General features: G+C 41.6%; 4 protein-coding genes and 1 long non-coding RNA gene across 6 annotated transcripts in view; 3 read left to right on the forward strand and 2 right to left on the reverse strand.

Annotated features, from left to right (window-relative positions):
• dlx6a (distal-less homeobox 6a) overlaps positions 1 to 4,290 on the forward strand; it is a 5,975-nt gene extending 1,685 nt beyond the window's left edge. Inside the window, exons 2-3 of the mRNA XM_048555624.2 lie at positions 262 to 455; positions 3,621 to 4,290. Coding sequence (XP_048411581.1) covers positions 262 to 455; positions 3,621 to 3,869 — 443 coding nt within the window. The 3' untranslated portion in view covers positions 3,870 to 4,290. The remainder of the gene's footprint in view (positions 1 to 261; positions 456 to 3,620) is intronic.
• On the reverse strand, positions 862 to 17,532 carry dlx5a (distal-less homeobox 5a). 2 transcript variants are annotated; one of them, XR_009447280.1, is made up of 4 exons: positions 17,136 to 17,532; positions 16,233 to 16,417; positions 13,389 to 14,727; positions 862 to 1,627 (listed from the first exon to the last, which is right to left on the reverse strand). XR_009447280.1 is itself a non-coding variant. In XM_048555611.2 (3 exons), the coding sequence occupies exons 1-3, from the start codon at positions 17,467 to 17,469 to the stop codon at positions 14,413 to 14,415; spliced, it is 834 nt and encodes a 277-aa protein (XP_048411568.1). In that variant the 5' UTR covers positions 17,470 to 17,532; the 3' UTR covers positions 12,278 to 14,412. The 2 variants fall into 2 exon arrangements, 1 of the variants encoding a protein (XP_048411568.1); XM_048555611.2 differs by lacking the exon at positions 862 to 1,627 and having other exon boundaries at positions 12,278 to 14,727.
• On the forward strand, positions 6,442 to 12,298 carry LOC125463875 (uncharacterized). The gene is made up of 3 exons (XR_007249924.1): positions 6,442 to 6,520; positions 7,123 to 7,172; positions 11,693 to 12,298. It is a non-coding gene; the product is annotated as an uncharacterized LOC125463875 (long non-coding RNA).
• Positions 17,533 to 50,276: 32,744 nt separating the features above from the next.
• Positions 50,277 to 58,624, reverse strand: LOC132211003 (uncharacterized). Its single transcript, XM_059655113.1, has 2 exons — positions 58,344 to 58,624; positions 50,277 to 54,955 (listed from the first exon to the last, which is right to left on the reverse strand). The coding sequence occupies exons 1-2, from the start codon at positions 58,508 to 58,510 to the stop codon at positions 54,433 to 54,435; spliced, it is 690 nt and encodes a 229-aa protein (XP_059511096.1). The 5' UTR covers positions 58,511 to 58,624; the 3' UTR covers positions 50,277 to 54,432.
• Positions 58,625 to 58,780: 156 nt separating this feature from the next.
• Positions 58,781 to 117,730, forward strand: pdk4 (pyruvate dehydrogenase kinase, isozyme 4). Its single transcript, XM_048554175.2, has 11 exons — positions 58,781 to 58,982; positions 68,008 to 68,149; positions 77,072 to 77,143; positions 77,755 to 77,939; positions 84,650 to 84,739; positions 90,345 to 90,422; positions 103,114 to 103,190; positions 103,860 to 103,958; positions 105,658 to 105,768; positions 115,123 to 115,236; positions 116,515 to 117,730. The coding sequence occupies exons 1-11, from the start codon at positions 58,805 to 58,807 to the stop codon at positions 116,656 to 116,658; spliced, it is 1,290 nt and encodes a 429-aa protein (XP_048410132.1). The 5' UTR covers positions 58,781 to 58,804; the 3' UTR covers positions 116,659 to 117,730.
• The last annotated feature ends 12,608 nt before the right edge of the window (positions 117,731 to 130,338 follow it).

The following is a 130,338-nucleotide window of genomic DNA, read 5'->3' on the forward strand; positions in this document are numbered from 1 at the left end:
TTCAGAGTTGCAAGTTGTGCTCAGCATGTTTCTCGTTGTAACTTGCCAAGGGGTGAGAGATAATAGAACACTCCTGATTATTTTCACCAGGCTAGATTATTTAGGAGTTGGTAATACTGAGGATCTCTTTAATATCTCCGAGAGAGATATAAAAAGAAACTTTCAGAGGAATGAGCAGTTAAATAGATTTAGAATAGTGCTGTGGAGTGGGCCGTAAAAAAGGAAACGTCGACATGGTGTAACCATATGTTTGTTTTCCAGAACAACAAAAGACAACAGTGATTGAAAATGGGGAGATCCGCTTTAATGGGAAAGGGAAAAAGATCCGCAAGCCTCGCACTATTTATTCAAGTCTACAGCTGCAGGCATTAAATCATCGTTTCCAGCAGACTCAATACTTGGCTTTACCAGAGAGAGCTGAGCTGGCCGCTTCGCTGGGGCTCACACAGACACAGGTACAGTGTCCAGTGAAGAGTGGTTTACCAGATAGCTTGAAGAGCATCGGCTTTTGGCATTTGGTCTTCTTGTGACCTGTTGGCTTTTCAAATTAAATTTAGTGACTCTTTAAGTCAAATTGCGCGTAACGACGACATTGAACTTCTCCGAAGCTCTAGATATCAGTTATGATGCATGAAAAGGCTGGGTAAATATGGTGCAGAAATATAAAACGCTCTGTCCGATCTCATTCTTCAACTTACAATGAATTTCTTCCTTTCAATTTTAGACAAATTTCTTCATTTGGCGCTGTAGTTTATATCAAAACCGAGGCTCTCAAGAACACAGCTGTAAATGCAGCTTAAAGAGTACCACGTGGCCTTAATTCTGTGATGAATATGAGACTGAATCAAATGAGAATGCATAGTTTGTTTTTATTTTTTAACATGGTGCGTTTTGTGAGAGGATAATTAGAGTTAACATAGTTTCAAACCCAATCCTTACAGATAACTACCATTTGACGTACAGTTACAGAATTAATAGGTCTTTGCCTCAGGACAACTTTAACCCTATATTTAAAACGGAGAATTGTTAGAAACTTGGATCTTTTGCCTGTGTAAAACCACAATAAAATAAATCTGTTCAGCACAAGTTGGCCACATGTACAATCTGTTTGCAATTGAATAGCAGCTTATACCACGTTAAAATATTTATTTTCTTAAGTTTATAAGTCTCAAGTTATCCAGAATCTGTTTCGGCAATGCAAACAATAATCTTGTTACGAAGTTCGACGATTCTCCTAATTTGGGCTATGAACAAAATACTTATGTTTTTTTTAAAAAACAAAAGCACCATACGTTTTGGAACAGGTCTATTGTATTCCATTCCGGAACTTCGTTCAGAGCTATTCACGTTGAAATACGAGTGTACTTTTAAAAAATGCCCCACATCCGCAAATACTTCAAGCACACTCATTGAACAAAAACACAAGTTACTGGAAAAGCTCAGCAGGTCTGGCAGCATCTGTGAAGAAAAATCGGAGTTAACATTTCGGATCCAGTGACCCTTCCTCAGGAGCTTTTCCGGCAACTTCTGCTTTTGTTTCTGATTTGCAGCATCCGCAGTTCTTTCAGCTTCGACGCTCATCGAGCATTTTGGGATCATGCGCTCTGGTGCGTAATTTTCAATTTGCCTGGTAATGATCGGAAGACATGAATTTAGCAAAGCTTGGCGATCAGATATGTAAAATGCGTTTAAGCACTGGATAAACAGCATTGGATAAACTGCTACGAATAAGCAATATGCGTCAAGATTTGCCGGCTGTTATAATAGGCTTCCTTTATTCATTTTCGGCCTCTGCCGGCGCTTTTTGTAAATCCCAGCACTGATGTGCTACAGAACAATGGGAGGTCTGAAACTGAATAGAACTGTCCGTTGGTTAAGAATTTAACTGACTCTGGGCCAGTCTTTCGCCCTCTCTATAGCAGCTATGAACAATGATTCGTCCATATCAGTTACAAGATTACTTTTCGATGAGAACCAATTAAAATATTCTTGTTTCACACAATTCAAACATGCTTCAAAAGCAGTTCTCATCTAAAAGGATCTGTGACGATGGATCGACGAATATTTTCGAAATCTAGACAAAGTAACACACCAGGATTATCTATTGAGTGCCAAGAGCAATGAAGTATTGTCATAAGATAAATTGACCAATTTAATTTCAAAATTCCAGGGGTGCCTAGGCTTTCTCTTGTTTCAGGATGTCGGTCTCTCTGAAATTTTTCAGATCGTACTTTACATAACGGTGCGGAAATTCAGCAATGGTGATTGCACCCCGCGCCTGGTTTATTGTCGTTAAGTGTGGCTGTCATTTTCTTTCCTTCAATATATTTACCTTGCTTTACCATGAGCTTCCCAAAGAGTAGCACGTATGAAAACAACGTTGTTACATCGGTTTGATTTAATAGATTATTAGAGCCATTCTTTATTCGTGCGTAGAGTTTATAATTCAAATTCAAGCAAAGCCTTTGATTACCAATGTCTGTTTTGAACGACTTGTGAAATCCTGCTACGACCTCACCACCGCCTTTTTGGGCGTGGGTGGCGGATTGGAGGTTGGGGTGGCGTGGGAAAAGATGAGACCAGAAAATAATTCATGATTTGATACTTTAATTTGGATTGTATATGAGGGAAATGAAGAACTCCACGTGATCAATAAAATGAACAAGACATACTTCTATAAAGCAATCATGTTTATAGAATAGGAAACGCACAAATATGATTGAGCAGTAGCCATATACTCGTTTTAAAAACCATCACAACGTTGTAAGTATTTTATATATAAACCATTGTTGACTTTTACGTCGAATTATCAGGATAATTAACACTTTGTTGAAAGTTATTAAGTCTACAGGAAAATTCTACAACACTATATTGCACTTTAAATGCATTCATTATTGTTTGGCTGATTTTTCTCATATCTGATTCAGGAGGTTTTCAAGTTCGAAATTCAGAAACTGGGCCTTTCTAAACTTTAATTTGATCGTCAATTAAATTTCAGGGTTTTTGAATATTCTCGTTTTCCTAATCAATCCGAAAGCGTGCACCAAAACTTCAGTTTATTTTTGTAATATATTCAAGCAAGTGAATAGTTAAATATTTAGTAAAGTGTATGATATGTAATATCTAAGTATCAGAATTTTTTTCTATCCTTAACGGAAATTAGAGGCAAGGTATGAAAATGGCTCCATACATTGTGAAAACTTCACATGTCAGAAATTATTGTCATGATTGTATTATCTTTATGTATTCTTATACATCAACCAGTCTGTGGAGAAAACAAACGCAATGTTTAAACCCTTGATTGCTGCATCATGACTTGTCAGATCAGGATAAAATGTCCTCATCAGTAAAAAGTAGAAAACATTTGTTTATGCCATGGAAGTGGTTTTTAGTATGTTTCGGCCATATTGAAATGAAAACAACTGAACAATGCATGCAAAATTATTCTCCAGAATACTACGTTCAGGCTTTTACAGTATTTCTGATAATCCCATTTCTGATTATAATCCACCTCATTGCAATATTTTCAATGTCAGTGACGATGATAATTTCAGTGAACTCAAGTCAACGATATTGAACACCGTTTAAAGTCCATAACTTTTTAAAAACTGTTTTTGTAGGTGAAGATCTGGTTCCAGAACAAACGCTCAAAGTTTAAGAAACTGATGAAACAGGGCGGGAATCCACTTGAGAATGATTCTGTGCCAGGGTCGGCTGCTCTCTCTCCTCGTTCTCCAGCTATGCCACCAGTTTGGGACATCTCAGCTTCGGCCAAAGGCGTTAACATGGCCCCGAACAATTATATGGCTGGATACTCCCCCTGGTACTCCACGACCCACCAGGAGACGGTACAAAGGCAAATGATGTGACAGTCCGAGGCCAGTGACTCACAATGGACAGAACACAATGGGGTTAAAGGGAGCCCATCGTTAGGCAATGCCCAGGTGCCCCGCGACCATTTTGGATGGGAGATCTAGCAACTATTTTCAGTTGCTAAGTGCTATGTTAAAACAAACTGGTAGTGGGCGGAAAAGGAGAAATAGTCAGTGACTGTAGACATTACAAAAGATCCGCCACTGCCTTCATAGATTCCATGATACCGAATGACCGCAAATACGAATGCAAAAGGTTTGATGCTGATTTTAAAGCAGCATGTTTTCGTGATGCTGAGACGCACTGGAAGCTTATAAGATTACAACTTGTATGTATATATTGTTTAATTTTCAGTTGTACATAGTTTATATGTTTTATGTCTCTTTCATACTGAGTATTAAATCATAAAATCACAAACCTATGTGTCTTGTAGTTACACTTGTTTCAAACCACGTTCAAAGAATTTCACTTCAACGATATACAAGTTGCTAACCATTGGTCCGGTCCGTAAAGAGAGTGTTTTTTTTGGAAAGGCTTTTTGTGAGAGTGGTGGGAATGTCAGATTCCGTCTCTCCTGTGCTAAGGTGATACCGAAAGTGTTAATTTGCCAATTTATCTAAAGCCCAGAAAAGCAATCTCAAAGATGCACTTGATATTGACTTGCAATGGTCTTACTGACAAACAATCCAGTCTAAAACAGGACCACTGGAATAATCGTAAAATATTTTACAACAATATCTTACGATGAGTAAACTCATGCTTCTAGCTAACGTTATGAATTCACACAATCAAATCTGTAATTTCATTGTTTCAAAATATGAATCGCAATTGATAACATAGAATAAACTAGAAACAATTTAGCATTGAAAATTGCGATATGTAATGCACAGTTATTACTATGAACCAGTACACATCTAATTGAGAGCTACTAACGTTAGTCCATTGATCACAATTGACCGAAGAAAAGGATAGACACACCATTTCAAAATGACAATGAATAGCAGTATGTACAAAAACCATCATTACTTACCAACATTTTTTTTGGTTTTAGTGAACAACCAAGGAAGTAAATTACAGAGCTCTATTATCAGCCACAGTTCTGATCTCATTTAATGGATTCGCCACTACACTAGCAATATTGACTGCTTTTCTCGAACTGTGAAAATCTAATGTTAAATCCAACACGATCAATACTAAACAAAAACCTCCAGCTGCAGCCCCTTCCAATTTAAAGCTGATATTTGGTACAATTTACGGTATTATTCACGAGAAAGGCTTAGACCATCATAAAAGCGACTATAATTAGGGTAATTTTTATTGTAGCCCGATGATTACAGCGTTTTTACAGTCAAAGGTAATTACATGTAATTTTCTTCCACTTTTAATACTAAGCAGCTATCTTTATTTAAATTCAGGAAGAAGAGTAAAACAAAAGAGAAAGAATAGGACTTTGAGTTATTCATAAACTAATTAAAGGGGCTTCTTAAATTCTATCCAAAGTGCCAAGCTTAGCAAATCGAAATCCACATCTGCAAAGAAAAAAGATGAACTTCAAACAGTGACTTCAGCGCAGCGGTGTGCATGTAATTCTCAGGGAAAATTGCAAAAATGTATGATCCTTGTATAATTTAAATAAAGCGCTACATCCATGAAGGTTTTGAATAATTTTAATGCATGTTTCATTGCAAACTTGAATTGCTGAAGAACAACTTGAAATATGTGGAATACATCAGACAGAAATCGACTAATCGATTTGATTAAGAATTTATCAGCGTAACCATGATGAATGCAGAGTTACGATAAACTGTCGAACCGATTTATGTACACTTTGTGTTAAAACAACTTCAACCATGCTCTGTTTATAATACATCTAAATATCAATGTTTGCTATACTGAGTCCAGTTTGAAATTCTTGGACTTAACAAACAAGGCTATTTTATATCTTAACACATATTAAGGAAAATAATTCCACCTGCGTGTTTGCACAGCAAGCAATGTGAAATCATTCAATATTATAAGAGTGACTTAGAGCAGCGATTACTGCTTGATCTGTGTCTCACTCTTGCATCCTTTGAAAGATTTCACGCTGCTGTCCTGAATAAAACGTCCACCTATTTTCTTACGAATAATGTTCATTTGTCATTGCAACGGCTTTTTTTTTGCCAGGAGATAGAATGCCACCGATCTATGTCAGTAACTCTGATTAAATATTTACATTTCAGATACTATTTAAACAATGCATTTCGCAAGTTGCCTTTTTAGGTGGCCTCAGCACTCTACCGATTCTCTTTAAGTGATTGATGGCCTTTACTCCCTTTCGGTCTGCAAGCGTATGAGAACATAGGCACTACTTAATGCTACCTGTTTGAAGAGCTAGTGCTGGCAAGATAGGCTGAATGGCCCCCTTCTGCGCCGTAACACTTCTGTCATTCTGTGAGGCAACAGTAAGTGGGAAGCAAAGAGGGTGGTACGTGTATGGAACGAACTGCCAGAGGAAGTGGTGGAGGCGGGTACAATTACAACATTTAAAAGGCATCTGGATGGCTATATGAATAGAAAGGATTTAGAGGGATAAGAGCCAAATATTAGCGAACGGGACTAATGCAGATTAGGATGTCTGGTTGGCGCGAACGAGTTGGACCGAAAGGTCTGTTTCCGTGTTATATCTCTGTGACAATGAATCCATCATCCTTGTGAGCAGAAATGTAGCGTGGATCATAATTTATTCTAAATTTTCTTGGTATTCTTGGAGATCCTTCCTTATAATGTTAGTGTAGAAACTGTTGTCGCAAAATAAGACCGTTAGCATGTCTAACTAGTGGTAAAACAAATGCACGTACTGAAAATTGCTGTTTACAATGTTCTCCACCACAGTCGATAAAATCCATTATTCGTGAATACAATAGTAGATCACAATGCCTTTGTCCTTTCCCCTTGTAAAATCACAACAGCTTTCAAGTGGCTGGTAAGATGTGGAGTAACATGTAGGTAAAGCAAACGATATTGTATTGAGAAGTGGGATTTTAAATGACGTGTGTTAAGCACAACATGAATTTACTTGCTAATATAACATGTTGCAAGATCATGTCCCTGCCTTTCAAACCCATGTTAGCGGCATGTGCCACTTTCAGCGTGGCATATGTATGTTTTGCGATAAACCATGTGGGACATGTCTGTTCATGGCTGATGTTTCAGTTCCTCCAGCTCAACGATGAAAATAATATGCATCTTTTGTCTATTCCTTTCCAGCTCATGACCTCCATGGCGAACGCACTCGCGCGGCAATTAAAATACGACAGGTAGAAAAATTCTTAATCTTGTGTTCAGTGTGCAATATGGGGTGGGGGCGAGCTCTCCTTCCTAATGCATATCTAATTTGAAGATTTCGTGCACGTCGTGTTTCAGAGCTGTATTTCTAGCGCTGAATTACTCCACGAAAGTTACAGTAAAAATACACACAGGCGCTGTGAATCGGCGTGTCCATTGTTAGTGGCAACTCTGGGACAAAGTGTGAATTCAAGTAGCAACATTTTCATCACAAAATAGAGAACCGCTTTATCCTCCGTGATAATTGCTCCGGCCCTCCTGCTGAGAGTGAGCCTGATGCTGGCTGCCGGATTTGGGGGCGGGGGAAGCTGCCTGTTTTTTTCTGATGTTTGAAGGATTTATGGAATGAGCCTACTCCTCGTGTGCTTACATCCCCACCTCCATCTTGTGCTCTCCTGTAGAACAAATGCATCCAGTTTCCAGATATGTGTTGTCAATATTTCTTTCGGGACTGCTCTTCCGCCTGACCTTCCACTGATATGGGAAAAGCTGACGGTACAATGTGCAACTGCGCCTAACGTCGTCTAGATGCTGAGATAATAGTTTATAGCCTTTGTAGGTAAACAGTCAACATTTTCACACACGCATGCACGCATTTTCATGAAAATAACTTACAACGACCACTGTTAGCGAATATACCGAATGCAGCTTGAGTCAGCTTGGCCTACAAGCTAAGTCCAGACCTGGACCCCGTAAGTTCAACTGCAACCTTTGGTTTAACCTTTAGCAACTCTGGCTCTTGAAAATATAATGTTGTTATAATCATAAACATTTTATTTTACCATGAATTGTGGCTGGCCTGTCACTATGAACGGAAACTTAACAGCATCAAATGTTGACAACATCTGGAAAAGCTTAAGGAGAATTCGCGTTGGAACTGCTATCATCTTGGTCATAATTTACAGCACTATATATGGTAACAGCATCCAATGCATAATTTCACAACACATAATGTATCACTTAAGTAGAGTTTTCTTTATAATATCATGATTTACAAAATGACTAGCCCGAATTGTAGTGAACGCTCTCAAGAAGCATAGGAATTACCGCACGAGTTACTGTGTCGTGTTGTCCGAATATCTCAGTATTGAGTTATCAATACTTTGTGTCTTGTTCTTAAACATATTTGATATATAAATATATCTGTCACACAAGGTGGACAGAAAGACACGACTGATAGATAGTCAGACAGACGACTGATCCGCACTACAATTCTCTTGTTGAGGTTGCCTGCAATATGTTCGTTAAAGCACAGCACGCAAAAACAGAACATATCGGGTTAGGCATTACAGAAACTAAATGTACTGAGCTTTCTTTTTCAAAATCATCCTACACCACCCCGCCCATCAAAGTGAGCAGTGCCATTCTGATCGAAGGAAAAATGTGATCAAAAATCGTCCAGCAAACCGTCCTTTCCCAACTTTGATCGACAAATTCCCTTGTAGTTATGTAGAAACTCTCACTATCCAATAGGAGACGGGTCTTAAAACGTCTACGTCCAGAAAACATTGTTCATAATATGTAAATATATACCTGTATCTATACACAAAGCGAGTTTCAAACATACCTGGCATGAGCTTTCCAAGTACACGCCCGTCTAATAGAAAACACTACCAACAGTGACTGGTGAAACCGTTTTATTGTATAACCGGGCAGAAGCGTGAGCTCCTCCGGTTGGGTGAGCATATCCAGGTGTGAAATTGTTTGCACACCCCGCCACCTCTTATACTGCCAGCAAAATTAGCTGTTATTACTGTCAGTGTTTGGTGACGGCTAGGTTGATAAAACTGCTGTAATCAAGAACCAGCGCATCTTTGTAAATTATGGCAATTGTAAATGTCCAGATTATAATAATAACATCTTAATCCAGACTGGGGGATAATTACAGCGAGTTATTACATCTCTGCAACTGTCCAGTTAGACTAATTTCGCCATTATTTGTGCAGAGCAGATGGCTGCTGAGTGGAAAACTCACAATGTTAACTCTGAAGCTTCTCAGCGGGTGAAATCGCAACAAAAAAGCAGAAAGAAACACCTGTGAGTCAAAGGGCGCATAGAAACAGCAGAGTAACAGAAGAGAAAATAAGTTAATTTTGCTGGATAGAGCCAGGAAGAGGGTAAATAACCTAATCATGACCAGTCTTCTGACAGCTATATTTGTTTAAACTAAACTTTGGCAGGCTTTAAGAAAATGCGTCACTGGTGTTGCTACTGTTCACTTCAGATGGTATACACATCTCTAAATGTACAGTGACGTTTGTAATAAAGATATTTCAGTCCGGATCCATTGGACATGTAAAGAAAGAATACGAACTGAATTTGGTACAATGCACAATTTAAAGCACGACAGTGCAGAAGTAGCTTGTTTCAGATTCCTCCCCATGGCGACAGATTTCTCAAGCTGATTTCGCTGATTTCCACCGCCACCCACCTCCGTCCCACCCACCCCCCCGCTTCAGGATAGGAAAACTGGCATTTGGATGCAGCGTCTTTCATGTATCTTGCAGAAAAATGGAGCGTCGATTGTCAAAATATAAGTACCAACTATTCTCAGCAATTAGCCTATGTCTAATGCATCGGGGGCATTCGAGTTTACCTGGACTCAGAGCTTTTCTGAAGGTGGAGATCTGCGCGGAGTTTTATCTTCAGTCGCGGGCCTCCCAAGAGTACCCACTTCTTCACAAATACGACGATATATTAAAAATCGGAGATTTTTTTAAAAAACTGGTTAGGCACAATGCTGCTGAGAGAGAAAGCCAACTTCTACTGTAACTGCTTCAGAGTTTGCCGAAGGCACTTCAGGAACTCGAAGGCCCCTTTGTCTCACTTTCAGATGTACTTCAGTTACCTGGTAAAGGCTTGTCTTTAAATGCATAACAAAGCAACAGTGGACACGATGTTATTTTGTCACCACGAACTTAAATATTCATGAACGTAAACATAGGATCAAGAGGGCAATCGGGCGAATTGAGAATAAAATAGGAAAAAACTGAGGAACCGAAAGAAAAGCTCGGGTCAAAAGAAGTTGTCTTAATACATGACCAACAACTTTCCTTTCCCCTAAACGGTGCGATAGTTCGGTTCACCTTGTTTGAATAAAGTCAATCAATTCCTCCTCCATTTTCAGTCCTTTGCTGCTGTTACCAGCTGTTACAAACAACCTGAATGCGCACACCGCTGTTTTATTAGCCCTAGATACTAATATCCACGCTAACCGTTATTCAAGTCGGAGGCAAATTAATTATAAAGTTTTAAAGTGAAGCTTGATTGAAAAAAAACTCCCCGGCTAATGCATTAGGCTTACGCCATCAGAATGCAATTTGCTGGCCTCCACATACTTCAGTAATGCAACAGATTTTAGACAGTTATTCTCTTTATTCCGTTTGGAAAAGGCACATAGGCCATGTCAAAGCACGTCTCCCCCACCCACCCCCCTCCCACAAAGCCAATCCCGCCTTCTACACTCCAAACATTGAATATGTTAAAACTTGGTTTAAAGCGGATTGCGGTTGCATCATGCACAGCGAAAATAATTAGTCCGAACTCTGTTTCCTACTGTAGGATGTTCAAAACGCTGTAATTCTTCAGCGTTTAAGTCTTGCAGTCAATAGGCTCGAAACGCTGCTGTTGCCTGCTGTATCAAATTACAACTAAGCAGGCGGGTCGTCAGGCAGGCATCTTAACAATTAAACTGGCTCCTGATGTGACAGCTTTTAATGCTTCGATTACTAGACAGATAGAATAACGTCAACAAATTGTACTTTACTCGTTTTCCCTCGGCAACACTATATCAGCAAAACATGAGCTAATTCGATCCCAAATCCCAGTAATTTCAGAAGGCCACAAAAACCAGCGTAGATAACCTCGAACCAAAGACTTCGATGTTGTTTCTGCATCACTTCTCTGCGGCATGCTTGCCTGGGTATTTTGCCATTTTAAACATGCATTTCAATTGGATTTTAAATCGTGTTTTTTTTCCCCATAAATCAGCATTTATGAAAAGTAAAAAATCACTGAGACTATACCAGATTGTCCTCACTCTAATTAAAATTAACGCAAACACTAATGATAATTCTAAGTTGCTAAGGTTATTTTTGATCAGTTTGCTTATTTAAAATTTAAATAAATAATTACAGAAACGGGAGTAAATAATACGTTTCTTTGTATATTGTACAGTTTAAAGCGGGCTAAATGTTTCTTTCAAGTTCTTGAATAGCTGTAAACGACATGCTTTCTTCTACCGATCTCGCTCTCTCTTCCGTGTACAGGTGCCATGTGCGCGAATTGGCATAAATCCGTCTGCACCAGTGTGTGTCTGCATTTCATTAAAGGCTTAGCTATGTTTGCGTGCGTGTAAGTTCGCATGAATGTGTGCCGCGCTGTAACTGCGCCTATGTACATGTGCGCCTGTGTGTAAATGTATTCAAGTACGTGTTCTTTTTGTGCGCGGGAAATAGACGCATTTATTGTGTTTGGGGTTTCTTTTCTGCAGAATGTGTGTTAGTTGAGCTGGGCCGTGGCCGGGAGTCGCACAGCTCTGGAGCCGCTCTGCACCCGCAGGAATGCGGTTGTCTATGATCTCAACTGCCGCCCTCTCGGCTCCTGTCTGCCATTCAAAGCTGCTAATTGTGGGCAACACAAAGAGAAAGCAAGTCTGCGGGAAGTCTGCGAGCCAGACTGGAAGAGAGCTCAGCTACCAGAAACACGAACGCAACCCAACTCCCAAACACATTCTGCAGCCAAGAGCCCATCGTCTAGTACCCACGGGCAAGGCGAACGGTTTTGCACATTATTCCCCTTTGCTGCGTTCATATAAACTGAATTTATACTCTCTGCTTATCATCGTGGTCACTGAGATATCGGAAACCTCCATAACTTAATCGGAAAATACACGTCGGCAGCTAAATTCAGTCAGATCCTAACTATTCGAACGATTGCGCCAACTTTCCATGACTGCAATGAAAATAAATACCGTGAGTGCAAAGTCAGGTTTTGAGTAAATTTCAATTCTCTGCGCCTTCTGCTACTTGCATTTCATTATTTAATTCCACCTCTTAATTATACAATTCAAACAATAAGCTTGCTAATAAAAGCAAACATCACGTTAAACAGCATCCATTCTGCCATGTCCCTTCATGGGTCAGTGTCCTGTTACACTCTATATCCCTGGGATTACATTTCATGTCGACTCACTTGACATTCCATTAAGGCTGCGCTATTTACAATGTACATTGACATCCGCCAAATATCACAAAAGGCCCGGAGTGGTGGAGAATGATTGCAGACAGTGAGCCACGGCAACGGCCTGTCTAAGTTTTCGCCACTTTTCGTGCTCAAGAAACGTGTACTTCTGACTATTTCACTCTGCTTCCGCTCACAGCTGTAGTCTGCATGCCGGTCTGGTAAGCAAAGAAAGCCAGCGGCCATCGACACTACATGTTTCCACTACATCTACTTGCCCTCGTTGTTGCTATAAGAATTCAATAATCTGCGTGTTGATTGTCATTTGAGTCGAAACGCAACATTCCTCAAAATCAGTCACAAGATTCATACCTTTCGTTAATGTAAGTTGATGTCTGCATACCCTAAGATTGCAAACACATTCAACAAAAAATCAAATTCAATTTTAATAAAAATAAGAACCCTGGAATTTTCAATTCAATAGTATTTCAGCATGATTTGACTATACCTATTATAGGAACCCTCATGCATATATACAACCAATATCGTGGAGGACTGAGATCTATTTATCAATGAAAGTGGTTCCAGAGATCTAGTTGTTAATTTCTGCCAACTGTGAACGATATGAAACCACGGTAGGAATGAAGGTGGAGAAGTATTTGTGATTGCATTAAGACGGGAAACAGCAACTGCGCTGAATTTTATGCTGAAAGCTGTCTACTTTAAAACGAATTCGGTTGAAATATTTATCTAATTTTGGTGACATTGAAAGCGATTTAGAAACGAAGTGAATATTCCCACGAAAAGGATTAGAACGTCTCTGGCCACCTTCTATCTGCATCTCTTCCCAAATCGATGCGCTGTTTTGGTAAACCATACTTTCAGCGTGAGAAAAAAGAACCTTAATTTTAAACAGATACGGCTGCACTCAATTGTGTAAGTTATACAAGGAGGGCCCGTTTCAATTCTAAGTGCGTTTTCTTATTCAAATAGGAACGCATGCTTACCTGCGGGCTTCTTTTGTTCTATGTTTTTTCCCCCTACACAGCTCAACAGACCTGTAGGAGTTCCCGGCACGTGTTAAATCCAAATTGGATTTGACAATTACTTTCACTTGTTTAAAGTCTGGGTTAAGTAAATGAATAATGAATCAAGGCTCTTAAAAATATCAGCTGAAACTACATCTAAGCAGCGCGCGTCAGAGTCACTGTTTTCGTTCCCTGTTGTTAATTTACGAACTAAAGTCACACACAAAAACCTGCAGTCTAATTCATCCATTTGACTGTCTTGACAGTGTGTTCCAATTTATATGGTCCGCACTTTTGTTCAAACTCTGAGCACTTTGGTAGTACACATAGTGAGAGATTACTGTCACAGGTATCAAAATAAAAAGAATGGTACTCAGGCAAATCAAATAATTACAACTTCATAACATTGGTCGAAGACTTCTCTTGCACTCAAATCATACGACAGCGGTGGAAAGAACCCAGATAAAAGATAACTCACGAACAAAAATCGGGAATGAAGCCAAGCACGGCGACGCAGTACTCCCCTTTTCCATCGCTCGAGCTGCCGTAGAAAGGACCACTGAACACTTAAGTTTACACTTAGGAGTATGACTATTACAGATTTCAGTTTTCACTTTGTTGCCCAACATATATACTGCACAATTTATCGCAAATAAAATCCCCAATTTTTTCCGAAGTGTCAATAAGTTTATTTAAACAGAATATACAGTTCAATTCAACTATCTACACCTATGTACAGTGATACATGTTACTGAGAAGTCCCGCCAGGTTTGCGGTCATAGCCGATAAAAGAGAGGCACCTTTGACAGTGTCCAAGTCGGTCCTGACGTCTGTTGGAAAAGTAGTCCATTTTCCTCTTTGAAATATGGAAAGTTACATGCACAGAGTGTACAGAGTCAGATAATTTGGCTTCCCTTGATTCCGACTGAACAAAACGTGCATTTCATTGCATATCTTCACTGTTTATTGGTCTTACTCAATCCACTTTGGAATGTATTTCAGATTAATAAATAGTCCCGGATCCCAAAGCCAGTGGGTGATGTAATGAGCTTGTCGACTGCAGATGGGAATTGATGGAAGTGGGATTGGAATACCAGGAGCTGGCATTCTCCAGGTAGCTTGTGGTGGGTGGGTTGTGGCTGGGGGTTTGATGAGTGTGGACAACCCTTGAGGAACTGTGAGTGTCCCAAACGGCAGGGGACTGAGGAGAATTGCAGGCCATAGGGTCACTGGAACTGGGGCTGTGCTCAGGAGGGATCTCCCCATTCTTTATGATTTTCTTAATCTTTGACCTTCGGTTCTGGAACCATATTTTAACCTGAAAAACGAATGGTAATCATTAATTCCGAAATTGACTGCATGATAGCGCTAATAAACACAAAACAAAGGAATGGGCCTGTAACCCTGATCGCGTATTGAATAAATAGCCATTTCCATAACCCTCCAGCCGTTTTATTAATCGATTCACCAAATGAATTGCCAATTCAGGATTTTTGTACAAAATGACTAATTTGTGGGTGATTCCAAGTGTAGTGACAACCATCACCATTTCGTTCTCTCGCTCTCTCTCTCTACCAAACTTCAGGCTACACAGATGTTTCTATTGCAAATGCACCGCAAAACCTCCCGAGCCATTCCACACAGAACTGAGAGCGATTTGTTCTCGGTCCAAGTAAACCAACGAGCTCTGTGAGCTCCGGCTAAAATGGTGGCAACTTTATATTTAAAAAAACATATTTCAACAATAATAGTCCAAAACACAAATCAGTAGCAGAAAGGATAGATGGTAGAACTCCCAAATAAAAGTGTGTGGCAGCTTCCAAATATTTGCTCGTTAATTCAAACCCCTAAAACTCTGAAAAGTTTCACAAAGCGATACTCTTTGTTTAAGAGGGAAACACTTCGCTTCAAAACCTTGCAAAAATTTAACTTGTGTGCGGCAATAGTTAACTTATTTTGTAAATATTACACTTAAATGCGTAACATGATAATCAAGTTACACTCGTTCAAGGCTTACACTATCCATGCAATTACTGGAAAATAAAGCGCTGTTTAATAAAAACAGAACATAAGCAGTTTTCCATTGCTGCGAATATAGGACGGAATGTCAATCCCATCAATGGAAACGGGTAGTGTATTTAAGAGAAGGGTTAGGCTGCAGGTGGGGGGGGGGGGGGCAGATGAGAACAAAGTACTAAAGCTATTAATATACATCCAGGTAACTACATAGGGAGATTTGCGCCCAAGTGAGTGAGAAATTTGAGGTGGCGTGGGTAGCGAAGCCAATCCCAGATCGATGATCGCCTGTGAATCTATCTCCCCGGCGGTTGGTGAGATCCGACCAGATTTATTTCACAGGCCAGGGTTGTCACTGATACCAGTGTTGGCCGCTCGAATTGCACCTATGTACCAAGGGGCCGGTGTGTTTTGGGGGTGGGGGCGGTAGCGGTGCTGAGTGGTGTGGTGAGAATGTGTGGGGTGGTGTGTGTGTGCGTGGCTGTAGATGTGTCTGCGTGGGGGTGCGGGTTGGTGTGTATGTGTGTAGGGGTGTGTGATGTGGTGGCGTGTGTGTTTGGGTGTGTGTGAGGGGCGTGGTGTGCGCGTGGGGGGATTGGTGTTTGTGGGTGCCTGTCTATGTGTGTGCGTGTGTGTGTGTGTGTGTGTGTGTGTGTGTGTGGGTATGTGTGTTGGAGTGGGGTGGGGTGGGGGCGGCGGTGGGAGAAGGGGGTCTCCCCCTGAGACTCGGCGGGGTTCCCCACTGCCGGAGTGCGGCTCTCGGGAGGCCGATTCAGGGCAGCTTGCTGCCGGCCTGGTTGCTCTTACCTGGGTCTGGGTGAGTCCCAGCGACGCCGCTAGTTCGGCTCTCTCTGGCAGCGCCAGGTACTGAGTCTTTTGGAAGCGTCTTTGTAAAGCTGCGAGCTGGAAGCTCGAGTAAATGGTCCGTGGTTTCCGAACCTTTTTCGGTTTGCCGTTTATCATCCGCACTTCGGGCTCAACAAGTTCTTTCTCTGAAAATGGTTGTCGGGGAGGGGGTGGGCGGAAGAGAGAGAGAGAGAGAAAAAGCCACACTTTAGTTTTCAAAACGTGAACGGAAACGGGCTCACCGTCAGAATCGACGTGAACTGTCAGAATACAGGAGGAAAATTCCCCCTCTCCCTTTTTCACCCAGGTCCCAGAGTACAGGGGGACCCACTGGGCTCAGGCCGAGGCGAAGGACCGAGAATCCCCAAGTGGGAGCCTAACCCTCCTGGCTCTCTGAATGTGCCAGAGCCGGCCACTCCTTGCCAATGTTTTTCACCGGTGTTTGCTCCAGACGCTGAGGGCGACAATGTCCCGCAGACAGGGAGAGGTTTAAACACAGGGGTTGGGGATGGAGGGGGTGGGGGTTGGCTGTGCTTTCACTGCAGTGCAGGGGGAGCGGGACGGGCGAAAGTGCCTCTCATTCCCAACTGTACAGTAAATGGTCCGCATTCCTTTCCATCTCCCCGACAGGCCTCCGCTTGAAATACTTGCTCCTAATTCTTGCACAAAACATCTTAGAAGATTAAAAATAATTACAGAACTGTTTCAATGAATTCTGGCCGCGCTGAGATTGCAAACTTCACCTCAAAATTCTTTGCTCGGGGTGGGGGGGGGGGGCGGTGGGGTGAAGGGGAGAGCATTTCTGCGGCTGCCCCAACAGGCAGTCGAGGATTTTCTGGCAAGTTGTGGGAAATGTCTCCTTACCAGGCTGGCTGCATGTTGCCTGAGCCCTGCTGTACGGCCCGTATTGGTGGTAATGCCCGGGGTAACTGTATTCGTGGTAAGACTTGGCGGAGTAATTGGCGGCCGACGCGTTCACTCCGTGGTACTGGTACTGGTAGGGGTTCAGCACTTTGCCGTAAGCCGAAGGTGAGCAGTAGCCGTGGTGAGAGCCGGCCGAGCTGTAGTAACCCGTGTCGGTGGCCGTGGACTCGGGGAGAGTCGGCGATTCCTGCGACGGATGGTGCATGCTGTGCTGGAAATTGGACTGCAGCTCTGTCCGGATGTTGGCGACCTTGCGATCGAATACTCCAGTCATAGCCCGGGGTTGCTGGAGGAAATGATGGCGCTCGGTCGGTCGATGTGTGTGTGTGTGTGTGTGTGTGTGCGTGCGTCTGTTGTGCTGCAGAAGTCTATGTGGACATGTTTGTGTGTGTGCTGCAGGAGTCTATATGGACATGACTATGTGTGTGTGTCTGCAGGAGTCTATATAGACATAGCTGTGTGTGCTGCAGGCGGCGGCAGACTGTGGTTGTAGCTCAGCAAACTCTTGGTTAAGTCCTTAAATGCGCTATTACGCACTGGGTGGATCTGTTCCATTGGATGGAGCAGTCAGCTTTCAGTAACACCCTAACTCGCTCAACTCGTTTCATAGATGCTTAAACAAAATGCTTAAAACACAAAACAACAAATGACTCAAACAGAAAAGCACGGCGGCATTGTAATCGTTGATAAACAGCATCTAAATAACACCAGCTTTCAGCGCCTTTTATTCTCCTCCTCGCCAGGACTTAAATACACCACATTGCTTGTCAGAGAACATTTTAAATAACTGACGATCACAGACTCTTGAACGTCCTTTTGTTTTAGTACCCGGCCACCGATTGAAACCAGGACAATTATTTTGTTTTAATGACGGTGTCTTGCTTCGGGAGAGAACGTGAATGAGGTTTTAGTGGCGAAGCAGCCCGGAGAGTTTCCTTCTTGATAGCTTAAATTAATAATTTGCAACTGGTTTCCATACAGTTACATTTTATATGGTAAGAACGAAAAAGTTCAGACTAATCTAAAAATTCCGTAAAAAGGACACGCCGTGGATGCAAAATTTTCGTAGAAACCTTTATTAACACTGTTTTCATGTTTTACTGGAAAATGAAACAACATTTAAAAACATCAACGTACCAATGTTGCGTTATTATTCAACAGCTACAGTTTATATGAAAATGTAATAATTGTCAATAACGATGTCACTATTAGCGATCTTATGTGTAGCCACAAGTTTAATGCAAACATGAACATCTCATACTTTTAAACTTCTACTTTAGAGATCTATGTACTATTCAGCGGTACATTAATTCCCACAATTCAACATTTTGTAATCTAGATTCCAATCATTTTCAAAACATTAACTCTACAGCACTTTCTGCTTGTATTCCAACCATTCTATCACTTTTTATTGGAGACTGAGTTTAGGGAAATGAGGGTAAATATTTTGTTTGGGATAGCTCCACTCCTATGTCTTATGGTCTTATAAGAAATGCATGCGTCTTATTTTGGAAAACAGGGATTGAAGTTGGTTTAACTAAAATAGGCGCAACACTCCAGCAAAAAATAAATTGGACTCATAAATAGGCTCAAACGAGCTCGAAGAATGACTCGCGTTTTCTAGCAATGCAAAGCAAAAGAATCGAATTGGACACATGCTTATTTAAAATCTGTTGAAATAAATTTACAAAAACAAAATAAACGTTTCCTCCCATTTGAACAAAGCGAGTTCTACCAGAATTGTCAAGATTTTACCAGTAACTGGGTATTATAGCGGCACCTATCGATCACCCTTAATACAACACATTCTATGAGCCATTCAAGCAAGTCTTTTGCAAATTGTTTGCACTTGTAAAAGTATAATTTTTCACAACGCGCTTATACTTGAGCGTTTGAAATACCTCAAGCTGTTTCATTAATTTTAAACTTTTACGTTAATTAGATTAACTTTGCTTCATAACTGATGCATAATTTAAGGAACCAGCCTAACGGATGGTTGGCTGAAGAAGGGCGGCTGAATCCGAAACCTTAACTCTGCTTTCTTTCCCCAGATGCTGCCAGCCCTGCTGAGTCTTTCCAGCAATTTCTGTTTTTGTTTATGATTTCTGGCATCCGCAGTTTTTTTTTCCAAAAGGAAGACAGCTCGTCCGTTATCTTCCTGTTTAGAATTAATATTATTATCAAAACATGAGGATCCACGAGTACGACGTGCAGTTAAAACATTTAAAACGGCGCAAAATTCTTAAACTCAGTCACGAATTTTCAGAAAATCCTTCAAGTATTTTAACAGCTGTTTTAAACTTTCTTGAATTGAAACGTGAACCATCATCAGGTAGCAGAATACCATCACTAAACTGTAATCAATGCTTCAGCGGAGGATTTATGTGTACAATAACTGATATACAGGTTTCAGTGCTGTCATTACATAAGGAATGAAGACGTTAATCTTTCAGTTTTCTGCAAGGTCTAATTTGCATACCAAATAGAACCACACAGGTCGTTAAAAATCTCTTAAGGGTGACAGTTTAAACGCTTTCTGTTCCGCTTAACAGCAAGCCCGGTAACAGTAGACTATTCATTTCTCACATTGTGTGAATCTGGGCTTTCCTTTTGTCTCACCAACGGAAGGTTTTGACAAGGTGCTGAGTTAGGAGACTTTTGAATTTACCAGGAGTGTTCTATTTATCCTTGTTCAACAGAAAGCAAAATACAGCGAATAACCAGTACTCCCAAAATGTTCAACACAGTTTCTCGGCACGCTGAGAAGAATGCCAGTATCTATGGAGAAAGAAACAGCAGATAACGTTTCCAGTCCGGTATCGCTTGTTCAGAATGGCAACTTCAGAATCTTATGACCCATATATTTTTATGTCAGTCCTCATCACTCAAGCATAGAGGATAGCAAAGGGATGAAGAAGGATTTTCTTTTAACGCGTTATATAGAAGTCTTACTGTAAAAGTTACATGATACAAGAAAATAATTAGTAAATATTCTATCTGAAATACCATTGGATTATTCTTTCACCTCTTTGGACTGATGAAAAAAATCTTATATCTAATTAGCTCATAATAAATTGGAGCTTAATGTATCCAAAACAAAATTTATAAATTTCTAACTTATTATCTCTATTTTATCAAAGTCATCAACAATTATACACAAAACAATCTACTAAAACTGTTAAATCTACAGTCTTGTTCTATTATTATTGTTGCTTTTGCCTTTTTCTAACGCAAGTAGACTCCTTGTCTTAACGTACATACTCTAATTTCTTCTATTCATGAAGTTTATATATTCTACTCTTCACTGAAGTGGGGTTAGTGTTGAATAGGTTGTAGAATGAGGTGGGAGTTCTGACCTGGAGGAAGAGCTTGCAGGCAAGTCATATTGTGGTGGCATCTCAAGGAAAGAGAAATGATTGGTAGAGGGATTGCAGAGAGATGGGGAAATGGTCAGATGGTCATGTGGAAAGGTTTATATTAGAGGAAGGTACGAAGTGGGTTAGGGTGCGAGCAGATGGCTGTAAGATGGGGAGGTATTTTGCTCTTCCTTGTCTGGTAAGGAGACAGGAATAGTACTCTCCCTGCTGCAGCCAGCAGCTTCTGCCTCCATTTAGAAGGTTTCCTGAGAACTAGGACATCCAGACTGCCAACAACGACATGATGGGTTTTTTTAAAAATCTGATCAATATGTAGAAATTAATACTTGGCTGACCCTAAATTGACTTTGTTGAAATAAAAATAGGTGAATGAGTGGAGAGTGGAGCTAGGGGTCTTGTTTCCAATTCATTTCAAATTTAACCCCTACCTCCTGTCCATTTTGTTGAGGTTAAAATGACCTACTGACTTTCTGTTAGCTGTTCAGCTAAATCCTGTGTACAAGTATATGTTAAATGATAGCAGGTTCTGTAACTGAACCCTTCACCTGTTTAGATGACAGCATATCTTAATTTTATTTCAGACACTGGACAATCTGAGGCTGCAGGTATACTGCCACTTTTGCAATGATGTGCTTTGTCATTCTGAAAACATTACACTTCCAATAGGACTCAGTGTGTAGGCCTCAATCTGGCTGCTCAGCACAATTCAGAGGGAGACAGTTCCATACATCTCGAGTTTCACACTAGATGAAACAAAACTACAAACTGGAATAAGACGGAATAAAAGCTACTCGAAACACATAGGCACAGAAATTGCCAGAGAAACTCAGCAGATCCGGCAGCATTTGTAGAGAGAAAGTAGAGTTAACCTTTTGAGTCCAGTGACCATTCTTCAAAACTACTTGCATGTGATGTAACAAATAATAAAGCTGAACTACAACCTACATTGCTAATTGCACTTGGGATAATGTTGGATTGGCAATACAGAGGCTATGCTCAAAGAAAGGTGTGATTGGGAACTTAAAACTTATAGCTACAAAATATTCAAGAAGGTGAAAAAGGTACAGAGTGCTAATTTTGATCAACTATATTAATTGCATTGGATACTAACAATGTAGTAGAAGTGTGAAATGTATCTGAATGATTAGAATTAAAGAAAAATAGGTGAGCTATTATGTCACTGAGTTTATACAATAGATCACCAAATAATGCAAAGGAGAGAGAAGATCAATGGATTTGGAGGAACAGTAAAGATGCATGAACTACAGACTGATGACAATGGACAACCTTAATTATCCTAAACTAGAATGCTATTCAGTGTAAAAGACAAAGAGAGTGAAGAATTCCTGAAACATGTCTAAGGGAACTTTCCTGATCAGTATGTGCCCGGTGCAGCTAGGAAGTATGCAGCACTGGATTTAGTTCTAAGGAATGAAGTAATGTAAGTGCAGGAAGTGGGAAAGTATTTAACAGAAGTGATTGAGTGTAGGCTAATTGTGGAAAATTGAGGAGAATCAGATCAGCTGTGATCTAATTGAATGGCAAAGCAGACTTGGTCTGTACGACCTATTTTTGTTCCTATACTTTACAGCCTTGTAGTCAGGTTAGTATATAATTTAGAGGGCACATCTAATACAGTATTGCTGCATGTATTTGAATCCTTATTCTGCAAAGTGTTAGGGATCATGGGGTACAATCGAAGGAGACCAGGTGATTTACCACCATGAATCTTATAGATGGTACACGTTGCAACCATTGGACGCCAATTGCGAAGTAAGTAAATGTTTAAGACTGTGGATGGAGTGTCAATGAAATAAATTGTTTTAATCCAGAAGGTGCCAAGTTTGTTGAATATTTTTGGAGTTGCACTCGTCCAGGCAACTTGTTAGAATTCTTTATTGTGCCTTGCAGATAGGCTTTGAAGGTGAATCATGCAAAGCAAAACACCCAGCCTCTGACCAGATCTGTAGCCACAATGTTACTGGTTCAATTAAGTTACTGCTCAACAGTGAGGCCCTGAATATTGATGCTGGCAGATTATATGAAGTGCGATAACCTTTGACTTGGACATAGAAGAATAATAAAATGGTCTGTGAAATCTATTATTATTTTTGAGAATGTTTGAAAATACCTATTACAATCTGGATCAATTTTAAAGGCAGTTTTCATGGATAACAGAAAGACTGATCTTTTATTTTACAATTTATTCTCGGATTGTGGGCATCATTAGTAAGGTGAACATTTATTGCCCATCCATAATTGCCCAGAGGGCAGTTAAGGATCCCCACATTGCACAGTCTTGAGTCACATGTAGGCTAGATTAGGAAATGGTAGCAGATTTCTTTCTGTATTGGACATCAGTGAGCCAAATGGGTTTTAAATGGATGCCATTAGGCTAGCTTTTTGTTCCAGATTTTTACTGAAATAAAATTTCACTATGTGCCGTGGTGAAATTGAAGCCCATGACCCCAGATTATTAGTTTCAGGCTTTGGATTGCCAGTGACACTACCACTTCAAAACTTCCCATTAACCCCACCATTCCTGTGTGACATGGTGACTCTTATCCCTGAAGCTATACTGATGGCAATGAAAATAAGAAAAAAATGTTAAGCTAGACACAGGGAGAATTGAAGGCACAGGAGAGAGTTATTTGTATAAAATTTAGAGGGTAACACCGATCAGTATATAGATACAGACTCAAAGAGAAAGTAGACAGGGACAAAAAGAGGAAAATGGAAAGCTTGTGAGAGGATGTAAATCACTCAGATTTTCTGTTTGACAGAAAAAGTGACAGTCACAATTGGAGGTTCTGTGAGAACAGGCTAAACAGGTCTACAACCTGGAAAGTTGCACAAATAGACTCTAAAGAACTGGATGTTTTCTCAGAAGTGGCCAAACCCAAGTGTTATGGTTTTTCTGTTGTAAAGAAACTCTAGTTTGCTATTTCATCAGGATTGTCATGACCTGAGAGAGAGATACATTGAAGAAGTGAGACTTGCTAATGATAATTGCACCCATGTGATGTGAAGATGAAAGCTGTTGTTGGATGGAACTTCTGACCTACCTGCATGAGTAAAGAACAGCATATTGTGGAACTATGCAGCTATGTTTAAATATATTTGTGTGGGGTGTGATATGAATGTTTGTAGTTGGATAATAAGTACCCTTTTGTATTAACTATTTAAAGTAAAATTTACTTGTTTCATTTAAATATCATTTATCCATTGTATTCATGTAATAGATGTCTTTTTGAAAATCGTCATTGCTGGCACTTGCACGACACAAGTATTAATTGTCACTCATCAGCTTATGCCTGAGTGTTGGCCAGGTGTTGCTTCGTGCATATAAAAATTATTCATATCTGAGGCATTGCAAGTAAAAAATAAATGAAATTTGTCAATGGAAAACTAACCGATAACCTTTTGATGAAATAATGGACAGTGTTTATGAGAGTGATGTGGCTGATATTTCGTATGGAAAGTTTCAAAACTTCTTAGCAAAATCAAAGCATGTCACATTGATGGACAATGACAGGATAAATGGAAAAGTAGCTGAAGTACAAGAATCAGAGAATAATTGTGAGCAGTTGTTTTTCATATTGAGGGAATGTAGTGTTTCAAAGGGGTTTTAGAGAACTATATATATTCATTGTCTGGATTTGGGTATACGGAACACCATTTCTAAATTTGCAGAAGGTACAAAGTTCAAAAATGTCACCAATGAGAAAAGTAGTAATAGACTAAAAAGGGCAGAGACTGCGAAATTGGACTGATACATGACAGATGAAATTTAACACATAGAGATGCGAGGTGATATATTTTGCTGGAAGAACAATGAGAGGTAATTTGAGCAAAGCTGTGTAACTTTAAGAAGGATGCAAAAACAGGATGTTTGTGTACAAATTGTTTAAGGTGGCAGGACAAATTGAGAAATTTGTTTCAAAAATCAAATGGGATCCATGGTATTATTAATAGATCATTAATGCAGAAGATAAAGAAAGTTGTGGTAAATCTGTAAGGCTAGCTCCAGCTGGAATATTGTGTCACATTCTGAGCTCCATGATCTTCCAGAAACGTTAATCTCTATACCTCTAAATACTCATTTAAGGAAAATCTGTTGAGCAGTTTTAATTCAGAGATAATTAATGTGTTCATTGACTGTACAAAGTTCACTGATAGAAAATTGGGCCAAAGACACTTAACAAACTTTAGAAAGGATACATAGAGATAAGGAAAAGCCTGCAGAAGAGATTTACTAGAGTGGTATCTGAGATAAGAGACTTCTTTTAAGGTAAAGAGCCTTGGAAAGTTGGAGCTATTGCCCATACAGCTCAGAACATAAGGAGGAGATTTTGTAAAGGTACTTAAAAACATGAAGGAATGTATAAAAACTAAATAATGAAAAGAAACAATTTCAACTGGTAAAAGAGTTGATAACCAGAAAGCATGCATTTAAGGCAATTGATTAAACAACCAGAGGCTTTACACAATGACTTTATCATGATCTGGTTGTATTGCCTGAAGGGGTGATGGTAACATTCAATACTAACAGTCAAAAGAAATTGGTTGAATATTCAGGTAATTACAGGGCTTTGGGGAAGGAATGGTGAGCAGACACAGGCACCATGGACTGAACGACTTCTTCCTGTGTTTTTGCATTCTTTGATTCAATGAACCCTAGATTTAAAATCTTTATACTGCTAGTGCTGTTATGCCCCCAGTCCACTGAATTCAACAGGTGCCATTTGCAATTTAGCTGCTGTATTTGTTCACTTAACATTAGCAACTTAAAAAGTAATTGACTGTGAAATACCTGGGGATTTCCTGAAGGCATGAAATGTGCTATATAAATTTAAACTTCTCTTACTTGGAACAATGTTGTACTTGTAATGCTTGTTAATCTTGGTCAATCCACATGAGTGCACTGTTCCCTCTCAACACAGAATTTGCTGGAGGGATCTTGCAGCACACACCATTAGTCAGATTTTTCATCACCCATCAGCTAAAATTTCTCCTCCATTGTAAATTGCTAGAAGTCCAAGCTGATAATGGCACAGCAAGGGCAAGGGGTAGTTTTGCCCAATAGTCTGGCTCATTAACCATAAAGATTTATGGATTGAGAAATCAATAGAGGAATGATGGAAAAGTCATTAGGCCAATTAGAATCAAATGAGGTACAAGAAGAATTAATGAGATAAATTTTAAAAAACTCAAATAGCAATTCACTGACTGTAAGAATGAAAGTCCACAGTTAAGATTATTCAATTTCTGGATTTGTCTAGGTAAAAGCTTTCAGTGCAATTGCAGGAACATTGAACTTAACATTAAAGAGTGTTCATGTTGTTAATTTAACTTTCTAGAGAAATAAACTGGTAATGAATGCTAAATGCAGCATGGTTGCAAAATTCACAGGGAAGTGTCACATACTATCCAGCAATTCACAGTGAATTGCAACTCATGGGATATCTCCTCTTTAATTGATGCGTAATTCAGACAAGACTAACAATGAGCTTATAAATCTTGTACACATATTGCCAAACAATTTTAGCCCATTTAAAACACTCCAAATATTCTTGCTGACTCCAATGAGAGAGTTTAAAACCTGTCTAAATCTGCTGCAAGACACACAACTAAAAATCCATAGTTTCCAATGAATAATTGTGAACAAAGACATAGGAAATTTGCTAGCAACTTAATAAAATCCTTCAGTTGTTAATGTTCTTACATGCTAAGTTATTTTCTATCATTAGTAACAATAATGATATAAGTGTTTTCACTGGAAAATATGGCAGTTTCATTCCTAGAGTGGAGGGTTGGTGGATTGGACCCACTGCATCCCTAAACCAGCCCAGTTCGTCCCCTCCCCCCACTGCACCACACAACCAGCCCAGCTCTTCCCCCCCACCCACTGCATCCCAAAACCAGTCCAACCTGTCTCTGCCTCCCTAACCGGTTCTTCCTCTCACCCATCCCTTCCTCCCACCCCAAGCCGCACCCCCAGCTACCTACTAACCTCATCCCACCTCCTTGACCTGTCCGTCTTCCCTGGCCTGACCTATCCCCTCCCTACCTCCCCACCTACACTCTCTCCACCTATCTTCTTTACTCTCCATCTTCGGTCCGCCTCCCCCTCTCTCCCTATTTATTCCAGTTCCCTCTCCCCATCCCCCTCTCTGATGAAGGGTCTAGGCCCGAAACGTCAGCTTTTGTGCTCCTGAGATGCTGCTTGGCCTGCTGTGTTCATCCAGCCTCACATTTTATTATAATGGAGAGGTTTGTTGTGATTGCAATGAGGGCAGCCAGGTGGACATCATAGAATGTGAATTTCCTGATTGGGGCTGTTAATCTGATTCAATTAGGGAGCCCTGGCAAAGAGATGAGAACAAGAGTGTCAAGCCATCCTGCTCACTCTGAGAAACCTGGATCAGCGTCAAGGATGTAAATAAAATGTGACTTGGGGATGGGATAGTGGCCTCTGTGGAATTATTTCTGTCATGATGAGAAAAGCATGCTCCTGAAGAAATTCACTCGCAACAGTCGTCTTTTCGTTGGGGTAAGCATTTCTGGCATCATGCCATTATTTTGGAAGCTTGACTCATTCCATCCTGCCGGCAAAGATTGGGCCCAGAATGTGGAAAGAATATACTATTTTTTCTGGGCAGATGAAAAGCAATGGATATTTCTCCCTGGAAGCAGTGGGCCTGTAGATTTGTTTTAGTTGTTAGAGCCTAACCTTCCTCGAGGCAACAGATAGTGAAACCTTTCAAGAGTAGATGGATTTAGTTAGGGAATATTATGACCCAGCCTCCTCTAATTCTGAGGCGCTATTGGTTTTACTCAACATTTCGAGAACTAAGGGGTCTGAGTGGGATGCTTCAAGGGGCAGTGTGGACTTGTTGAGCCGAATGGCCTGTTTCAAGACTGTAGGGAATCTAATCTAATCTAAACTAGGAGAATCCATTTCAGGATATTAATTCAGTTAAGATGACTGGGAGAGACATATGACTTTGGGTTAAATCTGACTGAGATGCTGAGAGACCATCTGGTATGTAGCATCAATGATGTAACCATTCAACAGTGCCAGCTAGCTGAAGCCCAACTGTACTTCAGACAGGGACTGCAACTGGCTTTATCATTTGAAAATGTGGCAAGATGAGCATCTGAGTCACAGTTTATTCTGAAGAAAGTGGACAACCTTGCCAGTCTGACTGAGATCGGGAAACACCACTTTCATCAGGCAAATGGCAAAAAGTGAAGGCAATTGCATAGATTCATTTAGGACATATCCTGAGCAGAGGGATTACAGGTCAGCCCACAGCAAAACTCTAATATAAAATAGTATAAAACCAAGCCTTGGCCAATCTGTTCAAATTTTTTCAGGATCCAGGTTGGCAAGCGAGTGTAATTATGGCCAATATGTGGACTTAAGACAGCAAAACATCCCAATAGACCTAAGTAGAGTAAAAGAGTTCACGTGCTAGTATCCAGGACAGTGCACAACTTGAAAAGTCCATCTACATCTGGTTTGAAAAAGTTAAATTGTTTAGCAACATCCAAAGCAGAACCATCAAAAACATCTGGTTAAATGGTCACTCAGCTCTCATGGAGTTGATAATGGCGCAGTCATTTCAGTGATCACAGAACTTGGTTTGAACTAAATTCACACTGGATTCCAATCTTTAAGTGTGTACAAGACCTCAGCTAGACTGAGAACTTACACTGGGGAACATTTACAGATTAAAGGTACAACATTGGTTCTAGTCTCTTATAAGCAGCTGAGTGTAATAAAAGGTTCGGGCCCAAGCTTGATGGGGCGAAATTGGTTGAGAAAAATTCTCAACTAGATTGGCTCAACACTTTTTGATTAAAGAGTGGCTGCCTGAGTGAAATCCTAATCAAATCCCTGGAAGCTTTTCAGGAAGGTCTAAGGGCTATCAAAGGAGTCAAGGTCACTTTACAGGTTGACCAGGAAGCAATTCCACAATTTTACAAAGTCCTCCCAGTGCCATTTACCTTGTGGGAAAAAGTAGAGGCAGAAATTAGAAGGCTGGAAGGGGAAGGAATCAGCAAACCAGTCCAAGTTGCAGAATGGGCAGCACTGGTTGTATTGATTGTGAAGCCCAATGGGTTGGTTTGCCTTTGTGGAGATTTTAAATAAATGGTAAACTACTTCTCACCATTGGATAAATACCCAATCCCTCCCATTGAGAATTTAAAACGAAGCTGACAATGGAGCTGATCCTGACAAAGCTGGACATAAGCCATCTGTACTTGCAATTGCAGTTTGATGAGGATTCCTAAAAAATGCTACAATTGATACCAGTAAGGGTTTATACTAATATACGAGACTGCCACTTGAGGTATCGTCAGCCTGGACAATTTTTCAGCAGATGATGGAAGACTTTGTACAAGGTCTACCCTCGGTCACCATTTATCTGGATGACATGCTAACAACAGGGAAGACCAATAAGGCGCACTTATAGAACTTGGACATAGTCCTTAGACATTTCTTTCAGGTGGGCTTATGTCTTAGAAGGGAAAAATGTGGGTTCCAGGCACCCAAGTGACACACATGGGCTACAGAGTGGACAAAAACTGGATTATACCTATCAGTAGACAAAGTGACGGCGATCAAAAGGATTTTCCTTGGGCCACTGAACTCTTCCAGAAAATTCACTCATAACCTGGCTACCATCCTGGCACCATTGTATCAACTCTTTGAAAAGGGTCAGCCTTGGAAATGGTCTCAACACTCAGGGAAATGAGGAAACAGCTATCATTCTCTAAGGTGTTACCTTGCTTGGGATCATAGTGTGCTATGGAATTGACATGTGATGCTTCCCTATACAGCATCGGGGTGATATTAGCTCATAGGGTGGCCCAATGGAAAGGAACATCAAACAGCATATATATCCAGCACTTTGGTTAATAAAATACACTTAAACAGAGAAGGAAGATTTGGTGGTCACATTTGGAGTCAAAGTTCAACCAATGCCTTTACGAGCACAAATTTGTAATAGTAACAGACCACAAACTCCTGCTAGATCAACATAAAGAGGACAAAGCAGTGCTGCCCATAGTTTCAGACCAAATTCGGTGGTGGGCTCTCATACTAAGCATGTATAATTACAAGTTGGAACACAGTCCAGGAGCCCAAATAGAAAATCTGATGCATTGAGCCACCTTCCATTGGCAGATACACTGCCAGTGGTACTGCCACTGGTTTTAGATTTTCTGGACACACTGTCAGTCATAGCTGACAATATCAGACTTTGGATGCAGGAAGATCCAGTCCTGGCAAAACTGAAACAGCCAGTGGTGATGGGGACAACCAGAGGCCAATTCAACCAGAATTGAAACCTTTTTTGGACCCAGAGAAACCAGATCGTCGTAGAAGATGGCATGCAATTAAGAGGAGCAAGTGTGATTAACCTGAGCAAATGTTGCTGGCAGATACTGATTGAATTATACCAAGGTTATCTAGGGATTACCAAAATGGCGAGGTTGGTGAGAAGTTGTGCCTGGTGGCCAGGATTGGATGTGGACATAGCTGTGTTAGTGGGGCTGTGCCCAGAGTTCCAATAAGGAAGAATTACCGCCGGCAGCCTCCCAACATTTGTGTGAATGGTCAGGTAAACTCTGAACCCGGTTACACGTTGGCTACGCAACTCTTTTCCTGGGTTCAGTGTTCTCATTCATTGTGGACCCCCATTCAAAGTGGCTGGTCATGCTTGGAGTTAATTCATTAAACACAGCGTGATGATAGTAAAACTGTGCACATGTTTTGCCATGCTCGGACTCCCAGAAGTGTTCATCACAGATAATCATCACAGTGCCATCATTTACCAGCAGGGAATTTGAGTATTTCCTAAAGTTGAATGGTATTCATCATCTACATAATATACTATCCATCATCCAATGGTCTGGCAGAAAGAGCAGTCCAAACTTGAACACTGGCTTAAAGAAACAGCCTACTGCTTCACAAGGTACAAAACTGTCCCAGTTCTATTTGATTATAGGACCACCCCTCATATAGGAAAAGGTCCAGCAGAGTTGCTAATGCGGAGAAGGCTCTGCATCAGGTTAAATCTGATCTTCCCAGACCTGGGGGGTGATGGTGGAAACGGCATCAGGAATGCTATTGCATGACATCAGACCGCAATGCAAGAGAGACAGTTTATTTTGGGAATGAAGGTTGGTAAAGGAACCACAGAAATGGGCCTGCATGTGAGAGATGCACAGTTGATGCAAGGTCAGGTCCAGTGACATATAAAGGTTGTGTAGGCGTGTCGGCCGTGAACGTGGATGTGGACCATATGAAAGCTGCAAACTCGCAAATGTGTGGGAGCATTATGTGCCTGGCTCCCTGGCTGCCTTTCCAACTGCTCTGGAAATTGTGGATTCTCACACTCCATAAAGCATTGAAGGTACCTTGGAATCTGAAATAGACACAGCAGATGTCACTGCCTCGACACCTATAGAGTCATAGAGTCAGAGTCATACAGCATGGAAACTAATCCTTCGGTCCGACCAGCCCAGGCTGAACATAATCCCAAACTAAACTAGTTCCACCTGACTGCACCTCGCCCATATTTCTTCAAAACTTTCCTTTTCACATATCAATCCGTGTGTTCTAAATGTTGTAATTGTACCCATATCCAAAGTTCATCAGAACATTCATTCCACACATAAATCACCCTCTGTGTAAAAATTTTTAAAAGTCTCTTTTTTAAAAATATCTCTCCCCTCACTTTAAAAATACACTCTCAAGGGAAAAGACAACTACTATCAACTCTATCTACGTCTCTCATTATTTTATAAAATTTTATCAGGTCACCTTTCAATCTCCTGCGCTGCGGTGAAACAAGTCCCGGCCTTTCCTGGCAACCTTCCATACCTGGCAACATCCTGGTAAATGTCTTCTGAGCCTTTTCCAGCTTGATAATATCGTCTTATAACAAGGCAACCAGAGCTAACACAGTGTTCCAGAAGAGGCCTCTCCAATGTCCTGTACATCCTCAACATAATGTCCCGACTTCTAAACTCAAAGAACTGAGAAATGAAGGCGAGCATGCCAAACACCTTTTTAACCACCCTGTCTGTTTGTGATGCAAACTGTAAAGAATTATGTACCTGCATCCCTTGGTCCCTCTGTTTCACAACAGTATCCAAGGTCCTACCATTAATTGTATAAATCCTACCTTGGTTTGTTGTACCAAAATGCAATACCTCGCATTTATCTGGATTGAACTCCATCTGCCATTTTTTTAGCCCATTGAGCCATTTGATCAAGATTCCTTTTGTAATCTTAGAAAACTTTTTTCACAATCTACAATGCCACCATTTTTGGTGCCATCTGCAAACTTAATCACCATACTTCTATAATCTCATCTAAATCATTTATGTAAATGACAATCAAGAGGACCCAAAACTGATTCCTGTGGAAAATTGCTGGTCACAGGCCTCCAGTCCAAAAAGCAACCCTCCACAATTATTCCTTGTGTACTGCCATTAGCCAATTATGTATCTAATTGACAAGTTCACTCTGAATCCCATGTAAGCTAACTTTACTAAATTAATCTACCATGCAGAATGTTGTCAAAGGCTTTACTAATATTTACTACTCTTCTGTCATCAACGTTTTTGGTAACTTCCTCAAAAAACTCAAGTTTGTGAGATAAAATTTTCCTCATACAAAACCATACTGACCACCCTATCTATTTTTGCCTCTCTAAATATCATAAATCATATCTTTTATAATCATCTCCAACAATTTACTCACAACCAAAGTCAGACTCACAGATCTGTAGTTCCCGGGTTTTGCATTACTACCTTTCTTAAACAAAGGTTTAACATTAGCCACCCTCCAGCAATCAGGCACCTCACCCGTAGTTACAAGTGATGCAAATTTTTCTGCAAGGGGTCTCTTTGCCATCTAAAGAGGTGAATGAATTTCTTCCGAGATGCACCAGGCATAAGAGGCAAGCTACTGTGCATTACATGCTGCCTGTATCAGAGGCAGAGTTGGAGGAGACTGACCCTGTGTTTAAATGCCCCAGGAGAAGCTACAAAAAATAAAGTTGCAGCCTAGGTCCTCAGATTCAAAACAGGAGTGATGTAATGATTGTATTGAGGTCAGCCAGGTAGACCTCAGAATATGAGTCTCCCGATTGGTATATCAATCTTGTCCAATCAGGGAGCCCTGGCTGACAGGTATATACATGAGTGTCAGAGGTTCTGTTGACTTAAAGAGCTGACTTTGAAGAAGCTGAATCAGCATCAAGGACTCTCCACTTATAAATAAAAGTTGGTGATGTGATACCAGCTTGTGTGAAGTTATTTCAGGCTTTTTAGCAAATGTCAAACCTTGTCTTATTAAGGGCACATTGGCAGCACCTTTCTCACTGATTCACCCAAGAGTTTATAGAAAGGTAGTAACAGCAAGGAATCATTCGAAGGAATAAAGAGGAAACAGAGGAGGATATCTTTATACTTGTCAAGTATTCAGGAAGAAAGACAGAGCAGGGGCAAGATTAGCTTCCACTGCAAAATGAGAGAACTGAAAAACAAAGGGAAGAATCCCAACAAAACAATGTTCTGTTTCATTTTCCAAACTACTTGTTGGGTGATCGTTTTGTTCGGAGCAGGATCTGTTGAGAATTTTGTTCCCATCATTGCATTCAACAAAACATGTTTCTAATTGCAGAAAATCCTTCTCCATATTCCTCATGGTAATATTTTGAAGTAAGTAGGCACTTCTACTGGAGTCAGCTTACAGAAATTAATGCTATAAATGTCTCTTTTATGGTTTTATGGTAAATGTCACATGATAACATTTTCAAGTCAGAGTTTTAATTTTGTGTACTTCGCCAAATAAAAATAATTCAAGAACATAACCCAGATAAACTAGTTTCATAATATGCCAAATTATCCATATGTATTCATTCTATCAATGTTGCGATGACTAAATTGCCTCATAAATGTTGAACGGAAAATAAGAAAAATTGTCAGGATTTAGGGGATCAGGGTAACTTATTGAAGTAAAACACAGGCTCCTGGCATGTTATCACTGTAATTTCAACAAAAGATTGTTAGAACCATAGATGAAATAGTGTAAATAGCTAAAAATAGTTAAAATTAAGCACTTCTTAAGGTTTCCAGAAATCTTCTACCGAAGTTACAGCAGAAGGTCAAGAGAAGCTCATGGAAACTCTCTCAAGTACATGTTGCCATTTTTGTAATATGTAAGGAAAAAAGTATAATATTCTCTGGTTGATATTCCAAAGAAACCTGTTTATGCAAAGCTCTGTGTTCTTTTTTTAAATTCTTAAACTGTCAAAGAAAGGCAAGTAAGTGGAAATACTTTTTCCATTGCCCTCTAAGTAAGCCAGTGCCTGTCTAGGTAAACTGACATCACAAAATGAACTCTGCCCATCAGGATATAAAGGCCAGTGTCTGGGTGGAGCTAACAAGTTCAAAGACCGTGGCATCAGTGTGTGTTTATTACTAACCAGTGTTGCGATAACAGTTGCCAGTTCTAAGGTCAATGTAGCTACCTCCATCAATCTACTGTCAATCATCAATAAAGAGATGAAATGACTCATCAACACTGTATCAAGCAGCTTAGCAATAACCTCCCTACTGATGCTCAGTTTGGGTTCTGCCAGGGCTGTTCAGCTCCCGTACCCATTACAGCCTTCATTCAAACATGGACAAAACAGCTGATCTCCAGAGATGACATCAAGGCCAAATTTGGCTAAGTGTGGCATCAAGGAGCCCGAGCAAAACTGGAATCAGAAAACTTTTTAAGAAGATCATTCCTTTTTTTAAATCTTGTCAAGTGTAACATAATTTATGCTTTTCTTGGGCACAATAATTTTTTTTTTGTTAAAAGTACATTGGCAGAATCTTATTTTCAGTGACTGGCTTCCATGCTAAAGAAAAAGAAAAATGATGGTCTACCAAACCAGGTTTCATTTTCAGATCTGACCTGCCCCTATTAACACCAGCTGGAATCATAACACTATGTATTCTTAGTTCTGATGAGAAGTCATCAAACTGAAATGTTAACTTTATTTCTGTCTTCACAGCTGTTGCCTGGCCTGCTGAATGTGACCAATAATTTATATTTTTTAATCAGATTTCCAGCATCTTGTGTTATTATTGTTTTACAGTCTAAAATGTTACACCTGGCATTCATGGTCTCAAATAGAATCAGAATCTATATCTCCACTTAACTTCAATGATGTGATTAACAACACTGGTGTTTCAAAGTGTTCACTTGTTTTAGGCATATAAACATATTTTAATATACAAACCATGTGGGGTGAGATTTAAGGTGAGAGCGGAAAGATTTAAAAAGGACCTGAGGAATAATATTTCCATTAAAAGGTTGCGTGTGTATTGAATGAATTGAGGTGGAGATGGATACAATTATAACATTTAAAATGTATCTGGATGGATAGATGAATGGAAAGGGGTTAGAGAGACTGGTCAGACTGGGATGTCTGGTTGGCACGGATGAGCTGGACAGAAGGGTCTATTTCCGTGCTGTATGATTATATGAGTCTATAACTCTATGACTCTGTGTGCACATGATGGGTGGTTGTAGGAACTGTATGTTGAAGCTACACTCCCTCAAACTATTTCCTTGGGCAATAAAATCAAACAGGCTCAATAAAGGTAACATTGAACATTCTTGTGAAAGCACCTACTCCTTCTGTGATCAAGACCACTCCCACCTGCAGAGTACTTTGCAGGCAGATCAAAATTAGCCACCTGTAATTTACCATCTGTTTAGTGCCCTGCAGTTTGGCTGCATGATCTAAATAAGGCCAGGAGGCTGAGGCCACAAGACCGCAGACACTTTTACTGCACCAAGACATGTTCTGCTTTCAATTCTTTCATGACAGCGGCAAAATAGATCTCTCCAGCCAGAGCTCAGCTGCTCCATCCATTTCCTCTTTTCTCTTTTTCTTTTGTGTCTTTTTTTCTCCCTTCTTTCTTCTCGATGATGTCTTGAACTCCCAGCCTCAGCACAGACTCAGATTCTTGGCCTCAGCACGGACCTGGCATGGCATCCTCTCAGCCCAGCATGGCAGTCTTCTGATGGACTGGCACGGCAGTCTCCCAGCCCAGTGTGGTGGTCCCTTGGCAGACCGGCGTGGCAGTCTCTTTGCTTGGTCCGGCGGTCTCCCAGCCCTGTGTGGCCACAGAGTGGACATTTGGTCTCAAGCTGCAGCGGTCTAGAGGTTAAGTATGATTGAGTTTGTTGGATTGTTATCCTGAACTTTTATTTCTTTGTTTTTGTAATTCATTCCTATTATTTGTAATGCTAGATATTTATTTCTTTATTTTTCAATTTTTTTTCCCCTATGAGTTTGTACTTAAGAATCTGTACCTGGGAACATTTGTACCTAAGACGGCGCCATAAGTGGTGACTTGTAAACTTTTTCCTGTACTCATTTGAGTACATGTGACATTAAAGCTAATTCTAATTCTAATTCTAATTCTACCCCAAAGCAAAATTGACCGAGCCTGATTAAACCATAGACGTGCACATATGTGAAATATTAGAGGAACCTGGGCAAGCAGTAGTTTCATTAATCAACTGCAGAAAACCACATTGATACTCTTAAAAATCACAGATCTCAAGATTCAGCTAGCAGTTGCTTAATCTTTTGTCAATACATGTTCTTCACAGTTCAGTTTGCATTTTATGTTTCTTTGCTTTGCTTCTTCATACCCCAGCTATTTTTATTCTTTTTCATCTATTTTGTCCTGAAATACTTTGTTAGAGCATTGACATCAATAATCCTTGACTTACCTTAAATGCCTTTTATGCACTGCTGCACAAAAATGATTTTCCTTGATAATTTCTTCTCAAAACTTTAATGAGCTTTAATTTGCTATGGAATAATGGCTGTCTGGAATGAATGACAGCTGTGTGTACAGTCCTAGTTGCTTTAAATGCTATTATGTATTGTTCATTCAAATAATAATCATAATTGTAACATGTACAAACCATACAAATATAATTTTAACATACTTTTGTAATATTTCCCATCACCTTTCATTATTCTGCATAAAATATATTTTACTTCATTGCTTACTCAATTTCTTTATAAAAATGGCTGATATCATTTTGGACAGCCTACTGCCTTCAATACATGGGCTCATTTGGTAAAATATGAGAAGGTAAGAAATGAACGATTAGAGGAGAATAATGAGGGTTAGAAAAAGTGATTTCTTTTTTCGAACCTCAGCTTGTGACAAGCCATGGAGTAATCTCCAGACATGCCATTAGGTTGATGGCTGTGATGAATCCGTGACTCAGAGCAGCAGACTCAGAGAAACAAGTACCTGTAAAGAGTTGAGTGATAACATAGGCAGTTAAGATATTTAGAGTGAAGGATAAAGATCTTAAACCAAATTTGCTTGCAGCCCTGCCCCTGATCTCCGGAGTTATGCTTATGTTTTAATTAGCAATATGACAAAGTTAAAATATATTGTATAACATAATAAGGAGAAGCATAATTCTTAAAATTCATTCAGGAGAGTGTTTCTAACCCTTGTAGTCTTACTACAAGAAAAAGGCTTCTTTCTTTTATTGCACAGAATGTCATACACTGTTCTCTTCAAACAAAAATTATAGACCCTTTGCATCTTGGACTTGCTACATTTTTGCTAACAAAATAAATTTATTTCAGCCTTGCACCTTTTTTGAATTATGCAGGATCTTGTGGAACCTACAATTCCCATTCCTTTCTTCATGACAAAGTCAACTTGCCAACCGCTTAGTACCCCAGTCTCCTGTAGTGTACATTGTTGTGGTAGTTTTGAAATTTACATTCTTGCATTTGCTCTGATGAATGCAAGATGAAATTTTCAGCAACATGTCTCTCTTTTCAGCAGTATTCAATTTCTTGACTACCCTAGCGACTTAGTGGATGATACAAAAACTGTATGGTTGATGGTGAGGAAGAAAACGATAAACTGCAGGAAATATGAGGCGGATAGAAAATATTCAATATGGAATAGTGTGATGTAATGTATTTGAAGAGGAGGAAATAAAGGCAAAAAATTACCCAATAACAGAGTTGTAGAGGTTCGGAGATATACAGCAGGGAAACAGGCCCTTTGGTCCATCTCATCAATGCCAACCAGGTATCATATAATCTAAGATAATGAAATGTGACGCTGGATGAACACAGCAGGCCCAGCAGCATCTCAGGAGCACAAAAGCTGACATTTCGGGCCTAGACCCTTCATCAGAGAGGGGGATGAGGTGAGGGTTCTGGAATAAATAGGGAGAGAGGGGGAGGCGGACCGAAGATGGAGAGAAAAGAAGATAGGTGGAGAGGAGAGTATAGGTGGGGAGGTAGGGAGGGGATAGGTCAGTCCAGGGAAGACGGACAGGTCAAGGAGGTGGGATGAGGTTAGTAGGTAGGAGATGGAGGTGCGGCTTGGGTTGAGAGGAAGGGATGGGTGGGAGGAAGAACAGGTTAGGGAGGCAGAGACAGGTTGGACTGGTTTTGGGATGCAGTGGGTGGAGGGGAAGAGCTGGGCTGGTTGTGTGGTGCAGTGTGAGGAGGGGACGAACTGGGCTGGTTTTGGGATGCGGTGGGGGAAGGGGAAATTTTGAAGCTGGTGAAGTCCACATTGATACCATCGGGCTGCAGGGTTCTCAAGCGGAATATGAGTTGCTGTTCCTGCAAAGTATTTTCCTTGGGTCAGGAGGAGTCCATCATTGTGGCACTGCAGGAGGCCCATGATAGACATGTCATCTAAAGAATGGGAGGGGGAGTGGAAATGGTTTGCGACTGGGAGTTGCAGTTGTTTATTGCGAGCCGAGTGGAGGTGTTCCGAAAAGCGGTCTCCAAGCCTTCGCTTGGTTTCCCCAATGTAGAGGAAGCCACACCGGGTACAGTGGATGCAGTATACGACATTGGCAGATGTGCAGGTGAACCTCTGCTTAATATGGAAAGTCATCTTGGGGCCTGGGATAGGGGTGAGGAAGGAGGTGTGGGGGCAAAAGTAGCATTTCCTGTGGTTGCAGGGGAAGGTGCCGGGTGTGGTGGGGTTGGAGGGCAGTGTGGAGTGAACAAGGGACTCACGGAGAGAGTGGTCTCTCCGGAAAGCAGACAGGGGTGGGGATGGAAAAATGTCTTGGGTGGTGGGGTTGGATTGTAGTTGGCGGAAGTGTTGGACGATGATGCGTTGTATCCAGAGGTTGGTGGGGTGGTATGTGAATGCATCCACTGTACCCGGTGTGGCTTCCTCTACATTGGGGAAACCAAGCGGAGGCTTGGGGACCGCTTTGCAGTACACCTCCGCTCAGTTCGCAATAAACAACTGCACCTCCCAGTCGCAAACCATTTCCACTCCCCCTCCCATTCTTTAGATGACATGTCCATCATGGGCCTCCTGCAGTGCCACAATGATGCCACCCGAAGGTTAAAGGAACAGCAACTCATATTCCGCTAGGGAACCCTGCAGCCCGATGGTATCAATGTGGACTTCACCAGCTTCAAAATCTCCCCTTCCCCCACCGCATCCCAAAACCAGCCCAGTTCGTCCCCTCCCCCCACTGCACCACACAACCAGCCCAGCTCTTCCCCTCCACCCACTGCATCCCAAAACCAGTCCAACCTGTCTCTGCCTCCCTAACTTGTTCTTCCTCCCACCCATCCCTTCCTCCCAACCCAAGCCGCACCTCCATCTCCTACCTACTAACCTCATCCCACCTCCTTGACCTGTCCGTCTTCCCTGGACTGACCTATCCCCTCCCTACCTCCCCACCTATACTCTCCTCTCCACCTATCTTCTTTTCTCTCCATCTTCGGTCCGCCTCCCCATCTCTCCCTATTTATTCCAGAACCCTTACCCCATCCCCCTCTCTGATGAAGGGTCTAGGCCCGAAATGTCAGCTTTTGTGCTCCTGAGATGCTGCTGGGCCTGCTGTGTTCATCCAGCCCCACATTTCATTATCCTGGATTCTCCAGCATCTGCAGTTCCCATTATCACTGATACAATCATATAAATCTAGGCGCATTTGCCAGCATTTGGCTCATATCCTTCTAAACCCTTCGTATTCACTTAGCCATCCGGATGCCGTTTAGACGTTGTAATTATACCAGCTTCCACCACTTCCTCTGGCAGCTCATTCCACATATGTGCCAATCACTGCATGAAAAAGTTGCCCCTTAGATCCCTTTTATATCTTTCCCCTCTCTCCTCAAATGTAAGCCCTCTAATTTTGCACTCCTCCTGACCCAAGGAAAATACTTTGCCTATTCATCCTACCCATGCCCCTTATGATTTTATAAGCCTCTATAAGGTTACCCCTGAGCCTCCGATGTTCCAAGGAAAATAGTCCCATCCTATAGCCACTCACTATAGCTCAACCCCTCCAACCCCGGCAACATCCTCACATCTTTTCTGAACCCTATCTAGTTTAGCAACATCCTTCCTATAGCAGGAAGATCAGAATTGCATGTAATACTCCAAAAGCGGCCGAACCAATGTCCTGTACAGCTGCAACATAACCTCCCAACTCGTATACTCAGTGCACTGACCAATATAGGCAGGCTTACCAAACACCTTCTTCACTTCCCTATCTACCCTGGGCTCCACTGTCAAAGATCTGTGAACCTGCATCACAAAGTCTCTTTGCTCAGCAACCCTCCTCAGGACCTTACCACTGAATGTATAGGTCCTGTCGTGATTTGCCTTTTCAAAATGCAGCACCTCACATTTACCTAAATTAAACTCCATCTGCTACTCCTTGGCCTATTGGCCCATCTGATCAAGATCTCTTTGTACTATGACATAACCTTCTTTGCTGTTCAATATACCTCCAGCTTAAGTGTCATGTGCAAACCTAAATAAAAGGGAATATAGTCTGGTACAGAGAATCAGAGGGATCTCGGAGAACAGGTCCTTGGATCCCTAAAATTAGAAGGGCAAATAAGAAATTTTATCGTCATTTGTTGAGGCAGGGGGGCTGTTTTACAACTGTCAGTGACATATTTGAAGGTGGTGGAAGCAAATAAAGTCGATGGCAAACCAGTCACCTCTCTACCCACCCCTGAGCTGTCCATCATATTATGGGGGGGGGGGAGGGGTGGCGCGTGGAGGCAGATAATTTGCCACGAATCCACCCACTCAGATTTACTAAGACCCATAAGAGCAAGCTAATGGTAACTTAAGGACTTAATTTCATCTTCGCCAACATAAAATGTTGGTGGAGAAGGCAGAGAGAACGTAATCATCCAGTCACTTACATTGGTAAATCGTGGAAAGAGAAGGGATTACCTCTCTCAGTAGGTACACTATGAGCATGAGGGTACATCCCCTTTCTGCCTCCTGCAAGGCCTCAAAAATCTTACCTCCCACCCCATCCTCTCCTATTGCTAGGGATTACATTCCTTTCCTGATCAAAATCCTCAGATTTACCTAAATGCCCAGCATTCAACTTCCTTCTTCTTGGGACTCTTTTTTAAAAAATTTCTAACAGTGGTCATTGCTATATTCTGGCAATACTAGGAATGCTCACCTCGGAGGGACAGGAGGGGTTAGTTAGACAAAGTATAACTCTACTTTAACAGCTGACCTCACAGTGCTCCAACCTCAAATTATCTATAAGAAACTATTTCAGACACGAAAAGCTATCATATTTCAAGATGCCACAGGAGTAAACTCCTGTCAACCATTCACAGCTGGAACAAATTTATTAACATGTTATTCATTTAGATATAGACAGGTAAGAGAAGATACAATCCCAGAACCACATGCCCATACAAAGTCAGCCAAGCATATTTTTTTCTCCTTGAGGTCTATCAATCATACCAGGAATTTCCGGGAACCAGGAACAGGGCACAATCTTATATGGATATGAGTGAGGTGGGCTATGACAGGATGTGTGCAAGAATTGGGCAAGAAATCTGAGCATTATGATCATCTTGCTCTATCTTTATGCTACTCCTAAGAGGCACAGCAAGATTCTCACATGGCAGGAGCGAGTTGCCAATTGACAGAGATTAGCATTTGTTATATGCCCTGGTAACTGCATAACTCCCCTCAGTAATCTTCAACCTCATATTTTGCCAAGATGTAGAAGCAAGTTAAATGCCAGGAGAACTGGACACGTAAACCAAAGCTAACACCTGGAAAATTCAGCTTGCGACATGCTCTGACTGACATCCAGGTTGGAAACTGCGCACCAAACTCTCATAGCATGGGCAACTTTCATTGTAATGCCAATGGTGTCAGAATGGATTCTTCTTAAGAATACTGTGCAATCAGGGACATGCACCGATCCTGTGTCTGGGACCAAGCAGCACCTCTAGGCTAATAAAATGTGAGGCTGGATGAACACAGCAGGCCCAGCAGCATCTCAGGAGCACAAAAGCTGTGTTCATCCAGACTCACATTTTGTTATCTTGGATTCTCCAGCATCTGCAGTTCCCATTATCACTAGCACCTCTAGGCTGTTCACTTGTTGTCATAGCACTCACACCCTTTGAGCTTACACGGATGTTCACAGCATTTCAGCTTTGCATTTCCTTGTCTTGCCTTTTTGGCTTTGTCTCCTCAGCCAGAGATATGAGGCTCATTTTATTTCAGTCTTGTGCCATTTAATGTAGGCACAAAGCCAGGAAGACAGTCTTGTTTGGTGACAGGCCTTACTGAAGTCAAGGGGAATAGTCTCATAGGATTCCAGCGCAGCAAGTCAAAAGCACCCTGTGGTACCAGTCTTGCTTGAGGTGATCAGAGTCAGGATTGTCTCCTCATAAGGTGTGAGGAGTTGAATGACAAAGCAGCACACCTTCCGCCTTTGCAATTTCTGCTCTACTGCAGGGTACTATCTTCATGGAATGAGAAGGAAGTCAGTATTACAGGGGATGAAATTGAGTGGCACAGCTATTACTACGGTTCAAGTGGGAAGGTGTCCAGAGGATATGAGCAGGCAGTGTAGAGGTAATACAGGGTTGGGAGTTGCAAGTAATAGTGAGACTGGCAGAGCACGAGCCTTGGTGTGAGATGAATACCGTAGCAGAGATACAGTGAGTGTGAGGCAAGACATTGACTCTCTTTCCACAGACAGCTGAGACTGCACCAACCCTACCAGGCAACCTTGCCGGTCCTGGGGAGAAAGAAGTCCCTGCTCTGCAATATCCTGCCCAGCAGGGCCTCTAGGCCCCTGCCACAAAACAGGGTGCCAAGTTCCCCTGGTTTGCCATATATGGGGCAAATGTCAGCAACTGTGCAGGACAGCTGCAGGCTAACAGTGCTTGCGATGCTGGTGAATTCTGGGATATCCATGAGAGACAAGTTGTTCCAGGTATAGTGCATGGCAAGGTGGGGTGGTAATTAAATTTGAGAGATGGGGTAGGGTGCATAATTATTGAGGCAAGTTTGGTAAAATAGGGAAAAATAACCTGCTACGACTCATGGCGACAAACCCTTCAAAAATGATGCAACTTGGATTTATGCAAAAAAGAGTAAGACACAGCCCACAGTCACTGTACAATCTGTAATAGAGGGATTGAGTTCAAGAGCTGTGAAGTTATGCTCCAGCTATACATAACTCTGGTTCGGTCACATCCGGAGTATTGTGTCCAGTTCTGGTCACCTCATTACAGGAAAGATGTGGAAGTGTTGGAAAAGATGCAGAGGAGATTTACCAGGATGTTGCCTGAAATGGAGCGAAGGTCTTATGATGAAAGGATGAGAGAGCTAAGGCTTTTCTCTTTAGAACGACGAACAATGAGAGGTGACTTGATAGAGGTGTACAAAATGATCAGAAGTATAGACAGAGTGGACAGCCGGAGACTTTTTCCTTGGGTGCAGGTAGCTATTACGAGGGGGCATAGTTTTAAAGTGAGTGGAGGTAGATATGGGGGAGACATCAGAGGTAGGTTCTTTACTCAGAGTGGTAGGGGTGTGGAATGCATTGTCGGAGAGGGTAGTGGAGTCGGCCTCATTACGGGCATTTAAGCAAGTATTAGACAGGCATATGGGTGATACTATAAGGTAGAGGTGGAGGTTAGATAGACCTTATGTTTAGGGTAAAAGTTCAGCGCAACATCGTGGGCCAAAGGGTCTGTACTGTTCTACGTTCAACATACAATCCATCACATTGCTGAACTTGTTTTCCTGTGATTTGTTATGAGTATTAGTTATGATTTTAGAGCCATAGATGCCTTTTCTCTCATCACCCCCTGCATTTCTTAATGATATTTAGAAAGAAAAATCACAGACTGATGTTCGAACAAGTATTGATGCAAACTGTGTTAATGTTAATAATGTCAGAGTAAAAAACACAACAACTTCCATTAATCTAGCCCTTTTAATACAGTAAAATATTGCAAAGCCTTGTCAGGAGCATTAACTGTAGTAAGCCACATGTTAATTCAGCAGAAGAAGATACTGGACAATGTCCATGACTAACTCCAGGCACTGACATTCAGCAGTCATTCATCTTGTTTATTCTTCCCATTCTGGAACCAATTAGAAGTTTCCCTAAAGTCAAGCATCAAAAAAAGCTCTGAAATTACAGAGGCAGATTATGATTATGGGGTTTATAGTATGTGGCACCATAGGTCTTGATGTATGGCCAGACCAATTTAAAGTGATGCTTTATTTTACACAAGTGGAGATGACTTGTGTTTTGGAGATAAAATGCACTTCATTCAAAGGTTTGTTGATTAGACCTTGCCTAATTAACTTGATTGATCGGGCTGTCTGTTGGTTGGCCAAGTCTTCTATCTTGTGGCATTACAGTGCCCTTATGAGAGCTAAATTGAATAGTTAAAAAACACGGGTTATAATTATCTTTGAGATGTTGCCTGGGCTATATTATCGAACTCTCTGGTCTCTCATTTGAATTACTGCATAAATATTTTAATGGATTCTAAGAGTGTGCCTGTTTCGGACCCTCATGGAAAAGTGTGCCAAATTGTACACCTCCTAAACCTCATGCATGGACTCAGCAGTAGTCCTATCAACCATGGCTGCACTGATAAATCCTGTGATTCCCCCAGCTACCCCCTTCCCCCACCACCACCACCTTCTGCTCCCGTACATTTCTTGCCCACACTTTTCCACCCAGCCAAATTTGGATATTTTGTGCTTCTTCAGTTAACACAGACAGCATTGAAAGCAGCAGTCATGAGAGTTATATGGATAGTCAACGTATATGTGTATAATTCTGTTCTCATGATCAAAGATCAGTTACACTTTTATGAGTAGTAGCTCCTTCTGTTCATGAATTGAGCAACTTTGGAGGGGGCAGGGCTATACAATCAATAATGTTCTGTACTCATGTTAGAAGTGATTTTTTTTCATGTTATTGGCTGTTTACAAATAAAAAATGATGAAAGCACAGGCTCCGATAAAGACAACACCATTGATCTGTATGATGCAATCACAGCTAAATGTGATAGAAATCACCTGCAATTGTTAAAATGACCAAAGTGAATAAAAGCTTAATGCAACTAAAAACTTCATAACCAAAGACTAAGCATCCCCAGCCCCAAAAAAGGTTTCTAATTCTAGCAGCCAGAGGATGCATTATTCTGCTTCAGTGTACTTTGGAAATCTAGGATTTTCAATGTTGTTGCCTTTAGGTATATCAACAAAAACCTAGCCCTGTAAACATTTGTGACTATAAATTGTGACTAATCCCATCATCAAGTCCCATCATCTCAAAACCTGAAGTACAAATTCACCTGTCTGGCATCTATTTGCTGTTTCTTTTCTTCCCAGTGTACAAAAAGGGATATCTCCACAAGATATGCATAGGTCCTTGTAATTCAGCATATTAATATCTTTTTGTCACTCAAACAACTCTATCACAAGCTTTCAGGTCTTTTCCAATGGTTGGGGCCTTCTGTTACACAGTATAAGTTGAGCAGTGTGTGTGGAAATAAGCTTCACTCCTGCTTGGGTGATGGTCAGCTTTTCTCAAATGCTTACGTGGTTCTCAACTCTTTACATTGGCATACATGAAGAACCTGACAAATTTTGTGATGGGCCAGTCGGAGTTCAATGTCCTTGCTGTTACTTTAGAGTCAAAGGTCTTGATAATATGGTTAAAGAGCACCCAGTCAGGCATTCAATGCCTACATGCTGAAAGCATTACTTGAGCACCAGAGAAGATGCCTGCACCTTGTTTTCCCAACAGTTCTGCTCAGTGAATCTTTCTTGCCAAGGCATACTTCCACCCATGGCCGGCCACCTTGATCTGTGCTCCTATATTTGACCCTCTGTTCGTCAGTCATCCCCAGTGCCTGTGCAACATAGAATGATGTTTAATAAGATAACTTACGTCAGTGTACTTAATAAGATAAAAACACATAGTGTTAGTATATTAGCATGGAGGCTAACAAATAGAAGACAGAGTTGGGATAAGAGGGTATTTTAAAGGTGGCAACCTGTAACTAGTGGAGTTTCACAGAGATGAGTGCTAAGGCCACAATTATTTACAATATATTCATGACTCGGATGAGAGAAATGAATGTACAGTTATCAGGTTTTCAGATGATACCAAGGTAGGTGAAAAGCCAAGTAGTGACAATGATACAAAATAGCCTACACAAGGATATAGATAGGTTCAGTAGACAAATACTTATTACATGGAATAAGATGCAAGAAAACATGAGGTTGTACATTTGGCAGGAAGAATAGAGAGCTGATTATTAAATGGGGAAATGCTGAAAGCTGCAGCATAGACATATTTGGAGGTCCCTGTGTGTGAATCTCAAAAAGCTAACATACACATTTGGCCAGAAATAAAAAAGGCAACTGGACCTTTATGCTTTATTTCAAGGGGAATGAAATATAAACATTGTGAGGTCTTGCTAAAACTATGCAACTATAGAGTAAATAGTGGAAGCTAGCAGTCTTTCCCATATCCCATAGGAGAAAATCAAAATAGAATATTTCTTCATTTTAAAGAATTTTAATGATTTTTAAATGCATGAATTTTTTTTAGCATAGCTAGAGACAATTTTAAACCATTTATAAGTTTTTAAACTTCACTTATCAGAAATTAAAAAAACTTCTGAAATGAAAGTTAATAGCAAAGTTCATTTCAAACTTCATTAAAAGAACTAAGTTTCTTAACGATAAAGCTTTATGAGCAATTCACTTTCATTATTCAGTAAGTCAGACCACACCTGGAATGCTGTGAACAGTTTTGGTTCCCTTATGTAAGGTCAGATATACAAGCATTCAAAGCACTTTAAAAGTATGTTCACTGAGTTAATTCCAGTTATGAAGAGATTTTCTATTGAGGAAAGTTTGAGCAGGTTGGGCTTATACTCACTGAAGGTTAGAAGAATGAAAGGAGATTTCACAGGTTGCCATCCTGAAATGGTATCTGTTGTCCCAAATCTCTATTCTATTATTTAGCAAATCCTTTGTCACTGCTAATATACTATCCCCAACACCATGGGATTTTATCTTATTAAATAGCCTTATCCCTCATACCTAATTCAAAACAAGTATTGGTACCACTGTCCCATGAACTAAAGCCCATTTCTACCACACAGGACACTAATAACTTTCTTGTTATCTCCGCCTGCTGAGTGGAGCTCATCTTGTGATGTTGGTTAACACTTTGATTTACATTATACAGTGTACATTAGGTGAGGTAGTGTAATTACTGGATTCGGTATAAGCAGATCCTCTTAATAGCAAACATACAAGATTCTTAGGGACAACACAGTTTGGAGCTGGAGGAACACAGCATGCCAAGCAGCATCAGAATAACAGGAAAGCTGACGTTTCGGCTCTGGACAGTGTAGTTCAGTTTGTGATTAATTGTCTCCCACAGGATGGTAATTCAGTGATATTTATGCTATTGAATGTCTAGAGGTATGACAATGCTGTCACTTTAAAAAGATTATTTTGACCTGGCTTTTTTGGAAGAGAGGTTTGTAGAGGCAGAGGTACCAGAGCCGGCCTATGTCAACAGGTTAAGAGGCCTTTGGGTTTTTTTTAAAGCAGTTGTAAAAATGGGAGGGGAGTGGCCAATTTTCCCACATCATGCTTTCTAGTTTTTTTTTCACTGTAGCAGTGAGAAACTGTTCAGGTCTCAGAAGGTTTGCAAGCTTCAGTAAATGATTCCTAACTGTGATTTTCTCTGAAATCTCTCTTTATGTTGTTCCCTCCTGGATTGGGAATCTGCACATAAGAATCTGTGCCTGAATTTACCTTTTTGTCAAGGGGTGTGTTTAGGGAACGTTACTATATTGGAACAGTTAATTTGTGCAGGTACTGCATCTATTATTTGGTTAAGTTTTCCATAAGTAAGTTATTCTAAATTCCTCTTTCGCTTGTTTATATTTTAACTATAGTATTTAAATAAATTGTGTTTTGCTTAAGTGGTTTGACTGGTTGAATCACATCTGGAACAAACATTTCACATCTACCTTTAAAATAAGAAAACAGCAGGATCTATTCTACATTCTTAAACTATCGTGTGCAGGTCCACTCTGGTTATTTTGGGAGAATGTCATTGCCTGAAAGTTGTAAATCTGACATGCCATTTAAAAGCTCAAGACTGGATGTTGGACCATGTCTTGCTACATATGGACCATATGTGACTACTTTGTCTGATGAGTCTCAAATAAGACCGTATGACTCTAGGACACATGAGCAGAAGTGAGCCATTCAGCTCATCTAGACTGCTCAATTGGTCATTTGATCTGATAATCCTCAGTTCCGCTTTCCTGCCTTTTCCCCATAGCCTTGATTCCATTATTGATTAAAAATATGATTACTGCAGCCATGAATACAATTAAAGACACAGCCTCAACAGCCCTATGATTAAGGCAATTCACTAGCACCTGTGAGAACAAAGTCCTCCTTATGTCTGTATTAAAGGGGTGAACCCTCACTCTGAAATTATACCCTGTGGTCCTCAACTCTCCCACAAGGGAAACAACCTTTCTGGATCTATGCTGTCAAGTACCCTCAAGAATCTTATGTTTCAATAAGGCAGCCTCTTGTTCTTCTAAACTCCAACATTTGTAGTCCTTACCTACTCAACTTCTACTCATAAAACAATCCCTTCAAATTGGGATTAGACTGATGAACTTTCTTTCGACTACCTCCATGTTTTTTATTAACTTGTGGGATATGGGCATCACTGCCTGGCCAGCATTTATTGTCCATCCCTAGTTGTCCTTAACAAGGTTGAGATGAACTGCCTTCTGGAGCCATTGCAGTCTACATGTGGTAGATTGACTCAGAATGCTTTTAGGGAGGCAGTTTCAGGATTTTAACTCAGCCACATATATCTTCAGGTCAGGATACTGAGTGGCTTGGAGGGGAACTTTCAGGTGATAGTGTTTTATGTATTTGCTGTCTTTATCCTTCTATGGAGTGGCCATAGGTTTTGAAGGTCCTGTCTAAGGATCTTTGGTGAATTTACCATTTGGGTTCCACCAAGTGCACTTAGCTCCTGACCTCACTACTGCATTAGTTCAAACATGGACAAAAGAGTTGAATTTCAGAGGTGAGATGAGAGTGACAGCTCTTGACATCAAGGTCACATTTGACTGCACTTGGCTTCAAGAAGTCCAAGCAAAACTGGAATCAATGGGTATCAAGGGCAAACTCTCCACTATTTAGAGTCATACCTAACAGATACGAAGGTGATTATGATTGCTGGACATCAGTCATTTCAGCTCCAAACATCTCTCCAGAGTTCCTCAGTTGGTGTCCTAAGCCCAATCATCTTCAGATGCTTCATCATAAGGTCAGAAGTGGGGATGTTCACTGATGACTGCACAATGTTCAGCATTATTTGTGACTCCACATATACTGAAGCAGTCCATGAAGCAATATCCAGGCTTGGGGTGACAAGTAACATTCGTGCCACATAAGTGCCAGGCAATGACCATCTTCAATAAGAAAAAATCTAACCACTGTCTCTTGACATTCAATGGTTTCACAACCACTGAATCCCCACGATCAACATCCTTGGGATTATCAGTAACCAGAAACTCAACCGGACTTGCCACATAATCACAGTGGCTACAAAAGTAGGTCAGAAGCTTGGAATGTAGAGGTGAGTAACTCACCTCCTGACGCCCAAAAGCTATCCATCATCTACAAAGCACAAGTCCAGAATATGGTGGAGTTCTCCCTACTTGCTTGGATGGGTCCAATCAAGGAGCTTAATAGTTTCTAGGTCAATGCAGCCTGCTTGACTGGCACTACATCCACAAACACACACTCCTTCCACCACTGACAGTCGGTAGCATCAGTGTGTACTATCTGCAAGATAAACTACAGATAAACACCAATGCCAGTATATCTTCTCCCTCACAAAAGGTCACAGTTGTTCACAGTATTCCAGGTGTGATCCGACTTGTACCTTGTATATTTTTAACAAGACTTTCCAAATTTCTTTTTATTCGTTAATGGGATGACGGTTTCACAGGCTAGGCAGCATTTGTTGCCCATCCCTAAGTGTCCAGAGGCAGCTCAGAGTCAACCACATTGCTGTGGGTCTGGAATTACATGCAGGCCAGACCAGGTAAAGATGACCATTTCCGTCGGTAAAGGACATTAGTGAACCAGATGGGTTTTCACAACAATCGACAAAAGATTCACAGTCATCATTAGATTCTTAATTCCATATTTTTATTGAATTCCACCATTTGCCATGGCAGCATTCAAACCCGGGTCCCTAGAATGTTATCTGGGTCTCTGGATTAACAGCCCAGCAATAATACCACTAGGCCATCGCCTCTCCTTCAATTACATTCCTTTTCCTTAGAATTAAAGGCAACCTTCCATTGCCTTCCATGCTGCCTGAAGAACTTGTCTACTAGCTTTTCATGATTTATGCTTAACTCCTAAATCTCTCTGTGTTGTAGTTCTCTGTAGTCTTTCTCCAATAAAGTGATATTCAGCTTCGCTTTTCTTCCTGCTAAAGTGCATAAACTCATAGTTTCTCACATTATATTCCATCTGCGAAGTTTTTGCTCACTTGCTTAAATAGTGCTAAACATTGTATAATCATCAGTGAACATCTGCACTTTTGATCCTATAATGGAAGGACGGTCATCACTGAAGATGTTCATGCCTAGGGTGCTATCCAGAGGAACTCCTGCAGTGATGTCATGAGATTGAGATAATTGACTTCCAACAACTATAACTATCTTCCTCTGTGCTAGGTGTGATTTGATTTGATTTATTATTGTCACCTTTACCAAGATACAGTCAGAAGAATTGTTTTGGGTGCTTACTAGACAAGTCATACCTTACATAGTACATCAGTATGATAGAACAGAATGCAGAATATAGCAGTATAGCTACAGAAAAAGTGCAGAGAAAGATCAACTCTAATATATGAGAAGTCCATTCATAAATCAGACAACTATGGAGAGGGGCTGTTTTTGAATCTCTTGGCATGTGTTTTCAAAATTGTTAATGTTCTGCCTGATGGAAAAGAATGGAAGAGAGTACAACCGGGGTGGGAGGGGCTTTGATTATGTTGACTGCTTTCCCAAGGCAGTGAGAAGTAAAGATGGAGTCAATGGAAGGAAGAAAAACAAAGTTGCTGGAAAATGTTCAGCAGGTCTGACAGCATCTGTAAAGGAAAATAACAGAGTTAATTTTTCAGGTCCGGTGACCCTTCCCAGAACTCAATGGAAGGAAGGCTGTCTTCTGTGATGGACAGAGCTATATTCACAACTCCCTGTAACTTCTTGAGTAGAGCAGTTGCCATATGAAACTGTGATGCATTCAGTTCAGATAGTCTCGATCATGTATCTATAAAAAAATGATAAGAATCATTGTGGACATGCCAAATTTTCTTAGCCATCTGAGGAAGTAGAAGGAAGTTGGTGCTTTCTTGATTGTAGTCGCGACATGGATGGACCAGTACAGATTGTTGGTGATATTTACTCCTAAGAACTTGAAGCTCTTGACACCTCCACGTCAGTACCAACGATACAGACAGGGGCATGTTCTCCTCTCTGCTTCCTGAAGTCAATGACCAGCTCTTTTGTTTTGATGACATTGAAGGACAGAATTCCAAACACTGGAGTGTTTTCTCCCAATTATCGATTGACTCTAGTTGGTATCAGGCTCTTGATGCTATACTTGATCAAATACTACCTTGATGTCAAGAACAGTGGTACCCACTCCACTTCAAGTTCAGCTCTTTTGTCCTTGTTTGGACCATGTCTATTTTATTTTGCACACATAAATTCTATGGAAAATGCTTAGGCATTTCTCAACATGTTCTTGTCACAGCTAATTGTAAGGTTGAATCACAGGAACTCAGCTTCACTATCAACAGGCGTTAGGATTTAAAATGCATGTGTATTTATGTGAATACATTAACTTACTTTACAGCTGCACAAAGGAGAGGTAATGCCATGGACAGGATCACATTATGTTCGGTATATGACACAATGTAAAACATGAAGCAACATTATTTTCCACAAGACTTATTACCATCTGGCTATGTGAGGTTGCATCATTTTCACAGTCAATTTTCTGAAAGCCCTCTGATGAAGGGTCTTGGCCCAAAACGTCAGCTTTTGTGCTCCTGAGATGCTGCTTGGCCTGCTGTGTTCATCCAGCTTTACACTTTATTATCTTGGATTCTCCAGCATCTGCAGTTCCCATGATCTCCAAAAAAAATCCATGTATGTGCACACATGTTAAGAGCCAGTCAGGTGGGTGTATGCATGTTGTTTGAAAACCAGTGATCCAACAACAATTCAGAGGTTTGGGGTCACAGCTCTTTATTGGCAAGTACATGTGGTAAAACTTATAAGTCTGGATCCACACTGATGAAACTCAACTCACTTAAAACAGCACACATTCCTCTTGATATCAAAAAAGGTTGTGAAAGGGTTGAATTATCTTCCTGCAACCAGTGATAGTTTCCTCACCACCAGAGGGCACACTCCTCCGTATCATTGTAAAAGTTTTAAATTATTTGGTATTTTTACCCAATGGTAACAGAGAGGCTCGAGCCTCACGGTATCTTCCTAAATATATGTGACAATATAATAATTCATTCATTCAACAACATTCAATATTGTTGATTCAGCATAGACAACAATGGCAATTTGCTGGGTTAAATTTGTCCTGCTTTTTGTGGACTGAAATGAGTAGATAATTTTCACATTGTCAAGTCGATGCCAGTGTGGTAGTTGTCTAAGATTGTTTGGCAAGGAAGTAGCCGGTTGTGGAACCAAGTCTTCGGTACTGCTGCTGGAATTTTATTGGGCCCATAGGCCTGACAACATTCCCCCAATGCCTTCAGCCATTTCATGATATCATGTGGAATGAATTGGATTATTTAAACACGAGCACTTGTGACAGTGGAAGCCACATGAAGAGGCCAAGATGGATCATCCACTAGCACTTCTTGCTGATGTTAGTAGCAAACGCTGCAGCCTTACATTTTATAATGCGTGTTGGACTCCCCCATCAATGAAGAGAGAATGTCTGTGAAGCCTCCTCTTCAGGCAACATGTTTAATTGTCCACCACTATTCACAACTGGATTTAACCAAATTAGCTCTGTTTATTGCATGCTGCTTCTATTGTTAGGTGTGCAAGTAGACCAGTTTCAACCTTCATTTTCAGATGCTGCATGTCATAGGCTCTTTGCACTCTTCGTCAAATGAGAGTTAATCCTCTGGCTTGATAGGAATACTGGAGAGAGGGGAATGCAGACCATGAAACTGCAGACTGCGGTTGATGTAATTCTGCTCCTGATAATAGTGACTCATGGATGCCCAGCTTTCAGTTTCTAGGAATCTATTCAGTTTAGCATAGTGCTAATGTCATTCAGCATAATGGACAGTATTCTCAAAATGAACATGGAATATTATCTCCAGAAGGACCATGTCATGGAACTCCTATCATACAGTCATGACAAATGAACCTGCAATGTGTAGATGATTAAACTGAATTAGCTTTATTGTCACATATACTCAAATGAGTAAAGTGAAACGTTTATAAGTCACCACTTACAGCACCATCTTAGGTACAGAGAAGGTAGGTGCAATCCTTTGTTACAGAACAGAGAAATGAAGAAAATGTTACATTATAGTTCTACCAGAGATCAACGAGGATGATGCAAAATAGGCCCTTCCCTTTTGTTGATTCATCCGCCACCTGTTGCAGGCCATCAGCTATGTTCTCTGTGTCTTTACTAATTTGGTCAGTATTCATACCACTAAGCCACTGTTATTGATTGATATTGGAGTTCCTCAATCACCGCACATTCTCTTGTTACAACCATTAACTGGACATGCTATTTGTCAGGATCTTGATTAAATGTTTAAGTCTCACTTTAATCTTGGCAAATAAAACCAAAATCCACTGTCTCTACAAGTATTTCAGTCACCAGTACTTTAATCTGCCATTTCTTAATTTCGTAGCTTCCCAAATTAAAGGGCATTGTTTCCCATTCTTAGTCTATGAAATTAGGTGCACCAAATACCCAGTAGGAATATGGGGCATAGCTAAAAATGGTCAGGTCTTGTTCTTTGCGGCACCGAACAGTGGGAACCTAAGTTTGCATTTTTCTAGATTTGTTTTCTCTTTATGTCTAATTTCATCTTAAACTTCTCTTTTAAGGTATAAAATTTTCAAGAAGATTTGTGGCTCGGGTTGTTGGTAAGGTCACAGACATGCTCGACGAGCTGGTGGGTTTGGTTGCAAACATTTAGTTACCCTGCTAGGTAACACCGTCAGTGCATCTCCGGTGAAGCGTTCGTGTTTTGTCCTGCTTGTCATTTATAGGCCTCAGTTTATTGGAGTGTTTGGTATCACTTCTGGTTCTGTTTCTCAGTGGTTTGTACACAGGGTCTAATTCAATGTGGTTGTTGACGGAGTTCTGATTAGAATACCAAGCTCCAAGAATTTCCGGTCTCTGTTTGGCTTTGCGATAATGGATGTGTTGTCCAAGTCAAATTCGTGCCCCTCTTTGTCCATGTTTAGCCAGACAAGTGAGAATTGGTCATGCCTCTTGGTGGCTAGTTGGTGTTTGTGTATCAGTGTTGTCAGTTTTCTTCCAGTTTGGCCTATATAGTGTTTCTCACAGTCCTTGCATGGTATTTCGTATATTACACCAGTTTTGGGTATGGGATCCTTTATGTTCGTCAGTAGCAGTCGTAGGGTGGTTGTTGGTTTGTGGGCAACCCTGATACCTAGGGATCTGAGAAGTCTTGTGGTCATCTCTGAAATGTCCTTGATGTATTGTAGGGTGAATAGTGAGTCTGGTCGTGTTGTGTCTTCCTGTTTTGATCTGTCTCGGAGGTAACAGCCGATTCTGCTTTTCGGGTATCCATTCCTTTTGAAGACTCTGTACAGGTGCTCCTCTTCCTGCAACCTGGAAGTAAGCAAAGCAGAACAGGAGCACCTACACAAGAGTGTTCAAAAGGAATGGATATCTGAAAAGCACAATCAACCTTTACCTCAGAGACAGACCACAACAGGAAGACACAACACGACCAGACTCACTAATCACTCTACAATACATCAAGGACATTTCAGGGATTACCACAAGACCACTTAGACCCCTAGGTATAAGGGTAGCCCACGAACCAACAACCACCCTATGACAGCTACTAATGGACGTAAAGCATCCCATACCCAAAATCAGCAAAACCGGTGTAATATACAAGATGCCATGCAAGGACTGTGAGAAACACTACATCAGCCAAACCGGAAGAAAACTGACAACACTGATACTTGAACACCAACTAGCCATCGAGAAACATGACCAATTCTCACTTGTCTCGCCACACAGACAAAGAAGGACATAAATTCGACTGGGACAACACATCCATAAATTGCACAAGCCAAACAGAGACATGCCAGGGAATTCCTGGAGGCCTGGTATTCTAACCAGAACTCCATCAACAAACATATTGAATTAGACCCTGTGTATAAACCACTGAGAAACAGAACAGGAAGTGGTACCAAACACACAACAAACTGAAGCATATAAATAACAAGCAGGGCAGAACACCAATGCTTCACCAGAAGCACACTGATGATGCCACCTAGCAGGGTGACGAAACATTTGCAACCAAATTCCCCCAGCTCGGTAAGCATATCTACAACCTCTTCTCTTTAAGGTGTTTCATCATAATACTCAGCTACAACACATCAAAATTAACAGCTGGTCTACACTGAACACCCAACAAGTTCAACTAATCACAAAAGCTTCATGACCAATCTGTCTTCTGTAGATATGTTGCTTCTTTTTGTGATATTCTAGTACGTTATGGTCATTTTTTTTAAAAATAGAAATTTTTATCCCAGCTATTTACTGAAAGAATGAAGCTATACGATTCCACATTTTGAAACAGAAGAATTTTTCCTATACAAAGCCAAAATCAATGTAAGTTAAACATGAATCAACAGTCAAATTGTGATGATAATTTACAAAATGTACATTCTGAGTTTCCTCGCAGTCCAACTAATCAAATTCAGTCACAAAGTCTTTCAAAACCCTGTCTTCCTCAAAAAGAATTTTTACTCCACTTCTTAATTTTAGCCTGATCTGCAGCTGTCAGAAGCACACAACCAAAATGAGTTCTACAGGCACAGTCTATTCCAAAAATGGAACGTGTATGCAGAAATTAATCAACTCTGTTAACAATGTTTAGATCATGCAGACCTTCAAATAAAGAAATAGCTGTGGCATTTATATCTTTGTTTATGATTCTGGGTCTAGCTTTTGCCTTCTTCAGTCTGCTTGTACTGCACCACAGGGCTCTCATTTACTGAACTCAACACTCTGTGCCTTTTTATATGCTTTTAATCAGGAGTTTTGGTTTCTAATCTCAGTTTCAATTAAATTTGGAATAGAAATTTACTGGCAGAAATAATGACCAATTATACTGAACTGATACAAGGCTGAAGAAATGAACCAGATGGTTCATCTGTCAAGACCAAAATTACACTGCAAAAATCCTCCTCACTAGCATCTGTGGACTGTGTCAAAATTGAGAGAACTGTCATAGAGACGAGTCATGCAGCAGCCTAACATTTCAGTCAGTGTTGCAGATTCCTCTACCACATTCATTGGTAAGTCCTGTCCCACTGACAGGGAAGTGCAACAGCAGTGACAGCACAGCATCAAGCAGTTGGAATGGAAGTCCCCAGTGCTGATTTTGGATTACATAAAATCTAATTACCCTAGACCTCTCTATTCATCTTTATTCTTTCATGGGATGATGGAGTAACTGGCTACGCAGCATTTATTGCCCATCCCCAATTGACCAGAGGGCAGTTAAGAGTCAACAACATTGCTGCGGGTCACATGTAGGCCAGACCAGGTAAGGATGGCAGTTTCCTTCCCTAACTCACTTTCTCTCTCCCCCACTCTCAAACATACACACACAAATCTATGGAATGAATCTGTATTTGCAGATCCACTTTATTTGCTTCAAAACACACACAATTTATGGACTCCCAGTCAATGTGGTGCTTTATAAATTCCTACTTTAGAAATAAAATCAGTCTGACTCCAAACTAAAACATAAACAGATTCTAAACAAGGCCTCACACCTAACATGCATTGTCTGACATAAAATGTCACCTCTTCTTTACGCTGATAAAACTTTTCATTCTCTCTGGACTGTGACTTGTAGGAATTTGGGGACTTACACATACATATTATTCAATGGAAACATTCTAACTGATTAAATATTTAACAGCATCTTAGGTTTGTTGAAAACATCCTCATCAGTGATGCAAAACTTTGATCTTTTACTTGTAAATTCTGTGTCTGACACTACCACTCTCACTCACACCTGAAGGAGGACTGAGGCTCTGAAAGCTTGTGTTTTCAAATAAACCTGTTGGACGATAACCTCATGTCATGTGATTTCTGATCTTGTCCATGCTTGTCCAACACTTGCACCTTCACTTCCTTGTCTGAAGGACATTTGTGAACTTCTTGGGTTTTTCCTGGCAATTGATTCACAGTCATCATTAGAATCTTAATTCCAGAGATTTATTGAATTCCAATTCCACCATCTGCGGTGGCAGGATTCAAACCCAAGTCCCTTGAACATTAGAGATAATGGGAACTGCAGATGCTGGAGAATCTAAGATAATAAAGTGTGAAGTTGGATGAACACAGCAGGCCAAGCAGCATCTCAGGAGCACAAAAGCTGATGTTTCGGGCCTAGACCCTTCATCAGAGAGGGGGATGGGTGAGGGTTCTGGAATAAATAGGGAGAGAGGGGGAAGCGGACCGAAGATGGAGAGAAAAGAAGATAGGTGGAGAGGAGAGTATAGGTGGGGAGGTAGGGAGGGGATAGGTCAGTCCAGGGAAGACGGACAGGTCAAGGAGGTGGGATGAGGTTAGTAAGTAGGAAATGGAGATGCAGCTTGGGGTGGGAGGAAGGGATGGGTAGGTAGGAAATGGAGGTGAGGCTTGGGGTGGGAGGAAGGGATGGGTAGGTAGGAAATGGAGGTGCGGCTTGGGGTGGGACAGTCTCTGGATTAACAGTCCAGTGATAATACCACTAGGCCATTGCCTTCCCCGTCAAATGGGGAGAAGGGGACTTCTTTCAGCTTATTGCCCCTTTCATCGTAGGAGGCTTCAATTTTGTTTACGAGCTTAATGCGTACGTTAAGTCCATATGAATACTTACTAACAATAGCATCAGCCACCTATTTCTAAAAGTGTGCTGATAGGTTAATTATTTTATCAGAAGCGTTCATCGGATGATTGTTTATTTACTTGATGTTGGTCTTACCAGTTGTCATCAGTTGCCATGGTTTCAGTCATGATAAAATGGCATTGAGGACCAACGGCCTCTTCCTGCACAGAAAACAAGAAAAAGGTAAAACAAAGAACTGCGGATAATGGAAATCTGAACAAAAGCAGAAATTGTTGGAGGAACCCAGCGGGATCCGGCAGCATTTGCGAAAAGAGAGCGGTGTTAATTTATAAAATGCGGTGACTTCAAAGGCAGCTTCGAGCCCCTCTTGTTATCACGTGACTCTGTTTACGGGGCGAGCGGCCAACGGTGAAAACAGTACGAACTACGGCAATTGTGATTGGCTGAAGCAGCAACAGAACAGCCAGGCAAGGTAAGTGTCCCGCCCATCTGTCAAGGTCTGACCAATAGAAATACACAGATTCCCAGCACCAAGTGGTGGTTTGCTGTGAGCAATGTCAGTCAGAGTGGCTTTTGGCACCAGGCTCGGGCTCGCGATGAAGATCCTCCGATGGCTCCTGAAGGGCCGGGGTTCAGCCCCCACCCTAACCCCGAATCCGGCCCTCACCTCCACCCCGACGCCGGCCCCGGATCCGGATGCTGCTCCTAGACAGCTGGAGCATTTCTCGAAGTTCTCGCCATCGCCGCTGTCTATGAAACAATTCCTGGACTTCGGTAAGAGAGAAGCTGGAGTCCCCCGTGCGAAGCGCTGGATGGTCCATTCTCCATTTCCTGCATTTATTCCACTTCCCGGAATGAGGGCAACCTGGCCCTGCGTCTGGGTGAATCCGAGCACCCACCCAACATTCCAGGCCCCGTACCCCCTCCTCATCCCCCGGGATCTCCAGGCCCTGTACCCCCTCTGTGCAGACCCTGTACTCTCCCATTTCGTGTGATCCCCATTTTTCCACCCCTTGCATTCTTCCTTCTCCCCATGGATTTGGAGATCCCCGGCACCAATCTGCGCAACTGCCTACTGGTGTGATCCTCCTCAAAAGACATCGGAGCAGAATTTGGTTATTTGGCCCATTAAGTCTGCTCCACCATTCAATCATGGCTGATATAGTTCTTAACCCATTCTCCCACATTCTCCCTGTGAGCCTTAATTCCCTTACCAACCAAGGACATATATATCTCTGTCTCAAGTGCACTCAAGGACCTGGCATTCAGCCCTCTCTGCAGCAAATTCCACAGATTAACCAAACTCTGCCTGAAGAAACTCCTGCTCATCTCTGTTCCAAATTGCTGTCCCTTCACTCTGAGACTGTGACCTTGGATCCTAGACTGTCCTACTAGTGGAAACACTTCTCCATGCCCACTCTATCCAGCCTGCTCAGCATCCTGTAAGTTTCAGACAGTTTCCCCTGTCATTCTTCCAAACCCTGTTGAGTATGGGATCCAGGGTTCTCAACCACTCTTCATATTTCACAAGGCCTTCCACCCAGGGTAATTTTTGAAATTTGTAAACATCCTCTAGACCTCCTCGAGGCCAGCACATCTCTTGTTTAGATACAGGGCCCAAAACTGGTCACAACGTTCCAAATTCCTCATTTCCTCGGGGAAGGGTATGGCTGAATAGTGGAAAATACCCTATTTCTCCTCTTTTGAAGAAGTTCTGTGTGCCCTGAACCTGTTTCACACTGTGTGAATTTCATATTCATTCCTGCTATTTACTATGAGGAGGACCCCAGTCTGTTCTCACCCCTCAGATGTGAGGTTACTACATCTGTCAATCTAATTTAGAACATGTGCATTTTTTAACTACCCATCCCTTGGGAGGGTGCTGTGAGTCCCAGGATCTGTAACTGCTCATTCCTATATTTAGATACCCCTGTGTCTTTTGGCTGCCTGTATCTCCAGAAATTAATATGTTCTGCACCCATATCTTAACACATGTTGCAGCATCTGCCCTTCTCTCTGCAGTGTAGGATCCCAAGCTGGGGTTGTCCTGTACTCAATAACCTCCCCTCTCCCCAGTAGGCCCTTGGTGAGTCTCTCCACCATATGTTTCTTTCTCTCCATTGTATTTCTTTCCCTGTGATATATGATTGTTTCACTTGCCTGTTAGAAATGTTCACCTGGACCATCTCCAACACACCCCTCACCTTCCTGGACCTTTCTGTCTCCATCTCAGGCAACTGCCTGCAAACCGATGTCCATTTCAAGCCCACTGACTCTGCTCCCAGGATGAGGCATTCCACTCCCATACATCCCAGATGTCTTCGTTCTTCAAGGACCGCAACTTCCCTCCCCCCTAGTCCTCACATACCACCCCACCAACCTCCGGATACAATGCATCATCCTCCGACACTTCCGCCATCTACAATCCGACCCCACCACTAAAGACATTTTTCCAACCCCACCCTTCTCTGCCTTCCGGAGAGACCACTCTCTCCATGACTCCGTCGTCCGCTCCACACTCCCCTCCAACCCCACCACACCCGGCATTTTCCCCTGCAACAGCAGAAAATGCTACACTTGCCCCCACATCTATTCCCTCACCCCCATCCCAGGCCCCAAGATGACATTCCACATCAAGCAGATGTTCACCTGCACATCTTCCATTGTGGTATACTGCATCCGCTGCACCTGGTGTCGCCTCCTCTACATTGGGGAAACCAAGCAGAGGCTTGGGGACTGCTTTACAGAACACCTCCGCTCGGTTCGCAATAAACAACTGCACCTCCTAGTTGCAAACCATTTCAACTCCCCCTCCCATTCCTTAGACGACATGTCCATCCTGGGCCTCCTGCAGTGCCATAATGATGCCACCCGTAGGTTGCAGGAACAGCAACTCATATTCTGCTTGGGAACCCTGCAGCCCAATGGTGTCAATGTGGATTTCACTGGCTTCAAAATCTCCCCTCCCCCCACTGCATCCCAAAACCAGCCCAGCTCGTCCCCGGCTGCCTAACCTGTTCTTCCCGTCACCCATCCCTTCCTCCCACCTCAAGCCGCACCTCCATCTCCTACCTACTAACCTCATCCCACCCTCTTGACCTGTCCGTCCTCCCTGAACTGACCTATCCCCTCCCTACCTCCCCATCCATACACTCCTCTCCACCTACCTTCTCCTCTATCCATCTTCGGTCCACCGTCCCTCTCTCCCTATTTATTTCAGAATCCTCTCCCCATCCCCCTTTTCTGATGAAGGGCCTAGGCCCGAAATGTCAGCTTTGTGCTCCTAAGATGCTGCTTGGCCTGCTGTGTTCATCCAGCTCCACTCTTTGCTATCTCAAAATGTTAACCCTACTGTTTTAAGAAGAAAATTTTGTCCAGCAACAAGAACTAATCCAGTAACAATTCATGGCCTGAAACGTTAATTCTGATTCTTTTCTTCACAGATACTGCCAGACCTGCTGAGCTCTTCCAGCAACTTCTGTTTTTGTTTCTGATTTACAGCATCCACAGTTCTTTCAGTTTTTATTTCACAATTATGAAAACTTGCCTCCAGACTTCATTCATTGCTTTGTTTATTGAATTTTGAGTGTTTCGGTTGGTGATATTTTGGTTTTTGTCATTGCTACAGTTTCTAAATTTCATGGTTCTTCCAAGCTTTTGAATAAGTTTTAATTACAGCCTGATGAAATAATTTTGACAATATAGCACAATATAAAATTTGCGCAAGAAAGGCCATTGCCATTGCCATTGCCAAATGTCATGATACAAACATAATCAATGGCAATGCCTATCCATCTGGCGATGGCTAGCAGCTAATGAAGGTATTTTCAAAAATGCAATTAGCCCCATTTTTGAGGTTGCTGCTGTAGCAGTACCTTAGCAGCTCAACTGAGGCTACACAGCAGAAGCCAATGCCCGTGAAATTGACAGCAACCTAGAGTTTCTTGTGCAGTATGTGGACATGTTTGAAAATGTCCAAAGACACTGTTGTATACAAAATAAGCTGTTTATTGTAACAGAAATGTGGATTACATTGTTCCTGTTTACTTGCTGACCTTGGTATGATCTACAGTTCTTTTGTAAAGTGACATGCAACTTTGGGTCTTTGTATTGTTGTCTGTGATAGGTTGCATGTTTATCTGAACTCTGTGCTCACCAAAAGTTGCTGCCAGGCTTTACAGGCAGTACATGTTTGTATTGTTATATTTGATGCTACAGTGCTAAGAATTGTTAAGGAATGATATGTCTATTTCTAAACTATCTAATCGGGTTACTACAAAAATAGAAACAAAATGTCAGCAAAAAAGACTGAGCTTCCATTTGCCTGCCACTTCAATATACCCCCCCTGTTCATTGGCTGACATCTCTGTTTCAAGCTCACTGCAGTGCTCCAGCAAAGCTCAATGCAAGCTAGAATAATAGCACCTCATTTTTCCACTTGGGGACCCTGCAGCCTTTTGGACTCTACATCAAGTTTAACAACTTTAGGGCTTGAGCTCTCCCTTATCCTTACCTCAACTCTCACTCACCAGGCCTTGTTATCACATAGTTTCCTATTACACATAACTCATTGTTAGCCAGTAACAGTCCCCGTTAATAGCTATTCACCCTCCTAGCCGGATCGTTATCCGCTCCTTTATCTGTCTAGCTGTTCTTCTCTCTCGCTTTGGGGTCTATCCCCACCTATTGTTTACTCCGTACCTCCCCTCCTCCCACCCTATCTTCTGCATACAAACTGACATTTTCCTAGCTACCGTCAGATCTGAGGAAGGGTCACTGGACCTGAAATGTTAACTCTGGTTTCTGTCCATAGATGTTGCCAGACCTGCTCAGCTTTTCCAGCAATTTCTGTTTTTCTTTCTGATTTATAGCACCTGCAGTTCTTTCAGTTTTTATCGGATTACTATCTGCATCAAGTAAACATGATCATTTTCGAGCTTAACAGTTTAAAAAATCTAGTTCAGGCCATATTTCGAAGTGAAGCAGTTGTTTATTTAAAACATACCATTTTTAAAAATCATTAAAAGCCCTGAAGGTTATATTTTAATAGAAGCAGAAGGCAAGAACAGATTTTTGTTTTGTTAAATATTTACAAACCTGTGAGATTACTAATGGGATCTTTAACAATGCTCATCATATATCAGCTGGAAAGCGCTCAGGCTGCTTCATTTATTTAATAAGTCTAATGTAGTTGGTCTCCTTTACAGGAGAGATTTTATTTGTACCATTGTTTAGATGCATACTTGACTTTATAAAACAAAAGTTCTTGGGATGTGTGTGTCACTGATATGCCAACATTTATTGCACATGTCTCAATGGTCTTGAGAAGATGGTGTTGAACTGCCATCTTGAACTGCTTCAGTCTATTTGATTTAGGTAGCTACAATATCATTAGGCAGGAAGTTTCACAATTTTGGCTCCGTGACACTGAGAACCAGACATATATTTCTAAGTCAGAATGGTGAGTGGCTTAGAGGGGTACTTACAAGTGGTGGTGCTCCCATGTATCTCCCTTTAACTTATTTCTTTACTTTTGTACTTGTTTCTGAGATTTTGTACCTAGGTACCATGTACCTAAGATGGCACCACAAGTGGTGACTTTGTAGATTTTTACTGTACTCCTGTATCTCTGTACTTGAGTACATATGATAATAAAAATGCAATTCCTAATTTGTTCTTCTTGATGGTCTTGGTTGTAGGTTTAGGTGGTGTTGCCTAAGGAGCAATGGTGAATTTCTGGAGTATATGTCGTAGGTGGTACAAACAATCATGATATTTTATCCTAGATTCTTGAGTGTTATTAGAGCTACGCTCATCCAGACAAGCCAATAGTATTCTATCACATTTCTAATGTGGCCTAGTAAGTGGCAAGCAGTCTTTGGGGAGTCAGACATTCAGTATGTGCTGCAGGATTCCTAGCCTTTGCCATGCTTTTCTAGCCATGGTAATTATATTGGCTAGTCTGGTTTAGTTTCTGGTCACTGGTATGATACAAGAAGTGAAGAATGGAGGAAATCAGTGCTGGTAATGCCATTGAATGTCAAGATTCTTTCTACCCATTATTACCTGGCACTTGCATAACATTACTTGCCAATTGTCATCTCAAATCTGGATGTTTTCCAGGCCTTGCTGCCTATGGTAATGGACTGCTGTTGTATCTGTGGGGTCCTGAATGGTGCTGAACATTATGCAATATTAGTGAACACCCCAATTTTACTGGTGGGAAGGTCTTTGACATCACAACTGAAGATGTATGGGGCTAGAATACGGACCTGAGGAAATTCTGCAGAAATTCCTAAGCTAGAATAACTGGCTTTCAACTACAACCATCTTCCTTTGTGCCAGATATGACTCCAACCATCAGCGAGTTATCCTTTTGATTCCCATTACTAGGACTTCATGATGCCACATTTGATCAGTTGTGGCTTTGATGTCATGGACAGTCACTCTCTCACCACACCTCTGGAATTCGGTTTCTTTTTTTGTTTATATATTAGAACTAAGACTGTGGTCAGGTCAGGAACTGAGTGACCCTGGTGGAAACTAAACTGAGAGTCACTCAGCAGGTTATTGCTAAGCAAACGCTGCTTGATAGCACTGTTGATGTCACCTTCTGTCACTTTACTGACGATTGAAAGTAGACCTATTTGGAACAAGCACAGAGAGTGTTGGAGCAACTCAGTAGTTCTGAAAAGATTACATTACTCAAGACAGTAACCCTGTTTCTCTCTCAACACATGTTGCCAGATTGCTGAGTTTCAAAAGCATTCTCTGTTTATTTCAGATATCTACATCTGTAGTATGTTACCTTTGGCTGTAATTAGATTTGTTCTGGCCTTTGTGTACAGAACATACCTGGGCAATTTTCCACATTGTTGGGTAGATGCCAGTGTGGTAACTGTACTGGAACAATTTGGTTGGCAGCATGGTAAATTCTAGAGCACAACTCTTCAGTCCTATTGCCAGAATGCTGTCAGCGCCCATAGCCTTTGCAGTATCAGTTGCCTCTAGCCACTTCTTGATATCGTGTGGAGTGAATTGAATTGGCTGAAGCTTTACATCCCTGATGTTGGTGACCTCTGGAGAAGGTACCCACTTGATACTTCTGACTTAAGATTGTTACAAATGCTTTACTATTTTCTCTTGCATTGATGTGTTGGACTCCTCCATATTGAGGATGGGTTCCAGTGAGTTGTGTAAGTACCTACACCATTCATGACTGGAAGTGGCAGGACTGCAGAGTTTAGATCTGATCCCTTGGCTGTAGAATTGCTTAGATCTCCCTATCACTTGCTGCTTATGCTGTTTGTCATGCACGTAGCCCAGTTTTGTATCTTTGTCTGGCTGTCACCTCATTTTTAGGATGCCTGGTGCTGCTCCTATCAGGTCCTCCTGCCCATTTCTTGAACTAGGGTTGATCTTCTGGCTTGATGGTAGCGGTTAAGTAGGGGATGTGCTGGACCATGAGGTTGTGGATCGTGTTGGAGTACAATTCTGCAGCTGTTGGTGGCAAACAGTGCCTCGTGGATGCCTGGTCTTGAGATAGTCGATCAGTTTGAAGTCCATTCCATTTAACGTGATGATAGAGCCACACAACACAGAAGCCATTTTGTGTCTTGGGATGTCACGGAGTAGATAAATGATCAGTTTTGTTTGTTTTAGCTGAGGAACAGTTAGAATATGATGACAATTTTCTTGCTGTTCTTCACATATTAGCACGAGATCTTTTATGTGTGCCTGAGACAGCAGGTAAGATTTCATCTCATTATCTCACCCAAAAAATGTCAACTTCACCAGTGTAGCACACTCTCTGGTGCACTGAATGATCAGCTTGTAACTAAGGTAGCAACTTAAAATGTATCAGTGTGATCAGATGATAAAAAGGGAGGGTGGAGAAACAGCACTAGGGCTGGGGCTGAGAGATAACTGTGCGGAAGAGGGAGAGATGCTTAATTTGTGGAATGGTGCTGAGGCAAGAAGTTACTGGTTCTGGCACTTTGAAGTTTGCAGATATGACTTTTCCTCCTTGCAAACATTTACCTGGGATTTCTCTAAAGACTCTCCCAATTCCCTGCTGCAATTCCTTTGGGAAATGGAACTCCAGGATTTTCACTAATGCTACAGGAAGAGATCAGGAAAATCCTACTAAACCTTCAATACTTTGAGTTGGATCTATTGAGAAGGAAGAGTATAGGCTGTGATATATTGCCAAATAAGCACTAGCAACTTATTGTGTAATACATGATTAGGATTTGGGGGGGGGGGGGGGGTTCAAAACTAGGGAGGATATATTTACAGTGAGAGGAGAAAGGTTTAAGAGACCCGAAGGACAATGTTTTCACACAGATGGTGGTTCATATATGGAATGAACTTCCAGAGAAAGTGGTAGTTACAACATTTAAAAGACATTTGGGCAGGTACATCAACAGGAAAGGTTTAGAGGGATATGGGCAAAATTCGGGCAAGCAGGACTAGTTTAGTTTGGGAAACTTGCTTGGTGTGGGCGAGTTGAACAGAAGCGTCTACTTCCTTGCTGTATGGCTCTATGACTCAAAAACATAATCGAGAATATTCTCAATTTGACAACATGATTTTGTCTACAAAAATCTGTATATGGTGGTCGCTCTTGCCGATATAGTCATCGACAGATACTTCTGTGCCTGGAAGACTGGTGAGGATGAAGACAAGTGTTTTTTCACTTTCTTGGTGACCTCACCACCTGTTGCAAATCCAGTCTAGGACATCTGACCTTTGGGGCTTGACCAGCTCAGTCAGTAGTGGTGATGTTGAGCAACTCTCGAGTACTCCAGTGTACTTTCTGTGCCCTTGTCACTTGCCATGCTCCTTCAAGTGCTGTTCAACATGAAGAATAACTGATTCATCAACTGGGGTAGCGTGGCACATGGTGATCAGTAGAAGGTTTCCTTGCCCATGCTTGACCTCATGTCATGGGACCTGGGGTCCATGTTAAAGACTCTGAGGGCAACTTCTTCCTGTCTCTATTACTGTCCCACCTTTGCTGGGTCTATCCTGCTGGTGGAGCAGGATGTACCCAGTAAGTTATGATTCCAGTAGTATGACTGTCAGGCTATTGCTTGAGATGGATATCCCAATTTTGGCATAAGCCCCCAGATGTTAGTCAAGAGGACTTTGCAAGGTCATTGTGTTTGTCATTGTTGTCGCCAGTACTTCAGTTGATGCCTTAGTTGTTGCCAGATGATCTATCTGGTTTCAACAAATTTTTCTTCAATGCTTTTTAAGATGTCCGATTCAACAGAATGGCTTGCTAGGCCATTTCAGATGGTGGTGAGGACAACCACATTACTGTTGGTCCGAAGTCACATGTAGGCCAGATCCGGTTTAGATGGCAGTTTCCTTCCCTAAAGGGCGCTATGACAATTGACAGTGGTATCATTGTTATCATTAGATTTTACTTTCAGATTTCTTTAGAATTCTAATTGTACCATGTGCCTTGGTGGGATTTGAACCCAAGACCCCAAATTATTACCTGGGTTCTAGATTATTAATCCAGTGACAATTCCATTAAGTCATTGCCTCCTCACCACCTGTATTTCGGTTTTGGACATCATTGTATGCCTGATAAAATAAGGTTATCATGCTCCAATATGATTAAGTTAAGAATGCTTGGTAAACCACCATTTTGTAAAAATTTAGAGTATTTTATATTGGGCTTTTCAATTTTCCCTTGCAAATCTTGTAACTGAAGGCATAACTTGTTCATATGATAATCTTGATCAAAACACTTTTGCTGAAGACTTGAATATTACTATTACCTTAGGTACCAGAAACGGTTGTGAAAAGACCTCCTTCATATTTCTACGACAAGAACTTCCAGTACGGCTTTCGAATATCATGAAGGAAATCAGCCTACTTCCAGATAATTTGCTAGGAACTCCATCTGTTCAAACTGTTCAAAGTTGGTGAGTGTTGAGAAAAATAGATGAAGTACAGCAAGATGTTTTTATTTAACTTTATGTTTAGATTATTGTGTTCTACTCAGAGAGTGAATTTGAATACATTGTTTTGTGGATAGTGTTGACATTGATCAGCAGTGTGCTTCTTAAGATCTGAGGAAAGGGCCACCGGAAATCAAATGTGAACTCTGTTTTCTCTCCACAGATGCTGCCAGACCTACTGAGTTTTTTTTCTAGTAATTTCTGCTTTTGTGTATGCTTCTTATACTTGCTTTGGTTCCTTAAAGCATGTTAATTTTTCAGGAGAGGTGGTTGTATAGTGGAGATGTCACTGGACTAGTAATCCAGGAAACAGGCTCAAATCCCAGATGGTGAAATTTGAATTCAGTAAATATCTGGAATGAAGACCTAACTTAATCCAACTCGTTCTCGAAGGAAATGTGCTGTCCTTACCTGATTTGGCTTACATGTGACTCTAGACCAAGAGAGATGTAGGTGACTCTTAATTGTTTTCTGAAATGGCCCAACAATTCACTTCATTGTATGAAACCTCTATAAGGGCTAAACAAAGGAATGAACCAGATGGACCTCCAGTTTCCAATTAGAAATCAATGATAGCAATAGCCCTCTCGATCCAACAACAGTGAATTTATGCCAAAATTGGGAGAGTTGTCCCAAAATTTCTCCTGCAATGGTATGCCATAATTATACTCACTCTGAAAATTATACCTCATAGATGCCAGGTAATACTATCACCACCCCTGGTTTTTGCATACCCTACCGGTAAGCCAAACACAGCAGAGATGGCAGCACAGAGGTACACAGTCATGAAGGAAAAACACTAGAGATCCTTAAAACTGAATCTGACCTCATGAAGTTTCATGATGTCATTGTTAAATATAGGCAAGGAAACCTCTTGCTGATTACTACCCACTGCTTTCCCTTGGCTGATGAATCGGTCTTACTTCATGTTGAACAGCACTTGGAGGAAGTATAGATTGTGGCAAAGGCATAGAATATACCCTGGGTGAAAGACTCCAATGTCCATTATCAAGTATTACTGACTGAGCTGGTTGAATCCAAAAGAGCATAGTAACTTGATTGGACCTGGACCAAGTGGGGAGGGAACTATCAAGAAGGAAAAAGCTAGTTCAACCTTTCTTCACCAATCTGCTTGTTGCAGATGTGTCTGGCCATGACAGTGTCAGTTGGAGTGAGCATGGTACTATCTTTCCAGAGACAAGGTCTGTTCTTATGTTGAGGATAACTTCTGTTGTGTTGTATACACTATCACAATGCTAAACTGGGACAGATCATTCATGAGATGTGTAGGGCATCAGCATCAGCATCAGCACCAGCAAAAGTGTATTCAAGCACAAACTATAACCTTACAACCTCCATTTTTCCCTTACCATCAGGCTGGGAGATAAACTGTACAGGATGCCATACCTGGAGTAGCATTAAACATACCTAAAAATTTTACATTAACCAGTGATGCTAAAATGCAGGACTATTTGCATGCCAAGCAGTGGAGGTAAGCACACAATTGACAGTTTTATGCAATCCCATAACCAACAGTTCAGACAAAATTCTGCGCTCCAACCATATCCAATCATGAATGGTAGTGGACAATTATATAACAACAGAATGTCTCTCAAACTTGATTGAGTTTGTTGAGGAAGTGACAGAGATGATTGATGGCAGGGTAATGGATGTTTTCTGCATGGACTTTAGCAGGGTCTTAGACAAGATACCTCCTGGCAGGCTGATAAGCTGGATTTAGAACTGGCTTGGTTATGGAAGACAGAGAAGCAATGGAAGGGTGTTTTTCTGACTGGAGATCTGTGACCAGTGGCATTCCGCAGGGACCACTTTTTTTGTAAATGATTTGGAGGGAAATGTAGATGGTCTAATTTGTAAGTTTGTAGATAGCACAAAGATTAGGGGAGTTGTGGATAGGAGGATTGTTAGAGGGTAAAGCAGGATATAGATAGGCTGGAGATTTGGGTAGACAAATGGCAGATGGAATTTAATCGAGACAAGTGCAAGGTGATGCATTTTAAAAGGTCTAATACAGGACAGAAGTATACAGTAAATGGCAGAATCCTTAGAAGTATTAACATACGGAGAGATCCAGGTGTACAGGTCCATAGTTCCCTGAAAGTGACAACACAAGTGAAATAGTTGGTCAAGAAGTTATATAGCATGTTTGCCTTCATCAGTTGGAGCATTGAGGATAAAATTTAGCAAATTGTGTAGTGATATAGAACTTTGGGTTGGCCACATTTGAAATATTGTGTACAGTTCTGCTTGCAACACCACCAGAAGGAAGTCAGTTTTGGAGTGGACACTGAAACGGTTTACCAGGATGTTACCAGGTTTAGAGGGTATTAGCAATGAGGCGAGATTGAATAAACCTGATTTGTTCCCAGGGTAGAAATGCCAATTACCAGGGTACGTAGGTTTAAGGTGAAAGGGGGAAAGTATAGAAGAGATGTGAGGGGCAGATGTTTTACACAGGTGGTAACTGCCTGGACTGCACTGCCAGAGGAAATTGTAGGAGCAGATACAATAGCATGAATAGGCAGTGAATAGCAGGATATCGAATACGTAGAAGTAAAGATTATTTTGTTTCAGAAAGCATCATATGTTGGCACAGGTTTTATGGGCTGAAGTTGTTCCTGTGCTGTACTGTTCTTTATTCTTTGTTCTATAGTTAATAAAATATATAAAGTAAAATTAAATGTTTCAGTTGATTAGATTAGATTAGATTCCCTACAGTGTGGAAACAGGCCCTTCAGCCCAACAGATCCATACTGCCCCTTGGAGCATCCCACCCAGGCCCATCCCCCATAACCCACACACCCCTGAACACTACGGGCAATTTAGCATGGCCGATCCACCTAGCCTGCACATCTTTGGACTGTGGGAGGAAACCGGAGCACCCAGAGGAAACCCACACAGACATGGGGAGAATGTGCAAACTCCACACAGACAGATCTACAGATCACTCAAAAAGTATTAATCTTGCACTAAAGTAAAGTTTGACCTCAGCAGCTACACAAAATATTGTAAAATATAAAAAGAGATAAAACTAATGTGTAGCTTGCTAGATTGTGCACAGTTCTTCTTGCTTTTGATGTTGAACTCAGTGGAAAAATAACAAAATATTTCAACCCTCTGACAAGAATATGATACTGGGTATAACATTTTAAAAACAATTCTATTGTGCTTGAATTTTAGATGCTTTGTGGTTAAACCTCTTGAGTGAGTGAATGAGATTTTAAGCCTTCTGTAGCTTAAACTTTATGGTATTTCTGTAGAGTCTGCAAACTTTAAAGCACTGTTGACAGTTTGAGACTCCCTTTCCCCGCCCTTCTCTCTTCTCTACCCCCCTCTCTCTCATTACCCTCCTCTCTCATTTTCCCATCTCCTCTCTCTTTTCCCCCTCCTCTCTTTCCCCTTTCCTTTCAGCTGTCTCTTCCCCTCATTCTTTCACCCCCTGTTTTCCCTCTCCCCTCTGTCATCTGCGCTTCTCTCTACTTTGTTACCTCCTCCCACCCATCTGCCCCTTTCCATTGCCCTCCCCACCTCTCTTTTCTCTGCACTACCCTCTCCCTCCCCTGCCCTCTCCTTCCTTCCCTCTCCTCCTGTCTTCTTCTTCCCTCCTCTCTCCTCCTCTCCACTCTCTCTTCCTCTTCCACTCTTCCCTCCTGCGATCTCACTTCCAGTTCCTCTTTCTCTTCCCCCTCCTCTTTCTTTTCCTCATCTTCTCTCTCTTTTTTTTCTCTCTCTCTCTCTCTCTCTCTCTCTCTCTCTCTCTCTCTCTCTCTCCCCCCCTTTCTGTTCTCCCTAATCCCCCTCTTCTCTCCCCCCTCTTCATTGATTTCCCCCTATCTCAACCCTTCTTATGTGCTCTTTTCCTCTATCATCAAACAGCTCCCCCAGCTTTTTACTCTGTCTCCTCCTTTCTCTTTCTCCTCCTGCAATTTCTCCCCTCTCTGTTACCTGTCCTCTCACCCTCACCTTCTCTTCTCACTTTCTTCCCTCTCTTTCCCTTCCATTCTCTTATTCTCCCTCTCTCTTTGAGCCTCTCCTCTCTGTTCCTCTGTCTTCTCTCTCCTCCTTCTTATCTGTCCCCTTCTTTACTTTTGCTTCCAGCTAACCATCCTGTCTTTTGCACCCCTCCTCCGCTCTTCCTTCCTCCCTCCCCTTCTTTTTTCTCCCTTCTCTCTTTACTCCTCCCCTTCTCTTTACTCTCTCTCCTCTCGATCTTACCCCATCTCTTTTCACCTGTCTCTCTTTCTCACCGCTCTTCACTCTTATTCTTCTCTCTCTCTCTCGCCTCTCTCTCTCTCTCTCGCCTCTCTCTCTCTCTCTCGCCTCTCTCTCTCTCTCGCCTCTCTCTCTCGCCTCTCTCGCCTCTCTCTCTCGCCTCTCTCTCTCACTCTCTCGCCTCTCTCTCTCTCTCTCTCGCCTCTCTCTCTCTCTCTCTCTCGCCTCTCTCTCTCTCTCGCCTCTCTCTCTCTCTCGCCTCTCTCTCTCTCTCGCCTCTCTCTCTCTCTCGCCTCTCTCTCTCTCTCGCCTCTCTCTCTCTCTCTCTCTCTCGCCTCTCTCTCTCTCTCTCTCTCGCCTCTCTCTCTCTCTCGCCTCTCTCTCTCTCTCGCCTCTCTCTCTCTCTCGCCTCTCTCTCTCTCTCGCCTCTCTCTCTCTCTCGCCTCTCTCTCTCTCTCTCTCTCTCTCGCCTCTCTCTCTCTCTCGCCTCTCTCTCTCTCTCGCCTCTCTCTCTCTCTCGCCTCTCTCTCTCTCTCGCCTCTCTCTCTCTCTCGCCTCTCTCTCTCTCTCGCCTCTCTCTCTCTCTCGCCTCTCTCTCTCTCTCGCCTCTCTCTCTCTCTCGCCTCTCTCTCTCTCTCGCCTCTCTCTCTCTCTCGCCTCTCTCTCTCTCTCGCCTCTCTCTCTCTCTCGCCTCTCTCTCTCTCTCGCCTCTCTCTCTCTCTCGCCTCTCTCTCTCTCTCGCCTCTCTCTCTCTCTCGCCTCTCTCTCTCTCTCGCCTCTCTCTCTCTCTCGCCTCTCTCTCTCTCTCGCCTCTCTCTCTCTCTCGCCTCTCTCTCTCTCTCGCCTCTCTCTCTCTCTCGCCTCTCTCCCTCTCTCGCCTCTCTCCCTCTCTCGCCTCTCTCCCTCTCTCGCCTCTCTCCCTCTCTCGCCTCTCTCCCTCTCTCGCCTCTCTCCCTCTCTCGCCTCTCTCCCTCTCTCGCCTCTCTCCCTCTCTCGCCTCTCTCCCTCTCTCGCCTCTCTCCCTCTCTCGCCTCTCTCCCTCTCTCGCCTCTCTCCCTCTCTCGCCTCTCTCCCTCTCTCGCCTCTCTCCCTCTCTCGCCTCTCTCCCTCTCTCGCCTCTCTCCCTCTCTCGCCCCTCTCCCTCTCTCGCCCCTCTCCCTCTCTCGCCCCTCTCCCTCTCTCGCCCCTCTCCCTCTCTCGCCCCTCCCTCTCTCGCCCCTCTCCCTCTCTCGCCCCTCCCTCTCTCGCCCCTCCCTCTCTCGCCCCTCCCTCTCTCGCCCCTCCCTCTCTCGCCCCTCCCTCTCTCGCCCCTCCCTCTCTCGCCCCTCCCTCTCTCGCCCCTCCCTCTCTCGCCCCTCCCTCTCTCGCCCCTCCCTCTCTCGCCCCTCCCTCTCTCGCCCCTCCCTCTCTCGCCCCTCCCTCTCTCGCCCCTCCCTCTCTCGCCCCTCCCTCTCTCGCCCCTCCCTCTCTCGCCCCTCCCTCTCTCGCCCCTCCCTCTCTCGCCCCTCCCTCTCTCGCCCCTCCCTCTCTCGCCCCTCCCTCTCTCGCCCCTCCCTCTCTCGCCCCTCCCTCTCTCGCCCCTCCCTCTCTCGCCCCTCCCTCTCTCGCCCCTCCCTCTCTCGCCCCTCCCTCTCTCGCCCCTCCCTCTCTCGCCCCTCCCTCTCTCGCCCCTCCCTCTCTCGCCCCTCCCTCTCTCGCCCCTCATAAATGTACAGCACAGAAATAGATCCTTCGGTATAACTCATCCATGCCAAACAGATATCCTATATAGATCTAGTTCCATTTGGCCCATATCTGTTTAAACCCTTCCTATTCGTATAACCATCCGGATGCCTTTTAGATGTTGTAATCATACCAGCCTCCACCACTTTCAGCATCTTCCTATAGCTCAAGACCTCCAAACCTGGCAATGTCCTCATAAATTTTTTCTGAACCCTTCCTAGTTTCACAACAGCCTTCCTACAGAAGGGAGACCATCGTATCTCTTCCCCCTCCCCTTCTTTCTTTCTGCCTCCCCTCCTTGCCTGTCTTTCACCCTACCCTCCCTGCTCTCTTTCTCCCCTCATAACTTCTATTTCCCCACTTCTCTCAGCTCTGCCTCCTCTCTGCTCCCCCTTTCTCATTTGACCCTCCTCTTTCTTTGCCCCATCTGTCTCCTCTTTCCTTTTAATTAGTTGCTTCTGCTTTGATGTTTGTTACTTTTTAGCACAGATCCAATATTAAGTTTTAAAGGTAGAATTATTGCTGTACTGTACTGGAAAGACTCAGTTTTTTTGTCTGTTTGGTATGAGTGAGTGGGGAACAGGAGGGAAAAATGAACAGAATTGCTTGTATTGGACTTGACCTTTCTTGGTGCTCTTCATGTGATGTGAAAATCAGGAGTTTTGTTTTTGTCTCCCAGCTGTTGCTGATCTAAGAGGAAATGTCTTACAGAGGAGACGGTGGGGTCAGGGCACTCAGGAAGTCATGTTTATGGTCTAATGTTATTCTGCAATTGACAGCGGTTTTTTATGTTTCTCAAATGAGGCTTAAGTCTGTGTTATAAGGAAAACAAGAGACCTGAATTAAAATATTTTGTAAAAATATTAGCTGTATTCTGCAGTAATGTCTAAAATAGTACTGTGCAAAAAGTACAGTTCTCTAACTGTTGTAAAATGTTTAATTCAGAACAAGAAACTAGCAAAACAAGCAACATGAGAACTAAAAAACAGGAAGCTGTAGCTAGTTTTAGTTCAATTTATAGTTCTAAATTTAATATTAAAATATCACAGTCTGATTAGCTGAACTTTAGGCGCGAACGTGACATATTCTGACATTACCTTTCCTCGGCAATTTAGTTCTCTCAATATTTCAGCCATTGAAAACAGATGTCTCCCCATTCTAGTCATGTAGAACTGCTTTTAAATACTCATAAGTCTTTTTGACGCTGTGTGTAATCATAAATTGATTATTGTGCAATTGATCTTCCTATTGTATGTGCATATTCTGAATGCTTGATAATGCCAAAAACATTCAAATATCAATAGAAAGGTAATTTTTTTTCATGCCACATGTATGTTATCTCTAAGTACCAGAAGTAGAGCATTTGTCTTGGAATGCTAGTGCCAGTTCTGAATCATTTCTGGGGTCATTTCCACTTTATGCACAAGAGGAAGAGCTATTAGAATGTGTTCCTGAAATGATCTTGTGGTAGCAGGAGCATTTTTCTTCGATTGTTCAACTACAAAGGTCAAAGGGTGTTTTGAAATAAAATAGTGCAGTTGGGCATTGATATTCAATTTTAAATTGCCCCGGCTGGTGATTCTCAAATTCAGGAATTCTTTAATGTGACTGCCTTCACTAATGTTTGACATATTGCAGATCACTTTTTTTTAAAGAAAGCTTTTATTTTGTTAGGTAAAGTCTTTTTGAACAAATGGCTCACAGGCTTCAGGATAAGGAAGCGAATTGCAGAGCCTGAAGCTAAAATCTCTGTTGATCTATTTGCACTACAAAGCATCTTGAATGATCTCATATTGGTAAAGATTTGAGGAACAGCTTTTGGATTTCAGAAATAAATTTTGGAAATTCAGTACACAGAATTGCAAATAGCTGAAGCTTCAAAAGTGGAGTATGAAAAGTAATTGGAAGGATCTCCAAATCAACGCAAATTGCAATTCCATTAGGAATAAGAAACAACGTGGGCCCATTGAAAAGCTGATAACTGTGATGTGAGTGAAAATAAGAAAACGGTAGGCATGCTTAATCATTATTTTGTGTTTGTATTTACAGCAGAGAAAGAGGTCAGCCTACCATACATTCCAAGAAAGTTTATGGAATTGGTGTCTGGAACTCAACAAAATTAACATAAGCAAGATAAAAGTAGATAACAAGATAACGATTTGAACAGAGTCCCGAGATAATGGGAACTGCAGATGCTGGAGAATCTGAGATAACAAAGTGTGGAGCTGGATGAACACAGCAGGCCAAGCAGCATCTTAGGAGCAGAAAAGCTGACATTTCAGGCCTAGACCCTTCATCAGAAAAGGGGGATGGGGAGAGGATTCTGAAATAGAGGGAGGTGGACCGAAGATGGATAGAGGAGAAGATAGGTGGGGAGATAGGGAGGGGATAGGTCAGTCCAGGGAGGACAGACAGATCAAGGGGGTGGGATGAGGTTAGTAGGTAGGAAATGGAGGTGTGGCTTGAGGTGGGAGGAGGGGATAGGTGAGAGGAAGAGCAGGTTAGGCAGGCGGGGACGAGCTGGGCTGGTTTTGGGATGCAATGGGGGGAGGGGAGATTTTGAAGCTGGTGATTCCCTCCCCCACTGCATCCCAAAACGAGCCCAGCTCTGTTCATCCAGCTCCACATTTTGTTATCTTGAGCAGAGTCCCACACCTTTTTACTACACTGTGCACAGTATTTTCTTGGCAATTAACAGGGATGAATTGACTAAAGAAAATAATTGTACTTGCATTCTGCTTCTGGCCTGCAGTCTGGAATAAAAATTGGGCAATGCTCCATTATCATCAAGAGTTTGAGAAATGTTATTCTGAGCAGGAATTATTCAAATTTTATGGTTTATCAAACCTTCATTTTAATTTATCATTCACTGCTTTTTTTGCATATTTTAGATTAAATTACATTGTTTTTTTGCCTTTTATTCCTGTTTAGGTATGTGCAAAGTCTCACCGATATTCTGGAATTTTTGGATAAAAGCCCTGATAGTTACAGAGTTTTGTCAGAGTAAGTTGCATTATGCCTTTAGTATTTTTTTTTTGAAAATTCCAATTTGATTCAAGAAATTCATGTTTTGATTCCAATAACATTTAAAAATGAACAGCAGAAAATGTGTAAAATGCTGGAGTATGAGTCAGCAAACTGTCCTCCAAACTGTGTAGAATGCAGTTCCACTGCATAGGTATTTTGTGTTTGACCAAAATATATTCTCCATCTTCTTTAATATCATTACAAATAAAAGTGTTAAACAGTGAAATATTCAAAATTCTCTTTTCTCTGCTCATGTCTGCTGGTCCAATCTTCTGCCTGCTTGCCCCACATTCCCAACTCTCCTTCTCAAGTGCCCTGTCTTTGCCCCAGTTGCAGTACCTTCATCTACCTCCATTCCTGCCTGGGTTCAATCATTCCGCTGATCTATTGACTGCTTAACCTTTTTAATGCTAGTGTCGTGATTCCCTCATGTGGAATTGAGAGTCCAACTAGTTGTATGTACTATCCCAATAAGCTTATTACTTTGTGCCTCCCATTTAAGTTATTCTCAACATCAGCCAAATGGGGCTACTTTAAGTTATACAAATTACCACAGATAAATGATTTGTCAGTAATATGTGTTTTAGCTTTTCAGATACACTGATCAACATTCGAAATCGGCATAATGATGTTGTCCCAACTATGGCCCAGGGAGTCATAGAATATAAAGAAACATTTGGGGTGGATCCCATAGTTAATCAAAACGTGCAATACTTTTTAGACCGATTCTATTTGAGCCGAATCTCTATCCGCATGCTCATCAACCAGCACAGTAAGTATGAGTGAAAAGCTTTGAAATGAACACTGACAGTTTACTGTAATCTACTTTAACTAGAAATATGCCACATGTTGCCATGTCAAACCAAAAAGGTTGATACAAAATATGGCAGATGTTGGGTATATAAGGCAAACCAAAGCAGAAAAGCTGACCAGCATTAACTTCTGTGGACTGAGAAAGAATAACGGAGGCAAATGAAAGATAGAACATGTGAAAGAGAATTGCACCCTTCCTGTTGGCAGTAATCTAATGTCCAGCTGAATGAACCAAATGGACAACCTCAGACTTCAAGATGCCATGGCGGCACACACTTTTACATGTGTGTCCTAGAGTACAGCTACGATTAGTGATAGTAGAGGTTCCAATTCGTTTCCATCACATGGCTAACCAGGAATCTGCCCTGCTTTCATAGTCTGTGATTGACATATGTTGGAAGGATTGACCAGTTTATTTGGCTACATTATGAATCCACCCTCTTTGATAATCAGGTATTAGAGTAGAACTTGAAACCTGAGCTTCTGATTCGTGGAACAAAAACTATTAACTGTGTCACAAGACCTTCCCTTTATTTTTATTTTTCTTAATTTTATAGTATCTCTTTTTAGGCTTCAGTAAAATTTTGGTATTTTGTCCACTCTCTGACGAGAGAATGGGCATAAAGTACACCCTTAACATTCTTGTACGATTGATGGGAGGTATGACCTGATAATCAAACCTCTGTACTCCACAAGTCATAACATTAGTGTCAGATTTTTAATACAATCACCAAAATGGCCAAGTGATTTCTTTTTATTGCCTTTTATCATAATAAGAGATTTTCACTTGGTTTCTTTAAAATCAAAAACAACTCATGTATTATAAACAAAACTTTTTCTTTCAACAAGTGGAAAAACATGTTATCAACTAAGCATACTCAATGTATCAAACTAAGTATATTCCACCAGGGATAACAGTGTGGAGCTGGAGGGACACGACAGGCCAGGCAGCATCAGAGGAACAGGAAAGTTGACGTTTCAGATTGGGACCCTTTGGGTGGCGTGGTGGCTCCATGGTTAGCACAGCTGCCTTCACAGTATCAGGGACCTGGGTTCAATTCAAGCCTTGGGTGACTGTGTGGAGCTTGCTTGTCCCTGTGTCCAAGTGGGTATGTACTAGGTAATAAAATGTGAGGCTGGATGAACACAGCAGGCCCAGCAGCATCTCAGGAGCACAAAAGCTGATGTTTCGGGCCTAGACCCTTCATCAGAGAGGGGGATGGGGCGAGGGTTCTGGAATAAATAGGGAGAGAGGGGGAGGCGGACCGAAGATGAAGAGAAAAGAAGATAGGTGGAGAGGAGAGTATAGGTAGGGAGGGGATAGGTCAGTCCAGGGAAGACGGACAGGTCAAGGAGGTGGGATGAGGTTAGTAGGTAGGAGATGGAGGTGCGGCTTGGGGTGGGAGGAAGGGATGGGCGAGAGGAAGAACAGGTTAGGGAAGCAGAGACAGGTTGGACTGGTTTTGGGATGCAGTGGGTGGAGGGGAAGAGCTGGGCTGCATGTGTGGTGCAGTGGGGGGAGGGGACGAATTGGGCTGGTTTTGGGATGCGGTGGGGGAAGGGGAGATTTTGAAGCTGGTGAAGTCCACGTTGATACCATCGGGCTGCAGGGTTCCCAAGCGGAATATGAGTTGCTGTTCCTGCAACCTTCGGGTGGCATCATTGTGGCACTGCAGGAAGCCCATGATGGACATGTCATCTAAAGAATGGGAGGGGGAGTGGAAATGGTTTGCGACTGGGAGGTGCAGTTGTTTATTGCGAACTGAGTGGAGGTGCTCTGCAAAGCGGTCCCCAAGCCTCTGCTTGGTTTCCCCAGTGTAGAGGAAGCCACACCAGGTACAGTGGATGCAGTATACCACATTGGCAGATGTGCAGGTGAACCTCTGCTTAATATGGAAAGTCATCTTGGGGCCTGGGATAGGGGTGAGGGAGGAGGTGTGGGGGCAAGTGTAACATTTCCTGCGGTTGCAGGGGAAGGTGCTGGGTGTGGTGGGGTTGGAGGGCAGTGTAGAGCGAACAAGGGAGTCACAGAGAGAGTGGTCTCTCTGGAAAGCAGACAAGGGTGGGGATGGAAAATGTCTTGGGTGGTGGGGTCGGATTGTAGATGGCAAGTGTCGGAGGATGATGCATTATATCCGGAGGTTGGTGGGGTGGTGTGTGAGAACGAGGGGGATCCTCTTTGGGCGGTTGTGGTGGGGGCGGGGTGTGAGGGATGTGTTGCGGGAAATGCGGGAGACGCGGTCAAGGGCGTTCTCGACCACTGTGGGGGGAAAGTTGCGGTCCTTGAAGAGCTTGGACATCTGGGATGTGCGGGAGTGGAATGCCTCATCGTGGGTGCAGATGTGGTGGAGGCGGAGGAATTGGATATAGGGGATGGAATTTTTGCAGGTGGGTGGGTGGGAGGAGGTGTATTCTAGGTAGCTGTGGGAGTCGGTGGGCTTGAAATGGACATCAGTTACAAGCTGGTTGCCTGAGATGGAGACTGAGGTCCAGGAAGGTGAGGGATGTGCTGGAGATGGCCCAGGTGAACTGAAGGTTGGGGTGGAAGGTGTTGGTGAAGTGGATGAACTGTTCGAGCTCCTCTGGGGAGCAAGAGGCGGCGCCGATACAGTCATCAGTGTAACGGAGGAGGAGGTGGGGTTTGGGGCCTGTGTAGGTGCGGAAGAGGGACTGTACTAGTTACACTGGTTTCCTCCCGCAATCCAAAGATTTGTAGGTGGATTGGTCCTGCTAAATTGCCGTATAGCATGTAGGTTATGTGAATGATCCATTCTAAATGGAGAGTCATGAGGACAGGGTGGGGACTGAAACTGTGTGAGATGCTGTTCAGAGGGCTAGTGCAGACTCAGTGGGCTGAGTCCCCTCTTTTTCATACTGTGGGGTTCTATGATTCTGTAAATAACAAACAAGATAATACACCTCTGCAGGAATGAGAGATAACAAGGTGTGAAGCTGGATGAACATAGCAGGCCAAGCAGCATCAGAGGAGCAGGAAAGTTTTACATTTCGGGTCGAGACCCTTTTTCAGAAATGGCGGGGGGGGAAGGGGATTCTGAAATAAATAGGGAGTCAGGGGGAGACAAATAGAAGATGGATAAAGGAGAAGATAGGGTGAGAGGAGACACAGGTCAAAGAGACGGGGTTAGAGCCAGTGAAGGTGAATGTAGGTGGGGAGTTAGGGAGGGGATAGGTCAGTCCAAGGAGGACGGACAGGTCAAGGAGGTGGGATGAGGTTAGTGGGTAGGAGATGGGGGTGGGGCTTGAGGTGGGAGGAATAGGTAGGGAGGCAGGGATTAGCTGGCATGGTTTTGGGATGTGGTCGGGGGAGGGGAGATTTTGAAGCTTATGAAGTCCACATTGATACCCTTTTTGATACCACATTAGCAGATGTGCAGGTGAACTTAATATCTAATAAATTACTTCTCTAACTGTGAGCCTAACCCTCCCTCTACTGACCCCTTCTACCGCCTCCAGCACAACCCCTTTTCCTGGACACCGCCCCCAAGGCCTCCTACCCTCCCTCAACCTCTTCATCTTTAATAAAAATCCAACGCATCATCCTCTGACATTTCCGCCTTCTGCAATCTGACCCCACTACCAAAGACACTTTTTTCCCTCCCCACCCTTATCTGCTTACCGGAGGGGCCACACTCACCGTGACTCCCTTGTCCGCTCCACACTCCCCTCCAGCCCCACCACCCCCAGCACTTTTCCCTGGAACCAAAGCAAGTGCTACACCTGTCCCTACATCTACCCCCTCACCCCCATCCCAGTCCCTAAGAAGATCTTCCACATCAAACAAATGCTTGCCAGCACATCTGCTAATGTGGTATACTGTATCTGCTGTTCCCGTTGTGGCCTCCTCTATATGGGGGAACCCAAGCAAAGGCTTGGGGACTGCTTTGTGGAACACCTACACTCAGTTCGCACCAAACAATTACACCTCCCAGTCGCGAACCATTTCAACTCCCCCTCCCACTCCTTGGACGACATGTCCATCCTGGACCTCCTGCATTGCCGCAATGACGCCACCCGAAAGCTGCAGGAACAGCATCTCATATTTTGCTTGGTAACCCTGCAGCCCAAGGGTATCAATGTGGACTTCACAGCCTTCAAAATCTCCCCTCCCTTGACCACATCCCAAAATCAGCCCAGCTAGTCCCCGCCTCCCTAACCATTCCTCCCACCTCAAGCCCCACCCCCATCTCCTACCCACCAACCTCAGCCCGTTTTCTTGACTTGTCCGTCCTCCCTGGACTGACCTATCCCCTCCACAACTCCCCACCTACATTCACCTTCACTGGCTCCAACCTGACCTCTTTGACTTATCTATCTTCTCTCCACCTATCTTCTTTATCCATCTTCTATTCGCCTCCCCCTTTCTCCCTATTTATTTCAGAATCCCCTTCCCATCCTCCAAAGAATCGTAGACGCTGGAAATCAGAATCAAAAACAGAAATTATTGGAAAAACTGAGTAGGTCCAGCAGTGTCTGTGGAGAGAAAGCAGAGTTAATGTTTCAGGACTCATCCTTGTACACCATATTTGCACCATTACACTCGTTGAATCTTTCTGTTACCTCTTTGAAAAGCTCCAGCACTTTAGTTAAGTATGATTTTCCTTTGAGAAATCCATGCTGATTCTTTCTAATAACCCACATTTCTCTATGTAATTGCTGGGCTTATCCTTTGAGGCTTCCTTGAACAAAGCTGTAATGTTTGCAATTTTTCAGTCATCTAGTAGCTCCCATGAGCCTACAGGAGACTGATTGATAGATTGTGGCCAGTGCCAATGTAATTTCCATTCTCCCTTCCTTAACTCCTTGTATACATTTCATCTATTCCCAGTGTCTTGTCAACTTTAAGTCCCCACAGTCTATCCAACATTTCAGCTCTATGAATTTTGAATCCTTCCAGTGAGTGAGTTCCCTCTCTCTTTGGTAAAGACAGATTCCAATTATTCGTTTAACACTTCAGTCTTCCCTGCCTGTAAGTGTAAATCCCTTTTTGGGGTCCATTTTTGGCCCTACTGCTCATTTTACCACCCTTTTATTATTTATATGGCTATTTGAAAAAAAAGACTTTGGGACAGCTTTTTATGTTGATTGCCAAGATTTTCTCATTATTCCTCTTTGCTTCTCTCATTTGCTTTTCCCTTCCCCTCTGAACCTTTGAACTTTGCTTCTCAATTTTATTTTCTGCCTGAACTTGACACAAGGACACATTTTTAATTTACCTTAATGTCTATCTCCTTTGTCATCCAGGAAGCTCTGTATTTTTTTTGTTCAACATTCCCCATTTGCGGGAATATACCTGGACTGTATCCGAACCTTCTCTTCGAATGTAGCCCATTGTTCAGTTACAATTTTTCCCGCCAACCTCTTGTTCCAGTCAATCCTGCCTACTTCTTGTCACATTGAAGCCCACTCCCTGTCAATTGATTTCTCTGTCTCTGAATTATTGCATGTCATTCTCCAACACCATCCTAACCCTAATGATGCAATGATCACTGTCTCCTGAAAGTCATCCAAATGCCACTTTATCTTCTTGGCCCATCTCATTTCCAATAACCAGGTCCAGCAGGACATCCTTTCTTATTGAACTGAAAGCATCTATTGTGGGAAGCTCTCCTGCATGCAATCCAGGGATATTTGTGCCTCACTACTCACATTGACTACAAGTATCCCAGTCAATGATGGGTAATTAATGTGTCCCATTATAACTGCAGTATGGCATCTCTCTGTAATTTACCTACAGATATGTGGTTCCACATCCATTCAAGTAGCTAGTGGCCTATAGACTACATGCAACAGTGTAATTATGTCCTGTTTGTGCCCCAGTTCAGCTCATTGAATCCTGTGGTCTCGTACGACTGAACTGCGGGTTCCTCAACTTTGTTTACATGCCCACGACAGTTTTTTTGAAATTTGTCTCTGTCTGTGTGCATTAGTCTACAGGTTTAAAAGGGCTTAGTTTTTTGAGTTACATATTGGTAGTTCATTCAGAGATAGTAGGAACTGTAGGTACTGCAGAATCTGAGATAACAAGGTTTAGAGCTCGATGAACACAGCAGGCCAAGCAACATCATAAGAGCAGGAAAGCTGATGTTTCGGGCCCAGAGCCGCCTTCAGAAAAAAATCATTGTTTGCTTGTCATTAATATTTCTTTATTTGTATTAAGTAGTAGTTCTTGTTAAGTACAGAAACCTGGTCAGTGTTTTGTTAACCTGAGCCTATCCGTCAGTAGGTTGGGGACTTTTGAATACTTTGATTAATTCTTTAACTTTTATGATGACGCTGGAACTAGTGAAACTTGAGTATCTGCACACTTTCCCAAAAGGGTTTGTAACACCTCAAAACTTAATCTTGTGTCTAAGTTAAATGGTACTGCACTTATATTTCTGGTATTCTTAGTTAAGAATGATATCTTGCCATAGAAGTAGAAGATGCTAATATTAGCATGAGTTGTCTACATACTAATTTGGGAGTAAATATGGTTAGTAATTTAAATAACACATCAGAAAACTTAGAGCATGGCCTTTATCTTGATGAAATTTAAATCTGAATAAATGCAATGTTTATTTAAAACTTCTTTTGAATAAGAATCTTTGTATGTAATGCAGCAAAGCCATCTGATACATTTTTTTTTATATCACTTTGTTATCATATCAGCCCTTGTTTTTGATGGTCGAAGTAATCCAGCCCATCCCAAACACATTGGTGGCATAGACCCTAACTGCGATGTGATAAAAGTGGTGAAAGGTAGGTCATGTGTTGCGTGAAATCCAGTAACAGAAATGTTTTAAGATTAAACTATTTTCACTATATCCTTTATAATAGTCAACTGTATTAGATCATAAGACATAGGAGTGGAAGTAAGGCCATTCGGCCCATTGAGTCCACTCTGCCATTTAATCATGGGTGATGGGCATTTCAACTCCACTTCCCTGCACTGCCCCCATAGCCCTTGATTCCTTGTGAGATCAAGAATTTATCAATCTCTGCCTTGAAGACATTAATGTCCCAGCCTCCACTGCATATCTTTTTTCTATTTGAGAAAATATACTTTATTCATAGAATGTACAAAAAATACAACATTTATACACCTACCCAGTCATGCAAGCCGCTCCGGGTTACCCAGGGGGTACGTACACCAACTAAAGGGAAAAAACAAAACAAAGAAGAAAAAGCAAAGAAAATACCCCGGCAGTCGTCTCCCCGCACAGCCCCCGCTGGCCCCCTGACCAGTTGGGGAAGGCACCAGCTGGGCCCAGTTACCAGATAGGGCCCTTGTTTCTAATCTGGACGAGGGGTTTCATACGGTGGTCTTTCCCCACCGTGCCTTGGCGGCGGCTGCCCCAAGCTTTAGCGCGTCCCTCAGCACATAGTCCTGGAACTTGGAGCGTGCCAGTCTGCAACACTCGGTCGGGGTCAGTTCTTTCAGCTGGCAGACCAGCAAGTTGCGGGCAGACCAAAGAGCATCTTTCACCGCATTGATGGTCCTCCAGGCACAGTTGATGTTGGTCTCGGTGGCCTCCACTGCATATCATTGAAGAAGCAGTACCTAGGTACCTTTTGTACCTAAACATGGTGTTGTAAGTGACAACTTACAAACTTTTCCCTGTACTCATTTGAGTACATGTGACAATAAAGCAAATTTAATTCAATTCAGTTCAGTTTAATACCACAATTTGATTAAGTGGGAAAGGGTTTCTTCCTGTGAGCTCTGGCAAGTTTTCATGTGCAATTTAACTCTGCTTGCCTTGTTACCTATGCACCATGCCCTCATGGCGCTGGTCTCAATCTCTTTTGTACTCCGCGTTAATGGAATTGCTTTCCCCTGCTGGGATCTTTTCGGTTTCCTGCCACCAGTGTCATTTTAAGCTGTGTACCAGTTCACTTGTCCCTTGCAATTGTAGTGTGTGAAGAATTTTCACACCAATGGCTGCTAGAGACAAGTTGGCACCCTGCTTTCCTGACAAAGACTTGAAAGGTTTGCTGAATGGAATGTTGGATGGGAAGGCTATCCTCTTTCCTCAGGTCTGCCAGGGAAGACCATGGTATCAGTCCATGCCAGACTAATCCCAGGTTTCTGCCTGGGTCAATGTGTTGTCCACATTTCCGAGCAACAATGAATGATCTTCTGCAAGGATAAACGTCACCATTTTCTTTCTGCTACCTTTTGCTCTCTCTAACTCTGCCACTGCGCACAAATCCCACCAGTGTTCACAGTCTAAAACTCCGAATGTTGCATTCAGCATCTTCCTTCAGACATTCTCATCCACCCCATTCCCTCCAGTCTATTAATTCTTCCTGTCCTTTGCTACTGACTCACTAAGGACAGCTACCTTGCCATCCCACTCATTCACTGACAGTGTCTCATTCCAGGTGTAAACAGCACACAATAAGGCAGAGGGAGCAAAGATGGGTAGTTCGGTACCCACCATTCATCTGTTCATTTGTCCCCTATGAGAAGACAATACTTTGAAGAAGACCATGACCAGTCAGGGTGATATTGAGATCTGTGTTCTGGCAACCAAGTAAAATACATATTCAAGTGTTGTGCTATTGTTCCCTAACTGCCATCAAATCATAGACTCCCTACAGTGTGGAAGCAGGGCATTGAGGCCACACGGACCATCCGAAGAGCATTCCACACAGATTCACCCTCCTACTCTATCCACAAAACCCTGCATTACTCGTCTCCACCTAGCCTGCACATTCCGGACACAATGGCAATTTAGCATGGCTAATCCACCTAACCTGCATATCTTTGATCTGTGGGAGGAATCCTGAACACCCAGAGGAAACCTATTTAGACATGGCGAGAATTTGCAAACTACACACAGAATGTCATCTGAGGATGGAATCAAACCCAGGTCCCTGGCACCATGAGGCAACAGTACTGACCTCTGAGCCACCATGCTGCTCTGTCAAAAGTATTTTCGACATGATCAAGCTTCTACCCCTCTGGAGCAATTAACTCCCTCTCATCTTCTGCAGGAATGAGCGGCATCCACACAACCATTACCCTGAAGAGATAGGTCCCTCTGGACATTAACTCCTCCATTTCTGAGGAATAGGCTACAGAGGTCTCCGAGGAAGCATTGGCAAGACTGTCACTGAGACTGACAGCTTGGTGGGTATATTAGCTAAACAAAAGATGCAGCACATTCTGGTGGCATATCTATATCAGGTTGTCACAGTTGACTGTTGAAAAAATGCTCCAGAGCCCATTCAGACGATTGCCAGAGACGAGATTCCTGCTCATCCCTAGGCAGGAGATAACTTCTTTGTTTTGGCCATGAATACTTCCATTAAAATACACAAGCTGATGTAGGAGCAACAGACAGTTTTGTCACATTCAGCAAACTGCGATGAAGGTTGGAGGAGTCCATCAATGGCATCCATACTTTATTAGCTTCAGTTAGTGTCTGCCTGGCTGATTCTATGCCTTGTCGAACCAGGTCTTGCATACTTGATGTCTGCCAGATACATGCACAGACCCAAACCTTATTTTTCTGGACACTTGTGCTCAGCAAGGAGACAGGATGGTACCAGTCGGCAACCAGTCAGAAGAGCAGTTCAGGTGGAGTCCTCGCAGAAGTCTCCTCCGCACTCTACAGGACCCTCTAGCCATAATACCCTCTGTGTCATCCGCCCAATACTCCAAAGGCAACAGATGTCACTATAGAGCAGGCTTCCTCCAACTCAGCTATGGACTGTGGAAGTTCTATGAAGGACTGTCCTTTTCATTCTCTTCTCTTGTGTAAGGAGTGATCTCCCTCAGGATAAACCACCACCAGTCATCTCTCAAATGAGGGAGCAGCCCTGGTCTGTTAGGACAATGGCAACTTTACCTTAGTGTGAATAGACTGTCTGGTCTAACCATGACCCAACCCTTTACCAGCTAGTAATGACAGACTTAACTGATGAGAGATTAGACCTTTGACTGATCTCTTTGTACCTCCTCTGACTTAAGTGCTAATACCCAGACTGGTTATACAGGACCTACAGGACTGACCATGGCTCATTCCCTGGAATGATATAGAATCCCTGATACCGAATGACCATGTCCAAAACCTGGAGAGATTTTGGATAATGCCTTTGACAGACTTTGTGGGGCCTACTGTCTGACAACAAACCCCCTTTATTTGACTAAGGAGTACTCCGTTTAGAAAGTTGGGAGATACAACCATTTCATTGAAGCACATTCAATGTGTTTTAGTTTTTTTTAAAAAAGTAAAGTCGCTATAGTCCCAGAGGACTATGCTCTTATCAGAGCCAGACAACTGGTGGTGGTCTAATTTGACGGTCACCAAGACTCGGGCAAGGGAAGAGGTTGAGAAGGTGGGACCTTCATAGAGCCATCAGTCAGTATGAGAATTGAACCAACACTGTTAACATCAGTCTGCATTGCAAACCAATCATCCAAGTTAACCAACCCATTCAATGTGTTTACTGTGTAAACTGCTGGCATATACTAAAGATGTGACATTAATACAGCACAGTTCCAAACATCAATATGTCTGACTATTTGATAATTGTTGGCAAATATGATAGGCCTCCTGGCTTTATGTCTGCAGTTAAAAGGCAAAGCAAGACAGAAGCAATGTGAATGTTTATGGTTTGACAGAGGTGCAAATGCTGAAAAAGATAAAGTAAGGCAGAGATGCTGTGAGCATCAAATAGTTGCAAATGAATACTAAGAAAGCATATTGACAGCCCTGAGATTCTCCCCATTCCAACGCATGAGATGGGTGTGCAAAGTGGCCTGGCAGCAGCATTATAATTAAACATATTGGTGAACTCTCAGTGATGTGGTGAGACTGATTCTTGGCCAATTCCAACTTCTGTGGGTGGAGGGTGTAGGCCGTAGCTGCTAATGGAGTTGCTCTGAGATGCTGGGGACTGCTGGCAAAGATGGAAGCCAGGAGAACATGTCAGCAAGCTGCTACTGCCGGATACCCACTTTCATATCATATCAGGACTTGTCATCATCTAGTTTCTTCCACTATCTGCAGAAAATAGCGACCTTCATATAAATGAGGTAAGATTAGATAACAATGAGATGTTAATACATTCAAATAGGGCCTTCACCACTCACTAGATTCTTTTCTAGTTATTAAAATCATATGTGGACAATTGGATTTTTAATCTCAATATCAAAATTCTCATTTTGCCATTCTCCATATTCTCCCAAATCTCTCATCAGTGCCCAAGTCATTCAGGGCCTGAGGAAATTCTGCCCCCGTATCTTTTTCCATGTCACTAATTTTCAGGATGTTTTAACCCCACTGCCTACATTCATCCTGACTGAATCTGCAAAGGATCTCCTATTCCAATGTTTGCAGTGTTCCATTCAGATTTAACAATGATGCTTTTTATCTCAATGTTTGCCAAAATTAAACCACTGCATGAAAAGTAGACATATTGTAACTTGTATTAGTTTGCATTATCATCCAGACTTTGCATAATAAATATTGTGAATACTGGAACTCGGAAATAAAAACAGAAAGTGCTGGAGAAACCCAGCAGGTCTGGCAATGTCTCTGGAGGTAGAAACCGAGTTAATGTTTTGATTCCAAAAAATAAGGGACCTGAAAAGTTATGCTATTAATGCTGCTGACAAAAGAAGGGTGACAGTGAAACAGACGGTGAGGGCATCTAGAGGAAAGGGACAGCTAATAGCGATAAAGGAGATACTGAGATGTAGAATATATGTAAATGGTAGGTTTAAGCAGGACAAAATAAGGTCAGCTCTGCTCAAAGCAAAACCAACAAGACACAAACAAAATGCAGTGGGTACAGGGAGTGGGGAAACATGATTTTTGCAATGGAAGACAATGTTCACGCTTTGCTGAATACTGAAGGCTGCGAAATGCCTATGGAAAAGGAGATGCTGCTCCTCCAGTTTGCATTAAGCTTCATTGGAATATTGCAGCAGGCCTTAAATGGAATGTTGACATGAGAGCAAGATATTGAAATTGCAAGCACCTGGAAGGTCAGGACCATTCTAAGGGACTGTTTGTATTCCACTATATTGTAGAAATACAGGTAAGTTTTCCAAAGCCATTCTGTTCGTTTGTAGTTAAATGATTTTTCTAATGTTAATCTTTAGGCAAATGAAATAAAGAAAGTAAAGTAAATAATTGAATTGCAAATTAATCTGTTCAATCTAAAAATCCTACCCTAATTCCTTCGGGAGAGATGTAATAATGAATGTTCATTTTGAGACTTTAATATTCAAAGTGTTTATTTTTTCTAAAATATAAAGGATTCCAAATCTATAGTGTAAGCTTAGTTCTGATTTTAAGAAAGCTAATCAAGTCAAAGGTAACATGGTCTTATGTTTGGTGACACACAGATGCCAGTGAAAGTGCAAAAATGCTTTGTGATCAATATTATTTGACTTCTCCTGAGATCCTGATTAATCACTTCAATGGTAAGTTACAGTTGTCCTCTTCCTGTTTCATTGTGATATTGCTCCAAGATAGTCATTTTGTATGCCTACTTTAGGATCATCCTCATGGGTAGAGAAATTCATGTTTCTCCTTTTTCCAGGATTAATAGCTCCCTCTTACCTATGTTCTCACCACCACACCAAATTCCCTGTATTTTTCTGTCCTTAATTCCTCCTCTCCCTAATCTGCTACATCCAATCATCCTGGGCTCCCATCATTTAGCTATTTCCACCATCAACTATATCTTGCTAGCTGTCTCAAAGCCCATTTCGTCCATAAGATCTGTCCATTCCTTCCTTAGTCTCCTATCTATTCAACTACCTTTCACTACCATTTTATAAAAACCAAAAAAACTATGGATGCTGTAAATCAGGAACAAAAACAAAGTTGCTGGAAAAGCTCAGCAGGTCTGGCAGCATCCGTGGAGGAGAAAACTGAGGAAGGGTCACCGGACCCGAAACGTTAACTCTGTTTTCTCCTCCACAAATGCTGCCAGACCTGCTGAGCTTTTCCAACGACTGAGGTACTGGCATAATTTTCTGTAGAAAAAAAAACATATTTCACTCTCCTGCTAATCCACATTTCAAACTTCAGTTTCCACTCTTCTATCCAGGACTATCCCCATCTGTTTTGCAACTCCTTGTTTGAATCCCTGTACTTTTATCTTTCTCATAACATAGAAATGTCCCTAAACAAGCACAAATAAAATCCATTGTGAATGTAATCATGATGCTTCACACTTTTCATCCTCATTTTTCTCCATTATTCATTGAAATTGGCCATTGCCAAATTCCTCCAGTGCCTTTTTTCTATAATCATCTTTTTTAGGATTGTAATTCAAACTACTTTGCAAATTCTTTATTATAGAATGCTTGGAGTTAAGACATTTATGGATTCAGGAATTTTCTGGATAGCTACCAAAGTGTGATCTGGATCTAAATAGGCACCTGATACATAAAGCGGTTTGAAAGTATGAATAAAAATTGTTTTATTTATCCAAACCCTATACCTTCCGTATTTCAAATGCTAAAATGACTAAACTAGTCTACAAAACTGAACATTTTGTTTGCCAAACGACAAAAGACCCAGAGTTAGAACTAACAATAGGCTAAAACTGGAGGTAATGGACTATTTGCTGGCATTTCTTCCAGTATCATCTTGTATCCTCTTGTCTCTCTTTCATATTTTATAAACAATTGCAACATCGTGAATGGTAGATCTGAGAGTTGTGGGACTTAATGAATAAATTCCAAACAACTGGTGTTTTCAGATTTCTGCATTGGAAGGTTTTATTTTGTCTTTATTTATTCATTGATTTTGGGTGTTGCTTCTGGTTCAGCATTTAATGCCTTTGAAAAGGTGGTGAGCTGCCTACTTGAACTGCTGTACTCCATTTTGTGCTGGTGCATTGCTGTGCTGTTTGGGAGCAAATTCTAGAATTTTAACCCAGCAACAGTGAAAGAATGGTGGCACATTTTCAAGTGAACGTGTTGAGTGGTTGGGCAGTGAACTTGCAGATGGTGCTGTTTACATGAATCTCCTGCCCTTGTCCATCTAGATGACTGCAGTCATGGATTTGAAAAGCTGTCTAAGGAACCTTGGTGGATCTGTGTAGTGTATTTTTTTTTATTCATTCGTGGGTTTTGGACATCACTGGCTGGCCAGCATTTATTGCCTGCCCTCAGTTGCCCTTGAGAAGGTGGTGGTGAGCTGCCTTCTTGCACTGTTGTAGTCCACGTGCTATAGATTGATCCACCGTGTCCTTAATGAAGGAATTCCAGGATTTTGACCGAGCAGCAGTGAAGGAATGGCAATATATTTCCAAGTCAGAATGATGAATGACTTGGAGGGCACTTTGCAGGTGGTGGTGTTCTCAAGTATCAGCTGCCCTTGCCCTTCTAGTTGGAAGTGGTCATGCGTTTGGGCGGTGCCGTCTAAGGAGCCTTGGTGAATTTCCATAGTACATCTTACAGATTGTATACACTGCTGCTATTGAGCATTGGCGTTTGAGGGAGTTGGATACGTGTAGATGTGATGCCAACCTAGTGAGATTCTTTCTCTGGATGGCATCAAGTTTCTTGAGTGTTATTGGAGCTGCACCCATCCAGGCATGTGGGGAGTATCCCATCATACTTCTGATTTCTGCCTTGTCGATGATAGACAAGCTTTAGGGAGCCAGGTTTGAACTGATCGGTGCAGTGTTGCTAATCTCAGGATCGATACAGTGTGGAGCTGGAGGAACACAGCAGGTCAGGCAGCATTAGAGGAGTAGGAGAGTCACCGTTTTGGGCCTAGACCGTTCATCAAGTCTAGGGAGGGGGGGAAAGGAGCTGGGAAATAAATAGAGGAAAGAAATGTGGGGCTGGGTGAAAGTAGGTGGGATGGTGAGAGAGAGAGATAATGGGAACTGCAGATGCTGGAAAATCTGAGATAACAAAGTGTGGAGCTGGATGAACACAGCAGGCCTAGCAGCATCTTAGGAGCACAAAAGCTGACATTTTGGGCCTAGACCCTTCATCAGTCTAGGTCTGAAACATCAGCTTTTGTGCTCCTAAGATGCTGCTTGGCCTGTTGTGTTCATCCAGCTCCACACTTTGTTATCTGGGATGGTGATCGATGGATGCAGGTAAGGATAGTGGGGATTGGACAATGGGAAGGGTGGGGCAAATAGATGAGGAAGCAGATGGACAGGACAAGGAGGCAGGGATGAGAGGGAGGATGTTCATGGGATGAGTCTGGGGCTAGGGAGATTTATAAACTGGTGAACTCCATGTTTGGGCCATCAGGCTGTAGGCTCCCGAGGCAAAATATGAGGTGTTGTTCTTCCAGATTGCATGTGGCATCATTGTGGCATTGGAGGAGGCCCAGAATGGACATGTCACCCAGGGAGCGAGAGGGGTAGTTAAAATGGTTAGCAATCAGAAGGTGCTGTTGATTATAGCGTAGAGAGAGCAGGTGCTCCACAAATCTGTCACCGAGTCTGCGTATTGGTCTCACCAATATCGACGGGGCCACATCGGGAGCAACAGATGCAGTAGATCAGGTTGGAGGATGTATAGGTGAACCCCTGTTGTATTTGGAAAATTTGTCTTTGGCCTCAGATGGAGGTGAGAGATGAGGTGTAGGGGCATGTGTAGCACCTCCTGTGGTTGTGGGAAAAGGTGCCAGGTGTGGTGGGGTTGGTGGGAAATGTGGACTGAACGAGGAATCACGGATTGAGCAGTCCCTACAAAGGGCAGATAGGGGTGGGGAGGGAAATATTTCTTTGGTTGTGAGGTCGGATTGTAGGTGGTGGAAATAGCAGAGAATGACGCGCTAGATGCGAGGTGGGGTGTTATGAGAGGACTGGGGGACTCTTTATTTTTGTTTGGAGGAGGTTTGAAGGCAGAAGTGTGAGAAATGCAAGAGATGCGTTTGAGGGCATTTTCAATCAACGGAGGGGGGATGTTGTGGTTCTTGAACAAGGAGGACATCTGGAATGTCTGTGAGTGGAGCGCTCCATATTTGGAGCAGATAAGGCAGAGAATTGGGAGTAAGGGATTGCACTCTTGCAGGAGGGTGGGTGAAAGGCGGTGTAGTCAAGGTATCGATGGGAGCCAGTGAGTTTGAAATGAGTGTTGGTGAAATAGATGGCTCTCTTGCTAGTCTCTGACCTGCTGTTGAAGCCACTGTATTTATGTGGTGAGTCAGTTAAGGATCTGGTCAATGTTAATCACCTGGATGTTGATAGTGGGGGATTTCAGTGATGGTAACTCCATTGAATGCCAAGGGCCAGTGGTTAGATTGTCTCTTATTGGAGATGGTTATTTCCTGGCATTTGTGTGATGCAAATATTATTTGCCTCTTGACAGCCCAAACCTGGATATTGTCCAGATTTTGTTGCATTTGAACATGGACTGCTTCTGAATCTGAGGACTTGTGAATGATGCTGAACATTGTGCAATTAGAGGTGAACATTGATTCATTGAAGCAGTCTCGGACACTATCCTGAAGAACTCCTGCAGTAATGCCCTGTAATTAAGCTGACTGACTTCCAACAGTGACAGTGATCTTCCTCTCTGCCAGGTGTGACTTCAATCAGTGGAGATTATCTCCTCTGAATCACATTGACTCCAGTTTTGCTAGGGTTCCTTGACGACACACTTGGGAAAATGCATCCTTGATGTGAACAGCAATCCTTCTCATCTCACCTCTGGAAAACAAGTCTTTTGTCTGTGGTTGAACCATGGCTGTAATGAGGTGAGGAGCTGAGTGGCCCTGGCGGAACCCAAACTGGGTGTCACTGAGCAGGTGCTGCTTGATAGCACGATTGATAAACACCTTCCATCACTTTACTGATGATAGGGAGTGGACTGAGGGGGCAGTAATTAGCTGCGTTGGGTTTGCCCTGTTTATGTGTACAGAACATAACTGGTCTATTTTCCACGGTGTTGGGTAGATACCAGTGTTCTAACCATATTGGATTGCTTGGCTAGGGGAGTGGCAGGTTCGGGAGCCCAGTTCTTCAGTACTTTTGCTGGAATGTTGTCAGGGCCCATTGCCTTTGCAGTATAAAGTGCCTCCAGCCGATTCTTGACATCATGTGGAGTGAATCAAAGAATAAAGACTGCTATCTGAATTGCTAGGGACCACTGCAGGAGGCCAAGATATTTAATCCATATAGCATTTATGTCTGAAAATTGCTACAAATGCTTCAACCTTATCTTCTGCACTGATTTGTTTGGCTCTTTTGTACTGAGGATGGGGATATTCGTGCAGCCTCCTCCTCTGAAGTTGTTTAACTTATAACTGGATCTGACAGAACTACAGAGCTTAGATCTGATCCACTGGTTTTCGAATTTCTTATCTCTGCCTATTGCTTGACGCTTATGATGTTTGGCATGCAAGTAATCCTATTTAGTAGGTTCACCAGGTTGACACTTCATTTTTGGATATACTTAGTGCCACTCCTGGCATGCCCCTGTCTCCACTCTCCATCGAACAGAGTTGATCTCCTGGCTTGATGTTAATCCTTGAGTGGGGGATATGCTGGGTCATGAGGTTGCAGATTGTGCTAGAGTACAATTTTGCTGCCGTTGATGGCCCACAGCCCTTCATGGATGCTTAGGCTTGAGCTGCTAGATCTGTTCAAAGCCTGTCCCATTTAGCACAGTGATGGTGACACACCACAATGGAAGGTGTTCTCAATGTAAAAGCCGGACAAGGATTGTGCACTGGTCACTCTTATTGATACTATCATATGTAGATGTATCTGCTGCGGTCAGATTCATAAGGGTGAGGTCAAGTATGTTTTTCCCTCTTGGTTCCCTCACCACCTCCACAGACCTAGTCTAGCAGCTATGTTCTTTCAGACCCGACCAACATAGCCAGTAGTGTTGCTGCTGAGCCACTCTTGGTGGTGGTCATTGAAATCCCTTACCCAGAGTATATTTGCACCCTTGCCACCATTGGTGCTTTCTCCATAGAGGAGTACTGATTTATCAGGCAAGTATGGATCATACATAGTAACCAGCAGGAGGTTTCCTTGCCCATGTTTAACTTGTTGAAACCATGAGACTTCATGGGTCCAGAGTCAATATTGCGAACTCGCAGGGCAATTCCCTCCCAACTGTATACAACTGTGCTGCCATCTCCGCTGGGTCTGTCCTACAGGTGGTATCCTTGTAGATGGTATACACCGATGGGGGTTACTTTTGTGTTGGTGGTAAATTGAGAGAATACTTATGGATGTGGTGCCAGTCAAGTGAGCTGCTCTGTCCTGATGTCAAGCTTCTTGAATATTGTTATCTATCCAGAGAAGTGGAGTGTATTCCATCACACTTTTGCCATGTGCTTTGTAGATGGTGGACAAACTTTAAAGAGTCAGGAGATGAGGTACTTGCTACAGGATTCCTAGCCTCTGGCCTGCTCATTAGCCACAGTATCATAATGGATGAAGTTAGGTGGTGTTTAGTGATGAGATCACATGGGCAGTAGGTCATTAGGCCCATCAAGTTTACTGTACTGTTCAGTGAGACCATGGTTGATATGATAATCCTCAACTCCACTTTTCTACCATTTCACCATTATCCTTGATTACCTTTACTGGTTAACACTCCATCAGTCTCAGTCTTGAATATATTTAATGACCCAATATCTACAGCACTTTGTGTTAAAGGAATTTGCACATTCACTGCCCTCTAAGAGAATTTCTCCTGATCTCTGCTTAAATGGCAACTCCTTATTGTGAGATTATGCTGTCCAGTCCTTGACTCTTTCACAAAGGAAAATAATCTCTCATTATGTACCCTGTCAGCCCCCTGGGAATTGTGTACATTTTTAAACTCCGCTGAGTAAATGCCCAATATACTCCACTTCACTTCTGAAGAAAATTCTTCCCTACTCAAGATCAACCAAGTGAACCTTCTCTGGACAGCCTCTAATGCCAGTACATCCTTCTATGGGGAACAAAACTGTTCCCAAATTCCAGCTGTAGTCTAACAAATACCTTGTATAATTTCAACGAGCCCTCTATATTTAGAAGCCATTACCTTTGAGATAAAGGCCAATAGGCCATTTGCCTTCCTTGTAACTGTAGATGCACAAGGACACCCAAATCTCCATGGTGTGTGGTTTTTCTGCAATCTTTCTAAATGTAAATAATGCTTACCCCTTCTATTCTTACTGCCAAATACAAAATTTCACGTTTTCCCACATTAACCAGTTAGCAGATGGAAAATACCAATATGCCTAACCTGTCTATATCCTTCTGCAGACTCTGTTATCCTCACCATTTGCCTTCCCACCTATTTTTGTGTTCTCTACAAACTTGGCTGTAGTACATTTACTTCCCTGTCTTAAGTGCGAGATCTGCTTGCAGTCTATTCTATTTAGTGCAGTGATTGTATCACAAACAGGCTGGTTAGATCGGCTGATCAGTGGAAAATAGGATTCCATCTTTGTAAGTGTGAGGTGATGAACTTGGGTGTAGTCAAACAAGGCAAGAGAATACCTGATGAACAGTAGGACCCTGGGAAGCAAAAAAGATCAAAGGGACCTTGGTGTTCAGGTCCACCAGTTATTAAATGTAGTAAGAGAGATAGATAAAGTAAGACAACATTTGAGATCAAGTACAAACTTGCTGGAAAAGCTCAGCAGGTCTGGCAGCATCTGTGAAGGAGAAAACACAGTTAACATTTCGGGTCCGGTGACCCTTCCTCAGAACTGAGAAGAGTTCGTTCTGAGGAAGGGTTACCGGACCCAAAACGTTAACTCTGTTCTGTCCTCCACAGATGCTGCCAGACCTGCTGAGCTTTTCCAGCAACTTTGTTTTTGTTCCTGATTTACAGCATCCAGTTCTTTTGGTTTTTATACAATGTTTGGGATACCTGCTTGTATTAGCTGAGGCATATAGGGAGGGTATACTGGAACTGAATAAAAGTTGGTGAGACCACAGCTAGAGTTGTTTGCAGTTCTGGAATCCACATTATAGCAGGAGTTTGATTGCACTGAAGAGGGTGCAGAGGAGATTTACCACAATGTTGCATGGGCTGAGGTTGTTTTTCTTGGAGCAGAGGAGACTGAGGCAGGGGGAGCATTATTCAGGTAGATAAAATTATGTGCAGATACAGTAGACAAGAAGAAACTTTTCCCCTTGGTCAAGGGATCAAGGGAAGGGGCAGGAGATTTAGAGGAGATGTGAAGAAATGTGCTATTCACTCAGAAGATGTTTGGGAATTTGGAAGTCAATGCCTGTCAAGTTAGTAGACGTTTAGGATGCCGAATCAAGAGGACTCCCAGGGTAACTCAATTCAGACTGTATTCCACTGTGCTGACACCTCCATGAGTCTGCGCTACCATTGCCTGGGACATTTAGCTGTAAGGTATGGTTCCATGAGTATCAAGTCTGTGAGATGGCTCCCTCAATTTTGGTAGTAGCTCCCAAGTATTAATAAGGAAGACTTTGCCAAGTCAACAGGGTTGAATTCACCTTTCTTTCTCTATCTATTTCTGAGCTCCCTTCCCCTACTCCACCCCTATTTCTGAAGAAGTGTCCTGACCCGAAAGGTCAACATTCCTGCTCCTCTGATGCTGCCTGGCCTGTTGTGTTCCTCCACCTCCACACTGTTTTATCTCTGACTCCAGCATCTGCAGTTCTGACTATCTCTTTAAAGCCATAGTATTGTAACACTTGCTTCTGGAACTGGAGGAGGGCCATTGGTAAAATAGTTTCATTTGGTTGAATCTTACATTTTATTGGCCAACTGTGTGCCAAGTTTTTAGGAGGGATTCTCACAACAAAACCCCACAAGAATTATTGCTGTATCTAATCATAGATACTTCATTAGCAAATTACTCCTTCAAAATGACTTCCCTTACGTCTGATTCTCGGCACACCTTACCATGCACAATTCTCAGAATGACTCGGCATTCACAAGATTTTCATCAAAAAAAACCAGCATCATGTATGCTCAGGCCATATTGAGGAAAGGCTGCTAATTACATGGACAAGCAGCGACAATCCAGTATTGCCTCTCACTGGCAGAGCAATAGCACAACAGACAAGCTGTTCATTCTTCAGCCTCAGCACGTACACCAATTTGGTGAATGTATTGTCCCAGCTGTGTGACCAACACATTAGATCGAAAGGGAGTGCCTGTTGCACTCTGACTTCCTTCCTATTTCCAGATCAATCATTCATCTTTTCATTGTGTTCAGCTCTGAGCATCAATAAATTTACATTTACAGTTGATGAAGTGACGGTCTCTACTTCTGATAGCAACCTGTAATGTCTTTGACAAACATTGGCCTCACTTGCTAATTTCAATATTGTGCAGGTAAGGAGAGGAAAATGAAATGTTAGCCTTCTTGTCAAAGGGAATGAACTAAAAATATAGGTGATTTTGCTAAAACAATATAAGGCACTTGTCAAACCACATTTGAAATAGTGCGAACAGTTTTTGAGCCCTTACATAAGGAAAGATAATATTGGCGTTAGAAGCTGTCCAGAGAAGTTCACTGGGATGATCCTATTTATGGATTGTCTTATGAGGATAGGTTGAGTAAGTTGGCCCTATAACTATTGGAGTTTGGAAGAATGAGATGACCCTGTTGAAACGTACGGAATTCTTTGGTGACTCAGTAGAATAGAAGCAGAAAAGTTGTTTCCCCTTGAGGGAGAGTTTAAGAGCAGAGGGTGTAATCTTTGATTTAAAACAGAGATGAAGAGGACTTTCTTCTCTGAGGGTAATGAATCCTTTTAGTTCTTTGCAGATAGCTGTGGAGGCTGGGTCATTAAGTATTCAGAGCTGAGATAGAATTTTAATTGTGGTTGACCCGTAACTGCTCTCTAGACAATCAGGAATGTGAAATAAATGCTGACATAGCCAATGATGCCCACATCTGTGAATGAATTTTTTAAAAATCCATGGGCTTAATGGTCTACTTCTTTTAAATCTAATGGTCTTATGCACAGACAGTTAAGCTCATTTGTAGTTTGCTCCTGAATAATAACATTTTGATCCATCTTTCATCTATTTGCAAGTTTTTATGTGTTGAGTTGTGCTATTAACGTGGATTTGCAGCAAGAAGCAAGGATACATTTTCCCTCAACCCTGATTTAAGGAAGCCTGCGTTATTAGCTTTATAAACATATAATGTGTTTTTTATTATTAATGAAGGAGAGCAGAAGCAGAAACCTCCAATCTAAAGCTGTCTTTGAAACAAGAATTTGCACAGTTGAAATGAACCTCTGATATGAATGTAGAAGGTGATCACATCAAGATGAAATTTTACAGTTCTTCATCGTTTTTAACCTTTTGAGGATACCACGCGTAACTCATTGCAGTTGTGAAATTATAATCATGTCTGCTGAAGAAATGAAAATCTCCTATGTCTGCAGGATGATATTTCCCACGATTGTTTGTACATTATGCCTAGCAGGTCCTGACATTCTTTAATATGAAATTACAAGGCTGATTTTTTTATCAGTGTATCTTTTGATGGTGACCCTTGACTACCTCTGCAACCATATCGAAAAATTGTGCACACATTAAAGTTAATCATCAGGATATAGTGTGGTGTTCAGTGATTTCTTGATAATTGAGCAACTCCCCATGTAGCACGTATTTGTAAAATTGTCCCCAACAGGTAAATGGAGAATTAATCAAAAGACTATCTGCTTGCCTATTCAACATGCACCCTGGTGCTTTCTCCTGTAACTTCTGTAACTGCTGTTCACAATCTGTCTATCAGTCTGATAGAAAAGTGCTAACTTTCCTGAAGAGAATATTGACCTTTATTGTCTCTCATTTTTTTGCAACCAATTTTGATATAATTTTCCTCTATTTTCTCCAGTCTATTCAATCACTTTAGAGCTTTGTGCTTTAAATTATCTATTGGATGTCACTTTATTTTTCCCTTTCATTCCAGCGTTTATCATTGTCACAGTCTTTCTTGTTTTTCATTTAATGCCACAATGGTCCTCTGAAACCTTCCCCGTTTTCATTAAACTCCAAAAACACAAGCGTAAGTGCTTTTCTCTTCCCTACATCTTGTGCTAAGCCATTCTCAGGAACTCAGAATATTAGACCTCTTTACTACTTCAATGCAGCTTAGCTTCAGATAATCACACTTCTTAATAGTATCTGCTAACAGTGTTATTGTTAAAAAAGAGTATATTGTAAATATAGCACAAAACTTGGGAATTTGGTAAGAATAGAGAAATTCAGAACAGGAAAGGAGAAAGATGGTGTCTTTTTTTGCCTGCAGTACTTGTGGCGATTCTTGTTAGCATTAATCAATAAGCATGTCAGTTTTCTCTTTTTTTAATGCTTAGTGCACATTAATAGGTAGAAAGCAAAAAAAAAACTCAGTTCAGAATCTTGTAGGGCATGGTGAGATTTATAGAAGCATTAATCAAGAAATAGCTTGAGGCCAATTCCAACTTTGGGAGCATCTTTCTGCATTTTTTTAGGCTCATGATGTGGGTTTCTCAAAAAAAAACCTGAAAACTACTTGAGAAACCCAGCAGGTCTGGTAGCACCTGTGAAGAGAGAAACAGAGTTAAACTTTCAAGTCCGATATGAGACTTCTTCAATTCAGTGGGTGACATTTTACACACATTAACAAGATACAGGTGAGGTGCCGGAGGATGGAAAGAATGCAAATGTTGTTCCATCGTTTGAAAAAGATACAAAGGCTATATCAAACAATTTTGGCTAGTTAGTCTTACTTTGGTGTGGGAAAATTGTTGGAATCAATCTTGTGAAATTGGATAAACTGTTACTCGTCCGTGTCTTTCTAAGTAACAGATAGTAAGCATGGCTTTGTTAAAAGATGGTTATGCCTTACAAATTTGATTGAATTCTTTGAGGAAGTGGCAAGGAGGATCGATGAGAGTAGTGTAGTGGATGTTGTTTATATGGATTTTAGTAAGGCATTTTATAAGGCATGGCAGACTGGTCCAAAAACTAAAAGCCCATGGGATACAGGATAATGTGTTGAATTGGATCCAAAGTTGGCTTAGTAACAGGAAACAAAAGATAATGTTCAATGGCTACCCTTGCAAATAGAAGGTTGTTTCAAGTGGTGCTCCACAGGATCTAGCATAGGTCCCCTGCTGTTGGTTTTATACCCGAACGATTTGGATTTAAACATGGGAGGCATGATTAGTTCTTTACAGATTTGGTTTTGGAGAAGGTAAAGGCAAAAACTGTTAAGCTCATATTCAAAGTAGCAGTATTTATTATACACTCATACTATTATATATGGTCAACACGTATCAGACTCCGGCCAGTAGTTACGAGTTAATAATTAATTGATGCTCCTTGAATATTCAAATCAATTTGCACAGAGAGTCACATTTTCAAGTGTGTCTCCTTGTGAGCTTTTCCCAGAGGGCTCTAACTCGACCCATTCATGGATTTTTACACCCATAGTATGTGGCATCACTACAAAGTTGCTCCGGGGTCTAAATCCCTTTCACAACAATATATAAGGAAACATAGAAGGTAATCTGCAAACAGGAAGGCCAGCTAAATCAGTTGGAGTTGTGTTGGTTGAGATATGTCCATTGTTGAAACTACAAGAATAATTCAGGGTTTGTTTAATAAAGTTTCATGCAATCTTTTGCAGCCAAATGAACAAGGATTTGTTATTTGTTTAATGTACTCACAAATACTCAGTATTTCATTGGAACATCTGCCTTGCATGCGGTCTCATATTTTGATTGGGATTGAATGCTCAATTGCTTGATTAGGATAAATGTATGAGAAAAATGTATTTGAAATCTGTTTATGCTTTAAACATGTATATGTATCCTTCACAAAACCAAAATTATGACTAAGGCTTAAACTTCTTAAATCAAAGATTTGATTTGTTTTGCTTCCACTGTAAATCATAAACAAAATCGTACGTATATTTCTCTACTCAAGCTCCATAATTAAGAGATCTACCAAAGCCGATTTGGTATTTCAAATGCTATGGGTGAATTTTGAACGTTGAAATTTTTAGTGGAGATAATTCAGATTGTGACCAAGTTTTCAGTGTAATTAACATTACTATATATTTACATTTACATTATTGAAGTTTTTTAAAGTAGATCAGAAGAAAATATTCAACTCCATAATTTATTAGTACAGCAGAGCAATTGCCATGATCTACATATGATTTTTCTTCCTTTCTCTTCCAAAGGAAAAGCCTCAGGGCATCCTATTCAAATTGTCTATGTTCCTTCCCATTTGTACCATATGCTTTTTGAACTTTTTAAGGTAAGAATCAACAACCTGTTGCAATCTACTTATGAAGTGTGAAACATGGCATTGGCTTCTGGAATCATGGAGGTCTAGCATAGCAGAGCTCATGTGACTAGAGTTGTTTAGCCATGAGTTTGATGGATGAAATTCATTTAAATATAATGCTGTAGTCATAATTGAAATCTAAAGTGGCTGTGCAGAGCAGGAATGGGGAATGCCCTTCAGTTCTGTAATTTGAAATCCATGTTGGTACACTTTTGGGGCAATTCAAGCACATTTTGCATTTAATACAGTGTTCCTGGTAGTTTTGGAATATTTATTTGTTTTCTAATTTTGTTTGGAATTCATTCACATCAGCTGTGAGAATGTTACCAAAAACAGCCATAAGGAATGTTCTCAAATAGAGATGGCCACTAATTAGAAATGTATGAGTACTTGGAGGCAAGTTAATCGAGCAAGAAGAAAATCATGCTGAATGTATGTTTTCTAGAATTAAGTTTTATAGATTGTGTATAGTATCTAATTTTTTATTTGAACTAGGAGCAATGACAACAATGAGCAATAATCTGTCTCAGAAATTTGAACAGAAAAGATATGCTGCTATAGATGTGCAATCAAAAAGCTACCCCACAAATGTCATAATATCTTTATAAGCTGTGCCCCTGGTTTTCTGTTCAATTTCAGAATGCAATGCGAGCTACAGTGGAGAGTAACGAATCCAGTACTACTGTACCTCCTATTAAAGTAATGGTTGCTTTAGGAAATGAAGACCTTACCATTAAAGTAAGTTTAAATCAGCTTAAACAGTATCAAGGGACCTGATTGTTGTTATTAAAGGAGATAATAGCCCTAGACTGATTTTTAAAAATCCCCATGGATAGATGGCATTAATCACAGAATGCTGAAAGAGCCTATGGAACAGATTTGTTAAACAGCAAAACTAATTATGAAGAAATAGTTTAATACTTTAGAGACATCTGTAAATAGAAAACAGGCGGGTATGGAGCATATTAAAAATGGGCATAACAACAGTCAGTGGTACCTGCCGATACTGTAGTCTTCAATTCCTTAAATGAATGGTAAGGGGGATGTACTGAATGGAGTGTCTGAAGATTTAGTCAGGACTTAACAGTGTTTCTAATTTACTATACTGACGTAGATTCAGAAATTTTCTAAAAACGGAAAGAACTGCAGATGCTGTAAATCAAGGAACAAAAACAAAGTTGCTGGAAAAGCTCAGCAGGTTGGCAGTATTTGTGAAGTAAAAAACAGTTAACATTTTGGGTCCAATGACCCTTCCTCAGTTCAGAGGTACATACTGAAAATAGTAGAGGGAAAAAAAAAGCACCTTCGCCTTCCTTTGAATGGCACAAGTAGAACAAGGTGAGCAGACATAGTTTAAAACTAAGGAGAATATAATTTTATAATCATTTCAAATCTAGTATATGGTAATACAGAGCAATTGTTCATTACATTTTCTTCAAACTTCATCTGTTTTTCACAAAGATCTTGCCAGTTTTTAAGTAAATGGATTTAAGCCTTTGAATATACAGATATGGGAGGAGATGGAGACAATTTGGCCTCTGGAGCCTGCTCTACCACTTGATAAAATCATGCCTGATCTGATTGTGGTCTCAACTTCACTCTCCCATTTGTGTCCCATAACTGTGACTCTCTTTCTTTTTGATTAAAAATCCATCTAACTCAATTTTGGATGCACTCAGTGGCAAAACTTGCACCGGATGTGTGGGAAAGATAATTCTACAGACTAACAGCTGTCGGAGTGAAAATAAATTCGACATTACTTCAGTCTTGAATGAGAGGCCTCCAATGATTAAACCATGCTCCTAGTTCTAGACATCCCCACAATGGAAAAATCTTCTTAGCCTACACATTGTTAAATCACTTCAGGATCTTACAAATTGACATCTGTCGTTGGGAAAATGTTAGAAACTGTTGTGAAAGATCTAATAGTGAAGCATTGAGAAATACATGATATAATCAGACAGAATCAACATGGTTTCATGAAGGGAAAATCGTGCCAGGCAAATTTATTAGAGTTCTTTGAAGAGATAACAAGTATGATAAATAAAGGGATACCAGTAGTGGAAGTGTATTTGCTATCTCTTAAAGATGTTCAATAAGGTGCACCTATGGTTTTGCCATCATCAATTCTTTAACCCAGGTATAATGATCAATAAATGGAATAAACACAAATAATCTGGTCAAGAAAATGTTCTTTAATCATTTTGGATGTTATGAGAGGTACCCTTTGGATCTGTGAATACACAAATCATTAGGCCAAATGGCTTTCTTTATCCCCACATTCTTATGTTGTGAATGTATTTGGCAGAATATGAATTTGACTTATTTTCCAGTTAATGAAGAATAGATTTGAATACTTACTTTTTTTGTATTCTTGCTCCCTGGGTTTTCTTCTTGAACCAAGAGTAATGATGGTCAAAATTACCTTTGCTTTTAGATTTCTGACAGAGGCGGTGGTGTCCCTCTCCGTAAAATTGATCGACTGTTCAGTTACATGTATTCCACAGCTCCCAAGCCAGTAGTACAGAATCTCCAAACAGCTCCTCTGGTAAGTAATCGTTATATGTAACTGCATATAAATCTTCATTATTTTTTCTTCCACACCCTTCCATAAATTTTTCTCCTTTATTCCCTTAATAGTTGATGTTCACTGAAGCCTGTGACAACTTAGATGTCACCAATCTTCTTGACCTTATCCATTTTATGCCTGGATATCGAATATCAGACTTCAGTTGTAGGGGCCCCAGTTCTGTTATATTTCAATGCTATATGCACTCATTTTCCAGCAGAATAATTGGCAGCAAGAAGAAATCCAGCTATTTTCTTTTCTCCTTTCCATACAGAAATTGAGTAACTAGACCGCTGACTTTTGTTCTTTATTGTATAGTGGCAGGTTTGCTCTTTCCAGGACTTTGTTTTTGTTGGGGGTGTGCGGCACGGACCCTTGTGGATTATAAATATAATTAATTGTTCTATTAATCTGCATATATTTCAAATTGTCTGTATTTGCATTTAAGACCACGACTAATAGGAACAGAAATAGACGGTTCAGCCCTTTAGCCTGCTCTGCCGTTCAGTAGTATTATGGCTGATCCAACATTCCTCATATCCATTTTCTTACATTTTCCCCGTAGCTCTTGATACCCCAACTGATCAATAACTTATCTGTTTCAGCTTTAAATATACATAAGGGTTTCCCCAACAGCTGTCTGTGGTAAGGAATTCCAAAGACTCAACTCTTTGAGAGAAGAAATTCCTCCTCATCTCAATCTTAATTGGCTTCATTCTGAGACTATGTCCTATGGTCTTAGATACTCCCATGAGGCAACATGTCCTTTCAGCATTTATCCTATAAAACCCCTTAAGAATTCTATATGTTTCAATGAGATCACCTCTTGTTCTCCTAAACTCCAGTGAGTACGGTCCTGACCTGATTAATCTTTGCTCATCCGACAATCCCTCCACACTAAGGATCATCCTTCTGTACTCTCTGAACTGCCTGCTGTGAAATGACATCTTTCATTAAATAAGCAGACCAAAAATGCTCTCAGTACTCCAGATCTGGTCTTGCCAACACCTTGTACAGTAGAATAAATCTTCCCTATTCTTATACTGTAACTCTCTTGAAGTAACGGCAAACATTCCATTAGTCTTCCTGATTACCTGCTGCACCTGTGTGCTAGCTTTCTGTGTTTCAAGTACAAGCACGCTCAACCGATCATCAATACCATTTCTGCCACCTCCAGCAAGATACCACCACCAGACACCTTTTCCCCTTCCCTCCCTTGTCTGCCATTCACAGGGACCATTCCCTCCAGGACACCCTGGTCCACACTTCCTTCACCCCCAACACCTTCCCACAGCCGTACAACATCTTCCCCTGAAACCGATGAAGATGCAATACCTGCCCATTTACCTCCTCCCTCCCCAGTATCCAGTGGCCCAAAAATACCTTCCAGGTGAAGCAAAACTTCACCTGAACTTCCCACAATCTAGCCTACTGCATTTGCTGCTCACAATGTGGTCTCCTCTATGTTGGGGAAAGAAAGCATAGACTTGGTGACCACTTCATAGGACATCTACGTTCTGCTTGCAAAAAAGACCCTGAACTCCCTGTTGTCTGCCACTTCATTGCACCACCCTGCTCCCTACCAACGTCTCTGTCTCTAGCGTGCTGCGGTGTTCCAGTGAGTCCCAATGCAAGCTGGAGGAACAACACTTCATTTTCCACTTGGACCCTGCAGCACACCGAACTCAATATTGAGTTCAATAATTTTAGGACCTAAACTGTCCCATGTCCTGACCCCCTACCCCACACACCAGACCTTGTTACCACACAGCCTGCCATTACACACCCCTTGTTGTTCATCACTAACAGTCCCCAATAACAACAATGCACCCTCCCAGCCTGATCATTAGCAACTCCTTTGTCTGTCCAACTGTCTTTCTCTCTCTTTGGGCTCTACCCTGTCGTTTACTCTCTACTCCACCCACCTCCCTATATATAAACTGACATTTTCCCAGCCGCTATCAGTTCTGAGGAAGGGTCACCGGACTCAAAACATTAACTCTGTTTTCTCCTTCACAGATGCGCCCGACGTGCTGAACATCTCCAGCAACTTTGTTTTTGCTCCTGATTTACAGTATCCACAGTTCTTTCAGTTTTTACAAGTAGCCTCAAGTTCATTTTTGTTGCAGATTTCTGTATTGAAATGACATTCTGTTCTTTTGTTCTCTCTTCCAAAAAGAACAATTCCACGTTATTGACTGATAATGGGAACTGCAGATGCTGGAGAATTCAAGATAATAAAATGTGAGGCTGGATGAACACAGCAGGCCCAGCAGCATCTCAGGAGCACAAAAGCTGACGTTTCGGGCCTAGACCCTTCATCAGAGAGGGGGATGGGGTGAGGGTTCTGGAATAAATAGGGAGAGAGGGGGACGCGGACCGAAGATGGAGAGAAAAGAAGATAGGTGGAGAGGAGAGTATAGGTGGGGAGGTAGGGAGGGGATAGGTCAGTCCAGGGAAGACGGACAGGTCAAGGAGGTGGGATGAGGTTAGTAGGTAGGAGATGGAGGTGCGGCTTGGGGTGGGAGGAAGGGATGGGTGAGAGGAAGAACAGGTTAGGGAGGCAGAGACAGGTTGGACTGGTTTTGGGATGCAGTGGGTGGAGGGGAAGAGCTGGGCTGGTTGTGTGGTGCAGTGGGGGGAGGGGACGAACTGGGCTGGTTTTGGGATGCGGTGGGGGAAGGGGAGATTTTGAAGCTGGTGAAGTCCACATTGATACCATTAGGCTGCAGGGTTCCCAGGCGGAATATGAGTTGCTGTTCCTGCAACCTTCGGATGGCATCATTGTGGCACTGCAGGAGGCCCATGATGGACATGCCATCTAAAGAATGGGAGGGGGAGTGGAAATGGTTTGCGACTGGGAGGTGCAGTTGTTTATTGCGAACCGAGCAGAGGTGTTCTGCAAAGTGGTCCCCTCCCTACCTCCCCACCTATACTCTCCTCTCCACCTATCTTCTTTTCTCTCCATCTTCGGTCCGCCTCCCACTCTCTCCCTATTTATTCCAGAACCCTCACCCCATCCCCCTCTCTGATGAAGGGTCTAGGCCCGAAACGTCAGCTTTTGTGCTCCTGAGATGCTGCTGGGCCTGCTGTGTTCATCCAGCTTCACATTTTATTATCTTGAATTCCACATTATATTCAATTTGCCAACTTTTTGCCCACTTAACCTAACAACTTCTCTCTTTGAACTGTATCCCTTGCCCAACCTGCCTCACCATCTGTTTTTGTGTCATCTCTAAATGTAGCTACAGTAAATTCACTTCCTTCCTCCAAGTCATCTATATACATTGTAAATAGTTCTGGTTGCAGTACTAATGCCCGTGGAATCCCACTGTTCACAGGTCGTTACCTTGAAAAAGAACCCTAAAATATTCTGATTTAGGAGTTATTCACCATCCGACAGCTATGCAAAACAAGTTATTTCCAAACTCCCAAGTCTGCAACTTCCATGCTGAATGATGAAGCAAGATTGACATACTTAGGTAAAGTACACAGGCTTTGAGTGGTAGAAATCCAGGATCAAAGCCATGTGATGTCCGTGGGATTCATGTTGGACTTTGCTACAGAGGCCATTATAGAAGCTAAGTATGGTGTAAACTATGTAACCCTGGAGTTCTAAAAGCAAAACCTGTTTAATGACAGTAAAACGGCTATTATGGAGTAGATGTCAGATGTAATCTGAGCTTCTCATGTGCGACATTGCATCCAAGAAAAATTCTACAATCCACTGCTCTTGGATGGCAGGCCATCTAAGGGAGTGAGAGTCAAAAAAACAAGATTTTTTTGTAAGAAGCCGAATTATTTACATTCAAGAAAATACATAGGTCATTGCTAAAATGAGTTTGAACTTAGTTTGCCTACTGGCATAATGGGGAGAAAAGTCACTTGATGCAAAACTAAGCAAACAAACTTTATTTAAGAAAGTATGTACTATCAAGTAAATTATTATAAAATATGTATCTCCATGCGTTATCATGAATTAGGCAGCTCAGAAGGAAACCATTTGGCCCATCATGTATATGCCAGCTCTTTGAAAGAGCTATTCAGTTAATCTCATTTTTTTTTAGATAGCCCCACAAGTATTTTCTGTTTACAGTTTATATGTTTAATGGTGGGAAAATTCTTCAGGTTTTGCATTTCTGTATATTTTTTGTGCAGAAATATATGTATAGAGTTATATGATACTTTGAAACATTGTTTCATTATAAAGCACATTTCAACAGAACTTGTATTCCTAAACCAAATTTCAGGTTAGTGGAGGCAACTCAATAAACTTTTGTATGTTAGTTTCCTGAACTGGTAAATGGAGAAGATGCCTTAGAAGCTGAAGAACTGGTTGCTGGCTCTAGAGTGCTCTTGTATGACCTGAAGTGCCCTTGAAAAATGAGCTAACTTCACACCAGTGTGCTAAATAGGTTTGCCGACAGTCACTGTGCTCCACTGAAAGAACCAAATGCAGTGTACTCCAGTTGAGCGTACCCCAATGCTGCAATACTAAGTGCTAGTGTTTTCTCAACATTAAAAAAAACTGAAAGAACTACGGATGCTGAAAATCAGAAACAAAAACAGAAATTGCTGGAAAAGCTCAGCAGGTTTGGCAGCATCTGAGGAGAGAAATCAGGTAATGTTTCGCATCCAGTTTCTTCAGAACTCAGAAGCAGTTTCAATATGCTGGCAAAATGATTTACTGTTTTTGTTTTAAACAGGTCATGAGAGTACTCCCGAAATGTGGTGGACTATAAAAAGCCACTACATCTTTTCTCAGGCTGATTTATCCTATGTTTTGTTGGTTGCTGTTTAGCTTGTAGCTATATTCCAGAACAATTATTTAAGGTGCAGCGTCTTTCTGCCATTGGCAGCACAATGTGAAGAACTGGTGTATAAATGCTGATTGTTCCTTGTCAATGTGTTTTTTTAAATCCCCATAACATTTATCTGACTATAATGGCTTTGAAGTGTGAATCTAAAAAAAACAGGCTGCAGGCACTCCATCAGCATCTAAGAATGCATCTTCTTAACTGTTGCCAGTTGTAGGGTGTAGTTGTGTTTTCTGCATCACAGATGATGGAGAAATGAAAATCAGTATGATTAAATTTCTGTACAGGAAACTAGTACAGACAAAAATCATTCCACTTCTAAGTATTGTTGATTGCTTTACTGTAAGCAGACTTTGTGAACATCTAGGACATTTTTGATGGAGTAGGTTGCAAAAATTAATCAAGAAAAGTTGAGATCAGCTATGGGGAGCAGAAGTGCCACACTGACATTTTTGTATTTTCGGTCGGTGTGTTCTTTTATGTCTACTAGTTTCCCTTATTTCTAACAGGATTTTTAAAAAAAATTAATTGCCACTTTACTTTCAAGTGCTAATAAGCTACTGATAACTTTTCAATATTTGTTTGTACTTAACACTTTGAAAACTATTAACTCTCGATTTTTATCCAGGCTTTTCAGGCATTTTCTGTTTAATCAATGTTGCTTTTGTACTGAATAAGGGAAAGAAATCATGCCCTACAGTATAATATAACTAGTAGCATGTGTATTCTAACTTTCTTCTCAGTATACTGTTTGTTTAGCCACCCAGTTTATAATCTACACAAGTAGCATTTTCCATCTTTTTCAATGACAGTGATTAGTTAGACATTTTCAACTTGCCAGAGATATAAGGATGAACCTTAACTGAGGTAAAAAAAACAGTGATATACATGGGCTGAAATGTCAGAAATCTGTTTCCTGAACTGGACCTGCCTTAATTTGAACCAAAGTTGGAAGAATCATTGAATTTTACAGCACAGAAGGGGGCCAATCGGCTTGTGTCATACCTGCTCCTGAAAAAGTCACCTAACCAGTCCCAGTCTCCATTCCTATCACTATAGCCCTCTAAATTAATCACTTTCAAACATATAACCAGCTTTCTTTTGAAACCTTCTATGGAATCTACCTCGACCATGCTCCCTGGCAGCATATCCAAATCCTAACAACTCTGAGTACAGAAGTTTCTGTTCATCTCACTCTTAAGTGTATTGCTGACAACTTTGTCATTGTAACCCCTGGTTACTGACATACCAACTAATGAAAATAAAATAATATTAGACCGTAAGACATAGGAGTGGAAGTAAGGCCATTCGGCCCATCGAGTCCACTCGCCATTTAAATCATGACTGATGGGCATTTCAACTCCACTTCCCTGCACTCTCCCCGTAGCCCCTGATTCCTTGTGAGATCAAGAATTTATCGATCGCTGCCTTGAAGGCATCTAACGTCCTGGTCTCCACTGCACTCCGTGGCAATGAATTCCACAAGCCCACCACTCTGACTGAAGAAATGTCTCCTCATTTCCATCTTAAATTTACCCCCTCTAATTCTAAGGCTGTGCCCATGGATCCTAGTCTCCCTGCCAAACAGAAACAACTTCCCAGTGTCCACCCTTTCTAAGCCAAACATTATCTTTTAAGTTTCTATTAGATCTCCCCTCAACCTTCTAAACTCTAATGAATACAATCACAGGATCCTCAGCCATTCATCATACATTAAACCTACCATTCCAGGGATCATCCGTGTGAATCTCCGCTGGACACGCTCCAGGGCCAGTATGTCCTTCCTGAGGTGTGGGGCCCAAAATTGGACACCATATTCTAAATGGGGTCTAACTAGAGCTTTATAAAGCCTCAGAAGCACGTCACTGCTTTTATATTCCAACCCTCTTGAGATAAACGACAACATTACATTTGCATTCTTAATCACGGACTCTACCTGCAAGTTAACGTTTAGAGAATCCTGCACCAACATTCTCAGATCCTTCTTTATCCTGTCAAGAATGTTCATAATTTTGAGCACCTTAGTAGAGTCACCTGTTAACCTTTGTGTTCCAAGGAGCATCAGCCCAATTTCTCTCATATTTCTTGTATCTTAAACAGTCATTCCATGTATCATTCTAATAAATCTCCTTTGCATTCTCTCCAGGGCTTTAACAACCTTTCTTAAATATGGTGCCCAGAACTGGAGTCAGGGAAAGTCCCAGATGATTGGAAAATTGCTGTTGTAACCCCCTTGTTTAAGAAAGGATCAAGGCAAAAGATGGAAAATTATAAGCCGATTAGCCTAACCTTGGTAGTTGGTAAAATTCTTGAATCCATTGTCAAGGATGAGATTTCTAAAATCCTGGAAGTGCAGGGTCAGCTTAGAACAAGTCAGCATGGATTTAGTAAAGGGAGGTCGTGCCTGACAAACCTGTTAGAATTCTTTGAAGAGGTAACAAGTATGTTAGACCAGGGAAACCCAGTAGATGTCATCTATCTAGACTTCCAAAAGGCCTTTGATACAGTGCCTCACGGAGGCTGCTGAGTAAGGTAAGGGCCCATGGTGTTCGAGGTGAGCTGCTGGCTTGGATTGAGGATTGGCTGTCTGACAGAAGGCAGAGAGTTGGGATAAAAGGCTTTTTCAGAATGGCAACCGGTGATGAGTGGTGTCCCGCAGGGTTCAGTGTTGGGGCCACAGCTGTTCACCTTGCATATTAATGATGTGGATGAAGGGACTGGGGGCGTTCTGGCAAAGTTTGCCGATGATACGAAGATAGGGGGACAGGCAGGTAGTACTGAGGATGTGGGGAAGCTGCAGAAAGATTTAGATAGTTTAGGAGAGTGGTCCAGGAAATGGCTGATGAAATTCAATGTGAGTAAATGTGAGGTTTTGCACTTTGGAAAAAAGAATACAGGCATGGACTATTTTCTAAATGGTGAGAAAATTCATAAAGCAGATGTACAAAGGGATCTGGGAGTGTTGGTCCAGGATTCTCTAAAAGTTAACTTACAGGTAGAATCCGTGATTAAGAAAGCAAATGTAATGTTGTCGTTTATCTCAAGAGGGTTGGAATGTAAAAATAGCGATGTGCTTCTGAGGCTTTATAAAGCTCTAGTTAGGCCCCATTTAGAATACTGCGTCCAATTTTGGGCCCCACACCTCAGGAAGGGCATACTAGTCCTGGAGCGTGTCCAGCGGAGATTCACATGGATGATCCCTGGAATGGTAGGTTTAACGTATTATGAATGGCTGAGGATCCTGGGATTGTACTCATTGGAGTTCAGAAGGTTGAGGGGAGATCTAATAGAAACTTACAAGATAATGTATGGCTTAGAAGGGGTGGACACTAGGAACTTGTTTCCGTCAGGCAGTGAGACTAGGCTCCGTGGGCACAGCCTTAGAATTAGAGGGGGTAAATTTAAGATGGAAATGAGATGACATTTCTTCAGCCAGAGTGGTGGGCTTGTGGAATTCATTGCCACGGAGTGCAGTGGAGGCCGGAACGTTAGATGCCTTCAAGGCAGAGATCGACAAATTCTTGATCTCACAAGGAATCAAGGGCTACGGGGAGAGTGCAGGGAAGTGGAGTTGAAATGCCCATCAGACATGATTTAAATGGCAGAGTGGACTTGATGGGCCGAATGGCCTTACTTCCACTCCTATGTCTTACGGTCTTAACTGAGCACAAAACTCCAAATGTAGACTGACCAATGATTTGAAGAGGTGTAGCATCACTTCCTTGCTTTTATACACTATGCCTCTATTTATAAACTTAAGGATCTGATAAGCAAAATGGCAAGGTGCATCCTATGTGAGATGAGATTTGTGTGTGTCCCTGTGTGCAAAGCAGCCTGGCAGAGAGTGCAAGTCATGGGTATCCCTGAACTCCAAACTGAAGTCCTGAACAATTCACCTGGTGTGTGAATTGGTCTGTGACTGAGAGTGGTGGTTTCCACTGAGGCCTGAAGAAACAAGCGGCAAGCTGCCACTTGCAGATAACAGCATTGATTTTCACATTGGGAACTAAGCAGTTTAGTTTCTTGGGGAATGAGAAGAATTTAAAGCTATATGGAAATAAGGCAAGGTTCAGCTAGAACAAGATGTAAAAATGCATTGAAATAAGGTAGTTGTGGCTCATCAGCTAGATTCTGATTCCAACTCTAAGGGAGATATTGAAAAGTATTTTTGTCAATATCAAGATTTTGGGTTTTTTCTCCTTCTTTTCTGACATTTCTTTTCATTGCCCCCACAGCTGAAATAATTCCGCCCTGAGACTGAGAACATGTAGCATTGAAAACCAGCAATAAATGTGTTCTTCCACAACGGATTCTTGAAAAGTCTTTATACATCAGGCAATCTTAGCATCTAAGTGTGTTGGCATTTAGTAATAAATTTGAAAGCATTTTTATATTGTTACAGAAATTTATATTAAGCAATTTCTTTGAGTAGCGAAACTAGCTTGCAGAAAGATACTTTTATTTTAAGTCTTTTTGTAGGATACTGAAAGAATTAATAGCTTTACTTAATCAACAGGCTGGCTTTGGATATGGTCTCCCTATTTCACGCCTCTATGCCAAGTATTTTCAAGGAGACCTTAACCTGTACTCAATGGAAGGACATGGTACCGATGCTGTTATTTATTTAAAGGTAATATAAAATATATAAGAAGAATATCTAATTCTAGAAGATTTATCCATTCCTTTATTCTTTTTTTCCTCTTGGAATTTAAAGATTGGCTTTAAGAGAGTAAAGTAAACTGAAGGGCGGAATGTTTAAAATATAATACTTTGTAACTCATGTAAAACCATCATAACCCCAACAGACTATTTCTGAGCAAGAGAGATTGATTGGCAGTAATTAATAGTGATTACGTTATTAATGGCATACTTACCAGACTTACATTTCTGCAGTGAATTAAGTGTGCAAATACAGGAAGATCTGAAAATTTTGCAGGTATTTTAACTTAAGAAGTTATGATCTTCAAACTACAAGGATCTTTTGTAATGAGAATTCAGATATTTTCAAATCCGTTTCCCATGATCTTTCAACACAAAATTGACCTTAAATTTGACACTAATTAACAATGTTGCAGTTATCAGCCATGGCTTAGGATGGAGTCCTAGATCTTTGCATGAGAAAATTGTGCCTTCAACTCCCATCTTGTAGATTAGAGAATGTAATTCATACAGTTTAGTGCAGTACTGACAGAGTGATTCCATGTTGGGGGTACCTTCTTTCAATTGATGCTTAAAGGACAACTCTGTCATTTCACCATTGTGGATGTAAGGATTCCCATGAATTGTTTTAAAGACAAATGTGAAATCTTCCCTGATCCCCTGCAGCTGACATTACTAAAGTAATCCAATCATTATCTTATTCCTGTTTGAGAGACCTGGTTGTGTATAAATGAACTGCCCATTTCTAACTAATACACACTATATTTCAAAAATATAGTTGGTGGTTTGGTGATAACGTTATGAGTAGTGTAGAAATCTAGGCTAGTATCCTGGAGAGAGGCGCAAATCCCACCATAGCAGTTGGTGGAATTTAAATTTAATAAATCTGAAATTGGAAGTTTGTCTTAGTAATACTGACCATGAAACTATCATCAGTTTTTCTAAAAACTCATTTAGTTCACAATTGTCCTTTTGCACTTTAGCAAAGGAAATCCATCACGTTACATGGTCTTACTGACTTGTGATTTCAGCCATGCAGCAATGAAATGACCTGACAGCCACTTGGTTCAAGGGCTGTCGGGGACAGGTAACAAATGCTGACCTTGTCAGCAATACCTATATCCCATAAAAGCATTAATAATGAACAGAAAACATTGGCAACATGTCTCTTTCTTTTCAGCAATAATGGCATTGTTACTTTGCTGTTTTTGATTTTAATTTTTTTTAACTTTTACAATTATTTTAATAGGCTTTATCCACTGATTCAGTGGAGCGGTTGCCTGTCTTCAATAAGTCTGCTTGGAAGCATTACAAAAGTAAGACTGAAGCAGATGATTGGTGTATTCCCCGTAGTGAACCCAAGAACTTGTCCAAGTTCAGTCATCACATTTGAAGAAACATATTATGAAGAGGAAGATTAAAGCAATGTTCACAATCACACTGTGACCTTTCTGTGATCATGGTATAGAAACGAATGTTGGTGGCATGCTATAGACTGTCCTGACTTGTATGAAACATTCAAATGTACCTCATATAGTTATCATCATTCAAGTGCATGAATTAAGGATTGCTTCCTGGACAAAAAGAAGCAACAATTTGTGAAATGAATTCCATATTTACAGAATGAGTATGAGGAGGGAAACATAAGATCAACATATGTGGACATGTGATTTTTCTGGCAATATTGTGTACTTTTTGTGTCTGACTAAACTGGGAACTTGCCATTGTGGGAGTTACAGGCTTGAACCAATGCCTGGACTAGAACTCAATAATTTTGCAGATGATAGTATTTCTTTCTTTCAGACGTTTGCTGAATGCAACTTGGCTGCAGAGTGATTACATTTAAACAATTGGTTCATATTCTGTAAACTACATACAGACATTCTGAAGTTGTGACATGCTCAGTATAAATGCAGGTTCTTTCATTTTGGTGGTGTCAAGTGTGCTTTGCTGTATATAGCCCTGTGTCACACCTGGCTAGGGGTTCTACAAGCATGACTCTGTTTTGGGCAAGAGACATGAAAAATGTGATTGAGTGAGGGCAAAATAGTGACTTCTGGTATGAAGGAGTCTCGGAAATCAGATGGTTTTATCGCTTTTTCTTTGGACCTGCTTTGGGGCAACATAAATGAAAGGCAGAATTAGGGAAATTATCAGTGTTTGTTTTATTTTCTATCTGCTGTTGAATTCAGCTTTTACTTTCATCCTACTCTTTGGACATGAAACAAAGTATGCATGTATGCATTTGAATAGATCTGCTTATTACTGGTTACCAGTGGTGCCTTGTCGATAGTTATAAATTATACTAAGCTGTATTTGTAAACAATCTGTGAAAAACTGAACAACTGGGTGTCAATCTGCCAGTATACCTTGAATGTTCTTGAACTGAGAAGATCTGTGAAATTGAAATGCAGATGGACTGTGTATTTTAATATGTGAAATAAATTTTTGATAACTGTGCATAATTGTTGAAATGTGATAATTGAGGTTCGATCAGTGTGAATACTCTTCAAAAGAAAAGCACTTTTCTGGGTGCTGAAATAAAACTCACATTTTGAATATTCAAATAAGTGAATCTAAACTTTTGTAACCTCTTAAACTGTTGTAGTTAGTTTTATGTTGGGCAACAACTAGTATTTATTACACAATATTCCCATCATGAACCTACTTACATTGATTTAAATCAATCATAAAGAAAGGAGCCGTGCAATCCAAATACATCCCTTCATCTCTAATTGGGTTGTCTGGATTTCTTTTTCTACAAATACTTAGGCTGTCTACACCATTGTTTATCAAGGAATCACAGAATTGTTACAGCATAGGAGGTAACTATTTAGCCACATCTGTGCCACCTCTCCAAATAAACCTTTTACTTAATGTTATTCTCTTTCCTTGTCTTCATACTCCTCCTTGTTGTGCTGAATCTTACCAAAAGTTAGCTCAGTGTTATTTTTGGCAAATTTCATGGAGGATTCCTCTCCATGAGGCCTAGCGTTGTTTCTAACACTATATTCCAAACTTACCCAATCACCTATGCACCATGCCCCTGTGGTGCACTAGTGTCATATTTAAAGGCTAGTTGTACACCTAATCAAGTGCCGTCAGTTCACCGCTGCCCTGCACGGTTCCGCTCAATTGCCCCATCTTTGTCGAAGGGCAGGGGAGCGGGGTGGGGGTTGCAAAATTGATACCTAACTTTTCTGTTACCGGACTGGAAGGTCAGGGAATGCACACTGTCACTGTCCATGTTGGTGCTTGGTGTCCAAGGTGGAGGGCCAGAGGAGCAAATGGCAAGGTGGAGTCTCCAGGTTAGTACTCTAACTTTTTTTGTTGGGATTTGTTGTTGTCTAGTTATCTGGTGAGGGGTAGAATACTATACAATACTGCAATGAGGCAAGATGACATAATAAAGAAAATACTAATAAGTACTAGTGCATTTACTTGGCCTATTGCTGTTCAATATGGAGAATCTTGTTTCAGATTTGAGAATCTCCGTACTGCTGATGCATAATTTTCCCAACCTGCCAGCAATTTTCATATCGTTTGTTGACTGAAGGATTCCATTCATTGTTCTTTTTCAGATAACAACATAGCGCTCTTTTGTTAGCTCAACTAAACCTCCCTCCGCCACACAGGGAGTACATTCCAGACCCTGACTACTTGTCTCAAAAATTGTTGTCCAATTTAGTTTATTTTGGGATGACATCAATTGGAATTGGCCTTATTTTTAAAGTTTGAAGTTTTAATTTCTGTCTTCCGTTTCTAATGATTAAAATAGCTACATTTTCCACATTCTGTACTTTTTAAGACTGTGTTTAGTATCCATTGTGTTTTATCAATTACCATTTGTAATTGTAATATTCCACAATGAATTTATCATAAGTGTGATTTAACAACTTATTTTTGTTTGACTCACAAATATAATAAATAGTAGGGAGGTGCACATGTGAACTGAAAAATGGATTAATGTTTAAGGTTTGTAAGGGAAGTCACAACTAAAGCTTAACTAATGGATCATTACATCAGTGCTATTGCTTGCAGTACTGGCTGTAATTTACTTGTTCTTTCTAGCACCTCCTTTCATGCAGTGGGTTATCTGTGCCATTAGAATTGATTATTGGCAAATGGCCTAACAGAATAACTCATTATCTGCAAAAACATGAACTGAGCTGAAGACGTGATTAGAAGTATTTCTGCAGTCCTTCCCAGATGAATGTCATTACTCCTGTTCCACTAATGGAATACCCCAGTAGATAAAATATACCACTGGGCTTTCTAGAAACAACATTTTAATTCAAAGTTACCACTTAAAGCTTTGTGTTGTCTGATATTATGTGCCTTGTTTAATAGTATAATTTCTTTACAAGAAGTATTGTTTTCAATTACTATATGCATCAAAATAACTTTACCTTCACACATAAGATGTGCAAATAAAACGATTCAGAGAAGAAAGTTGGGGTCTCTTCAGTGTTTATCGTCCCTCCTCGGAGGAATCTTAGTGAAAAAATCACCTAGACACAATGTCCTTTTATAAACCCTTTTCATGGGAGGACCAGCTAATCACTTGCGATCTGTATATAGCATAGATTTTATAAATTATACATCTTGGCACATCTAACATCAGGGCCAGAAATCAGCTCATGTAAAATTAATGCATATAAATTATACAGAACCTGCTGAGCTCCCTTAAATGCTTGGCATTCAATCTAGTCAGAAGCTCAGATCTGGAAGCAATACTTCTTAAAATCTGTTCCATGATCCATCAAAGTCAGGTGCACTTGTTTACTAATTTTTTTTTACTTTGTCTATTGGATGTATTTCACATCAAGTTACATTATTTATTGGTATTTTATTGTAATTTCCACATGTTTATCTTGTTTTTAAATTGTGGTTACAAAAGAATTCCCTTGACTGAGGTTTAAGTCTTCGCAGTCACCGGCATCTGTGACTGATTACTTCCCCATCACACTGAAGTGTGGTAGGACCATAGCTAACGAGAAGGTAAAGATACTGTTAAATCAAAGAGGCTTATAATGTTGTCAAAAAGGTTAGTAAGCCTGAGTATTGGAAGAGGTCAGAATTCTGCAAAGCAGTATCATGCAATACTGGAATAGACTTGAAAGAGACCAGCACAGGTTGCACACCTTTCTATAGATTTGTAAATTGGAAACTATTAATGAAAACAAACATGGATCTATTAGAGGATTAGGCTGATGAAATTATAATGGAAAGTAAATAAATTGTAGACACATTAAACACAGATTGTAAGTATCTTCATTGTAAAAGATACAACAGAAATGCATACACATTGGGGACAAAGCAACAGAGTGATGCATTTTGGGAGGTCAAATAAGGGAAGGATATATACAATAAATAGTAGGTCCCTAGGGAATAGTGAGGAACAAATAGACCTTGGTAAACAAGTCCATAGGTTCCCAAAGATGTTAGCATCAATAGGATGGGTGAAAAAAGCGTAAGGGATGTTTGCCTTCATTAGCCAGGTATATAATACAGGAGCAAGGAAGTTTTGCTACAACTGTATAAAGTATTGGCTAGGCCTCAGATGCAATACTGGGTGCAGTTCTGGTTGCCACTCCTCCAAAAGGTGGTGATTGCATTGGAGATGGTGCACAGGAGATTCATCAGGGTGTTGCCTGGGATGAAAAATCAGTTAAGAGAGACAGTATAGGCTGGGTTTAATTTCCCTGGAGCAGATGAGGCTGAGGGGATGATCTGATTGGGGCATACAAAATTGAGTGGCATAGACAGTATTGCTTGATTGTGAGAGTCTCTACCTCATGGCAGACGTGTCTAAGACCAGAGGGCATAAGTTTAGAAGAGACCCAAGAAAAATTTTTCATCTGCAGGTTGGTGGAAATATGGAACATGCTACCTAAGTGGACGGGGGAAGCAAGTACTTTCGCAACATTTAGAGACAACTGGATAAGCACTCAAAATGCCAGGGAATTGTAATAAATGGGATTAGTGTAGTTTGATGTTGGTTAGTCAGTATAGACAGAGTGGGCTGAAGGGCCTGTTTCTATGCTGTATGACTCTAAGAATGATGAATGTTTTAGTAAAAATGTATAAGTAAAGAAATAATACTTAATGAGATTAATTCACGTAGCTAAATAGTCTGTCTTTATGTTCCAGGCTTGCATTCATATCCACTTCTCCCTTAATCATTTTATTCTGGTCCTCCTTTGCTAAATTCTAAATTGCTACCAACCCTCAGGCTTACCACTTTTTCCAGGCATCTTTATAAGCTACTACCTTTGATTAAAGCAATTTTAAAAATTCTTTTGTTAACCTCATTTGGTTTACTTTACCCATTTGCAGTTTGTATCTCAGGGAAAAGTATTTGTTGTGGGATTTTGTATTTCTTTAAATACTAGCCATTACCTATCCAATGTCAGAGCTTATACTATATCTTTCCAATCCATCATAGCAAAATTTCTCCTCATACCTTCATAATTCCCTTTCTTCAGATTCAGGATTCTAATTATAGAATGAACCATGTGACATTTAAACTTAATGTGAAATTCTATAGTATTATTGTCAACATTGTAGAGTGGCTCCTTCAAACCAAGGTTATTCATTAGCCCCTCATTATACAACACTAAATCAAAAGTAACCAGAATCCAAACTAACTTTTCAGCATTCTGATCCAGAAAATCTTTTCAGGAACATTCCAGGAATTCATCCGCTGCAGCATGAATGCTGATTTGGTTAACCCAGTCACCTCAGTCTGTGCACAAATTAAAGTTGCCTTTTACTATCCACACTATGTGTATTCCTAGGTTTATACTGTGCCCACTTTGCCACAACAGTTTGTGTCTATGAACACCTCCCACTAATGTTCACTATCCCTTGCTGTTTCTTAACTCCGACCAAATTAATCCCAGATCTTGATCTTTCAATCGAAATTCCTCTAACAAATGATTTCACCTCTTATGAGAGCTTTCCCACTTCCTTCTCCCTAATGCCTGTGCCTCTTAACTGGCAACTATTCAGTTCCAATCCTGGTCACCCGGTAGACACATCATGATCGCGATTAAGCTGTGCCTATTGCCTTCATTTGGATGTTCAAAACATTAACCTTTTGGTAAATGCTACATGCATTCAGTTAGAGTATCTTTAAATCAACCCTATATAAATTCTCCTGTTCGATGCTTCCATTGTGATGTTGGTCTTCTATTTTTGCCTATACCTTCCACTGCCATTTTCTAGCTTTTCTTCCTTTGAAGCCCCTCTTTACATTTCCATCTTCCTGCCAATCTAATTTAAACCAGTCCAAACAATGCTAGAAAATCTCCCTGTCAGGATGTTAGTCCTGGGCCTGCCCAGATGCAAGCCATCAATTTTGTGCAGACCCTACCTGTTACCAGAAAATGGTTCATGTACCTCAGCAACCTATTGCCCTCCCTCCTACACCAGTTTTCCATCACTCCATTCTCCTGTCTCTATGCTCACATCACAAAGGTCTGGAAATAATTCTTGTGCGATTAATACTTTGGTGGCCATGCTTGTCAATCTCCTTTGTAACATGTTGAGATCTACTTCCAAGCCAACATGGCGCACAACTGCTGGCAAGTCATCCTGTTCCTGAAAAATGGAACGTAGAACACAGGACCTGTATTGTTCTTCGGCCCACAATGTTGCGCTGAATTTTTACCCAAAACCTAAGGTCTATCTAACCTCCACCGCTACCTTATACTATCATCCATATGCCTTTCTAATAGCCACTTAAATGTCCCTAATGAGGCCAACACCACGACCCTCTCCGGCAATGCATTTCATGCCCCTACCATTTTGAGTACAGAATCTACCTCTGACGTCTCCCTGATATCTACCTCCTTTCACTTTAAAAGTATATCCCCTCGTAAAAGGCATTCCCATCCTACGAAAACGTCTCTGGCTGTCTACTCTATCTATACCCCTGATCATTTTGTACACCTCTATCAAGTCACCTCTCAGCTTTTGTCATTCTAAAGAGAAAAGTCCTGGCTCTCTCAACCTTTTTTTGTTAGACCTTGCCTCCATTCCAGGCAACATCCTGGTAAATCTCCTCTGCACCTTTTCCAATGCTTTCCTGTAATGAGGTGACCAGAACTGGACACAATATCCCAGATGTGGCCAAACCAGGCTTTTATATAGCTGGAGCATAACTTCATGGCTCTTGAACTCAATGCCTCTATTAATGAAAGCTAACACACCATACGCCTTCTTAACAACACTATCTACCTGGGTGGCAGCTTTCAGGGAACTGTGAACATGAACCCCAAGATTCCTCTGCTCCTCCACACTGACAAGAATCTTTCCATTAATCCTGTATTTTGCTTTCACTGCCATTTTCTAGCTTTTCTTCCTTTGAAGCCCCTCTTTACATTTCCATCTTCCTGCCAATCTAATTTAAACCAGTCCAAACAATGCTAGAAAATCTCCCTGTGAGGATGTTAGTTCTGGGCCTGCCCAGATGCAAGCCATCAATTTTGTGCAGACCCTACCTGTTACCAGAAAATGGTTCAAGTTTGTCCTTCCAAAATGAATCCCCTCACACTTTTCAGGGTTAAATGCCACCTGCCATTTCTCAGCCCAGCTCTGCATTCTATCCCTTTGTAAGCTAGAGCAGCCCTCTGCACTAACCCAACCTTAGTATCAACTCAACCCACCTTAGTATCGTCTGCGAACTTGCTAATCTATCCTTCTATTCCTTCATCCAAATCATTTACAAAAATCACAAATAGAAGAGGACCCATAAGAAGGATGTGGAAGCTTTGGAAAGGACGCAGAGGAGATTTACTAGGATGTTGCCTGGTATGGAGGGAAGGTCTTACGAGGAAAGGCTGAGTGACTTGATGCTGTTTTCATTAGAGAGAAGAAGGTTGAGAGCTGACTTAATTGAAACATATAAAATAATCAGAGCGTTAGATAGGGTGGATAGGGAGAGCCTTTTTCCTCGGATGGTGACGGCAAGCACAAGGGGGCATAGCTTTAAATTGAGGGGTGAAAGATATAGGCAGATGTCAGAGATAGTTTCTTTACTCAGACAGTAGTAAGGGAATGGAACGCTTTGTCTGCAACGGTAGTAGATTTGCCAACTTTAGGTACATTTAAGTCATCATTGGATAAGCATATGGATGTACATGGAATAGTGTAGGTTAGATGGGCTTGAGATCGGTATGACAGGTCGGCACAACATCGAGGGCCGAAGCCCCTGTACTGTGCTGTAATGTTCTATGTTCTATAGATCCTTGCGGTACACCACTCGTAACTGACCACCACATGTTGAATATTTTCCATCCACTACCACCCTTTGTCTTCCACGGGTCAGCCAATTCTGAATCCAATCTGCCACATTTCCCCCTATCCCATGCCTCCTTATGATCTACATGAGCCTACCGTGGGGAATCTTATCAAACACCTTACCTAAATCCATGTATACCACATCCACAGCTCCACCTTCAATGTGTTTGGTCACCTCTTCAAAGAATTCAATAAGGTTTGTGATGCCCTCAAATCCATGCTGATTATCACAAAATCAAACTGTGCCTTTCCAAGTGATCATAAATCCTGTCTCTGAGCCTTTCCAATAATTTTCCCACCACTGACCTAAGACTAACTGGCCTGTAATTTCTGGGGTTATCCCTGTTCCCTTTTTTGAACAAGGGAATGACGCTTGCCTCTTTGCAATCTTCCAGCACTGTACCCGTGGACAGTGAGGACGAAAAGATCATCACCAAAGGCCCTGCAATCTTGTCCCTTGCTTCCCATAGATTCCATGGATAAATCCCATCAGGCCTGGGGTCTCAACTATCTTCAACTTCCTCAGAATTCCTAGCACATCTTTACTAACATCAGCCTCCTTGAGCCTTCCTGCCTGTTTCACAATGTCCTCCCCTACAACTAGGACCCTCTCACTTGTGAATACCAATGAAAAGTGTTTATTAAGGACCTCTCCTATCTGTTAAGGCTCTGTGCACAAATTCCCTTTACAATCCTTGATCGGCCCTACCCTTTCTCTGGTCATTCTCTTGTTCTGCACATACATGTAAAAAGCCTTGGACTCTTCCTTGATCCTATCCACCAAGGTTTTCTCATGCTCCGTTACAGCTCTCAGCCCTTTTCATCAGCTCCTTCCTGGCTATCTTGATCCCTCTAGAGCCTTTTCTGTTCCACTTTTCCTCAACCTTACAAAGGGTCCTTCTTCCTCTTAACCAGTCGTTTGACCTCTCTTGAGAACCACGGCTCCCTCACTCGACCGCATCTTCTCCGCCTGCTTGGGACAAACATATCAAGCACATGCAGTATGCATTCCTGAAATAATCTCCACATTTCTATAGTGCTCTTCCTTGACAGCATCTGTTCCCAATTTATGTTACCCAATTCTTGCCTAACTGAATTATTATTACCCTTCCCTCAATTGTAAACTTTATCCTGCCGTATGTACCTATCCTTATCCGTCACTATCGTGAAAGAAATTGAGTTATGATTGCTACCATGAAAATGCTCTCCTACCAACAGGTCTAACACTCAGCCTCGTTCATTGCCAAGCACCAAACCCAAAGAGGCCTCTCCTCGTGTTAGTCTATCTGCATACTGTGTCAGGAATCCTTCCTGAACGCACTGGACAAAATCTGTTCCATCCAAACTAGTAGAACTAAAATGTTTCCAATCAATATTTGGAAAGTTCAAGTCACCCATTACTACAACCCTGTGATTTCTGCACCTTTTCAGCATCTGCCTCGCAATCTGCTCCTTTACTTCTCTGCAACTATTAGAGGGTCTGTGAAAAACCCCCTAAGTGACTGCTCCTTGTTCCTGACCTTAACCCAAACTGACTGTGTAGACGTCTCATTCTCAAACTACCTTTCAGTAGCTGCTATACTAGCCCTAACTAGCAATGCCACTCCCCAACCATTTTTCCACCCTCCCTTTTCTTTAAAAGCATCTAAATCCTGGAACTTCCAACAACCATTCCTGTCCCCAAGTTACCCAAGTTTCTATAATGGCCACAACAGCGTAGTTCCAAGTACCAACCTATGCTCTAAGTTCATCCACTTTATTTCTGATACTTCTTGCACTTAAAATATAGACAACTCAAACCATCTCGACGTCCGCAATAACACTCCATCGAATGCATTTCTTCATAAAACTACCTCACTCCCTGTTGTGTCTTGTTGGAAGGCCGAATACCTCATCTTCTGAACTATAAATCTGGTTCCTCACCCCTTGCCAAACTAGTTTAAACCATCCCGTACAGCTCTAGCAAACCTACATCCCAGGATATTTGTGCCATTCCGGTTCAGGTCCCACCTTCCCCAGAATGTGCTCCAATTATCCACACAATGGAAACCCTCCCTCCTACATCAGCCCTGTAGCCAAGTGTTTAGCTGCACGCTCTCCCTATTTCTTATTTTGTTATCATGTGGCACTGGTAGTAATCCAGAGATAACTATCCTGTTTGTCCTGAACTTCAGCTTCCAACCTAACTCCACATTTCAGGCCATTGGAAGCCACCTTGTCACTAGGCCTGGGCTAGGAGATGACACCTTCCACTGAAGTTGTAAAAAGAAGATAAGGTACCATAATGAATGGAAACATTTAAAAAAGTATGGAAGGAAAATAATAAAGCGGATGGAGTAGATGAGCTCCTGGGCTGAGGAGCTCTCATGCTGCTCTGCTACTCCAGCACCATCTTGAACATGTCATGAGGGATGCAAAACAGGCTTGATATTCAAGCCAACAAAGTTACTAATACTTGTAGTTTTAAATTTGGTAGTCCTTACTATAGCTTTAAGGCACAGCCTAAAAGCTACAGTAAATTTGCCTATTAGACAAATTGATGATTTGTCACAAAACACCTACTAAAGAGACTTTAATCCCAAATTCTGCATGTCTACATGCAATTGCACTGGCATTTAGCCCATTCCATATACATTATGGCACTTCTCTAAATATTTACCTATTTGTGTAAAAATAGTCATTGGAATGCAATGTTAATTCAATTGTGAGAGAGACCATGCAATGGTAATGAAATGTGGCATTGAATATTATTTTTATTGAATATATATTTAGTTTCCTTCACCAAATAACCTAAAGCAGAGTAGCATTCTTGGCAGCCCCCTATCTGGAATCTGACCAATAAGCAGATCAAATCAGAACATTTTTGCTTGACTCATTTCCTTAATGTCTTCGAGTCCTACAGCACGGAGATAGGCTCTTTGGTCCATGCTAACCCCACTTCCCTGCACTTGGCCCATATCCTTCTAAATGTTACCTATCCATGTATTTGTCCAAATGCCTTTTAAATGTTGTTAATGTACTCACCTCAACCACTTCTGCTAGCAACTCATTCCATATGCGTAGCACCCTCTTGGGTAAAAGAGTTGCCCCTCAGGTTCCCATGTATTCTTTCCCCTCTTACTGCAAACTGATGCCCTTTATTCCTCAATTCTCCAGCCTTGGGGAAAAAGACTGAATGCATTCACCCTGTCCATGTCTCTCATGATCTTGTACACTTCTAGAAGATCACTCCTTATTCTCCTATGCTCTGAAGAAAAAAGGTCTTAGCCCGTCCAAACCCTCCCTTTAAAATCAGTCCTTGGAGTCCTGGCAACATCCTTGTAAACCCTCCACTGCACTCTTTCCAGTTTAATAACATCCTTCCTACGGCAAGGTGACCAAAACTGAACACAATATTCCAAGTGCGGCCTCACCAACATCCTGTACAACTGCAACATAACCTTCCGACTTCTATACTCAATTCCCTGACTGATGAAGGCCAGTGTGCCAAAAGCCTTTTCCACTGCCCTGTCCACCTGTGACTCCACTTTCAGAGAACCATGCATCTGAACTCCAAGGTCCCTCCCTACCACTATACTCAAGGCTCTACAATTCACCATGAAACACCTATGATTTGAGCTTCCAAAATGCAACACTTCAGATTTATCTATATTAAACTCCATTTACCATTTTTCTGCTCACTTCCCTAGCTGATCAAGATCCTGCTGCAATTTCTGATAAATTTCTTTGCTGTCCACAATGCCATCTATGTAGCGTCATCCACAAACTTACTAACCATGCCTTGTACATTCTCATTTAAATCATTGACATAGATGACAAATAGCAATGGACCCAGCACCAAACCCCAAGGCACACCGCTAGTCACAGGCCTCCAGGCCAACAAACATCCTTCCACTGTTTCTCTCGGCTTTCTACAATCAAGCAAATTGTTTATCCAATTTGCAAGCTCCCCCAGGATTCCATGCAGTCTAACCTTACACAGCAGCCTACCATGTGGAACCCTATAAAATGCCTTACTGAAATCCATATAGACTACATCTACCGTTCTCCCCTCATCAACTTTCCTGGTCACTCCAAAGAACTCTAACAAATAACTCTAATATATGGCATGATCTCCTACAAATGAAGCCATGATGACTGCAAGTTGTTATCCTAAAACATGATAGTTGCATTCTTTTATGATTTTGCACTATAGAAAAATCATTATATCCGTACAGCAGAAAGTTTTCATTATCCAAACAGCATCCACTATTCATCAACTGTGTTACAGCCAATTTGTGTTTAAAAAAAACACGCTTTATAGCAGAACTACCTGTATTCCTAATCAAACCCTGTCTTTCCAAATGCATGTATATCTTACCCGTCAGAATCTTCTCAAGTAACTTACCTACCACAGATATTAGGCTTACTGGGTCTATAATTCTCAGGTTTTACTTTGCAGCCCTTCTTGAATAAGAGCACAACATTTGCTACCCTCCAGTCTTCTGGGACCTCACCCATAGCTAATGATGATGCAAATATATCAGGCAGGGTGCCTGCAATTTCTTCACAAGCCTCTTTTAGGGTTCTTGGATATATCTGGTCAGGACCTGATTTAACCACCTTCATATATTCTAATACTTCCAACACCTCCTCTACTATGACATGGACTGAACTTAAGATATACCACTAACTCTCCCAAGTTCCCAAGTATTCATGTCTTTCTCTACAAAAGAGAAACATTCATTGAGGACCTTGCCTATCTCCCGAGGTTACACATACATATCCATAATGTGCTGCCTCCTGTAATGATTTTGCTAGAAGTAGAAGTAGTTAGATATGTTATATTAGTTCAGCTATTATATGTAAAAATCATGATAATTTTAAGAAACAGAATGATTAGGGGAGATCACACCATCATGTAAGTAGTAATAAAATCTTAGCTTCCAAACCAAAAAAACCATCTTTTCCATTGATACATTGACCAATCTATTTGACATATAACGTTATTTTTAATGATGTCTCTGCAGTAATTAGTGAAATAGCTTTAAAAAATTTCTATTTCAGTTCATCAATCTAAGTTTTAAATTTTATCATAAATATTTGATTCCCAGAATTCAAACTGTAACAGTACATTGCACATATTGTAGAGATTTGCTGCCCTCTGCAGTACTGGTTGGAAAAATAGCAACTGAAAGTTCAAACAGTGTGTGAAGTTTAACATATCTTCAACCTCAAAGAATCATGTAAAAGTATGCACAGGCTTTAAAGGTTTTTTTTATACAAGGATTCATTTTTGGAGTTTTATAGATTTAACCTTGATTTAACCCATAAGGTTACATTAACCTGAACCGTGCTGTATGACTGTCTATAATTCTATGAACTAGATTGGCTATATTAACAGTGGGATACAAGAACAGGTCAGTGGCCAGGAATACTGTAGAGTGTAACTCACTTTCTGACTCACTAAAGTCTGTCTTTCATCTACAAAGCACAAGCCAAGAGTGTAATGGAATCCACTCCACTTGCCTGAATGAGTGCAGTTCCAACAACATTCAAGCAGCTTGATACTATCCACCTCAAAGCAGCCTACTTGGTTGATACCACATCTACAAACTTTCATTCCCTCCACCATCACTAAAGATCAGCGGTGTATATCATCTTACAAAAATCTTACAGAAATTCACCAAGGCTACTTAGACAGCAGTTTTCAAATCCACAGCTGCTAATCTCTCGAAGGACAAGGGCAACAGATGCATAGAAATACCACCAAATTCCAGTCCAAGCT

The sequence above is a fragment of the Stegostoma tigrinum genome, chromosome 2 (genome assembly GCF_030684315.1).
Source record: "Stegostoma tigrinum isolate sSteTig4 chromosome 2, sSteTig4.hap1, whole genome shotgun sequence".
Classification (NCBI taxonomy): domain Eukaryota; kingdom Metazoa; phylum Chordata; class Chondrichthyes; order Orectolobiformes; family Stegostomatidae; genus Stegostoma; species Stegostoma tigrinum.

What these genes read in the sequence shown, in the direction of transcription:
- dlx5a (XM_048555611.2), bottom strand. Translation starts at nt 17,469, where the DNA reads ATGACTGGAGTATTCGATCGCAAGGTCGCCAACATCCGGACAGAGCTG. An exon ending in GGCAACATGCAGCCAGCCTG is followed by an intron (nt 16,418 to 17,135) that starts GTAAGGAGACAT and finishes AACCATTTTCAG; the next exon opens with AGAAAGAACTTGTTGAGCCC. An exon ending in TGGGACTCACCCAGACCCAG is followed by an intron (nt 14,728 to 16,232) that starts GTAAGAGCAACC and finishes TTCGTTTTTCAG; the next exon opens with GTTAAAATATGGTTCCAGAA.
- LOC132211003 (XM_059655113.1), bottom strand. Translation starts at nt 58,510, where the DNA reads ATGCTGCCGGATCCCGCTGGGTTCCTCCAACAATTTCTGCTTTTGTTC. An exon ending in ATGGCAACTGATGACAACTG is followed by an intron (nt 54,956 to 58,343) that starts GTAAGACCAACA and finishes GCTTACTTCCAG; the next exon opens with GTTGCAGGAAGAGGAGCACC.
- pdk4 (XM_048554175.2), top strand. Translation starts at nt 58,805, where the DNA reads ATGAAGATCCTCCGATGGCTCCTGAAGGGCCGGGGTTCAGCCCCCACC. An exon ending in GAAACAATTCCTGGACTTCG is followed by an intron (nt 58,983 to 68,007) that starts GTAAGAGAGAAG and finishes CTATTACCTTAG; the next exon opens with GTACCAGAAACGGTTGTGAA. An exon ending in TGCTTTTTGAACTTTTTAAG is followed by an intron (nt 103,191 to 103,859) that starts GTAAGAATCAAC and finishes GTTCAATTTCAG; the next exon opens with AATGCAATGCGAGCTACAGT.